Source organism: Ambystoma mexicanum, chromosome 3p (genome assembly GCF_040938575.1).
Source record: "Ambystoma mexicanum isolate Mex_15411 chromosome 3p, UKY_AmexF1_1, whole genome shotgun sequence".
Lineage (NCBI taxonomy): Eukaryota > Metazoa > Chordata > Amphibia > Caudata > Ambystomatidae > Ambystoma > Ambystoma mexicanum.
Genome location: NC_090925.1, coordinates 1,162,305,462 through 1,162,449,640, shown reverse-complemented (window position 1 = coordinate 1,162,449,640; position 144,179 = coordinate 1,162,305,462).

The following is a 144,179-nucleotide window of genomic DNA, read 5'->3' as shown; positions in this document are numbered from 1 at the left end:
GTTTTTTTCCCTATACAAACAAAACCTTTTTGGTGAAACAATTCTTTAGTGAGGTCTTTAGATTCCGATAGCTTCTCTGGAATTGGCGCAGAAATAAGATCCACAGAGGAGGCAACCTGATCTACCTCGACTACTACTATAGTGGGTACAGGAGATGATCCCTGAGACATGCAGCTAGGAGGACAACCAGTTGGCCCCTCTAGGACTTCCTCCTCTAATGTTCCAATAATACCATTTGTGTGAGGAGTATCGGGTTTTACCGCAATGATAGGGTCCTCTTGAACACCCTCGATATCACCGGTGGAATCAGGGATGAATGATCACAAATATCCCTGTCTGAGCAACAAGGGTCAATGGAACCTAGGTCCGTATCTAAAACTTCCCCTTGGAGAATAGGCTTTTCCACATTAAGGGCTTTTTCAGCCAAATGAGGTTCCGTATTCGGTTGATTAGAAAGAGTGGGATCAGTGCAATATTTTGCTTTTGCTGAAATCTCTTCCTTAATAATTTTTACTAGCTCTTCAAATCTATCTAGTCCTTCTGACCTGGAATAGATTTCAGAGAGTAGAAGAGAATGTGATGTAACCTCTGACCATATATTATCATACAAGCTCACAAAAGAACTCAAAACCATATTCAATGCGGAGAGTGTCGGATGAGAACGTTTTATTCTGTCATCCGCCTCTTTAAGAGTATGGTGCAGAATAGACTCACTAACATATTCCTTTTTAATGTCTGGGAGTAGACCCCTTTCTCTCAGCCAATTTTGTTTTTCTGTATACTCATCAATAAAATGTGTCAATTCGGAAGGAGAACCCACAAAAGAATCACCACAGATTTGCTGGGTAGCATTATTTGTATTAATAGACTTCAGATCCAAACGACTCTCGGCAATTGCCTTGTCTGCACATTCTATAATACTAGTATCGTCAATATCATTATCTGGAAGATCTTCAGTCTCTAATTTCTTTGCTACATCTACTAGATACGTGTGTTCCAAAGTAGCCACTATTGGAAGTGATTGTAAAGGTTTAACAAGGGTGCTAGTGGCTGTCCTCTTTCCAAAAAAGTTAGAGATTTGTTTCCCTTGAATAGGTTTACCTTGGGTACCCAAGTTAGATTTTATTTTAGGAGTACACTTCACGGGTTTATTCAATGGAGTTTTAAACTCCATGGATTTCACTGTAGGGGTACTCAGAGTACCAGCAGGATTAGCAGAAAGATTAACATGCAAGGAGGAAGTATGAATCACCCCCTATTAAAGGAAAGAACCTCCGGGGAGAATTTAATGGGGGGATTGTCATAGTTCCTATTGCCCTCTAAGTCGAAGAGTTGTTGGGCATTAACCTCTTTAAGAATAACCAGAGATTCTGTAGCAAAGGCTACAGAATCATCTAGCATTAAAGCTGGTGAGGGCAGCTTTGGTTAGGGTTGACCAGGGGTTAGGGGCACAGTGTTCACCCCACTATTATTTGGGAGATCCATGTGTACCCTTGCCCTTGGTAAACTGCCACCTTCCTTCAGGTTAAAAGCTATAGAGGCTGCTAAACGCTCTTCCTGTGTATCCATGGAGATATCTTGTTTTCCCGTAAAAATACAGCTATTAATAGCTGAGGTACATGGAATAATGCCCATGGTATTTGGTACCTCGGTTCTATCCCGTGAGTGAATTTGAGCCTGGGCCAATGATTTTATAAAAGAAGAGTCCTGGGAATTATCCACTAATGTATGTTGTGGGTTACACAGGGAAACAGGTTGAATTCACTGCTGGGATACAGAGTGTCAAAGCAGAGGACATAGCCCCTGCAACACCAAAAGTCGAATCGAGAGAGGCTTCCATAGCTGCCTGACTCCGGAGTCCCCTACGTGTCATTCAGACGTGGCAATACCAGTATGTATGAGAGTCGGGGAACCGGAGAAAGGGCAGCAAGTTAGAACTTTGGGTGAAGGATGATACCAAAGCTGCTAAGCTAAATTTTATATATAAAGGTTACCAGAAAGTAAGAAATAACATATATAGTACAATCTATAAAATACCAAACACAAATGTTACAAAATTATGCACTGAATACAAGAAGGAGCTAAACACATCAAACGGTACCTAACAGGCACAGTTGAGTAAAATACGAGTGGACATGGATCTGTGGCAACAATTAAAAATTGTATAAAATGTATTATAAAATATGCCCTTTATTCCATCAATAAGTAGGTCATAAAGTTAGTGATAGTTCCATTAATCCACAAGGAACAAAATGAGCACTCAGTCTCAGGGTAGGGAACGCCGACAGCTTGAGGAGCTGCCAGAGTCCGACTCTCCACCCCTTACCTTGAAGACTATAATAGTAGAGCAGAGGAAATGACAGCAGCTTGAATCCTCACTCACAGTTACTCACAGGGCCATTGCACAGGCACAGATCACAGCCAAACAGCAAAACAGAGGCTCCAGCCCTTACTGCCTCCAGGGCTTAACGCCGCAAGGGTGGTTATGCCTCGCTTTAATGCCGTGTAGATAGTCATGTGCTAAGTCACATGGTCGCAACTGTGCCCGCCTCCTCCAGGAAGCTTTTTCGAAAATGCAGCAAGTAAAGGGCAGGCAGAACAAACGTTCCTCTAGCAAGGCAGTCCTTCAATAAAAATCCTAGAGTAGTAAACATTGACACAAAATTCCTGATCTTAACGTTTTCGATGCCATATAAAACCACCTCATACTCCCCTTGTGACTGAGGATGGTGAGGCCTACTATGTTGGGATTGATCTTCATTAGTATCCACTTTTTAATTTTGGAATCATGGAAGAATTTGTATTTGCTATTAAACCCAATGCTCTCTAAACTGAGTCGCTCAACATCTAGGGCCCCAGTGGATCCTCAGTAACCCTGGCTTCCTCCTCCATGTCCTGAATCTTTAAAATATAGTCAGTAGGGGTCAATAAACAATGCTGGCTTGTTGACCATGCTTTATCTGCATCTTTTGTAATATCTTTACCGTAGCAGGAAAACAATATGGAAAGCATAACAACAACCACAGTGTTATTGTTATATTTACTTCACAGTCATGGCAGCCTTCGGCACACAGGCTTCATCTTTTTTCTTGAGTTTCTGCCCCACTTTTTCCTTAGACAGTCTTGAGCAAATTTTGTCTATGTGTGGTTGTGTAAACCAATTAGAGTGTGTGAGATCAAAAAGACTGCACATCCCTGAATTCACAATGGTCTGTTACACCGAAGGTTCCAGGGGGCGACCCCTGTCATATGGAAATATTCATCAATGGATATCGAGTCTGGGCTAGCAACTAAGGCATGAATGTTGGTATGGGCATTTGAACTGGGCAGTTTCCATCACATGAGTTCTGAGACACATACCTATCTCTTTTCTGAAGCATTTGTATGTTCCCTCCACCAGGGACCTACATGTTGGACCTATGTCACTTGTCATAGGCGCTTCCATATACGCCTTAGCCCTGGGCAGCAAACTTTGAATCCAAATTATAGCCGGATTCCTGGCTTAATGACCAAGAATACCTTTTTTGAGCACTCATCTTAAGTTTTAGAGTGAAGCCCCACATTATTGCCATGGGTACATCTTTACACCTTTGTTTACCTGCTGCCCCGCTGATTCACCAAAGCTGACAGCCATAGTGGACATAGTTGCCTTTACATATATATTGTCACAAGTTACTTGCGGGCTTGCATGCCCGACTTACTGTGTTCTCAATAAAAGCAGCTAGGTTGCCACACGGTGCACCAATTGCCACCTTCCCCTTCCTCTGTAATCTCTCTGTCGTTGTGATGGCCCGAGCTGCACATATACAAAGTCGGGGTCTGCAGCGCATTATAAGGTCCTTTTTTTGTTTAAACAACACACAGGGCATGCGCATTCTGTAACGAGAGAAGCCACCCTTTCAGACTCATGGTAAAAATTGTTAAACAAGTTCCGTGATATGAAAAGTAATGTTGGGCCTTAGTATTTTCATTTACATTAATGAATCCCACTAGCACAAAAAGCATGTCTAGCTTTTATAACCCAAGCAACATTGCCTTGGGAGGCATACTGACCTTGGAGATGTTTGCCAAAGCAGCAAGGATATGGTATGCACCGCAGCACCGCCATTCCTCTGAGAGCCCTCGATATCTTGAAAGTTCCACATCTCGTTCTGCCGGAACCCATTTTGACAAAGTTTTGTGACATTCATGGAAGCATATAATAATGCGTGCCGCTCTTTATACCACCTAGCTCTACTTAGCGTACTATACACTTCCTATATCCCTCTCTATCTCTGCCTGCTCACACTCTCCTCTCTCTGTCCCTCTGTCTCTGTCTCTCTGTCCGTCTCGTTCTATGACGTCATTGTGAGTTGACAGTAATTCCAATTACTGCCACATTTTTGGTGACAACTGAATCACTTCTAGATTTATCACACGAAGAAATTACAATGTGGGGGTGATGGGGAGATTTACCCCCAGCACATAGCTGGAGGTAAATCCTCCCCATTACCTCCACACATTACCTCCATTACCTCCACACATTTTTGCGTTTACCTCATTGGACTAATCATGCACAGTAAATCTGATGAAATCCACATGGAGTCCCATGGGCTCCATAACGGGACTAACACTCACATTCCACCACTCGTAATCCCGCTGGAAACCCACAACATCAAATGGGAGCAAAATATAAAGGCGTTAGGTATTTATTCCTCTGAAATTAGTGGCAAATGTCTACTGTGGCTGCGTGAATCTGCCTCTTTCTCTGTGGCTGAGAGTCGTGTAGTTTGATACACGGTTGCTAGAGAAACCCAAACTGTTGCTGACAGTTGCTTGGCCAGAGGGAAAAATCAGATATCTTGAGGGAGGTGGGCCTGTTTGTTTGTACAAAAGCATCGATTAAAAAATAGATTATTTAATTGCACTAATATTGTAAAGTACCACTTTTGAAAATATTGCAATATGTATTTCTAATGATCACTTCCAATAAACACTGTAGTCATAAGCAAAATGTAACACTGGTCCTAATGAGCACAGTTTATTATCAAAATGTAGAATAACCCTATTGGTTATTTTTTGATAGAAGCTGACTGCCTGCCACTCAGAAAGCTGATAACAAATTTGCAAATACACATTTCCTGAAGCCCCATTCTGATGACTTTCCATACTGACCTTAAATATATATGGTTGGTATGTAAAAGTATGAAAAAAGGGGGAAATGTGTGTAAAAAAAGGGAGATGGTAAAAGAGGGGCAGTGGTAGGCCTAGAGGCAAAGGGAGGCATTGGTCGTGGATACTACCATTACCAGAAAACAAAAAAAGCAGCGAAAAAGGACAAAACATGGGCAATTCACATTTCTGGCATACAACCAGGTTATTGGTCTAAGATGTGCAGTGTTGTACAATAGTATTGGCCTCTTTTGAAAGACCTCCATAAGACAGGGCAAGGGTACAAATAGCACCAGTTAGGGTCCCAGCCTTCTTTGCATGAAATCAAAGAGCAAGTTGGGAACATAAGAATGAACACAAATATGTATATTTGACAAATATACCTGTCATAAAAGGGTTGTATGCTTGAATTCCTATGTTGATAATGCACAATTGGCTTGGTGCTAATTGCACCTTTCACAACATGCACCCGAATATTAATTGAAGCATGTATCCTGATTCGGTCTGTCACCAGATTGAGATGTGAGAATAAAATGGCTGGGTGTCTAAGTGAGGATGGCTGCACACAAGCTGCCTTCACAATGCACAGACATCCTAAAACAGTTGTATAGGATACCCCCAGTTTGATATGGCTATAAAAGCATGCATTATTATTACCTAGTGCAATGCTACTCAGGAGTCGGCCCTGTGCAAGAATTCAAACTTCATTTCATTTCTCCATTTGTATCGAGCCTTTGAAAATGAGTATGGTCCCAACACGGTGTAGGTTGAACGCCAGCGGAGGGTCCGAAGCCTGAAATATGGGACGGTTCGGAGGTGCTAGTATGCATGTGTGCATGATGGCTATTTAATGTTATGTGGACTTGGCCGAGTCCCTACTAGCACCCAGGTCTAATTGGCATGTGTATGGGGGAAGAGGGGTACACTAGGGAAATAAGCAGGGTGTGTGTTTGTAAGAGAATAGTCAATTATGTGTGTAGCTACAGTTCAGATTTTTGTCGTGAAAGCTAGCTACATTCTTATGGCAGCAGTGTTGTGCAGATTGTCATTTGAGTTGTATGTGAAAGCAGATGCGTGCAGGAGTGATGCTGTGCCTTTGGCTAATTCCAAAGGTGCCGAATGCGAGTGGATAAAAATGCATTGGTTATAATAAAGTGAAAGCCTAGAATTGGTACATTCAGGAAAATTCAAATACATCTGGGTTGATAAACTATGGTGGGAGCATTCTGCATGCACCTAGCTTTCATTAGGTGGCTACATTCAAGACCCCACTTAACTGTAAAGGCACAATTCTGCCGCCAACACCTGCATTACATGTAGTGGAACACATTCTACAATTGCCTAGAAACCATCAATGGATCTCCCTCACGGAAGTGACTAAGTGCAGCACCCAGGTCAACTGCACACCACTTCCAAGTGCTATACAAAGAGTATCACCAGAGACTCCATCTAAGTGGAAAACACTGCCCACTCTCAGTATCAATCTAAGTGCAATATATTGCCCATCCTCAGTGTTCATCTAAGAGCGATATGCTAACCACTCTCAAGTCTGTCCAACTGCAATACCTTACCCCCATCAGACAGTTTAGGTGCAGAGAGAAAGCCCACCCTCGAAATGCACTGAAGAGTAGTACATTGCTCACCCCTAAACAATCCGAATGGAACACATAGTCCACCGTGAATCCATCCGGTGCAACACATTGCCCGCTCTCAGGAAATCATCCAAGTGCGACACATTGCCCACCCTCAAATACAAGCAGGTGCAATACCTAGCCCACTTTCTAAGTTCTTCCAAGTGTGGGATGCTGGACACCGGCAAGACTCCTCCAGGCACCATACCCTGGCTATTCTGATGGAGTGGGCAGGGTATGGCACAGGGAAGAGAAAGACTGAGAGGGCGGGAGCAGGGTCCAGATGAAAGCTAAAGGAGTGAAGCAAAGTAATAAAATTGAGAAACAGTAGCGCAGGGTGTTTAGCTGGTGCAGGCTAGTGCATGTGTGTGAGGGGTAGCAGCAGGGTTTCAGGTCACAGGGAGGAGGGGAGAGCCAGGTTTTAAGGGCCTGCTTGAAAGAGAGGTGGCCCTCTATGAGCCAGAGGGTGAGCGGAAGGGAGTTCCAGAGGGTGAGCGCTAGGACGGAGAAGGAGGAACCTCCTAGTCTGGAGAAATTGAACAGAGGAAACATCAGGGGGTGTGCAGAACCTGATATTAGGATTTGGTTGGGGCAGTAGCGGGGAGGTTCCTGCACTGCCCAGGGATGAGGCCACAATCTTAGCAAAACGTCGGTTTAAGGTGTGAGTGCCTTAAAATCCACAAACTGGTATCCTTCCCACTGGCTGTCCGGTTTTCCACAGCACTCTGAAGAAAATCCGACCAGGAGGGGACAGTGTTCAGGCGGTTTACGAGTTGGTTGTTCCCACCAAACTCAAGGGAAGAAGTTAACCTTGAAGGGCTTCTCTGTCGATGGAGATTCAGGCAATTCGGAACTGCAGCAGGGCTTCACCAGTCATCCAGGAGTTGCAGCAGTCCTCTTCCTTCAGCTCGTCTTCGGTTCTTTCGTTCCAGTGGTCGACTCTGCTTTCCAAGTCCCAGAGACCTGCTTTTAAACAGTTTTCCCCCATTCATTCTACCCTGGCTGTCACTCACACAGAAGGGTGGCTGTCCTTGCCGGAGTGCATTCAGGTCTCCTAGGAGACTAAGCACAGGGGGTTTCGGGCACCTCCCTCACATCCTGTCCACCCCAGACACCGTGGCGCCAGAGGAGGGCTTCAGCACTGAAGCCCGCCAAAGGCCAACAAACAAAGGGACCAAACCTTGTTTGGCACGCAGAGACAAACACAAGAAGGACCTTTCCTAAAAGAAATGGTGAAAAAAGACGACCGGAGTCTGTTTTACAGATAGGTCTTGGGCACCGTATTGAAAAGCATGGCTGACCCGATTTTTAGCTACCGTTGTTCGCGGTCGAGAAAAATCATGGTAGTTTGATCTAAACCACTGCCACCAGCCATTTAAAGTAGGAAAGGGTAACATTTGGCTGTTACATGAGTGTTTTGACTCAGGGGAAGCTAGGCAACCCCTCCAGCACTCTATAGGAAGATAGTGTGTGCTGGGTCTGTAAATGTAAAGAGACTAGGAAAGTCAATTTAACTTTACATGCTCTGGGAGACAATAGTCAGTCCCAGAGAAGGTATTTAAACCTTGGGAAGTCTGAAAGACATCCCTGTGCACTGCACTGAAGGTGCTGTGTGACACACAGAAACATTTGATGCCTATGGAGTTGTTTTAAAACTCCATAACCAAAGAAACACACATCAAAATACATGGAAGAGTGGGAAAAAAAGGCTCACACTTTTCCCAGGTAAAAAAATCAAATCCTATAAATCCAGCACAGTTGCTGGGGGCCTCAAAAGGTAAGGGAAATTAGCACATTCTTGAGATTTCTCCCTAAAACTGGCACAGCCTTCCGAATCTGCTGTTCTTTTTAGGTCATCCCAGATTGAGATAAGGGAGAATTTGGTTCCGTGGAGGGTTCTTAAACCTGACTTGGCAGCCTCTTGAAGGCCGCGGTATTCTGCAAAGAGGCTGAGCTGGGAATATGCTGTGCGACCCAGGAGTTTGGGAATTAAATGATTGTTTGAGATGAGGCGGTAATTGGAGGAGAAGAGGGGGTCAAGCGAGGGCTTTTTTAGTAAAGGTTTGACGTGAGAAGTTTTGTACGCTTCCGGGAAAATTGTTGTCAGTGTGTGGTTAATTAAGAATCTGGCGATATGGAAGAGAGAATGTTCTTGAGGAGGGTGGGGGCAAGGGTCTCCAGGAGAGCCTGAGGGGAAGCTATTTGAGAGGAGCCTTAGGAATTTGGGGTAGGAGATGGCAGAAAAGGAACGGAACAGGGAGTGTTCCGGGTGTAGGGGAGTGGAGTGAGAGGGGGGAAAGCGATAGTGGGAGGAAAGTTGCTAGTTTATTGTAGATTGAGAGGTTTCTTTCAATGGCTATGTTGTAGTGGTCTGACAGGGCATCGCAGAGTGCTTGGGAGAAGAAGGGGTCTTGAACTCTGTGATAATCTTGTGGAGTTCCTTACAGGGGTTGTGGCATGGAGATGCAGGTGCTAAAGAATGATTTTTTGGAATTCCTGATTTCCATCCTGTAGTTCCCTGATCTGTCTAGCTAGGGTGGCTTTGTTCTGGGGGAAGGGCTGGACTGCCATTGGCGTTCCAGGCAGTGGTTGAGGGTTTTGAGGCATTTGAAGGTGGGAGTGACCCACCTGGGAGAAAGGCCTGCATGATGGGATGCAGATCCGGTGGGAGTGAGGGTGGAGAGTGCATCGGATAGCCATTGTTCAGAAGAGGGGTTTCCTCCTATGAGGGCGAGTGCGGGAAGGGAGGAGAGTAGGGATTTGGACAAGTGCAGGGAGATAATTGCCTTGTTTCAAATGGGAATTGGGGAGAAGGAGGCGTGGGGTGGGGGAGGGGAAGGTGTTCAGAGTGTGAACAAGATGGCAGAGTGATTAGTCCAGATTAGAGGGTGAATGAGAGGGGAGAATATTAGATTGGTGGAGCTGAACGCAGCATCCAGAGTGTGACCCACTTCTGGGTGGGCCCTGATATAAGTTCTGACAAGGTGAGGGCTTTCAAATTATCAATGAGATGACGGGTCATGGGGTTGGAGGGTTTGTCGAACCAGATGTTCAGATCACCTAGTAGTGTGAGTGAGGGGTGCAAGATCATGATGGAGGCTACAGAGTGGGAAAGAGAATCTGCGAAAGTTCTGTTTTAGCCTGGGGGTCTTTAAAGGAGGAGAGAGGAGTGGGTGAAAGTGGGTGAGAGTTGGAATGTGACAAGCAGTGATTCATAATTGTCGCTGTAGGGTTGTTTCCCGAAGTGTAGGTGTGTGAGGTAAGGTTTCAGGAGGATGGCTATTCCCTCTGCTGTCTGGATCTGTTGTACACTATCAGGCTGTAACAAGGGGGAAGGTCTTGTGTGATGTAGAAAGAAAGTCGCCAGAGAACCAGGTTTAGGTAATGAAGAGGATGTCTCGGTTTTCGTCTGAGATAAAGTCATATGTTATGGTAACAGAACTGGTGTTGATGAGTATGCAAAAGAGGGGCTGTGGTGGGCATTGGCCAGAGGAGGGTGTAGTTTGAGAGGAGTGCTGGGGGATGATTGGGTGTACATTTGGGTGGTCTGTAGAACGAGAGGTTGAAAGCATTGAGGTAGGAAGAGGTGAAGAACAAGGGTTAGGGGAGAAGGTGATGGAGAGAAGAGCAAGGGGGCTTGCACCTTGGGAGAGAAAGGGGTGTGAGGGGCTAGTTCAGTTACTAAGCGAGTGGAAGGGAGGATGGATAGGGTTGGGAGGTGGGGGGAGGGAGTGGTGGTGTAGGTGTGTAGGACAGAGTGCAATTGTGGGTGAAGGGAAGGGGATGATAGAGGGGAAGTGTATTTGTGGGTAGAGGGGCTTCTGTGTCTAGGGCGAAAAAAGGGTGCCGGGGGGAGTATGAGTTATGGTGGGAGGGGCTAGCCAGGGCTCTGCTCAGGGATGAGAAAGATGAGTGAGAGGAAGAAGGAGGGGAGACAAGGGGAGAGTGCTGTAGGGTGGGAGGATGGATGGTGCACTTGGATAGGAGGGGTGTGTGTGCTGGGGGTTGGGTTGGTGTTGAGGTGGGGAAGAAGTGGGGTGTTGGCTGCGGAATGTTGAGGAGGGTGGTGGAGGGAGAAGAGGAGGGTGGAAATGGGTGTGGGTGTGGTTTCTGTTACACCTGAGAGATCCTCTAGCTTTGGAGCTGTTGTGTATGATGTTGGAGCAGTCTAGGAGCAGCGGGGGAGGGGAAGCTGGGACTTTGACTACTGCGATCAGGGAAGGGAAGGTGGCGTGCTTGAAACACAGTTATTTTCAAAAGTTGCAGAGGACTTAAAAATGTAGCAACAATTTAATATGGATAGTCTAGGAACACAGTTAGATTCAAAAGGTACACAGGGCCAAAATCCAGCAACAATCTAATAAGAACAGGACTTAGAATGTCTATATTCAGAACATTAACAGTGTGACGGCATGCCTATCTTGAACAGCGCCTACAAAGATGTTTAAATGCAGCAGGTGAGCCTTTTGCCAGGAAATGGAGGTTTGCCTAGGAAGCAGGGAAGGAGCATAGGACGTCACAGCGTGATGCAAGTTTCACTATATGCAGCAACACTTGTAAATTAAGTATTGGAGATATGTATATCAGTGGCTGGGTTTTAATCGAGCACATAAATGAATGTGTTCATTGCCCGTGCCACCTTACCTTGTTGTAGTTGCAGGAAGTCCCATCAGGCATCCATGCGCAAACAGGGGCAAACAGGGAAGGGAGCTGTCCAGGAGGGGGCTGTCCTTTACTGTAGCACCTCACTGGCTGCCAGGGCAAGACTGCCCTGGGAGGGCCACTGAAGAGTGATGCTGTGGTCACGTGGTGCAGAGGGCGCAGCCAATAGGGAAGGGAGGGCGGGACTAGTAAAAAAAAGAAAAGGCACACAGAACAAATCAAATTGCACGTTAACACGCTCAATTCACAATCACAAAGTAGGATGCTAGAAGCAAGATTTGAGAAAAGGGTGGAGTCAACAGCTACCCTGGTCATTGACGCTTAGTCCTTTTCCGGTCCTATTAAAGAACAAACCAAACCTCTGCAGATAAACATAGCTTCGCACAGTGAATCCATTGTACTGGATGTAATTCGAACAGCACACTATCCTGTGATACTCGGTCTACCATGGCTTTGCATCTACAACCCTTATATCAACTGGTCAGCCGGAAATATTTTTTGGGGTCCGAACATTGTCTCTCCAATTGTTTATTGGATGGTGCAGTCGGGTTCCATCCCATATCTGCTCTCGCAGATCTTGACCCCAAGACCACTGTGCTTAATCATATTCAGGAATTACAAAGTGCTTACCAGTCTTTTCAAACGCTTTTCTCCAACACAGAATATGCCGAACTTCCGCCTCACCGAAGAGATGACTGTGCCATAGAGTTAGTACCTGATGCGCCTATGCCCTTCAGTCGCATTTATGTTCTATCCTCTCGTGAAAAAGAGGTGCTTAAGGAATACCTCCAAAAGAATCTCCACAATGGTCTGATAACAGAAACCTCTTCTCCTGCACGAGCGTTGTTGTTTTTCATACCTAAAAAAGACACCACAGAACTCAGACCGTGTAATGATTTCCGCGGTTTGAACAAAATTACAATTCCAGATTGCTATCCAATGCCCTTGATCCCTGACATCCTTGAGACAGTTGAAGGAGCATCCATTTTCACAAAACTAGACCTACGTGGCGCCTACCATTTAATACGGATTAGGGCATTAGATGAGTGGAAGACGGCCTTTTGGACACTATTCGAACATTATGAGTATCGCGTAATGCCTTTTGGGTTATCTAATGCCCCAGCCGTCTTCCAACGTTTTATGGACCACCTCTTCTCGGATATTCTATTACACTCAGTTATAGTCTACCTGGACGATATCCTTGTATTCTCTTCATCTTTAGCAAGTCACATTCGACATGCCAGAGAGGTTCTTCAGAGACTATCCGACAATCATTTATATTGTAAACTGGACAAATGTGAGTTCCATAAAGAAAAGGTTACATACCTGGGATACGTATTGTCAGCTCAAGGTATATCCATGGATCCTCGTAAAGTTTCGGCTATCCCTGATTGGGCTCCACCTGGTTGTGTTAAGGAATTACAGTGCTTCCTAGGATTTGGCAATTTTTATCAGCGTTTTATCCCTAAATATTCAGAGATGATATTACCAATGACGGCACTCCTCAAGAAAGGAATAGAATTCCACTGTTCCTCAGAAGCCCAACTCGCATTTGAAACCATCAAGCACAACTTTGTGACCGGCCCAATTCTACTCACACCAGATCAAACTAAACGATTTATTGTAGAGTCAGATGCATCTCACCGCGCCTTAGGAGCAGTCCTCCTGCAGGAGAACGATCAAGGGGTGGAATGTCCTGTGGCGTATCTATCTAAAAAAAACTCTCGCCCTCTGAACTGAATTACACCATCCTCGAAAAAAGGAACTGCTCGCAATCAAACGAGCATTCGAAGAATTGCGACATCTTCACCTCGGAGCGCATCATGCCATTGAAGTGCTAACCGACCACAGTAACTTCCGTGCCTTACAGTACTCCCAGACTAGGAATAGTCGACAAGCACACTGGGCTCATTTTGTTTCTCCTTACGAAATAATCTTCACCTTCATTCCTGGCAGAATCAACCTCAAAGCTGACACATTATCTAGAAAGGAATCCTTTGACTCCATTCCCTTCAGGGCTGAACCCCTGTTTCTGAACGCTCGATTTGTACACACCATCACAACCTTTCTCCAATTAGTCTCTGAAGCCACATCACAACTACAAAGAACGGATCCTGCAGCAATGAATGCTCTGGGTCTTGTACTTTCTCAAGGCTGTGCTTATCATAATAAGAGATTGTTTATTCCTTTCAAAAACCTCAAAAAGATGGTCCTGCAGCTATCCCATGACTCTCAGATGGCAGGACATAGAGGGATTGCCAATACCACAGAACTGGTCCGCCGTCATTTCTGGTGGACAAGGCTGTCACAAGACGTAATAGACTACGTATCGGCCTGTTATATGCTTACAGACCAAATCTCCTCGCTGTGCTCCTCTGGACTTCCTTGCTACTATGCCGATTCCAGACCGCCCTTGGCAGATGATCTTGACCGATTTTGTGGTGGATCTTCCAAAATCGGATGGCTGTACAGCGGTCATGGTCACAGTCGACTACTTCACTAAAATGGCTCATTTTGTACCTATCCCAAAGGTGCCCTCTGCTGCTCAGATGGCCAAAATCTTTATTGCACGAATATTTTCCCTTCATTGTCTCCCAGAGACCATAGTTTCGGACCATGTACCCCAATACACCTTACGATATTGGCATAAGGTATGCAAGAGTCTTCACATCACCCGCTCATTGAGTTCAGGTTTCCATCCTCAAACTAATGGCCAGACTGAGCGCCTTAATCCGACTTTAGAAGGATACCTTCGATGCTACTTATCTGCCTCCCAGGACAATTGGTGTGAGTTACTACCATTGGCAGAGTTCGCATATAATAATGCTCGTCGTGCTGCACTACGTGCTAGTCCATTCTTAAAATCTTATTGATTTCACCCTACCTACTTCCCTGTGGGACGTACCTCACCTTCAGTATTTCCAGATGTGGATAGTCTGCTCCTGGATATTCATGAGGGCCACAAGTCAGCCCGTGCTTCCTTGATATCAGCCCAGGAACGCGTAAAGCACTTTGCGGACAAACATCGTACGAAGGCTCCTTCATGGGTACCTGGAGATCTGGTGTGGTTGGCTTCACGTTTTCTACCCTGTCACCTGGTGCCTTCCAACTCTCTCCAAAATTCTTTGGTCCCTTTCCGATTCTCCAACGTATTGGGTCCGTGGCCTATCGTCTTAGACTCCCTCCTTCATGGTCCCAGATTCACCCTGTTTTTCATGTCTCGCAACTCACACAGAATGTAAAGGATCGCTTTGCCCGACTCCCCGGTGCTCGTCCTCCTCCCGTCTCCACCCAATCAGGACCAGAGTACGAGGTGGTGGGGATTTGTGACTCCCATTTCTATCGGGGTCGTCTTCAGTACTTGCTTGATTGGCGTGGAAATACCCAGGCTGATCGTTCCTGGGAACCGGCTTCTGCGGTCTATGCTCTGCGTTTGTTGCATCTTTTTTACAGGCGTCATCCTGGTAACCCCGGTGCGCCTGCCCTTCGGATGGGGCATACTGCAACATCTCTCAGGAACAGATGGCCCCTTTGGCACCGATGGTTCTGCAGACGGGTGTCGGCCATCTTTACTCCCAAGATGGCGACGCATGTTGCCTGTGGCAGTGTAGTCTCCCGATTCTCTGAGGTCGTGGTGACTCTGCCACCTCTGCAGAAAACAGCATATCAACCGGCAGTTACAATGCGCGGATGCGTTGATACTCTCATTCAACAACGCTATGTAAGTACGATTATCTAGGCTATACTCCTGCCTCTGTATTTCCATTCTTACCTTCCAAATTCCTCTCTGTATCCTCAATTGCAGACAGTTCCTACCCTCGGCTCGAGATCCCGCGTTCTGGTGCACTGTTCAAAGCCTGTTTCCATTCGTCTGTGAACACCGGCTCGCTTCCAGCGATCGATGTTTGATTTCCCTTGTCGGGTTCGTAGAATACATCTGGTGGGTAAAACAAGATTAGAGACGCGATTCCAAGTTTACCTTCTCTATTCACTGACTTACTTGATATCTTGATTGAATTTGCAGTCTGGAAACCGCCACCTTTCTTGGCAAGTTCAGGTGCCATCTTCTAGCACCAAATCCTCCTTTACAACAGAGAAATCCACTTCTGTCACTCTTCCAGTTACATTTATATTTTTTTCCCAATCCTATCTCTACCGCTTATCTCCTTGTCCTCATATTAGACCTTTGTCATTTTAGTAACATTTACCAAGACGCCGCCTCCCAGAAGATAGACACAGCCTCCAATTCAGATCTCTCTGGTGGTACATTTATATATATCTTCCTTTTCCTTTTAAAATCCTTTACCCTTCATCTGGTTAACTCTTGTCTTTTCTATTTCTGCATCTACATAGGCACAATTCCTGGAGCATCACCAAAGAATATGCATTGCTGTTCACCCTTCCTGAAGCAGACGTCCATCTGATCCAACAGGGTTCTCTTCCCCAGAGGGTTTCCCTGGGTCTGCTCTCCCCTTTTTGGGAATTGTAGTCGTTGAAGGGGGAGGAGACTCAGGGGGATCCCTATAGTCATCACTATACCCCTTACCCGTTCCCAGACCCGGACGTGTTCAGGAGAATCCATCTGTTGGTGAGTACTAAGTATATGGTATCCGCATGAAATGAATTGAGTAGATGACATCTACTTTGTCGATCATCTGGATGTGTAGTTTCATTAGCATCTCTATGGCCTCTGTTTAGGTTCCATTTTCATCATCATGAGAAGGTATGAATGTGCAACATGATTCTCCAATTTGTGCACAAACACCTCTATCCATAGCTGTGATCATGTCCAAGACGTATCTATTCTGAAGAGTCATCAGGTGTATGGCTCTCATCTCTTTTCTGATAGCATTGAATCCATTTATGGTTGTGTTGATCACCTGCAGCAATTCCCATCTGGTAATCTGCAGCCATTTGGTATTTGATCCAATCTGGATACTTGGCATAAAGATCAACGTGAATATCGACAAAGTCTGGCTGAACAGTCTATGTTCATAAGGAATGGCATCCAACGCTTCTATTGATTTCGCTGAGAAATTGTTCTCTCTCTTTATTCTTCTTATCACCTCCACAGATCTCTTCTTCCTCAGGTGAGCATCTGCTTTCGGGAAACTGTCAAGATTCAAGTCCCTTTTAGGAATCACTAATGCTGGAACATGAACATTCACCAGTGAACATCGTCCTCCCCAATCCTTGGGTAACCTCATATAGGCTCTGGAGCCACAAGCCCAATAGTGATCCATGATCACTGCTGTTCCAAGTTTCATTCCTGGTACATCAAAGATACAACCACAGTTCATATTCTCTCTGACTTTTCTTGTGCCATTATTTCTGAAGCACAGTTTTGAACTTTCCAAAGGCACTATCTGCAAGGCCTTGGAAAAGTGCACCTGGACCTGTGGGTATTGGATCTTAACCGTGGCCTCTATATAACCCAGCATTCGTGGACTCCAAAGACCGGGGGTTCACAGGGCCCAAATAACATTGTCTGTATGGTGAATGTGCCAAGGCTAACGGCTGAAACCTACGAGAGCAAGGAAGCACTTGTGAATAAGTCCATCCACTGGCTCCGACATGTGAGGGGCTGTCGATCTATTATCAGGGACGACATGTGGGTTTGTGAAAGAATGCTGTTGCCGAGAGATTCCGCAGATTTCATACGACTGACTCTGGCTAATGGACGGCTTATGGATGGGCTTCTATCTATCAAGTTATGCGCCTTTCCCGCTACTGGCTCAAATATTGCTCTGGGGCTGCACCCGCCATCCAGTAGTATCCCGGTCCTGAACAAATTTCATTCAGAAGTGACAGTATCTATTCACGACGCAGGATACGACCTAAGAATAGACAATGGGTTGGAAGAAGTCGATTGAGCAGTCTTGACTGAATTGGGCAGCACCGCGCCTACTGAGACTATTGATTCCATGCCAGTAACAATTGGGGTTCCACAAAGCCACAAACTACTCTCTTGGAATGTGGGAGGGATACGCAGGCACTTGGAAGACCCTGTTTGGATGAATTCTGTGCAGGGGCTTGATATGGTTTGTATGCAGGAAACCTGGGATATGACCACTGTGCTATTCCAGCATTTTGCTTTCTTTGTGAAACCAGCAACAAGGGGCTTGCGGGGGAGACCAAAGGGGGCCTGGCTTCTTTTAGCCTATTCAACGGGTCAACTGACTCTTGGGGCATCAAACCTACCCCTTCAGTGTGGCTCGGGGGCGTCTTAGAGCTTGAGCTCTGCTGATCCTTTTTACTGCCCTTGGGATCAACCCTTTGGTTAGGGTGTCTTGCTGAGGTGCCCTCGCCAGGGCTGAGCACCCTTTTCTTAGGTTTCTGCTCTGCTTTCTGAGCATTCAAAAGTGCCTCTAGGTGGTCTAACCTCTGTGTAAGAGGGAGTACCCCTTGCGCTACTGCATGGGAGAGTGAGTCTCCCAAGACCATTTTAAAGCTCTGTGAGAGGTCCTGTTCATTCTGCATGGGGTCTTCCTCCCATTCCTCTGAACTCCATTCCGGGGTAGTAGATCTAGATCTTCTGGGCTCTGTGAACTATGCCATGTTTCTCACAGGCTGACACCTCAGCTCTTTTATAAATGAACATATTCATATATTTTTTTTATTTTTTTTGGGTTTCGTGTTTGACATACACTGATGTCTGACAGTTGCACCGTGCTTATCGCGCTCACAGGAATGTAAGTAATCCTCTGCTAGTAGTTAACTCAGTAAATGATGCAGAAAGCCACCGTTCGCTTCACGCTCCACTGCATTCAATTTTACGAATGACGGTTGGACGTGCACGCGGTGGCTTGTGGGGCGCACTGTGTTTGGCGGCTGCCGCTGGGTCCTAGCTCCCCGAAGCGGGGTGCCGCCGGCCGAATATTACGATCGTAGCCACATGCGGAGGGGCCGGGAGCCTAATGCGAGTGCGTTCGCTTGCGGCTCCGGTCCCTGTCCTGAACAAAAAACAACGCGAAGATGTGAACTCTTCGAACGCTGAGCGGAGACGCTCTTGCAGGGAAATGCTGAGGTAATCGCCTAATATCAGTATTGTAATACACACGTGCTAGCGTGCAAATTATCTATAAGCATTTACAATAGTCATAATCCTTTATAACTATATCAGTAAAGGTGCTCCCGTAGAAATTTCTGACCAAAAACCAGTCACTATGAATTCAAAAGTACTTAGCTCTGGGTAAACAGCAACAAAGAAAGAGGAGTAGAGATGGGGACAGGGCCATTTTATAAGGGCAGGTTAGCCCGGATTGGACAAGGAAGGTGATGCAGGACTACAGAGGACCAAGCGGACTATGGGTAGTGGTAGTCCAAAGACTTTTTATTCCAAGAGTTGATAAATTATGCACATTTTATCATGTTTACCTTATGTTTGTGTTGATACACTTCCAGGTGGACCCTGGAAGGAACAAAAATGTTATAAAGTTTATAAACATTTTTTTTTTAATTCTTTGATTTGCTGTGGGGACTGTAATAAAGACGTAAAGCATAATGCTCGCCTTCGTCTTGTCATAGCATCGTCATGCCTACAGACGAAATTTAAAGCAAGGGGCTACAACCCCGCACTCCTCTCTGGAGTGGCAGAGAAAGTGAGAATGATTGACCGTGCAACACTTCTAACACCCACCGCCCCAAGTCAAGTGAACTCCTGGTGTAGTAACTACACATTTCGACCCAAAGTAGAAGGATTAAAAGGATCATACAAAAGAATTGGTCCATGTTGCGAATGGATCCCCAACTCCAACAGCTATTTCAACAACCTCCCATGTTCGCATACAGGAATAACAAGGCTTTGCACAACAGTTTAGTGAAAGCGAAGGTTCGTACACCCCAAACAAGAAACACATTCAAGGGCACTATACCATGTCACACCTAGCAACATTGTGGACCCTTGCAAGAATCCCCCAGTTCGTCGATTGGCACTATTTGCATATTTAAGTCCCCCATGGGCAGCACTAGAGGACTTGTTCCCTCTTGTGATTCAATGCCAATAATAGTTTGACAAATATTTTTAAAACTCTCGAAGGGCAACAGTGCTGGACTCTCGACCCCCGACCCCAGGGGTGTACAATGTGGTGGAAGAGGTGGATGCCGGGTACACACCGGACGAGGAAAGTGGGGAAGAAGAAGTACCCTCTCATCAACTGTCAGAAAAAATACCAGAGGACGACAATTTGGGAAATATGTTTGATCCGGAGGCAATCCGGCATCCGAGATGAGTGAGGAATGGGTACCATCACCCAGAGTGGCCTAATATATGACCCTCCACATAAGAAAGCCCCTCGACCGAGAGATCAGGTAAAAAATGAGAGCGGAATGCCCTAGACCCGAATTGCGGGGTAAGGTAACTGAGACCCCAGATCTTGATCCCAAATGGTCACTTTCGTCACGAAAACCACCAAAGACATAAGAAAGGGGGTAGACAGAGCTTGGAAGGGTTGTCAAGACAAACTTCTAGACCTCTATGGCCCTCTTGCAAAAATTATGGATTTAGCCGAAAGGGCTATAGATACAGGCACCCCAGTAGATCCCCAAGTGCTGGCCAGCTGGGCCCAGCGCGCAGTTTGCCTTCTGGGTAACGCGAATTGCGCTCTGTCATCAGAACAAACACGCGGGGTGCTGTTGAAGATTGATAGCAAACTTAGCGACCTGTCCTCGTACGAAACAGGGGAAGGCACAGAAGGCATGCTTTTCGGGGAAGCCTTTGCCAAAGAAATGAATCAATTTGTGGGCACATACTCCGCCCTGGAGAAGGCCCAGTCTTCCATCAGAAGAATCTTTCCCGGATGTGTTTTTTCCAGGACAGGACGTCAGAGGGGTCGGGCGTCCGGTTGCTTTTCCACTCAGAGAAGGCCCCAAGGACCGAGGTCCCAGTACTAGGAAACGCGACAAGATAATTTCTTCCCGGCATGAAGTCGTTATCCGAGGAACAGGAGAGGAAGAGAAGCTTACAGGCAACAAAACGCTCCAACCGGTGAGTGCGGGGAATGTAGCCCACAAGGTGGGGGGAAGGACAGCAAACTTTTTGCATGCATGGCGCGATTTATCCAATGATTCGTGGGTCTTACAAGCAGTGTCAGGCATGGCGTTGGAATTTGTAGGTACCCCCTCTCAAGCACTAGCACCAATCCCCATCCTCAAGGCGCAAAGCGAAGAGGCATTGCTGCACAGCGACTTATGCGGCTTAGCAAGCAAAGGAACGATAGAGCGAGAAGAGTAAAGCGACCCAGGTTTTATCAGCAATATGTTTCTGGTACACAGAGGAGACAAGGTCAGACCTGTAATAAATCTGAAAAGCCTGAACAAGTGGGTAGTGTACAGACACTTCAAGATGGAAGGAATTAACCTTCTACGGGATCTTCTCAGGACAGGGGATTGGCTAGTACGCCTAGACCTCAAAGATGCCTACCTTAAAATACCTATCGCGAAGCATCACCGAAGATTTCTTCGGTTCAGATGGAACACAGAGGTATGGAGGTTCACATGTCTTCCCTTTGGTCTAGCGTCCGCCCCATGAGCTTTTACCAAGCTCATGAGACCAGTAGCGGCAGCGATTCGAGAGAGGGGGATACGAATGATTATCTACCTAGACGATATTTTGATTCTAGGGCAGATTGCTACACTCCTTCGAGAGCAAGCGGCATTGGGTATGCAACCTAGTAACCTCCCTCGGCTTCATCATCAACGCAGAAAAGTCAGACCTACACCCCTCGCAGCGTATAGAGTTCCTGGGGTTCATAATAGACACGAACAAGGCCTCGCTGGAGTTACCAGCTCGGAAAGTTCGAGAGATTCGGAAAGAACTGAGGGCAGTTTTAACAAAAACAGTGATTTCTCTTCGCAACCTATCCCGAATAGTAGGCCTGCTAGCAGCCTCGATTCAGGTGATATTTCCGGGACCCCTGCACTATAGAGCTTTGCAGAGATTGAAAATAAGAGATCTCAGAGGGGGCTTAGGGTATCACCAACTAGTCTCGCTAGATTACGTCGCCATTACAGAGCTTCAGTGTTGACAAGGACAGTAGCGAAAGTGAGGAGAGAGCAAGCAGAGCTAGTGCTCATCGTCCCATTATGGAAGTCCCAGCCGTGGTTTCCAGTAGTGATGGAACTTTCTACGGATTTTCTGAGAGTGATTCCTCACAGGTTGGACATGCTACAGAATCCCGAGGGCCAGTTCCACCCGCTCGTAGCGGAGGGGGCACTCACGCGGCTTGCATGCCGGGTTTCAGGCAACGTTGGGAACTGTCAGGAATTTTGCAGCTCGCTGCAGATTTCGTCAGAAACTCATGGGCGCCTTCCACCATTAGGAGCTATGGTGCCGCTTGGGAGCAGTGGGAGGCGTACTGCACAACCATCAGTATTCATCCCATTTCAGCGCCTCTAGTGCATATGCTAAATTTCTTAGCCCAAAAGTTCAAAGACGGATGTGCCTACAGAAAGATAGGAGTCTACAGGTCCGCAATTTCAGCGGGGCATGACAAGCTGGATGGTCATCCAATAGGAGAGAACCCTGCCGTTGTCCGACTGTTGAGAGGTATGAAGTTGAGGAAACCACCCGAGATCAAATACTCGGTTTTATGGGACGTACATAAAGTTTTTCAGTTATTTTCAGATTGGCCTGAAAACAAGGATCTCTCTAGATCACAATTATCAGGCAAACTAGCTATGCTTCTTTGTTTCATAGCATGTAGGAGAGTATCAGATGTCAAAGCCCTAGAGATAGATTGTAAGATTTTTTATGCGGATGGAGTAGCATTCAATATAACTAATAGAACAAAGTCAGATTTGACAGTCATTTCTAATCCGTATTTCCCAAACAATGCTAAGTTATGCATAGCGCAGTGCATCAAAGATTATGAGAAAGCTACAGCAGCGCTAAGACTTCCAGGAGTAACGCAACTATTAATTGCGCGTAGGAAATCCTTTCATGCAGTAGCGACAGCCACCATAGCAAGATGGGTGAGAGAAGTAATGCAGTGGGCGGGAGTAGATTTATCTCAATTTGGCGCGCATTCAGCAAGCGGCGCGATGGCATCCAGCGCATTTGCAGCAGGCGTTCCTCTAAAGGATATTATGAAAGCGGCCGACTGGTCCAATGAATGTACCTTTAAGACTTTTTATTTTAAGCCTGTCTCTCAAATAGCAAACAGAGTATTGGATAGCTTTGAACAAGCATAATGCTCGCCTCCGTCTTGTCATAGAATGAAGATTGTCCAGGCTTACAGCTCAGGCAGTCTTGATTCTATTAAAGACAAGGAGGCGAGCATTATATCCCACCCTTTGGGACAAACTAAAGTCATGAATTGTATAATGGACATGTGTCAAGTAAGAACCCACCCTCATGATCACGTCTCTATCTATTGCAGGAGAAGATCAGAAGACGTCTTGAGTCAGCCAAATATCCTAAGTGTTAGGAGTTGTACAACAAAGTCAGCGAAGTGACAGCGCACAGCCAAGTCCAAGCAGAGACTCGCAGTTAAAGTTTTGGTTCGAATGTTTTTTTCAAGTTACCAAATTAAGTCACTCAGACGCAGGCTACAGGCCAAAGAAAGAGGAGTAGAGAAGGGGACAGGACCATTTTATAAGGGCAGGTTAGCCCAGATTGGACAAGGAAGGTGATGCAGGACTACAGAGGACCCTGGGGACTATGGGTAGTGGTAGTCCAAAGACTTTTTATTCCATGAGTTGATAAATGATGTACATTTTATCATGTTTACCTTATGTTTGTGTTGATACACTTCCAGGGGACCCTGGAAGGAACAAAAATGTTCTAAAGTTTATTAAAAAAAGAAAATTCTTTGAATTGCTGTGGGAACAGTAATAAAGAAGTAAAGCATAATGCTCGCCTCCTTGTCTTTAATAGAATCAAGACTGCCTGAGCTGTAAGCCTGGACAATCTTCATTGGCACTCATATTCTGAGTTCTCTGAGATGTTTCTTCAGTAGCGAAGCCATTGACTTAGTGGGACACTGTCATTTGTTCTTTGCGAATGAAAGCTGGTTGCCAATAGCAAACTGTTTCTATCTGTGGTTTTAGTATAGATTCTGGTCTCCAAATCCAGTCCCTTATTATACATTTCAACATCAAGAAAGTGAATTTTAGCATCACTGGTTTCTGTACTGAACTTGATCCTTGGGTGCATCTTATTCATCACGCAGATGAAATTCTGTAATTCATCAGATGGACCGGTCCAGATACCAAAGATGTCATCGATGTATCTGACATAGAAGGACAGATGGCGTGTCCACCACGGAGAGGAAAGCACATGCTCATTTTCTAAGTAATACATATATATATTGGCATAGCATGGTGCCATAGCCGCACCCATATTGGTGCCAGAGATTTGAAGGAAGAAACGATCCTGGAATCTAAAGAAATTGTTAAGGAGAGTCAAAACAAAGAGTCTATCACTTCGGCAGCTCTCAGATCTAAGAAGTAGCCACTCAAAGGCCTCAAGGCCTGCCTCATGGACTATATTCGTATAGAGGGAGTTCACATCCATTGTGAAGAGCGTGTCCCTCCCCTTTACAAAGTGCACATTCTTGAGTTTCTGCAGAAAGTGCATAGTGTCTTTGACATAGGTTACTGTTTCCTTGATAAGGGGCTGTAGAATCTTGTCGAGATACTGGGCGAGTGGTTCCAAAAGACTCTCGGTCGCTGTGATGATGGGGCGTCCAGGTGGTCTGATGAGTCTCTTGTGTATTTTTGGGAGTATGTACATCACAGGAATGATGGGATGTTTGTTATCCAAGAAGCAACGGGTCTTCTCCGATATGACTTTTCTACCTACAGCCTCATCCAACACCTCCTGAATGAGTGCGCAGACTTTCTCCGTAGGGTTAAATGATATCTCTCTGTAAGTTTCTGTGGCCGTGAGTTGATGTGCAATCTCTTCCCCTCTTATCAGCTGCTTTAAAGACAATATCCTTATTATCCAGTAGGTTCTTCAGGGTCTGTTGTTCCCTGATAGTGAAGCTACCATGCACTTTGGTCTTGAAATGCAATTTTTTGAATCTTGCAGGACTGTTTATTCAAATGCTGAGAGTACATGGTTCTTGACCAGTGGGTTAAAGGCACACTTGGGATTGAGTTCAAGGAACCTGGATGGTTCATCAATAAAGAATTCCTCTTCGAGAGAGTGGAAGAAGACCTTGAGTTTTAGTTTCCTCATCAGTTTGAAGAAACCTATCTTTTCCCGAAGCAAAGTGCTGTTGTTATGGGGAACAAATGAGAGTCTGTTCCTCAGGACCTGTAGTTCTAATCGGGATAGAGGATAAGATGAAATGTTGACCACTGGGTCTTCTTCATTGCTTTCTTTCTTTGAGGGTTTTTTCTTCTTTTCTCTTCTTGTTGGTCTATATCTACAAAACTTGATCTATCCACACTAGGGTCGTTCTCTTTGCGAGTAGGACTGTCTCAATACTTGTGCCGGATACAATCTCGAGTTCAGTGCTAGATGCATCAGATGAGGTGGTTTCGACAGTCAAAGGTGCTGGTTTTGGCTTACGTCCTTGATATGGTTTACTAGGGCATCGGCCGTAATACTCCTGCCAACTATATACGATGTCTAGTTTATAGTCTTGGGTGTCACGCCTGAATTTTCTGATCTTATTCACTTCTAGCTCCTGCTTATAGTTTGCTAGCTTGTGGTTAGTATCTTCAAGAATTTGTTTCAGTTGGTCCGCAGTGAAACCAATTTTTCCTTGACCGTTTGAGCAACTTGAGTATACAATCGCTTAGAGAGTGTCGATAAGTATAACTCTACACATCTATGCCCCCCTCTTACCTTCTTCTACTGGGTGATCTGATCCCCACTGTTTCCTCCCCTGGTTACTTGTACACCCATTGCTGACAATTGCCCTCCTTCCCCTGATGTTAGATCCCCACTCCTTTGTTTCTCTGCTCCCTCACCTTGTTCTGCACCCTATAATTATAAAGCGCTCTGTTGCTTCCTGAAGCTAGGCCCACGCTCATTAAATACCCTAATAATTATAATAACATTTTTAAAAACCTCTTCAGGCATGTGATGAATCTAGGCTGCTTGCCCTGCATTTATGTTAACCAGAGGGGCTTTCAAATGTTTCAAGTTAGCTGAATAGAAAATATTTGTGCCTTTTATGTACTGCAACCCATTTTTACGTTGGGTAGATCTCTTGCGGTTGTTGATGTATAATATGGTAGGATAGCATTAGTAATGATGCCCATGCTGCTGTTAAGGATTTCAGTCAGGCACACACCCAGGTCTCGCCTAGCATGTAGTGCGCAATGAAATACTTATTGATTTGTATCTATAATGTCAATATTCTGAATGATATACCACTCATATCACACCTGTCTCAAAATACCCCCCAGGTCACAGTGGATCAGGAATCAGGCTAGTTTGTAAAGGTAAATATGTATTTATTTATTTAATATTCAAATCACACATAAGTTTAATATATATATATATATGGGGCAGCGATCACCAAATGGTGACAATACAATTCAGAAAATAAGTAAAGCAATTGAATTCACTTATAGTAATGTAGTATAGAAAAGACAGGAAAAATAACAGTTTTGGGTTTTGAGTAGATAACGTTAAGGTTAATATTTCCCCCTGCAAAGTATTTTAAGGCACAAATGAGCAATCCTACACAGATGTCAGTAATCAGCAGGTATTCAGGAATGAAAGACAGAGTCTATAGTTTAAATGCAATCTTCCCTCCCCAAACAAGAGAGAAAAACGTTTTTGGAAATGGACACTTTTAAAATGACACGTGAAAATGGCTTGGTAAAACAATGCAAAGTGGTAAAAATGCTTAAATGAATAAAAATTCCTAGGAAAGCAACACTAAACAGGTCCTAACACACATGAGCTACAAGATAAACAACAGTACACACTTTAGATCAGGATGGGATTGAAGAAGCACTTTGAATGGGAAAAGACATGTGTAAACTTTTGAAAACTGCAAATTTGCGGCAAACTTTTACTATGCGATTTTCGATAAAAACGGGTCAAATACACATACAATGTGGTTTTTGGTTGTGGATGTAGCTAAGGTATCAATGAGAGTTGAAATTTCATTTCTATCCATAAAACGGAAGAAGTTATAGAAGTTTTAGTGAGAGGCGTTTTTGCAAAATAGCCGCGAAAATGAAAAAGAAGTTTGGTTTTAAAAATGACAGATAGGTTTTATTATACTATATTAATGACTACGAAAAAGAAAATGTCACACATGAATCTTCACAGTTACGTGGCCAGCGTAATCCTTCTTTCTGGGATTTATTAGTTACTCAAAATCACTAATGACTTAGGGTTTTGTAACACAAATGAGAAAAATCAGTCAAGAAAGGTTCTGACAATACTAGGGTTCTGAATTTAAAGATGGGATGGGTTGAGATTTGGATGAGACAATGCAAATATACTATGCGTCACTGTCCTTCAGGAAAAAGAAACACTTTAAAACTGGGTTTGACATTTAGTTTTCTTATTCAGTGATTCCTGTTTTTACACCAACTTTGACTTTGTGTGGCAAGGTGTGCAGCCTTTTGTGATAGTGAACCATGCACAGTTTTGCAGATTTGGCGCGCACAGGGGTTAGTGCCTCCATTTTTGGCAGTTTCTTTCCCCCATTGGCAAAGGGAGCAGTGGCATGGGTAAAAATATTCCACGTTGCTCAAATTCCACATTGAGTAGTTTAAAAATATATAGATTTGTCACTCCAGGTTTTCTTTTCAGTGCTGAAAGTGATCAAAATGGTAGGTTAATGACAACAAATTCATATTTCTCATTACATCCTCATCCTGAGGGGTATACATTTGCATAGAAATGGCTATGCCCGAACAGGCCTCCTTAGATCCCATGCTGGAGACTCGGCACAATGATGGGGATGCTCGAAGTGAGTCAACACCTAAGCACATTTTTGAAGAACCAGGTGAAAGTCTTGGGAACGTTATCCAAACACAGAAGGTCACTGATCATTAGGGTGGGGCTCACAGAAGCTTTAATTAGAGAAACCTTCATATCCACGAACACATTATGCACCAATAGACTGTGGTTAATATCTGTGACATTTTGGAGTAAACAGTTCCGTGTTTGGGGGTTTTGTCCTTTGGTCTTGAGAGCTGAAACATGATTTCTGATCTCTATTGTAAATACATATTAAAAAGAAATATCTGCAAAGGAAAAACATTGCCTTAGCTACTGAAAGTCAGAAGGATATATAGCCATTGTATAGTCATTATATTGGACCTGGAAGACATAGTTAATTCTAAGCTCACAAGAAACAATGATTGATGACTCCAAGGGAATCTGGATAAAACTTTCATTTGTCTAGACAGAGCAATAAGGTCCTTGGGTCTGGAATCCAAAATCCTTTTGGTTGCTGCCTTGCATTCGATTTTAAAAGTATATCTTAGATGGTACTGACAATAACCCTGCTATTCCAGGAACCCACGTCGTGTACCAGCCACCTTGTACTGTATTCACTTATTTAGGTTTCTTGTAACATGCCCATGAAATCTAATGAGCTCATCAGAATGCAAGAGGTGAAGCAAAGAAGGCACCTGAATAGATGGGAGAGAAGTTTCAGAAGAGGGGGATAGGGAAAAGCTAAGAATGGCGGAAATAAGAATTCAAGTGAGAAAAGTAAAATCTTGAGGGATTATCAGGAGCAAAGGGAATTGTCTTCATCTGGAAGAGAGCAGGACAGGGATTTTGATAGGGTGATACCTTGAATGGGGATTCGTCATCCTTCCGTTTGTTGTTCCGAGAATCTTGCAACATTTAGAGGCACAGGCTTCAATGAGGTCAGTGGTCTTGCTGGATGCTTGGTCTCAGAGGTGTTGGTAGGGGGGCTGAAGGGGCTACAGCCCTGGGTCTTTTAATTGTAGGCCCGGATAGAAGCTCAGGGGCTACAACCAAAACGTTAGCTAGGCCTGAGTCCCAACAGTCCCTACATTAGCCTAGCCCTGGTTCTTTTCCAGACCTAGCAACACCCCTGGTTGGTCTGGACGAATTTCTTGATGTACACAGGTCCTTGGTTTGGGTAGTTTGCAGAGAAGTCTGAATTGGATTTGAGAGGCTACCTACAAGGAGCCATTGGAGTTGGGTGAGGGCAAGGGAAGTGTGATTATGTGGCTTAAGTTTGTATTTCAGTCTTGCAGCCATGTCCTGGATATTTTGAAATTTGGCAATGGAGGATTGGGGGAGACCAAAGTAAATGGAATTAGTACAGTGATTTCTGGAGAAAGATACAGCTGTAACGAAGGAAGCAGAGGAGACAATGACAAGCTTGAGGATCTGCTTTTTAATGTCTGTCTTCCAGGAAGGATTTAAGATATACAAGAGCACAGTTGGTGATCTTCATCCAGTCTAGGAGATGTGAGAAGAACGGAATGGTCTATGGTGTGGAAAGCCACTGACAAGTCAAGGAGGTTGAGGCTTTCTCGGTTATATGAGGTTTGGGAATGCAGGTAGCATGAATCCAGGGGTTGGCCTATTCCCAATCAACTTTGGAGCTGTTTGATGGCTAGTTTCTCTATGACTTTGCCGATTTGACAGAGATTGGAAATGGGATGATAGTTAGCAGATAAGGCGGATCCATTGAACGCTTCTTGAGGACGGGCTCACTATGGAATGCTTCAATTAGTGAGGAAAGTAGGCCTTTTGGAATTACTTGTCGATGATGATTGCGAGGTCGATAGTATTCAGTCCGAATAATAGTGGCAGAAGCAGGCCAGGGAGTTTTGGGGGTTCCAGAATGGCCAGCAGACTTAATACATTTTAAGATGTTCTCGAAAGGTAGTGGTTCGAAAGTTGTGAACTGGCTTAGAGTAAAGGTCGGAGGAGATAGTGATGGAAAGTACAGGGTTGTAAAGGAAGCAATGTTGGCATTGGAGTTCTGAGTTTTGGAGGAAAAGAAGTCTTTTACATACGTGCAATGATTTTGTGAGTTGGATTCAGCTGAGTGGTTGAATTTGGCTTCATAAACCTATGGTAAGCTTTGAACAGGGTTGCTGTGTTTTTCTTGGTATTGTTAATGGCATGGGAGAATAAAGCCTTTTGTGCTCTAAAAATGACCTATTTGAGACCTGTTAATGGACGTGAAGAACACAGATTTCTTCCAGCATCATTTCTGCCACTGACATTCTCTTCTGATCACAAGGAGTCATTGGAGGCTTTTTTAAGGCTTTAGATTTGACTAATGCAAGGCGATCAAATGATACAGCGAGGAGGGTTCAATTGGTGTGTTATAAATTCATAAGGCAGTGATGGAGGAGGAATGGTTAGTGCTCTCTGTTTTACAACCTCTGCGATGGGTTGCATTAGTTCTTTGGTTGTAGTTGGGTAACAGATACACCAAGTTCAGAGGCTATATGGTGTGGGGATGACTGTTGGAGGTTAAGGGGGGTTAAATTATGTTGAGCTCATGCATATATTTTTCTCTGTAGGTTTTGATACCCTCTGGTTAAGCACAAGAATCTGTGCCCACTTGTATAAATTGAAATGGCCCGATGAGTGTATGTTATTGCTATTTGTAGCATGCACATTCACCAAAAGGCATCTTGGCGCGAGGATTCCAAAGTCAGAGCCATTCCACAGAATGCTAAAAAAGGAGGATTTTCAAAGCCCGCCTAAAATGAAGGTGGTTCTCAGTCCCTCTCAGATCAGAAGGCTGACCATTCCACAACTTTGCGGCCGCAAAGGAGAAGGCTCATCCTCCAACTCCAGACAACTGGATGTTAGGAATTACCAGCAGATTGGCTTCACTTGAGTGAAGTGATTGGTCTGGAATATATCAGCAACATTTTTCTCTGAGATATTCAGCTCCCTAGCCACAAAAGGCCCAGTGGACCAGACACAAAGACTTAAACTTGATTCTCTGGGCCACCAGAAACCATTGCAAAGCCCGAAGCACAGGACTGATGTGAGCTCCATACAGGAAATTGGTGGCCACTCAAGCGGCAAGATTTTGCAGCAGCTGTAGTGAATGAACGGAACCAAGCGGTTGTGCCAGATAGAGGGCATTGCAATAATCAATGCTGCTACAGATGAGTGATGCCACTTCCAACTGCCGCAAATGGCTCGCCAATTATGACTCCAGGACATAACCGGGGCAACTTTGGGAGGTACTGCAGACCCCCATACCTTGAAGGATATAAGGCTGTGATTTGACCAGATCACCTGTTCAGCTGAGAAGACTAGATCAATCATACCACATTGGACAGGAGTAGGCTCAGATATAAATTGATTACATCCCAGATCCAGCATTGGCTCATAAAACTGGGCTAAAGTTGGAATCAAAGGGGTATTAAACCTCATTTTAAAGTCTCCTAACACCACCAGGTTCACGTATTTCGATATACCTTCAGCAAATGCCAGGCAGCTGATGCTGATGCTGTGTAATGGTCTAAAAGTATTTCCATCTTCAGCTTGTGGTCCAACAGAATAGCAGAAAAGACTGTTCTAAAAATGACAGCAACACCCCCACCAGGATGGGGGGAGACTAGGTCAAGGTGAATAATGCTGTAACCATCTGGAAGGGCATGAGAGAGAGCCGGGGCAGACGTTTCAGTCATGAATCCTACATACAGAAATCCTTCAGCCAGATACTCATGCACAAATAGGCATGGGCAACCAGTGAAAGTGAGTTGACTAAAAAAGTATTCAATAAATTATCATCTGCGTGTACATTAGTGGCGCTAACTGATGTCTAATATCAAACTGATTAGGCAGCATTGTACCTGGAGGCAATAAATCAAGCAAAGTTTCCTTGAGTAGTACTTACCATCCACATGTCCAGGCCCTTCAGGCCCATACTTAGCCCCGACAGGCTTAACGTAGGTGCAAATTCGGCGTGACAGACTCTAGCCTGTTGCGCCCGACCTCTGTGCTGTCTGCCAGATCTTCACATATGACCAAAGGAAGTATTATCAGAGCCAATCCACTCCCACTCTGAATAGACAGTGAGGACAGACTGCGCCAAGTAACTTGCATGCTGTCAGAATAGAAAGAGAGACCTGTAAACCCGAGCCGAGCCTCGGTGTAAGATAGAGGCCAGGCTCCCTCTGCCGCTAGCTGGGATACAAGGAGAAATAAATTTGAAAGTGGAGACAGTTAAAATAATATTACAAATAAGAAATATACTTGCTATGGAGTAGCGTGAATGCAGGTAAGTGGCGCCTAGTCACGCGCCGCAGCCCGGGTTATGACCCAGTATTTAAAAGGAGCAAAAATTGTGGGTAAGCATAAATAAAATCAAGAGCGTACCACAGCAAACCTTGTAATCCAATATTGTCAAGGAATGCGGATCCTTTCCCACTGCGAATAGACAGTGAGGAGAGACTGCCCCAAGTAACTTGCGTGCTTTCAGAAAGGAAAGAGAGACCTGTACACCCGAGCTGAGCCTCGGTGTGCGATGGAAGCCAAGCTACTTCTGGCACTAGCTGGCATCCAAGAAGAAATGAATGTAAAAGTGGAGAACAGTTAAATTAATATTAAAAATAAGAAATATACTTGCAATGAAGTAGCATGGCTGCAGGTAAGTGGCACCAAATCACGTGCTGCAGCCGGGTTATGACCCGGTGCTTAAAAGGAACAGAAATCGTAAGGGAGCATAAATAAAATCAAGAAAGCAAAAGATTACCGTACCACGGCAAAGCCGTACCTTGTAAGCCCTTGTAAACTGTAGACAGTGAAAATATGTTTCATTGCATGCCTGGAATGTCAATGGGCTTTGTGACAAAATTAATAGGGGAACAGTACTGCAACAAATCAATAGGTATAAGCCATGTTTGTATTTCTCCAAGAAATTCACTTGCCTTGGAACGAGTGTACATTTTTCTTGAGAACTAAGTACAGTGAAGTGATGCATGCCGGATTCACAAGGGTATCCAGGGGGGCTATGATCATGGTTCGGAAAGGGGGTCTATTCTAGTTTAAATCAGGGGTTCACTCTGCGGGGGGGAAGGTTGTGCTCCTGATTGGGACACTTCAAGGTGTGATTGTGGGACTCCTAAATGTCTATGTCTCCCTCTATCGAGGATGGAGCTCCTGCTCGAGCTTCAGGGATTATTAAATGCACATGTGGTGGATCTTTGGATTATGGGGGGGGGATTGGAATGATGTTATGGATAGGGGGCTGTACAGGTGTCCTGGCGCGAGAAGAAGAACGCACACCTTCATACCAAGCTTCAAATATTTGTGAATGCACTAGACTTAACAGATATGAAAGGGGCAAATCACCCCGCCTGCTGACCTATTTCTTTCATTCTGGGGCACATCTTTCCCTATCATGTATCTACTACTTCTTCATGCCAAATACAGACACTCCTCAGGCTGCAGTATATTCAGTGTGGTACATTCGACCATTTATTGCTGTTGCTGTATGGGGAGGAAGGAAAGTTTAGGGGCCACTCATTTGTCTTTGAAGCAAGACGATGCTGCATAACAAGAGTTTGAATCCTTATCCCGCGCTTAGAAACCACTTGCACGTTATAAATGAACAATAAAAAAATAAATAAAAATGAAATATGTTGACTGGTCAAGGGCACCTGGTCAGCTGTCCTGATGGATTAACTCATATCACTTGGGGGCCGCAGAGATAATCAGTCGGCTCGAGGAAAAAATGTCTGGCCATTTTGAGCTGAATTTCTCCCCCGTGGATGATACAGGGATACTTTGGGAAGGGGATGAGGTGGTGTTGCGAAGCGAATCCATATCCGTGCACGCTGCCAGGGAGCGAAAGAGAATGGGAACCCTTGTACAATTGGACATGGATCTTGTTAAGCTGAAACAGGACTTCGTCTCAAGTCGGCTAATGCAAACCTGAGGCAGGTATCATAACTGTGTGATGCATACGGTTTGGCTGGCGTTCCAGGCTTCCAGGACAAGAGTTTATGAGACCGGCCATACGGCTGGGAAATTGCTGGCCTGGTTGGAAAAGAGAGAATCCTCCTCAGGACATGTTTGTAGAGTTAGGACAGTCACAGACATACTGAAATATGTGAAGCATTTGTGGATTTCTACTCAAAGCTATATGGGGCGTCTTTGTACCAGCTGAATCGCATTATGTGGATCTCCTAGATGAGCTTCCTCTTTCTTGCTGTCAGGGAATGTCAGAGGGATATCATAGAGTCGGCTATTACAGAAGATGAAGTGATGGCGACGATCATGTCGCTCCAGTCAGGCAAATCCCCGGACCTTATGGATTCCTGGTGGAAATATGGAAAAAGCTGAGTAATAAGATAACCTGGCCTCAGTTGTCCATGTTTCAGGGAAGAAGAGAGAAGGGTGAATTACCTCCCGACTTGCATCAAGCTCATATCGTGGTCCTCCCCAAAAAAGATAAGAATGCTGCAGGTTCTACCTTTGCTAATACATCCCATTCAAAGCAGGTTTCTAACCAATACGGCCACCTGCATGAACATATGTATGCAGCATGTTGCCATAGATTGGGTGGGGCACATGCCAGTCCCTCTTGTGGTCATGGTGATTGATTTTGAGAAGACACTTAAGCTTCATAACTCAGTCACGCTCACCACTTATTGGTCACGAAAACTGTGTTTTGGCTATAAATGGTATTTGTACTGAAGCCAAGATTAATCAGAACTCTACATATGCACAGCATTGGCATTTTACCATTGGCTGCCCGCCTAAACAAATGGGATCTGAATGCTGCTGACAAATGTTATTTCTGAAATACTCTAGTGGAAAATGGATTGCATTTTTGGCCAATGTGCCCCAACTATGTTAAATTAAGAAAACTCTATTTGAAACCAAGGTTCCTAGAGCTTGAAATTAGAATGACAGCTTAAGCTATGTTGTGTTCTTATACCTCTGACAATTAACCTACGGTCTATTCTGACGCCAAATATCTCCATAGAGCTTGGTTAAAGAGACACACTGCACTTATTTGGGCAATATGAATTTTATGTGATTTTGTGCCTTCAATTCGAGTATAAGTATTTAATTTCTCTTATTGATATTCATGTTTGATGAGCTGATTAATGTGGTTTTAATCTTGATAACGGTAATTAATTATTAACCTATCCTACTTTGAGATATATGTTTTTAAAGCTATTTGAATGTGTGTAATGATCTGCGATATTTGGGATGTTGCTTTTAATTGTGTACCTTATGTTGATTAAAAGTGAACAAATAAACAATTTTGAGAAGACATTTGATTTGGTGCATTGTATGTTTATCTGGGCTGTGCTGTCTAAGGTGGGGTTCGGATCGATATTTTTGCCATGGGTTAAACTGTTCAATGCACACTTTATGGTAACGACCGAGGTTAATGGGAGGACATCTAGCTATTTTCCGTTGGAGAAGGTTATGTGGCAGGGGCTTCCTTTCTCCCCATTGCTTTTTTATTCTGGCTATAGAACCATTGGCGGATGATCCACTATTGAAGGGGTTTGTCTGGCCGCCTGGGAGAAGGACTGGGTGTCATTATATGCTGACAATCTGTGGGTAACGGGCCACCACCCAAGTTAAGGGCCTGAGCGAAGCGAGGGTCCCTTAACAAGGGTGGCGGCCCGTTATCCACAGGATGGGCCCAGCCACCGAGGGCCATATCGCCATTAGCACCTGTTTAGAAAGCTACACGGGTGCTAATGGTTTTTTTGGATGCCTCACAGCGTTCCGTTTACAGCGAGAAAATACTACACCAACATGGCCTCTATGGATTTGGTAGGCGGGGAGTACCTCTACCATTTCCATGGTGGCCACACTGTTCTGGGAGCCCCCACCGCTGCAATCAGGTAAGTGGGAAGGGTCGGAGGGAGGAAAAAAAACAAAACAGGGTTGGTGGGGGTGATATGGCGGTCGAGGGAACCAGTCATCAGGCAGCTTGGAATGTGGGCTGACACTAGTAGTGTTCGGGGCTCCTTGAGTGGCTGGTGCCCCCGCCCAGGGTGCTAATGATAGAAAGTCAGTGTTTAAATACAAGGTCCAGGGAGTATTCTTTGACATGGGTATGATCGCAGGTGTTGTATAAGAAGTTGTCAAAGGTGTCCACGATGTCAGAAGAGAGTTATCATACTCTTCCAACCAGATGTTGAAATCATCTAACACAATGAACTTGTTGAATAGAAAAGAGATATCTTCACGGAGGTTGTGCAAGACAAAGATGAAGGTAACTGCTCTGCTAGTTGACCTGTAAATGACATCAATGACCAGTGGGATCTTTGGGTGATGAACTCTTTTCAAGGGAATATTCATGAGCAATCAAAGATTGATTTTGGAGGGCACTGTTTGATGTTGGAGGAAAGTGGGGGCAATGATAGTAGCACCGCCTCCCTTTTTTACTTTTCCAGTTTTGGAAGAGGCAGGGGGCATTGTCGGGTTCAAGAGTATCTAGGAGGCTACTATTGTGCTCAGAAACACAGGTTTCACCAAAGTAATAATATCAAGATTGTTCTGTCTGATGTGGTCAGTAATAAGGGCTGCTCTGTTGGTGACTGATTTTACATTTAGTAAGCCAACAGTACGTACTATGGTGCTGGATTCAGTGGAATCATGTTGCCCTGCTTCTGGCAAAAGACAGTAATATCCTATTTGGATATTACTGACATCCTTAGAGCATTTACCAATTCCCTTTTCATGAGTTGAATTGTGCAGCCTGGAAGACAAAGAAAATAATCCCGAGTGTGTGCTATGAGCTCCAGAAAGCTGTACCTCTGAGAAGGATGCATGGATGATGTCTTCCAATAAATCATAAACCCTACATTTTGAAGAGGGTAGATTGCCATCTGGCAGTTCAGAACAGACTCCCCAGGGCATAGGACATCATAACAATGTGTTCAAACATATCTATATATCGATAGCCCTTGATCTGATAAAACTCCCCATCAGTTATACAAGTTTCGTAAAGCACCACTGAACTGAGAAAAGGCCGAATAGAACAAAGTAAATTGAAAAAAGTCTGTCCCCATCAGATATTAATGTTAGTTTGTGGGTATAAAATATTGGAACTATTAGATATGTGTGTTTTAGGTCAAATCTGAACACCTATTGCCTCCTCTCAAAATAACCTGAAAGAGTGCAATAGATTCCATCTTGAAGGGTGTTTACACCAAATCCTCATTAAGTTCCCTTAGTAGTTTTACTTGTCTATATCCTTTGTCTTTCTTTTTTTAACAAGCACCCAGTTCTGGGTGATTTAGCTGGATGAAGGGGCATCTTTTCGATTGCATTCTGTTAAGCAGCATTTCAATCTCTCAATAGATCAATAGAGAGAGTTTATAAATTGTACTGCGAAACCCTAAACTGTCACCAAAACTCACATTTCCAGAGTAATGAGGCACCAATTGGATAAGACATTATATTGTATTTCCTCTATCATTGGTTTCATGATTGAAAGTATTGAAAAATTGTTTTGCTTAGAACTGATTTGCACACCCACAATGTTCTTGTCTGTTCTGAAAGATGGGGCCTCTTTGTGAAAAGAACACTGATCTCAATTGCTAAGAGAATACATTATGCCCCCTCTGGTGAGAGAAGGAATGGGACACGAAAGGATCGAGGGGCCCAGCCACTGAGTGGGTCTTCTGCAAGCCTTCCACCGGGATGTCAATTCACCAAAATGCCATATGTAGCAGAAGCAGCATCAGACCACTTATAACATCTCCTGATGGGTGGCCAAAGGACCTTTGGTGACAATCTCAGAATTAAAACCAACTTAAAGGTGCATATGAATAATAAAATAATAAATAGCTACTAAAAAAGACAAATGACTATTTTAGTTATCAACAATATTTAGAGTAAGGTGCTGTCTAGATGGGCTATGTTTGGGTTCACAATATGACAGGAGTACACCCAGCAGAACCACTTAATGCCAGGGCCACTGCCATCATATACCAATAGAGCAGCAGAAGCCAGTTATTGACATTTTACAGCTTGTATTTTTTCCAGTATATGCTAAATGCAGTGCCACAGTCCCAAGTGCTGACAAGTGTAACCTACCATATGCAGATCCAGCCTTCTTACGCCTGTTATAGCCTGAAGGGGCAGTTATTCCATTCGTGTCAACAACTCATAAAAAGGGGACATGACATGTCCAGGTGCTTCCATCATATGCCAAGTGCAGTCCCAATTCCTTCGAAATGCAAGCTAATGTCACTTAATGTCGCACATCCCTAGGATGTTCACCCTATGTCAGGTGCAGCCTCTCGGATACGGCCATAATATGCCAGGGATAATGCAGCAAACCTCAGAAATTCCATCTCATGCCACCCATGATGACTATGCATGGTATAGTTGTATAGTCTTCATATGCAAGGAATAGTGTGCCATGTCTACGTGCTGCCATTGTGTGCCAAGTGCAACGTTACACTGCCCCACAATGCCATTCAATGTTTTCATATGCCCGGCAAACAACTATATTTAAGGTACAGACTGAAATATGCAAGTGCTGCCATATGCCAAGCACAGTCACAAAAGCCTCAGAAAAGCCATTTATTGCTGGCTATTGTCTGGTAGTCATTATATGTGAGGCAAAGCCTCACATGCTTCATTTCTGTGCAGCCTCGATTCCCCCTGTTTTGCCAGATAATGCCTCATAATATAAGGATTTGTTATAATACTTCATGGCAGTTTCTTCTGCTTCTAAGTAGTGTAATAATACCTGTTATTATTACCAAACTTAATGGCCCTGACCTCCCGGGTTTTGAAATTGTGAAGTGCAGGCCGGACCCTTATCAGGGCCAGGCCCTGAGTAAGAGGAACGGTGCAGCCTTACGTATCCAGTTGCTACCATCATATATCAAGTGCAGCCTCAAATGCCACATACTAATCGGTTAGCAAAACAGCACAATCTGGGTCACTATTTTGCTAAACTACACATATGTATACATCGTTAGAGAGTGCTTAATTCAGTTGACAGTTCCACTGTATGATGTTTATCTGTTCCTTTTATGTTCTGAACTCTAATGCCCGCAGAATAGATGTGCAAAGTATATAATCCTTTAAAAATAAATAAATAATCCCACATCCAGTGGTTGCAAGGGCAAAGAGGAGGATACCCCTAAATAACGTTCCTGGCCTTCAAGAGACCCAATACCCAAACATAGCAAACATGAGGATTCCACTTTATCAAGCGAGGAGACAGTAGTCACATATTTTCCTGAACCTTTAAAGCTTTCCCTAAAAATGAGCCCTTCTCCATTAGGATTGACACTGGCCTCAATAAGTTTCTAGCTTAGACCTGATTTTTAAAAAGATCCTGTTACCTCATTGCGGCTTTCATGTGTAGATGACGTCGTGTTACCATCTCCTAGGAAACAAGTTGCTCTCTGTGTCCACCTGCTCGGGCTTTCTGGATCAGTTGTGAAGCCCTCTATCTGAGCCGCTTATGCCATTTGCAGAATCTTTACTACAGGAGTCTACGACGCACTTGCGAGACTCTGTAGCACTGAGTTCTTGCGAGACACGTACTGCGCAAAGCGCGCTTCCTGGAGTGAAGTCGGCAGAGCGCGAACAGGAGCAGCTCCCGGCGCTCCTCCTCCAATAGGAGAACAGGATCTTCCAGGCCCAGAGAGACAGTAAAGATTTGCCTGAGACTTACCAGTACACATGACAGTGAAGTTAACTGTCACCTGTACACATTGTATTGCCCATGTAATCATTAAAGCAGGTTACAAACATCAAATAAGTCCTGATTTACAGAACATAATTGGCAATGAGGATCCAGCTGAGACCCCACGACCGACGATACAAAGTCCAACACCATCCCCGCTGTTTCTGCAAACTCCAGATAGGCCCACCATACCATGGCCTAAGTGGGAGCCCCTGTTTGTGACATATGTGGACGCGCTGGGTGGTGTGGACTTCACGGCTGCGAGGAAGAGGACAATGCTTCTCACCACATTAAGGGTGGAAAGACAAAGATTGTGCGCCAACCTAACGCCAGAAGGGATTGTGGAGGACAACGATAATGTGTACAAGGAAGCTGTGAGGAGAATTGTCAAGAGATTTGCCAGCAAAGAGAACACCATACTACATAGAATCAGGTTCTATGGCCGGAAACAGGAGCCCACTGAACCTGTGGATGATTACGTCACAAAATGATGTAATTACGTGAGTTGGCTGCTTCTTGCAGTTTTGGTAATAATGCAGAAAACATGATTTGCGACATGCTCATCGTGCACACGGATAGCAGGAAAGATCAAGACAAGTTCATATTAGAGAAAGAGCTTCAATTGGACTTGGCTATAGAAACGGCGAGAGCAGTAGAAGAGACTATGGGCAGACGCAAGGAGTTTGCCGGTAGCCTAGAGACTGCGGAAGTGCTGGCTGTGGCGTTTAGAGGGAAGAAAGAGAAGCAGTCATCCGAACTTAGAGAGGAGAGATGGAGTAGACGGGAACACCTCAAATGCCATAGATGTGCCAGTACACAGCACTTAGCCACTGACAGAAAATGTCCTGAGATAGACAAAGAGTGTTCCCATTGTAAGAGGTTTGGGTACTTTGCTGTTGCTTGTAAGTGGCGCAACAAAAAAGTGACGGCCATACAAACTGAGGCAGGGGATTACGGAATCAATTTGTCTGAAGAAGAACGAAGATCCACCACCATAATGGTTAATAGCTGAGGAGCCAGGAGGGAAAAGCCACATTGCATCATCAAAGTGGAATGTAAGGAGATGAGAGTGATGGCCGACTCAGGGTCAGATCTGACAATCTGACAATACTTCCCATCCACACTTATAAGGCAATGGTAGGAAGCGACAATGTATAAGTGTTAAATACCAAACAAAAGCCCACCGAGGCACCTCAATACGTTTGTTGAGATATGCCAATTGTGTCATTGATTTTAAAGGGAGAGAAACCAGGACCAGAGTGTACTTTGCTAAGGAAGGTCCAGCGGTCCTGGGATGGGACGATCAAGCCAAACTTAAAATCAAGCTAGACCCCAGTAAGGCAGATCAAGTAATGGTGGTAGATGCAGGAGGAGCTCCAGTGTTAAAAGAAGATTTCCTCAAGTTGTTCTCTGAAGGGCCTGGTAGAATCAGGAACTATGTGCACAAGATAATGCTCAGAATAAATGCAGCCACCGTAAAGCTCAAAGTGCATCCAGTACCAGCAACGGCAAGGAACATGTAGAATGTGAAACTGGAAAAGATGCTAAAGGAAGGTACCACTGAAGATGTAGTCATCCGATTGTTTCAGTCCAGGGGTGCTAATCAAATAACAGAACTCGAACAATTTGAAGGTATGCATAGACCTTTGCAGTCTAAATTTGGAGGTCATTACAGTTAGCTACAGCTGGATATGAGGGACGCATATCACCAAAAAAAATTGCACAAATAATCAAGGCCCCGGCGTTCATCACCTTGTGGATGACCAGACACACAACGTGGTGCTAACGAAAGTCCTCAGGAATTTACAAGATGCAGGTGTGAAGTTGAGATATGACAACTGTGTACTGAGAGCCAAGGAAGTGGAATACCTAGGGTACAGGTTATCCAGTCAGTGAATCAGTTCCAGGGAAAACCTGTTACAAGCCATTGAAAAAGCCCCAGCACCTGGAAACAAGGATGAGTTAAGATCATTTGTAGGGCTTGCTGAATATTATGCAAAATTCGCCTCAAACTTCTCAGAGGTCAGCGCGCCGCTGAGAGAATTGCTCAAGAAAGGAGCTGAGTACGCATGGGCGCAAGAGCAGAAAGTGGCATTCAAATCCATAAAGGAAAGCATCATGAGAGCTCCATGCTTGCAACCATTCAATCCTGAGTGGGACACTGTCATCACCACCAATGCCAGTGCGTATGATCTAGGAGCTGTGCTGACCCAAAGAAGGGAGATACAGAACACATAGTGGCCTTCGTGTGGAAAGCATTGTCCACAGCGGAAAATAATTACTCAGCTGTGAAAAAGAGATGTTAGCCTGTGCATGGGTGGAAGAATACGTCAGGATATGTATATGGGGCACCAACTTCAGGTTAGTCACGACCACAAACCATTGATCCATATGTTAAGCCTGGGAGGGACAAAAGCATCCACGCCTCGACTAGTGCATATTGCAGCGAAACTAGAATAGTAAACTTACAAAATAGTGCATATCGCGCAGTGTAGGAACGCCCAGGCTGACTGCATGTCTAGACTACCGGTAAACAGTGAGAAGGCGATGACATTCCTCGAGGACAAGTGTGTGGTGGTATCAATCCAGGATCTAAAGTGTAAAGAATTCCTAGAAATGAATGAAGGTCATTGGAATGAAGAAGCCAGTAAAGATCCCACAATCCTGAGGCTCACTGAATAGGTTAGGAGACACTGGCCGGAGGAAAGGGCCATCCCAGAAGACATGAGGCCATGTTGGAAAGTGGCTGATGAAATCGTTGAGGCAGAAGGATTGATAATCAAGGGCGATCAAGTGATCCCGCCATTAGGCATGAGAAAGATTACTCTATCAGGACATTTAGGAAGTAACATGACATGACACCGGTTGTGTGAGGCATACATGTGGCCTGCCATGGATCGACAGATGTCACGAATATCTAAATAGTGACAGGAGGTTGAAGACAAGACAAGTGCCACTAATACCCACAGAAGTCCCGTAGGGTGTGTGGTAAAAGTTAGGCTTGAACTTTATTGACCCTCTGGAAGCTATGCCCCCAGAACATCGATATTGAGTGGTTATAATTGACTATTTATCAAAGTGGGTGGAAGCTGAATTCATGCCAAACATCATCACCATGAATGTGATTGATGTGTTAACAGCCGTGTTTCAGAGGGAAGGACTACCAAAGGACACTGTCACCAACAATGGAGTTCAACTGGTCTCATGAGAAATGGAGACTTTCATGGAAAAGAACAACATAAGGCACATTAAAGCAGCACTGTACCACCCTCAGGCCAATGGACTGGTGGAAAGGGCGAACAGGTTTTTCAAAAGGGCAATACAACTGGCCACAGCATTGGGAATGGACCCATTTAAGACAGTCAAGGAAGCATAGCAGCCCACCGCTTGACCCCCAATGGCATCACCCTAGTGTCACCCTTCCATTTGCTAAGGGGGAGTAGAGCAGCATCCACGCTGGTACCTCCATGGTTGTCAAGTGTAAGGGAGGGTGAAGAGGTGAATATGGAACATGTAGTGTTGAGGATAAAGAACAGCAAGATACAGATTAAGAAATGGAGCGACCAGCGAAGAGCAACCCAAAGTCGAGCAGTCAGAGAAGGTGATTGGATCAAAATCGAGTTACCACACAAAGACCATGTGACTGAGTCCAAGTTCAGTTGATCGATCAAGGTAGTGCCAAGAGGAACCAACCACGTCCGAAACAAAGATAGTCATAAATGGAACATGGAAGAAGTGGCAATGTTTGAGAGACATCAGCCCCAAGGCAGAGTAAGAGCATAGACATGCACATGAGAAGACCCCAACCAAGCGACAGCAAGGGAACCTGATTCAGACCCACATGGTGTACCCCTGAAGAAATTGACATGCCAGCCGATGGGGGAGAAAAGGAGAACCGGCCCAGGATAGATCGGAGAAGACCGGTGAAGTATGATGATTATGCAATGGAGTAAACTTTGTGTTGATCAAAGGGAGGTATGTAGAACACACTCGCAAGAGTCGGCAGTGCGATGCACGCTTCCCAGAACGAAGCCAGCAGAGTGCATGAGAGCAACAGAGCAACAGCAGCTCCCGGCGCTCCTTCTCCAATGGGAGAACAGGAGCTCCCCAGCCCAGAGAGACACTAAAGACTTGCCTGAGACTTACCAGTACACATGAAAGTGAAGTTAACTGTCACCTGTATATATTGCATTGCCCATGTAATTATGAAAGCAAGTTACCAACATCAACTAAGTCTTGATTATTACACAAGAAGAACCTCATTATAAGCAGAACTCTGCAGCTTATGGTACAAGTTGGGAAGCTCTGATGAGGAGATGGATGGAAGGTACTTTACTCGAAGTATTTTTCATTCTCTCTCTCTCTCTCTCTGTCCCTCCTCCCCTCCCTCTCTCTCTCTCCTTCTCCCCCCCCCCCAGCCTCCTCACAGCGTGCCCAATAAGTGTTGTCATGTAAATGCAGGGAATTTTCCTTTAAACCCCAGGGTTTCACTAGAGTGCCACACATTACCGTAAAATACCCGAAGAGGCTGTATTTATGTGCAAACAACCAATACCAGAGCCTGTCTCTGGGAGGAAGCCTCGAAGGCCATGAATCATATGAACAGGACGAAATTGCCAGCAATGTACCACAAATACACAGGTACAATGTAAAAAAAAAATCTTTCAATGCAGGAAGTAAAATGAAAGATACAAAGTGAAAATACTAAAAGCTAGAAAACGTTTACACCCATACATATCTAGTGTTCCGTGTTAAGAAAGGAGGACTATGCTTGGAGTTTGCCTGATTTGTACTGGTTGATGATTAGTCGAGGTTTAGCGTACGTGTAGCCTGTTGGAAGAGGAGGATCCTGCAATCTATAGTTTATTTCTTTTTTTTCGCCTGTGAAAAGAAAGAGTAAATGCATAATAGGAAGCCTTAGTGACATGTTTTAAAATGATAACCATTTGTTGTCGAGTCGTATTGCATCAGTTCAGTCTGCATAGGTTTCCCTTCATAATGTAGAGCTCATGCATAATGCAGACAGTGCTGCTGCAGCATCAGTGTTAAACAGCACAGAGGACTTATGGGCTGGAACCCAAACCTTGTGGTCTCCTAGGTATGTGGCTACTCAGGCTCTATGATCAATCCCTGGGCTCACTCCTGCACTACCCCTTGATACAATGCAAAGGAATGTTGTGGTGTGACTTCCATGTCACTAAAATGGCAGTACTTTGCACCTTAGGCTGCCATTAGTTTTATTGGTGAAAGGGCACAGAGCGTTATCATCAGCTAATAGGCTAACAGTTTGGAAAGCAGCAATGAAAGTGATTGCACCCTGTTTGTTCATTTTGCACTCAATTGATGGTCCAAATACTGACATCGAACCCTGGCGCCACAGGGCTTAATTTACAAAAGTGTTTTACAATGGTGCAATCCCATTAAAAAACGCTTTGTAAATCAGTCCCATAGTCTTTAAACATTTCTATCATAATTACATAGATGAATTATACTTCATGGCTTATTCTTCTCATCCAAACCACTAAACTGAGAATGAAAAAAAGAAAATGATGCCAAAACAGTGTTCCAACGCATTTACAGTTACCGCCACTCAGTCCAGCAAAATGACTGCCACATTACAAGTAGTGGGATGACAGTGTTAGTCCCGATCCATGGATTCCACATGGTTCTGTCCACGGTAATACCTCCAAATATTGGCATTCAAGTGGAGGATATACCTTCAGCAGTTCTGTGGCACTTTAATGCAAACATGCAATTTGGTGGTGCAGTAAATCTGGTGCTAATTCCGTTACTGCATAAAAAAGTGGCAGTGTCTGAGTTACCACCCGAAATGTACTGCACTGCTGAACTTGTAATGAAGTCATAGGGCCTCATTACGGGTCCGGTGTTAGCCCGGCTGGTGCTTCCGGCCGGTTGCCGCCGGACCCGTAATATTTTACAGGCGCCTGACTTCCCTGTGCCACCGGCTCTTACGAGTCCAGCGACATGGGAAGTCAGGACAGGCGTCGGCAGATTGTAAGTCCCCAGGGGACACGGAAGCACCGGCACCGTTGCTAACGGTGCCAGTGCTTCTGTGAAGGGTTTGCCTACCGTGGCTGCTGCGCCGGCAGGGTCAGGCATCTCGGGCACAGCATCCATGGCAGGCAAACACGTAGTTTGCCGGTCCGGAAACAAGGGTGTCAGTGAGCTTACCGGCACCCTTGTTTCCAGACTGTCAAACTAAGAATGAGGCCCATAATGTTTGAGTCAACATGCCCTTAGTAGGAAGAGTGTGTATACACAGTTATCTAAAAGATTTAAAGGTATACAAAGCGTTGATAGTTATGTAAAAAGTAGTGCATCATTTTTTGTGTCAGTGTACTTCAATGCGGCACACGTTTTTCAAGTGTAAAATATTGTAAAACCACAATTTGTTTAGCTGGGCACTAGCAAGGGTATTTATGCAGTTAAATTCTTCATCAAGACGTCATAGTTACTAATTCAGAATTGCACTGTTTTGAGGGACGCTTAGTGAGCAGTTAAGATGGTGAAGCATCTCTCTGGCTTGTACACCAACCAACCCTTATGGGTCATGGGGCAGTTGAAGAAAACAGCAAACAGTGTAGGTGATAAAAAAAGATACTTCCTCGGAAAGGGTGGGATTAGGAGCTTGGTATGTAGTTAGATGGCTTTCAAAGCAAGCCGAAAAAAAGGGACAATTTCCTCATACCTGTGTGAACCTGTTTGATGTAACTTTTAAAGAGATTCCACAAGCACACATTAAATAACGAAAACAAACTGGATTTGCTGTGAACAATTTTGGTACAATTAGCTTGAAACAAGTTTGTCCGGATCACAGTTGCTCTCCTTGTGACATTCTTTTCAATCCTGTACTTTTTCCTGATTGAGGTACATCAGGCAAATCTTACAGTGGCCAAATGTATTTCACCACCAACTCGCAGTCATAGGACCTCATTACGACCCTGGCGGAAATCGAAAAACGATGGCGGAAATGCAATACCGCCATCGAATAGCGCTCGGTGCGATTACGACCCGTCACCGTAAAGTACGATGCCATTAGCGACACCGTAGCGAACGCCAACGCTAACTGCACCAAGTACGCGCACGCGCGCCATGCCAAACCGTAATTACCACCATGGCGCAACGGTACGCGAATTCCGACCCTAGCGGACATGTACCTAACGCCATCAAGCATGGCGGAAAGTACCATTCCGCCATGGTGAGAAGTACGGCATCGCGAATCAACCGTAAACGGCCCTACTGAGTGCCTGTACACCACTCCCTGGCCACATTGCACAACTCCTCGTAGGTGCAATGAAGTCACACTATGCAACCAGTGAAATGAACAAGTCACCCATGCATGCCAACAAACAAATGAATCCAGGGGCTCCAAGTGCCTTGTGAGTGGGCATCCATATCTGCCATGGCACCATTGCCGCACTGATGCAGCACAGGCATTTGAAGGTCCAAGTACAGCAACATGAGCAGAAAAATGAGACAAACAAAGACAGAATAGACATTTAATGCACCACAAAACCACCAAGGGCCATACAGCCATTAGGTCATGAACTCCTAAATACATTCCAGTATTGTGGGCTGCATCCGCAAGAAATGACCAGCTTCTGCTTGTGTGACGCCCTGTTCCATCATGGTACACAGGGGCTACATTCACGTCCAAAAAGGCAACACGGAAGCGCCTAGAACCGCAGGGCCGTCCCATCAGGTAGGCACTAGTCCAGCAGAAAGGACGATATGTTGCTCCTAGCCACTAGCACTGCGTAAGGGCATGTGGCCCATTGGCGATCGTCCCATAAGATCGTAATGGTGCTCCACTGATTGACACGAAGCAGCAGGTGTCGGGAGTAAAAGCCATCTGCAGGAGTGGCGTACAGATGGCAGCGGCAAAAGGGGAGGAGATACCTGTCACCCAAATGAAATGAAAAAGAATAGTATGGGCATCAGAACTACAATTGTATAACTCACTTCAATGATCACACTAAATCTACAGCCATATGCATGCTAGCCCACTCAAAAGGAATATACCCACCCAAAAATCACTTGCGAATCACAACCATAAAAATCGAGGTGAAAACAGCATTACAAACGAGTGTTTGTGTGCATGCGTCTGTGAAGACAGAATCCATCAGATGGGATTAGTAACGTGCATAGACACAAGTGCCTGAAGGCGCGTCGAGACAGGGAGGGTTCAACAAGGGCAGAAAGACGATGGTCCCACTATGGCAGCTCTGCATGACATAGCGCAGGGGAGGTGGATAGATTCCAAAAAGCCCTGTACATGGCAAACTCTCCATCAAATCATTTGTCCATGCATCCATACATCATTCCCTCATCCCGGTATGAAAACGCCTGATTATTTACTCACATCACATTTGAAACTTCCATTGAGTCTGTGCGTAATGCAGTCTGCAAAATCCACTGTTCTCCAGCCCGGAATTCTAGTGTTGTGAAGTAACATGTATTTGGGAACGTCCTGCCTTTTTGTCCACTACGCTATTGCGCATCCCATACTATCCATATCAATCATAGCATACTCGCCATGGCCCCTGTCCCAAGGACATTAAACAATAGAACGTTATATTTGCAGTCAGACCTGTGGGCGTCTCCTCGCCGCTAGCTGAAAACCGAAAGCGCTGTCCTTCGAATTCCTCATTTGCAACATCACGTCGAAAAGGCATCTGTGACCGCATGAAATCACAAATTCATCCATGTAGTGCGGCAGTGTGTGTAAATGGCAACTGGCTTCACTCACAAATGGGAACCTCGGTACGGTGCTCGCCCAAAGGGGATTGCAGCTGGCACAGGTGGAATGAATCACCACAGGTGGAGGCTATAGAGCCTGAAAACACATAAATTGCACACCCAACCCCCTCCCACAACCACACCCACTCCAAAATGCTACCGGCAGGACTAGCGATGTTGGCCCTGGGGGACCTGATAGCACTGCAAGTACTCCAACTTCAAGAAGAAGACGAACACCAACTACTACAACAACCGGCCGCACAGAGGAGACGCAGGAGGAGGAGGAGGGCAAGGCAGGGCCAGCCACTACCACCACGCAGGCAGCCCGCAATCCCACGCCTCCGAGCTCATCCGTTCAACCTCACTGCTGAGCAGATCCACACCCTCTACCGTTTGGACCGGGACACCATAACCGCCATTGTGGACATGACACAGGCTGACCTTGTCAGCATGATAGATAGCCCAACCGCCATCCCACCCCTACTGAAGGTGGTGTCTGTACTCCACTTCCTGGCCACAGGCACCTACCAGCACACAGTCGGACAGTTGCATGGCATTTCACAGCCACTGTTCTCACGGACACTATTGCAAGTGCTCGATGCCCTCCTGAAGCACGCAGACGACTACATCTCTCTACCACGCTCGGAGCAGGAAATTACCAACACAAAAGTGGGATTCCATGCACTTGGCGGCATACCGGGTTGCATTGGTGCCATCGACTGCACCCATGTGGAATTGGTCGTCCCACATGCCATGGAGGCCCAGTACCGCAACCGAAAACAATATCATTCTCTTAATGTACAAATGGTGTGTGACTCCAACAGGATCATTACACATTGTTGTGCCCGATTTCCTGGATCAACCCATGATTCTATGGTCTTGAGGAACTCTACAATACCACGCTACATGGAGCGACACGCAGGGAACAGATCCTGGCTACTCGGTGAGTCTCATTTCATGCATGATAATGTGGGGTATGTGATGCGGCAATGACCTGGCAGGAAGGGGGGGGGGTGCGTACGTAGCAATGTCATTCCACAAACGTCCTTTATTGTCCACATACAGGTGATGCCGGGTATCCACTGAAGAGATGGCTCCTTACACCACTCCGGAACCCACAGAACCAGCATGAGGAGGACTACAACCATGCCCACTCACGTACCCGTGTAGTCATAGAACAGGCATTCGGCCTACTGAAGACTCGTTTCCGCTGCCTCAGCAGGTCTGGCGGGGCACTCCTGTACCGCCATGAGAAGGTTGCAAAGATGGTCATGGCATGTGTCATGCTACACAACATGTGCGTACGTAGAAATGTGCCCATGCCCCCTGACGCAGAACTGCAAGCACCTGAAGATGGTCATGATGAGGCTGGGGATGTGGCAGCACCTCAAGGAGTCCGCGAGGCACAGGAGGGCCGTGACATTCGTCAGAGTATCATAGATTCATGCTTCTAGCACTCACGCCTGGTGGCTGATACATGGACACGGGACTTGTGGCACTGTGAGTGTCTGGAACATGCACAATATGGACTGTACGCCTATAAAGGCCTCGTACACAAAGATCAATGTCCACACATCTCATTGGATGATTGTGAAATGTTTATAGCATATGTGAAATTATGTTACACACCCCATCGACCCGCCACCCAAGTAAGCCCAACACACCCCCTCCACCCTCCTACCTCCCCCCCGAACACCAGTGTCCGCAGATGCTCATTGTCAGTGGGCAGACGCTATTGCAAGCCCCCTCTCCGGGTATCAGGGGCACCCCTGCCTGTGGAGCGCAGGTTCCTCCCAGATCTACGTTGGGGGCTGCCCTGGACGGAACTTGCAACGGATGATGTCTCTGCCTGCTCACGTCCATGCATGTCCCTAAGGGTTTGTGAGAGCTCAGTGAGCACACGGCGCACAGCGGCAAGTTCAGCACATACGTCTTTGGACGTCGCATGCAGTTCCCCCCTCAGGCTCTCGGTGCTTCTCTCCATTTGTACTCTCAGGCACTCAGTGCTTCTCTCCATTTCTGCCCTAAGCGTCTCAGTTGATGTTTCTATGGCTGCCTTAGTACCCCCACATTCATCAGCATGGTCCTTGAGGAGCGTGGCCAGTTGCTGCTGTTGCACGATCACCTGGTCGAGGGACTGTTGCCTCTGCTGTCCCATGGCCATTTGCGGTGGTGTCACAGAGGGGCTGGTCACCTCATGTTGCCTTGCCACAGGGCTTGTGGGGGATGGCCAGTCGTCGTCTTGTGGGTGCCCCTGCGTGGTATCCTCATGGTGTACGGGATGAAACAAACAGGGGGATTGAGACAGGTCATGGATGGATCTTACTTCGACATCCCCGTCTTCTGTGTCGGAGCATGCTGCCATTAATGGGGTGTCACCTATGGTGCTGCTGCCACCAGAGGCAGTGACTTCTGTGGCATCCATTGGGGGGACCTGTGGTGGTGCTGTTGTGGGCATGCTGGCTGCTGGGGTGCCTGTTGATGTTCCCTCCTGTGTGCTGCCACTTGATTTGTGCTGCTGCCGTGTCTTGATGCGTGCAGCTGAGGTGGAGGGTCTTTGGCCGTTGGTCTTGGCCCTCTTTGCAGGTGTGCTGGTAGGGGTGTCCTGAAGCTCGTCGTTTGAATCGGACCCTGTGGTGGAGTAAAGGAGGGCGAGCGTTATTTATGGGTCTGTGGAAATTGGAATGGCAATGTATCACATGCATTGGGGTGGTACCTGAGGGTGATTTGGGTCGGGGCCTTGGAGGTGGTTTCATTTTTGTGTGGATTGAGGATGCAGTTGTTTTGCAGCCTGCAGTTAGGGTGTGCCTGCTGCACGTGTAGAGGGTGTTTTTAGGGTTTTTAATTATTTATGTATTTAATGTGAGTTTTAAAGTGCGCTGTCAGGCCAATGTATGTGGACGTTCTCCTGGACATGTGTTACTGTTGCACTATGTGGACACATGGTACTTCACATGATTGGACATTGTGGATTTGGCATTGTATTAGTTGGCCCACCTACCGGATTCTTCGGATGTCTGCACTCCTTTCTCCATCCCTCCGACTCCCTCTATACTCTCCATTCCAATGGTGGAGGCACAGATTTCTTCCCAGGGGGTCAACTTGATGGGTGATTCCGATCCTCCCCCGGTAGCTGTGGCAATGTTGCGATTGGCGGATAGTATGCTCCGTACGCGTATCCGCAGGTCGTCCCATCGCTTTCTGCATTGCAGTGGGTTGCGGGGTGCGGTCCCCACCGCACTTACCCGCTGTGCCACCAGGGCCCATATGGCCTTCTTGTTCGCAAGTGCCGTCCTGGTCATTTGCGTGGAGAAGACGACGGCAGCATTCTCCTGGAGGGTCTCTGTGAGCACGGTGAGTTCCTCACGGGAGAAGTGGACCTGCCGCTTGCGGTCGCACGCTTTTTTTGCTACTTTTCCCATTTCTATTGCTTTCACTGGGGTGGATGACGGGTTGGGATGTGTCTCAGGGTAGTATTTTTAATGGTTGTGTGGGAATTCTGATTTTATAGGTGTACGGCGTGCTGTTTCCCGTTCCGGGCCCATGTTTTTACTTCCGTTTCCGTATGTTTACGGTCACCGTACTTTCCGGTTGCCGCTCATTACGGTGACCGCTAAGATGGGTGGCGGAATTGCACCTAGGGCGCCGTACGACGGCGGTGAGGCGCGTTTTGGGGACATTTCCGCCATCGCGGACTTTGCACTTCCGCCATGGCGTAGTGCTCGTGCCCGATGGGTCGGAATTGGCCGCACTTTGCTCCGTCGTGCGATGGCGGAAACGCTATTTACGCTATGGTGGTCAGGTCAGTCACTTTCCGCCAGGGTCGTAATGAGGGCCATAGTCTTCAGCAGTTATTTGAGATCATGCTGTCACACACTGAGGCGAGCATTTCATTTCTAACTAAATCAGCTTCTCAAGTCAAGTGAACGCTGAGATCTACAAACAGGCCACATCTCCAAATGTTATGAGGACAGCAGAATAGCAAAACAACATATTTTGTCTTTGCAGGCCTCATTACGAATCAGACGTTAAGGGGTTAACCGCGCCGTAAACGGCGCCGACCCTTAACGCCTGATTACAAGGTCCCTTTTTGCAGGCGTTAAAATCCATGGCGCTAAGGGACCATGGTGCTAATTACGCCACCGTAATTTACGGTGACGTAATTAGCGCCTTCCCCACTCCCATTATGCCCTATGGGGCAAAAATGGGAATGGGGAAGGGTAAAATGGGAAATGGGGATTTACCGCCCCACTCACCTTGGAATGGGGCGGTAAATCCGCCATCCACCATGGTGTAAACATAGTTTACACCATGGTGGTAAGGGTACGACCCAGGCGGTAACTTACCGCCTGGGTCGTAATGAGGCAGGATAGAAAAAAAACAATGAACCTATTTTAGGAAAAGTATCCTACACTACTTAATTGATAAATGTTCCTACACACCCCGATGGTTACATAGATACATTAAAACACATTCTAAATGCAAAGACAAAACACATTTAATGCAATTAAAAAAAGAACCCTGCACGCATTATTAAAAAGCACTGTGTCCAAACATTAATACAAAAGTGCATACGTGCATAAAGTGCTGCTCAATATCACAAAAGTGCAGTATACTGAATGCACTAACAGAATAGGAACGGGGGTGCCATCTCTCGGATGGCACACTCACTTAGTTTAAGGAAAATCCCTCAAAATCAACTGCCAACTAGTCGTAAACAATAATACAATTCATACAATAGTATAGATCAACAATACATAGGTGTTGACCTGCAATACATTGCTCATCCACTGGGATGTATAATAAACATCATTCCTTTCCTCACAGCTCCAGTGGTAAGCGACTAGTTTCGATGAATAGATTGAGTGGATTTGTCTTCCTCAGGGCCACATATCAACTACAAATACAAAAAAAATGATGGTTAAAATCCAAACCAATTGACACATTATTTAGTATGAAAGACAAGTAAATAAATAGCTATCTCTCTCCAAACAATGCAGAGTTTAGAGCTTGCCACATCGTTTTCTTATTTCTAAATGTGCAAAAACACATTGAAGAGGGCATTAATTCCTTCCAAAATTTACAGAAGCTTTATATTACGTAAAAGCACTAAAATCAACAGAGGGACCCAGCCATAGGTACTGAAACCAATCTACTATAAATCTGAATGGAGTACCTGTCATACACCCACTCTCCTCTCAGTCATTTGATTGAGTGCACAGGTTACCTTTCTCCAGTCAGTCCTACAACATTAAAGAGACGAAATTGTACCACCTTCTCCCATCACAATGTTTAAGACGAACGTGCAAAGTGCAAGCTGCTTTATGTCAGAGCTCAGCACCTTGCTAGTCTAAATCCTGGTCCCTTATAGGTTATTCTTCTTTCTAGTCTGCTTTCTACAGGTGCTTCCGGTTTCCTGTGAGTCTATAAGGTTTCTCCATGGTCTCTGATTCCCTACTCTTTGTTTGTCATTTGGGTTAATGGCTCAGAAGTGTCTACCAAAGTCTTACAAGGTGATGCTGCCATTTTGATGTCAGGTGGAATTGACTTTGTCTGCACTCCAATCACTGTGGGTGTCAAAGTTCTGTAATAAAGAGGGTTCCGCACTCAGGTAAGTACTTTATGTGTCTTTATTGTCTCCAAGTAGAAGCTGATAACATCGGAGAAAGGACACTGGCTTCTCCCACCCGGCAGGCATTCACCAACTGACAACTCACGAAGACACACACGTCACTCATGAATACATTCCAACATGCAAGACGCGCGTGCACTCCCTTCCATTTATCAGCACAAGATACAACAAGTTCCTTGTATGGCTGCAAGTGTGGTGCTGCATGAGATGTACCCATGCCAGTGTTTTGTTCACGCAAAGCGATAAATAAGCGGGTGAGCATGTGCGCGGTGTAATGTTTCAGTGGTCTCTCTCTGGGAAGTTCTTGCTCCATGACACTGCTATAATGGTTTCTTGCTTTGCTACAGGATTGTCTGACAGGGGCTCCTGTGCTTCTCAACACAGACGTTTTTATGGGACGGCAAACGGGGCACTTCCCTACCAAAAAAATCTGGATTGAAAGTGCATTACTACTGGATTTTCCCAAACATTTAAATCCTCTTTAAATGCAGAAAATCCAATTGTACTCAGTGGATTGCATTTGGCTTGCCTTTGGCTTAATACACCCGAAATATGTTAATTAGCAATCCTCAATGGAATGCAATCCCAAAACAATCCAAGCAATCCAATCCTCAAACAATCCACAAAAAATCCAAAAGCAATCCAATCCACAAACAATCCACTAAAAATCCCAAAACAATGCAATCCCCAAACAATTCAGTAAAAATCCAAAAGGAATCCAATACCCAAACAATCCACTAAAAATCCAAATGCAATGCAATCCCCAAACAATCCACTAAAAATCCAAAAGCAATGCAATCCCCCAATAAATCCAAAAGCAACGGATTGCATTTGGTTTCTTTTTGGCTTAATGCACCCGAAATGTGCTAATTAGAAATCCTTCCTAGTAGAAGGGATGCAATCCCAAAACAATCCTACAAAAATCCAAAACCAAAACAATCCTATAAAAATCCCAAACAATTTTGACTATAACCCTGAAAAGAAACCATCCAAAAGTGATTACACTTATTGGGTCTTAGTCATTTGGATACAATGACATGAAAGTAGAGCAAGGTTAATGGGATATTTAAAAAAAATCACAACACCTGCTTTTTATTCAATTGTATTTATTAAAAGAGGCACAATGATGTTCAACCTAAAACTGTGTACATAGCACACAAGCATGACGGTAGCAAGCACACAAGCACAATTTGTCGGGTGCCTTCCGCTTCAGTCAGTAGATCCCAATTTTGTTTGGCAGTGCTTTTGAGTACTCAACAGCGGAGAGTTCAGCGAAGAACATTTCCGTTGCTTTAACAGATAAATTCTGAAATCCAAAAAGGAAGAATTCTGTAGAAATAGCTTGGAAAGAGCTACCATAAAACATCTAACCAACAGGTAGATCTTGAAAGGAGGTGCTCAACAAGCATTATATTTTTGCTGAAAATGTGCCTGGCACTGGGATGCATGGCTGAAAGGAAGCACAGTAGATAATTTGCATTGTACATTCTCCAAATAAATATATTAAACATGTATGTTTTGAATGGCATTTTTATAGCTTCTTGTCAATGACAATCCAATATTTATCTTCCCTTTTCTGCTATTTTGCTACATTCAAAGTCCAGCAGGTAGAGTGCCAAGTTGCTTGTCTATCTTTTCTTGCCGTCAACACAATCTCCCTTAGTTTCATACTGCTCACCATGAAGTCTGTAACAAGAAGAATATTCCTCTGTGCATATAAGAAATGAAAAATGATTACATTTCTCAAAACTGAAAATCTATATCAAGATATGGAAATTGTTCAGATTTCAATATTTAATAAAGCCACATCCACATGGATATTCTCTCTTTTTGGTGGTCTGTTTATCTTGTTTCCTTACTGCTTTTCTAGTTTTCTGCCTAATGGGTTAACAGCTTTGTAAGCAGAATACATAAATTGATAGCACTGTAGGCTTATTAGGCATATAGTTATTGCAAATTTTACAAGGGTATCGAAGAGGGGAGAGATGAGGCAGGAGGAAGACTAAGATTTCACTTGCATATTGACTGAGAAAATACAGCATTTATTTTAATAAGGGCGTCTACTAACTTTCTTTTTTACTCAAGGGTGCTTACTTCTGATGCTGTTGCTGGACCAGGAATCAGATTAAAGCACTCAGTGGTTCTGGTCCCCCTCTTTTTCCACTAAAGAGCCAGTTCCAGGCAATGTTCGATTGGCCAGCTTCTGATGTAAATCCATTACATCCTAGTACACTGAAATAGTAACACAAACATTAATATTACACATTCCAATAGCAACAAATGGCACTTCTTACTGCAGAAAAAATAAAACTGACTACCTATGATGGCTTAGTTTGACACAATAGTTTCATTTCATCTGGATATTCAAATTTGTTGAAAACCATGCTTACAAAAAGCTAATATTCACCTCCGACATGGGGCCATCCCCCCATGGACAATGAGCCCACAATGCACACCGCTCCACGAACAGGCCTGCCAGTGTTTAAGCAATCTTCTGAGAGTTAATGACTTAAGTGGAGTTTTAAACCCACTACTGGTCACCTGCTTTGCATTAGCACCCCTAAAATACACAACTATTCACTCACACCCAAAACTTGGCTTTCAAAGCACACACTGACCAAAATGCCAACTGCCTCCCCACAGTAATACTGACGCCCAAACTAAGATTCAGAGGAGAATTTAAAATGATCTGGAGCAATAATCATCCTACTGGGTGTCAGGCTTCATGTAGGTAAGAACTAATGTTATGAACAATGAGCGAGTACACAGCAACCCGGAAATCTAACTTCCACATGAGATGCACTATTGGGCATCAGTTGACCTCGGGAGCCAAAGGTAGCGCCTGTTAAATCTAGGACTATTGCGTCCACAACCAGAACAAAAAAGGCCAGAGAGTCATGGAAAGTTAAAGACAGGGCTACCTTACATAAAACAAAAACAACACAAGAGGTCTTAGACATTGGGCCGTATACAGAGGGGTGCCCAACAACCGCCAACATGCTCTCACTGACCTGCATCCATTCTCTCTCCCTCCCTTGCAGCGCTGTGCCACCCTTTTGCTACCTGATGCAAACGGCAACATACAACAGCAAATGTTCACACTGTCAGCTTTTCCAAAGCTTCTTTTTCAGAAGCTGCTATTTTCGCAAGCTGTTTCTCTTTTCAGGATATAACAGCACGGATATAAACACGAGGAAATCGTACGAACACAACAAGTACATAAGAATAGTACATTCATTATATTGCTGTTAGAAAATGTAGAACGCCGAGTGCTGAAGCCATGTTTGTTACGTCTATCGATTTCCAGACTGCAGCAGGTGCTACGTATGACAAAGTACTCAGATGGTAAATTGTGTAAGGCTTTGAAAGTAGAGAGTAGACGCAGCAGGGCAGGGTTCTGCAACCTTTAGCTTTCTAGGTGTTTTGGACTACAACTCCAATCAGCCATATCCAGCAAAGTCAATGTCGGGGGATCATGGGAATTGTAGGGGAACACATATGGAGAGCCACGGGTTGCAGACCCCTGCAGTATAGTATCTATTCGCCAGCTGAAGCATTTCCATTCATGACATGTTACTCTTATTGAGTATTTCCATGCCCATATCACAGCAATTTCAACTTTGCTGATAGAGCACATGAGCGCGCTATTTACAAACAACTGTGACCCTGCATTTTAAATCTGAAATTAAATGCAATAACAAACTAAAGCACAATCTCAGCAGCATCCACGCACAGAGAGCCAGCAGCTCCATAATATTGATTATGGCACAATATTTGCTTAATTCATAGCTGTTATGAAAAAAATGGCTGCAAGCATTAACGTAATTAAATGGCTGTGGCTACTGCAAAACATGTATGGTTTAAAGGAAACTACAGTGAAGTGCTTCCTAAGAGTAAATATGTACAAAATAGGTTTTTATGTTTATGCATCAAAGTACTGCAGATTGAAAAAGAGACAGCAGAGTGCTGTACCGTATAGCAAGGGAAACCAGCTTGCATTGGGAATTGCAGTTTGCTTTTTTCAGTTCGAAGCGGATTCAGAAATATATAATGTTGCCTTGAGCGAGAATTTCAAAATGATTGGAAGCATTGGAAAGTTGTGGACTGTAGAAAAGGGTGACTTGGTTGATGCTGTGCCAATAAGTGCCGTAACTAATGCCTGCAACCTGGTGTATCATTGCACTGCCAAATCGATATGACCTAGATTAAGGAGCAGTGTATTCTATTAATTGGCTAAGGAAACCCACACTGCTTGCAAAGGCAAAGTGTTGTCACCATTACTTTATTGTGCATTCTAATACTGACAGCTTTTTAAATGAAAGTGGGGAGTTAAGGATGTTAAGTAAAAAAAGTGTTAACTTCTGCCAAAAATGTTTTATGAAAGGAAAATGACAAATATTAAATAAAAAGAACTGTAACTGTATTATATGAGATTTATATATTCTTATTTTATAAATCAAAACATCCTTTCCAAATTAATGCATACCAATTTCGTTTGAACAGAATGCAGTCTGACTACATCCTATTTGATTATTATTGAATTTATTAAGCGCTGACCGAGCTTCGAGAGACAGCAGAGCACCATAAAGAGGTATACAACAATACAGATGCATAATAGATATACAGCCGGGGCTGGTATACAGAGGGGCACAGAGGAGGGGTACAGCTGTACCAGGTGGCAGGCAGGAGACAGGCAGCACCATCCAGCGAGTCAGGTGGCGCGATGGGAGATGGGATGGCCGAGGTGTTAGCCATTTCTTCTACCCATTGCTGCAAATTGGTATACCCTTAACGTTAGCGACTAGGCATTATTTACTAGAGAAATTAGTTAAGTGCAGTTGGACTTGTAATTTGCAGCAATAAAATGCAAAATAAATAAAACCTAAACTCTGCGAAATGTTTAACCAGATTAAAATGCTAAATAACTGCAACCAACGTTGAAACTAGTTTGACATTATTTTTCCAACATTCAAATGCAGTAAAAATGTGTGCCTATGTTACTGGATTGTTTTTACAGAGACACAAGTTGGAAAAAATCCGTAATAAATCTTCCAATGTATCCTTGCTTGTAAAAGAAACCAAAATAAATGCAGTGCAGTGTTGCTGGATTGGTTTTATTGAGAAACAAGTTGAAAAAAAATCAAAAATAAATCCTCCACGTCAAGACCAAACAATCCTTGCTTCAAAAAATCCAAAATAAATCCGGTAAAAATGCGTGCCTGCCAATTAGTGTTAGTGGATTGTTTTTACTGAGAAACAAGTCAGTAAAAAACAAAAACAAAAATAAATCCTCCAACCCAAGACAAATAATTCCTTGCTTGGAAATATCCCCCCAAAAATCAAAAATAAATGCAAAACAAATCTGCCAGAAACAATCCAAAAAGTGGATTTCCTTTTCACTAGGCTTGCCCAGGGCCCTCACCTTGGAAGGAGTCCCCACAAGGCTGCCTGATCTAAAGTAAAATTCCATTGTTCACCAGACTTAAATAGCACACGCCAGGAGAATTTATGGCATGCTGCTGAGGCGCTAAACCTATTGCCTGTCGTTTTGTCAAGTACATTCTGCCTTGATCAATTAATCATGTAATGCTTTCTGTGTTCACTGTGGAATACATACAGGGTAATTCATGGAATAAATGTGTGCCGAAAAGGGGAGCGCAAGCATGAAAATCACAGCGCACACATGCTAAAGCCGCGCACGCAGCCGTTCGTGGATTCATGGAATGCGCTGCGCGTGTAAACCCTGGGATGTGTGCCAAACCCGTGGGTGGCGCACGCGGGCGCACACATCACCAAACGATTTGCGCAACCCGCACAGGGAAAGCGCGCAATGTGTAGCGCACACAAGAAAAGTGGGTGGAACACGGGGTGTAACACACGGAATGGGGAACAACGCTTGAAAATGTGGGCGTACAGGGGAAGTACGGGAGGTAAATGCTCGCAACACCCACATGCACGCTAACAACACGTATTCATGGAATCGAACAGGGGAAACCCGTGCGCCAAAAAAGATGCGCTAATCCAGAAGGAAGCAGGCGTAAGCGGCCCCGCGCAGCATAAAAGTGCGTGCAAACAACAAATAAGCTCATAGGCTACGATGAATATACCGTTCCTCACAGCCGTAGTTGTGGGACACTGCAGGAGGAGGAGGATAGCCAGGCCCTGCATTTTTTTACCCAGGACCAGCCTTTTTGGGATGCCTGATGACCAGGTGTATTGGAGGTACAGGTTTCCACCACTAATAATCCTAGAACTGGTCAGGGAGTGGGAGGATGACCTCACATCACCCACCCTGTGCTCCCAAGCACTGAGCCCCTTGGAAAAGGTGCTCAATGTACTGCACTTCTTGGCAACTGGGTCATTTCAGCGGACAAGTGTCATAGTTGGGGGTGTCTCACAGGCAACGCAGTCACGCTGCCTACACCAGGTGTTGGCGATCATGACTGCACACCCCTCAGTCCGCAGGCACATATACATGCCCAGAACACCTGCAGAAAGGAAGGCCGTCGTCCAGGACTTTTACGGGGTGGCACACTTCACCAAAGTGCTAGGTGCCATTGATTGCACCCAAGTGGCTCTCCGTCCTCCCAGGGCCACTGAGCACATCTATCGAAACCGCAAGCACTGGCCTTCCATCAACATGCAGGTTGTATGTGATACCAAGGGAATCATCACCTCAGTATATGCCAACTATCCGGGGTCCAGCCATGATAGTTTCATATTCCGAATGTCACCTCTAAACCGGGACCTGGAAGCTGGGAGGCATGGCGACACATGTCTAATTGGTGAGTATAAATGCCTCTGCACATGCATGCATGTCAGACACTGGGAAATGGGAAAACCCCACCAATGACAACCATTATCACCTCCCCAGGGGACAGTGCCTACCCTCTGAGCACCTACATGATGACACCAATATGGAACCCCACCACACCACCTGAGGTAAGATACAACACAGCCCATTTTGCAACCCGGGGCATAGTGGCGCGCACATTCAGAGTGTTGAAGTCACGCTTTCGCTCCCTTGACCGCTCTGTGGGCAGTTGCTATATGCGCCCCCAGTAGTGTGCAGGACCATAGTGGCACCATGTGTCCTGCACAATGTTGCAACCCGGTGGGGCGTGCTGGTGGACATGGTGGTGCCCCACATGCCCAACCACATGCACGGCCGCTGTGCATGGGAGGTGAAAGGCAGCCTGTACCCAGCTTGTGGCAAATTTCTTCACCTAAAATCCCACCCCTGCGGAGTGCACACAGGCCTGACACATACCAGCTAACAATTTATGATGATGACAAATGGGACAATCAACTGTCACAACCATACCACCCTGAGATTGTTTACCTGGAAGTGCTACATTGTGTATCCCTCGCTACTTAAACACACCCAATGCTGTGTCAGTAAAAGGCACACATTCATGCAGCATGAAGGAATACCCCCTTGCAAAACACTATACCCAAATAGTGGCATGTCACCCAACCCCTCCCTAACCCCATCTCAGCTACCCAACACACCATGGCATGGCATGCGATGTGAAAGCAACCAAATGAATGCACATCACATGACACAAGTGCCACAAAGTGCAGCGTCCCAAATGGAAACAGGCCACAGGCATTTGCCTCTCACTAATGAAAACAAAAACAGCACACATGATCAAATACTTACCAGCAAGACAAAACATCAGTACAGGATCCAACAGTGGCAACATATGACAGTAAAAAATGAAAGTAGTTCAAGTGTCACAACCTGACTAAGGCAGCACATCGACCCCTTCCAACTACAGAGTGTTGCTGGTAGGCAAATGTGGCAGTGGTACTGCATACAACATGAACTGCATCTGCAATGGAGATGGGCTCGTTAAGACACGAAGAAGCTACATGTATATATGCAAAAAGTCCTGTATGCAAAACCATATACAAATCCACCATGCAGTGGAGAAATGAACAACAATCCCCACTAGGGATGTATACACAATTTGGACTACAGACTGCCCACACAACTTATGGGAGCCCAATGCCTCTGTGTAAGTTACTGTCACTTGGTCACACCCTTTGTGAGCCCATGGAAAGGGGAAGCAGGAGGGGTATGTGTGCCAGGAACCCAAGAATCTAACCCAAAGACAGGACAAGCCTGCATGTGCCCAGCTTTAATACACAGTGGATGCCTATGGGAGCCACACAAAGCAACACACTGTAACATGAATGCACAATCTGAAAGAAAATGTTTATGAACAAAAAAGTAAATGCAAATTAAATAAAGAAAAAGTAAATGTGAAGTAAACCAAATAAATTAAATAATAAAGTAAAAATCAGAATCAAAATCAAATAAAAATAAATGTATGAAAATCAAAATAACAAATTAAAAAATTACAATAAAATGAAAATAATAAATAGGAAAAATAAGATGAAATAAAGATAAAAAATTAATTAAATACTAATTTCATTTAGCAAATTGGAATGAAATTTGAAAAAACCAAAATAAAAAAACAAAGTTAAAAAAAAAATGGCCATGTGTCGACCGGGGGGGAGAACACCCAGGAGGGACGAGGTACAGGGTGCACCACAACACCCACATGCATGGATGTTGAGAAAAAAAATACCCTCCATGGACTCATGGCCTGCACGGTTACCCTACAGTGGGAGAACTGCCGTCGCTGTCATCACCCTCTGGTGGTACATCAGAAGATGGGCGTGATATGGGAGGCAGACCACGCAAAGCCCTGGCATGCTCCTCCATTGCAGCAAGCATGCGGGTCTGAAAGGTTTGGTTCTGCAGGATGATGGTACGGAGATCCCCATGCAGCACCTCATGGGTAGCACGCATTTTTGCCTGCAAGGCCTCGCATGATGCCCGGATCTCCTCACGGGTTGCCTGGAGCTCAGCTGAGAGTGTGCGTGTCAGCTGCTCCAGCTGCTGTTCTGACCTTGTACACTGGGACACCTCAAGTGCACTCAGAATATCTCTGAGGGACCTGTGTTCTAACCTCAGGGCATCCCTGTGGGCCTGTGACTCTACAGATATGGGTGTACGCAGAGTCTCCAGTTCAGCCCGTCGGTCCCTGTTGGACGTCAACATGTCCTCCCTGTGTGAGCGGCACATGGACTCTGTTGCCTGCTGCTGGAGCTCCACCTGCCTTTCTGGGGGGAGAATGGAAGTGGCCACCCTATCCATGGCCTGAGCCATCATCTTACATGATGCCCCCTGTTGTGCTGCAATAGTATATATAGAGTTCTCCTACACAGTATTGCCTGGTGGCGCACGGCCGCCGCGTTGGCGGGCACCACACCTGTTTGGGGCAAGGTAATGTGCTCCTTGCTGTGCTGGCACTGCCTGAGGCTACAGGACTGCATTCCTCCTTTCATCTGCTGGCCCAGGAACAGGAGCAAATATAGCAGAGTGTGACCCTGCATCCGTACTGCCATATGTGGAATTTCCAACACTGAATGGCCCATAGTGGGGTCTACCCCCAGTGCAGGTGGGTTGGAGAGAACAGTATCCCTGCCAGAAACACTCACCTGCGACGGGACATTTGTCTCAATGTCAGATTCAGCACCTGAGCTCTAGAGGTCTACGGAGGTGTACCCATTGACACCCGTGGACAGGGTGGTCTGTAGGAGTAATGGATTTTCACCCACCACTACCCCACGTCCTCCACTGGTGCCTGGGTGTGTCTGTGAGTACTCCTGCCTCTGCGTCATCTCCTCCTCCTCAACAGCATCTAGTGCCTCATCACCTGCAAAAACATAAAAGAAAAGTAATGAAGACAGGCATGAGCAGCATAGCCCACACACATAGGCATCACGAGGTAAACATCAAATACATAAATGACACGTCACACATGACAATAACGGTGACATGCATGCATGCATGCACTGGCAATGAAGCGGAAGGGGAGCCTAAAAGCAGTCTTGAGGACTCCAAGATGGGAAAGCAACACATGTGCTGCATGCTGCATAGCACCGGAATCAAACATTACCCTGTGAGTGGCATGGACAATCCACATACATGCCAGCACACAGATGGCACGTAGCATAGCTATGGCAGATTTGACAAGAACACCCAGATGGTAGAAAATCAGTACTGTCACACATCCATGTGAGATGGACATCATGAAATAGAACATGCAAAAGAGTGTTACAAAACACGCATGTGCCACACGCTGCAACAAAGCCAGTGTTCACTAATGCAGTGATGGCATGCACATGGAGACATCAATGGTTGGTCACTTGGACATGACAGAAGGCAATTGTCATGTTGAACATCCAAACAGGGCCCGAAGTGATTGTGTGCAGGGCATGTGTAGGTGCACAATACTCAATCAGCCTGATTGATCAAATCATTCCCATAATAAGTAAAGAAATGTGGGGCATTGTGGGGTGTAATCTATGTCTGAAGTATGTTAAATTTGGGGCACAACGGCACAAAATGTGTGTTAAACATGCAAAGGATTCCATCAATCAGGCAGAATTAACAGGAAAACAGTATGAACAATGTTGTGGCATGATGGCAGTTGAAGGGCAAGTGCAGTAATCAGGTGGAAATTGTTAACTGTGGTGAGAAGGGATACTGTAAAATCCAAACCCAAGGCCAGGGGATGTTTTGGAGGCACCACATGGGTGACCCATAGCAGTCATGACTACACAGCCTCACTTGGCACTCAATCAGAACACATCATCCAAGCAATATACACATGGTTTGCGCACACATGCATGGCCACTCACCGGACATTGCGTCAAGATCTGGTAGGTCTCCCACGCCTTGGATCTGATCCTCTGTGATGAAGCCTCCAGCGATAGACTCATGTTCTGTGAGCACTTCCTCCTCTGGTGGAGACGCACTGCCAGTCACCAGAGTAGAGGCATGATTGGAAGCCAGCTTGTTCTTTGCTCTGCGTTTGAGGTCATTCCACCGATTAGAGCAATCATCAGCTGTGCGCCTCACAAATTCAAGAAAACTAATCTGGTCCGCTATGCACTGCCAGTGGGTCCTGCGTTGAGCAGTCGTAGTCTTGCACACTGCAGTCACCAGCATTTCGCGGCCATGGGCCGACACGTAGCCCACAAGTGCGTCTAGTTCCACATCATTGAAACTGCGCTTCCTTGACGTGCCAGAGGGGGGAGCCGTGTCTGGGGTCCCAGCCTGTACTGCAAGAGCACCCTTCTTCCTCTTGAGAGGTGGTGCGGACCCTGAGTGGCTTAAGCCGCTCTGGTTGGTAGGGGCTGAAGCACAGGTGGACTGGGCACTGGAAGTAGCCAAAGGCACGATGATCAAAGGTCTCACAGCAGGCATTGGCTGCTGGGTGATGTTGGCAGGACCAACCTCGGTGTGATAGACTTGGACCAACACTGTCCCGGCTGGGTGACTCGGAGCTGGGGTGGATTGAGCTGCAGCTGCCCCTGCAGCCTCCTCACCCTGGCTACTTGGGGCAGCAGATGAAATTGCTGCCCCAGATCCACGTGGCCTGGTGACAGCAACTTTCACAGCCACACGTGGCTTTGACTTGGTGAGACGGAAGTCGGCCTGGGAGTCATCCTGTGCCGGTTTGGTCAACAATATGGGCCGGGTTAAGAAGGCCTGAGCTGGGATGGTGTCAGCTGCATCTCCCCGACCCATTGGGGGGCATAGGTGTCCCTGATTGGTCCTCCACACACTGGCCTCTTGGGCCACCCTGCACATCCTGGCCACGTCCCCTACCGCAGACACCTCTTGTAAGTCGGCCACCTTTGCCTCCCTTACCACTTGGTTGCCTCCCAACCATGATACTGATGTTCTTGTGCGAATGGGAGGTGCAGTAAACAATTGTCCTGGACAATTTGGGTGAAAGGGGCAGGGTACTAGATGGAATACGTACCCTAGTGCTCTAGCAAGGCTGTCTGTGACCCCTGAGGGAAGATGACAGATCACGCAATGCTTAGGCACCCCAAAAACAAAATTTTACATGCACGCGACCCCTGGTAGCCCACGTGCGTGGAAAAAAGAACCTGCACTACGCTGTGGCACCCAGAAACACAAAAATGAGCGTACGCATGGTACACGCAGGCTACAATGACCTCTGAATGGGAATGCGACACACGGGGGCAACCACAGTTGAAAAATACGTGCGCGACTCACCGTCTGCCTGGAAAAAGAATGTGAAAAAGACACACGTGTGCGCGTTGGCAACATCCTCGCCAAAAGAAGAATTGAAGGCTGTCTGAGTATACAAGGAGTACGAACTGGAACCGTTATGAAGTAATCATGTGTGAACCGACAAGAAATACAAGAATCACCCGCTCGCTCTCCACAAAAAGTACGTACAAGAAAATGGCGTCCTACGTGTACCTTTTAACCCAGCCCACACGTGTGACATCACTTACGCGCGTACGCGCTATGGGCCTTTCCCCCAATTACACGCAGTGACGCAGGTTTTGCACGTGTACAATCAATATGCACCCGTGTGGAGGGAAATACCCGCGCGCGTTACATCACAGACGCGCTTACAGGCTAAGGGCCTTTCCTCGAATTACACGCTGACGTGCAGTTTTTTTACGTGCCAAATCACTCTGTATCAAGCTGGCCACACGACAACACATGGAAGACCACGCACTTGCCCAGAAGGCCGTTTTCCTGCCCCCCAGAGCCCAGAGCACGCCCCCACCTGCCATCTGCTGCCTGCTGGCCACGTGCCCTGCTATTTGGTACCTGCATGTCAGCCATCTGCAGGGGTCCAGTTGCTGTGACCACCGCTGCTGGAACAGAAGATTCCCGACTGGTATTCCATCGCTCCACAGCCCAGCCCCACGACCCAGTTGCCCACCCACACCTGCCTCGGGGTTTGCCATGTCCGACACAACACCATCTGGCACCAGTGGCAACCCTCCAGCAGAGAGGCAGAGGGCTACCAGCTTCGCTGCCAATGAAGTTGGCATCCTGGTGGAGCAAGTCCTGGGGCATTATGATGGCCTCTTTGGAAGTTCACACGCCGACAATGAAGGACAGAAGAGGAGAGTTATCCCCTTACCACCCAGCTCGTAATGACCCCCTAAGAGTGGAAGATGATAGAAGGTCAATGTTCATGATGGATAGGACCAATGGAAGTGGACTGAAAGGGCCTTTGACAGCTAGAATAGAAGATAGGTTGAGAAGGGAACTTGAAAAGCAGAGGTGAAGAGATTTGGATGAAACAGGTTCACAAAGAGAAGAGAAGGTATTGGGACTACAACAGCAAGGCTGGGAAGAAGGGAATAGACCAGAAAGAAAAGTTGGATTGGAGAAAAGGTGGTCCGGATCAGTACTTCTAAAATGTGATAAATCTTCCATTAAAGCTATTCAGGTAGACCTTGATGAGAGTAGTGCTGCTTTAGGTCCAGGATTTGAAAAAGAAGGAAGAGAGATGGATGCAGCAATATAGGAGGAAGATGAGCATTGGGAAGATTTGACTGCTGAGGGAGCTCAGGGCACAGCAGCCCTGGCATTCCCCATTGCAGCTGTCACAGAATCCACACCAGGGGGTCTTAGGACACGCTGTGGTTGCTGTATGTTGGTTGTAAGTAAAAGTGGTAGAACAGGAAAAATAAGAGCCACTCAATTTCTGTTGATTCAGAAATCACAAGGAAAAACTTATTATGTCCCCTGGTTGCACATGGGCTGGAAACATTTAATGAAGGCACTGTGGGAAGTGGATTTGTGATTTAGAAAAACATATTGCTGGGGTCATGTTAGTTATTGGGGACATGAAAAGTTTGCTTTCAGCTCCAATTGGGGAACAATCAGAAGATCTGTGGAGGAAAGATGGGTACCCCAAAGTTAAACTAGAATCGAATTAATATGATGCAGCACCTTTATTAATTGGAGGACGGATGTGTGGAAGGCACTACGAGTGATGTACCCCGATACGGCAGACATTCATTCAATTTTAGCTAAAATAATGAAATTGGAAGATGGTCCTACTATACATATTTAGACAATTATGGAAAGGTGGAGAGCAGAAACAGGAGAAGCATGGGATAAGAAAAAAGCTATTTTTCCTCATATGTTGAAAAAGGGGTTTCCTAAAGAGGTTGAGCATGATTTGGACAAGGTTATAGGGATAGAGTCCAAGGGGTGGCCAGAGATACAGGGGCATATTATTAATTTTTGGAGAAAAGATTGGCAAAAGAAAAAGAGAATGCTAAACAGGCACAAAAAGCAGGAAGGAGCAGTGATTACCGTTTCCACAGACAGACAGCAGGGAATATTGCAACAACCGGGACAATCTGAACCAGGATGGGCAGATGGGTATACTCCTGATTTAAGACAGATGGGAGGATTCATTAGGGCACGAGGAGCATTCACGAGAGGAGGTGGTGCATTTGGCAGATTTGGTGGGAAAACGCCCCGGTTGATTGGGCCTATGGGAGGTCGGTATGGAGGGTTGTATGGCTGGCTCTGCTGGTCTTGTGGGAAAATGGGACATGTGTTGAGAGATTGTCAGAGTAGATCTCTGTATTTTGTTTGATTCACATGCTAATCTAAGGGGACTTGCTGGTAGGTTTTCATAAAGTGCTTCACAACAGATACAGCCCCCAACAATTCAATATGCCCCAGGATCTGTGCAACCACAGCAGTGTGTGTTGGTCAGAACCCAGTGACTAAAGTTGCACAGTACTATCTACCTCATTCAGTCATGCCAGCACATGCATCGGTGCAGAGATGGGCTTAGAATCATTTACCCTGAGGAACAATGGTGCATCATTCTGGAGCGAGTGTTTTGGGAGGGAATCCTTTCCCGCTCCCTTGTGTCAGTGTATATATAGATTAGGAAAGTCCACAGAAGTCCTGTCTGTTACTGCTGATCCATAAGAGGAACCCCCGGTAGGTATAACAATAAGAGAACAAACTTTTTCATTTATGATAGACCCAGGGGGTAACAAATATTGCATCAAGGAAGGTGAATGTCCCTTCGCAGGTAAAACGATGGACATGCAGGGATTTTCTAGGACAGTCCTGTCAATTCCATGCACAGAGGATCTGCATATGAAGGTGGGTAATCAAACTGTATCTACTTCCCTGTTATATTGCACAGATCCTCAGTGAAACCTTTCGGTAGAGACATTTTCAGCAAACTAAATATGAGCATTGCATTCACAGAGAAAGATATTGTATGCTCAATTCCAGGGTTACGTGTTACAGTGATAAGGGGGTGGGGGATACCTGTGCATAAGGCCTTGTTCTTTTATGAGGTTATGGTTGTGTTAGGATGGGTCCCTGGGATTCAAGACAGGACTTGGCGAATACCACTTACCCCTGTACTTACTGCAGCAGATGCCCTTAATCTGCAGAGATTCTGGGCAACAAGTTTAGGAAGTACCTTAGGGCCTTAACCAAAGCTGTCAGAATGGTATCTTCACAGGTTGAGATTGTTCATCAACAGTCTACTGCTACGAAAGACAGCGTCAATGGATCTGAAGAGCGGAAGCATCAGCCATTGCTCCCCGGGGATTGTATCTTCATTCAAACATTTGTGCGATGATGGAGTGAGAGGAAATTTCACGGACCCTGCAAGGTGATTTTGACAGCGATTAAAGTGAAGGGAAATCAGGTTTAGCTCCACCTAAGTGACTTGAGGCGAGACACCGGAATTCCTTCTTTGAAACAGGAGAAAGATACAAATTTAAGTTAAGTATGGCCTAAGACATTTTCAGTCACTCCAGTCGACCAGTACAAGACAGGTGAACATTTGTAGTATATTCACCCCATTAGAAATATAAAGTGTAAAATGAATACTAGGATGTTTTTTGTGTAGGTTTTCTTTTTTGTTTAGTTTTCTCTTCAAACAGATCAGGAAGAACAAATATAAATATTTATGAATTGTCTATTGGTATAGAGTATTGTTACAGTCACAAAGAGACCTGGAAACAGAATCTGTGAAAATATACGATGAACCAAATTTTGATAATATTGTAAACACACATGGGTTTGCTGCCGAGAATGTTTGGCATGGGCATATGAAGGAGGTGTGGAGAGAGAAATCTGCAGGATCTTGCTTTATCTGCTCACTCATTGCCCACACTTCTGGCATACATAGGTTATTTATTCCAGATGAAAGAGATCCTAGATTTGCACTATGTTTGGACTGCCTAGTCTTATGTCGGGTTAGGGGGCAGTCTGTGTCAGCTTCAGCAATTTCTGTCGATGAAGATAAATGTATATGAAAAAATGTTAAGGAGCAGGAAAATAAGGTACGTTGTACTAGAAGGGTACAACTGAATCTTGAAGGCTCTATTGTCATAGATAACCAATGAGAGCAAGGGGTGAAGAGTTTTAGAGCTGGTGGAATGAGGGGCTATACTGATGAAATGGTAGCACAAATAAACAAATATTGTGGAAATATCTGGAACCATCATATACAATGTCTGACATAGCTCAAGGAGCCAGAGAAACCTGTTAAGAATCAGCTACTTAAACGAACCGTTTGTCTCTGTGATTTAAGGGCAATGGAATAGTGCCTGTGGGCACTAATGCAAATTGCAGTTTCATAATATGCCTTGCTGACTTGGCTGGAGGAGTATCTACATTGTTGGACACAGCTTGGACATGCAAAGCAAATTACTATCAGCAATTGCCTCCAGCCTGGTGGGGTGTGTGAATTTTGACTACAATACATGTCTATGTGGTTCTGGAAAAACATTTGACATTTGGAAGTTCGGTATCAAAATGTCATGTGATTCCCTCGCATGTCCTCATGGCGGCTATGGAGCGCTAGGAGGCTGCGCCGCCATTAGAATGTGTCACTTTAGCTTTTCCACCTCCTTATTGCTTGCTCTAGTCTTTTCTGTGTTTCTCCCTTTCTTCTGTATTTAGCCTCCCCCCTTTGCACCGCTCGGCGCGTTGAAACCCCTTTGCTTTTTTCGCTCTTGGGTTTACACGCTAGTGTTTCCTCTTGTCCCTGTTATTTTTCCTGCCCTCCCCGCTATTTTTCGGGCCACTGGGTTTTCTAAAGGTTTCTTTCCAGGTCTCGTTCCAGCTTTCGCTCGATCTCCGGCTGGTCTCTCTCTCTCTCTTTTCGCCTGACTCCTCCGTGGCTTCTTTCTGTACCTTTTTCTTCCCATTGCTTTCTTTCCTTACTACTCTGGATTTCTCCCTGTGTTGGAGGTACACTTACGATCCCTGGTACTCTCTCTCCTACTCTGCATACCTTGGTGGTCGCACCACTTCTCTGCACCGTGCCGCTGACTGTGCCTCAGGGACCCACTTTTCCCTTTCCAGCGGCGCTGCTTCCATCGCAGCTCTTGACCAGGAAGCACCCTGCACTGTGGGTGTCCGAAACGTTATTCTGATTTATGGTTTATGCCTTACCTGTGAAGTCGTCCATCCAGGATCTACCGCTAAAGAACTGTCCGAACTGCAATCCAGTGAAACTTCGCCACTTGTGACTGCGGTTTACACATCGAACCGCTAAAGAGTTTTTTTTGCCATGGGCTTTTTTCCTCTTGTTGGCGCTCGCGGAAGGGGTTCCTTTGCTGGCTCTGTTTATAAAGGCGGCATAGTGGCTTCTGTCCGTGGGAGGCCGTACCTCTACAAAAAAGAAACCACGACAAGAGGAAGAAGATAGAACAGAGATCTGTCTCAGAAGGTACAGGTGAGGAGGAGGGGGACCTGATGTTAAGTGATAACGTTGAAGAACATTCTGCACTTGACACAAAACAGTATCTGTGTCTACCTTGCCCTGTGTGCTCCTTGCATTCTTTGAGTTTCCGGATGAGAACAGTGCATGAAATTTATCTCAGCCTATGAAGATGGGAGTTTGTAGCAAAATTGGTAGTTCATGATCCACCTTCGTACCTGCGTACGATGGTGAGAATGAGACACTTGCACAGACTATTACTACATTTCACACAATGAAACAAGCCATGGAAAGTGAGGCACCCATTAAACCAGATTAGTGGATTGACTCTTGGTACACGTGGATTGCATCCTGGATGAGCCTTGCAATTAAGATCTGAGGCCAATCAGCATTTTTGTACTCTGTATTTTTTGTATTTGTCAAGTTGTTTTCTAGATACTGCTACTTTAACATGCCAGGAACTGCTCATATAATGTCTGCCAACCTGTCCAAGGCTAGGGCCACAGCCATTTCATGCCATGTGGGTACTCAAACTGCACAGTGGGAATTAATTAGGGGTTCAGGTTGGGTCCAGGAAATGTATTAGTTAATGAATTAACTAAAGGGGGGAATATTGATGTCATGCCCTGGGGTGGGTGGCGCGTTTGGGACCGCTGGAAAAGGGTCCGCTTTTGATGGCTCTGTTACGCTTTTCCTTGCGTCGCTTGCAGGTCTAGTTCTTTTGCCTCGCGCCCATCACCGGTAGTATATTACCAGCCGCTTTCGGGTGACAGACACATTGCAACGATCTAGGTTTCCTCCTGTGTTGCTATCGCTCTGAATCATTTCTCCTTGCGTATCCGCCAGCTTTCCTGTGTTCCTCTGCCGCTGTTGTTTTCCGTAGCTTTCCCTCCTTACTCCTCCCTTCCTCGTTTTTTGCTATTCAGCCTCTCTATGCCTACCTCCATTCTGCCTGTCTTTGCTTCTGTTTAAATGGCTAACCACCTTTCGAAGTTTTCGTCTTCATTTCTTTCACCTTTGTGCACCGAACAACCTTGCCTTCCATCGGACTGCCTTTGCCTCTCGTTTTGTACCTGTACTGTCAGCCCGTGTACCAGAACTCCTGCCTGTCTACCGGACTGCCTTTGCCTCTCGTTTTGTACCAGTACTGTCAGCCCATGTACCAGAACTCCTGCCTGTCTCCCGGATTGCATTAGCCTCTTCGTTTGTGCTGGTTTGTTCTGTTTTATCCTGGAGCCTTCTCATTTCTCAACTGACATCCTACTGTCCTCTACAGCCTCCCCCTCCAGGATTTTGGTAACAGTTCCCGCTCCTTGACTTCGTACACGTCCTTGGGGTTTTTTGTGCCTCTGGCTTTTTCCCCATCCTGGCGGTCACGGTGGATTGACCACAGCCCATCTACACTGTTGCGCTGTGGCGTCCTTCCGTGGCCGACCCTATCTCTACAAAAAAAAGGAGAAGCTCGGACATAAAGGAAGAAAAAAACCAGACCGTAAGTGGAAGATCAGAGGTGAGGAGGAAGGGGAAAGAGCGGAGACGGAGTCCTCTTTCGAGGAAGAGGATATTTCGGACCCGTGTGACAATTGGGTAGATAGGTTTTATCTCAATATAAAGGAGAGGTTCACGTTGCGTGCACCATATTATGTTATGATGGGACAAGAATGGATGCAATGTTGTTACAATGTTGCAGTTTTGCATGTATCTAGAATAGTTAATTAAGGTTTGTTAAAGTTTACTTTTAGTGTTACTTTGTGTCTAGTATGATATATTTAGATTTGCATACATGGCGCAACATAATGAACATTGTGTGAACATAACATGCAAGTACATTGCGCAATGAGATTTGAAGCTCAGAGCTTCATACAAAGTGGAAAAGGGCTCTTAAATGGGAAACCCATTAAGAGGTATGCAGTAGTTTTGAACACACCTACGTAAATATAAACATGCACACATGGGAAATACATGGCGAGATTGCATGCCACAGCTTTTGGCTGTGTAAGCTGAGGCGTGGGTTTGTGAAATAGATTTCTAGCTAGCAACATGGGAACAGCTATTTGTAGCTGAAATAGAATGAAGAACGATGGGCCCAGGGTTTTCAGATTGAAAATGGTTGCTCGAGTGGTCGAAGAAGCATCTGCCACCTACCAGGTGAATCTGGGGTTAGTGGCAAAAATTGTAGACGGGTGACTGGAAGCGAAGATGACCACGGGCTACGAGAAGTCAAATAGATTAGCAAGGAAAGGAATATAATGGTAGGAGTAGGGAAATTTAATGAGCAAGGGACCACTTTTTTATTAGGGGCTTGTGGGATGTGGTCAGAGCATGATAAGAAAAAACAATTTCCCAGGAACAAGCTACCTATTGGTGTCACACATTTGGGCTTAAGGTCTAGACAAAGATTTGGCACATTTTGACAATAATCTTGTGTTTGAAGTAAATATCACAAGATATAACGCATAGGTTAGTGTTTTACCACAAATATATTAAATTTTATTAATCTTCATAAAATATTGAGCCCGGTGGGTTCAATTATTAAAAGAACACAAAAAACAGTAGAGATAAATCACAATCCTGTTAAATAGCATGAAACAATCATATAGAGATGAAAAATGTGAGTCAACTTGTTTCATCCTGATCCTATATCAAAACACTGTTGTTTCTCAAGGTGATGTTAGTAATTCTAAGGGTGACTTGTCAACATGAATATTTTCATAGTGAAGCTATTACAAAAAGTCCCCAGTTGGTACAATCTGTGGGCATAAGCCCATCTATACAAAGTGTCGACAGGATAGCTCTGTTTCCAGCCTTATAAGTACAAAAAAACAAAAACGTTTTTTATCATTTATAGATGACTGTTGTCCATTCAACCAGTGTAGGACCAAATAAGGCTTTCATCAGGACACGTTAGAAAGGTGTTTTTGACCCAAACCTCAGCGTCTTCACAGTGAGTTTCGAATGTTAACTGGAATATCTCTTATAGTGTAGCTGAAGTTTGTTAATTTTCCCAAAGGGTTATTTCGAGGTCTTAAAGTACCTCCTCCATTTCTGTAACAACGGAATGTTTCAACAAATAACCTTCCATGGCTTCCGTGAGCACTGGAAAAGATGCCATCGGCGGAAAGTTAGTAGAATGGCCGGCGTGATGCAGAAATAAATGTTCCTTACAGACAACGCGATCATCTGAGGTAGAGAAGCAGTAGTCCCGTTCTCTTCGCAATACACGGGCTTTTTCCTTAACGGCGTTTGAAACAAATGTTACTATTTCTGCATCACGCCGGCCATTCTACTAACTTTCCGCCGATGGCATCTTTTCCAGTGCTCACGGAAGCCATGGAAGGTTATTTGTTGAAACATTCCGTTGTTACAGAAATGGAGGAGGTACTTTAAGACCTCGAAATAACCCTTTGGGAAAATTAACAAACTTCAGCTACACTATAAGAGATATTCCAGTTAACATTCGAAACTCACTGTGAAGACGCTGAGGTTTGGGTCAAAAACACCTTTCTAACGTGTCCTGATGAAAGCCTTATTTGGTCCTACACTGGTTGAATGGACAACAGTCATCTATAAATGATAAAAAACGTTTTTGTTTTTTTGTACTTATAAGGCTGGAAACAGAGCTATCCTGTCGACACTTTGTATAGATGGGCTTATGCCCACAGATTGTACCAACTGGGGACTTTTTGTAATAGCTTCACTATGAAAATATTCATGTTGACAAGTCACCCTTAGAATTACTAACATCACCTTGAGAAACAACAGTGTTTTGATATAGGATCAGGATGAAACAAGTTGACTCACATTTTTCATCTCTATATGATTGTTTCATGCTATTTAACAGGATTGTGATTTATCTCTACTGTTTTTTGTGTTCTTTTAATAATTGAACCCACCGGGCTCAATATTTTATGAAGATTAATAAAATTTAATATATTTGTGGTAAAACACTAACCTATGCGTTATATCTTGTGATATTTACTTCAAACACAAGATTATTGTCAAAATGTGCCAAATCTTTGTCTAGACCTTAAGCCCAAATGTGTGACACCAATAGGTAGCTTGTTCCTGGGAAATTGTTTTTTCTTATAATGGTAGGAGGCCAGATGGATTGAAATGGTCGTCGCAGAATGAAAGGGCGTGAGAAGACGCCAAGAATAAATAACCCGGGGGGTAGAGTGTTTGGAGAAACAAGTTAGCGCCCAATCACAGGAGCCTACTTACCTATACCCACATAAATTGAAGTGTTCATACATAAACCATGCATGCCATATTTAGCGTTGCAGGTCTGTGACCAAGTGGAATCAGTACTAAAACTGCATTGTATGCCCATGTTAGGGTTGTGTGACCTGCAGTAAGAGGGTTTGACTTGTGTTTGCAGTGTCATCAAATTATATGTCTAAGGGGATGGTGCCACAATGAAGGCAGCCATTGAGATTCTGGAGACTAGATTTCCTCCTATAGGGCTAAACCATTTGTATTATGGGTGATGACTTTGTAAGGGAACATGAGGGAAATGCGGGAGTGTGTCAACTATTCTGCATATGTTTGCAAACTGTATTTCTTCTGTGGTTCAGAGAGACTCAAGTTAGTTCAATCTCCAAGGAGTTGTCTAGCCTCTTTCCCAGCGGCCGTTGTGAAATACACTTGCTTTTATGACAATGTGCATTAACTTCTTGAAAGGTGGGCTATTCTAGAGTGCAGAGATCCAAGGTCAGCCCTGACAACAGAAACTGGGTCAGAGTGGAGTGGAGTAACCCTCTTGCATGTATAGTTTAACCAGTTAATTGCACCTTAAGATCATTCCACTGAGAGGAGTGGTTTATAGGTCCCCTCACTGTCCTGTGGATAGCTTAAAGAGACCGATCCTGAACTTCAAAATAAATAGATGTAAAACTCTGTTGTCACAGGTATTTATTGATCACCACATATGCAGGCACATGAACTGTTGCACAATCATATGGCCAATGAGGTTTTCTCTTCTATGTTTGTTTAGGATTGAATGCACCAGCATCATGTCATAGCCTCTTGGCATGCCATACACGGCACTGTGATCACTCCGAACCTGAAGGGGGGTTTCCCCCACCGGAGGATCCACCTCCCGATCGCCTTCTGGTCTGCCCATTGGGCACGAGAATCTGCACCCTGTCAGCATTGCGGGTGTGTTTCCTGTTTCCCTGGCAGATCTTATCCAAGTTGCCAGAGGGAAAGCTCTCCATCTTTCTGTTGCCTTTACTTCATTGGGGACCCAGTCATGGTGTAGGTCTTAATCCCAGTCCTGGTATAAGGGCAGCCAAGTCTCCTGGAGACTACAACTCCCAGCAGGCTCTCCCCAAAATAGCTGCTTATCATAAGCTCATTCTTTGGAAGGTCTCGAGTTGTCCGTTGCTTTGGGATGCCATTCTGCTCTGTGTCCTCTAGACTATCCAGACTCGTGGAAGTCAGAGATAAACAGTATCTTCAAACTTGGTATACAGTCACACCTTCATGACTATCTTCTGCGCACCCAAAATGGAATCTCTTTAAATCCATTATCTCAGCAAAAACACTGCCTACTGCAGTCAGACCATCTGCTAGTAATTCAGACTCTGACAGCATCATCACACAGCCTTCTTGAAACACAACTCCTGTGGCAGTCGATGGATAGAAAATGTCTCTAGAAATGCAGGGAACTGTACATGCTAATACTTCCTATTTTTCTGAGTCTAATTGGGATGTTGACTCTCTCCAGAGAACCATAGGTTTGTGTGTAATAAGCCATGGTATCGCCCAAATAACATCAAGGGCAGGATCCTTGATGACACCATGACATCAAATTGAGCTATATGGGGTTAATTTGTATTTCCAAAATGATCCATTGCTTGCTTTGGCTAAATATGGACTCTATTTTCCTTCTAAAATAATTCAAAATGAGAATGCTCAAAATTCCAATCTGCTCTTGAATCTGCAAGCGACAGTAGTTTGTTCACCAGTCTGGAAGCACGCAGCTGAAACCTCTGTGATTAAAATGACGACGCGTTTCATGTAAAGCTCCTAATTGTGGAACCATTATCGCTCAATCATGTACCCCTCCTTATCGCTCAGCTGAATTGTTTTGCACCTTTAACCCTGTGGCTTCTTTAAACAAAGAGATATTTTGAAACACAATATGGGCACATCTTGTTTACTCCTCTGCGCTTCTTCCATGCACAAGAGAATCTTCATCTGATCCTTCCTACTGGCGTTGGCGCCATGCCACCTGGTTCTCAAGCCACACACGTACCTTTTCTGCAGATGAATTGGTTGTATGTCCCGTCTCCTTTGGAATATTCTCTCTGTCCATAAGAGGCCGGTCTACTTGAAGTGGCTATTCAATTATGTTATCCACTTTTAGTGGAAACTTCATCATAGAGGCTATGATACCTTTGTTCTTCTCTGATTGCATGATGGCACACCGTTTGCTGGGCTTCCGCGGACCAATGAGAATTCGCCACATAAGCAATCCCGCTAGATCTCCTGCCTTTTAGGAACCAGTTTTACTCTGAGCAACCATTACTTGGAGTACACTCGCAGTCCGCTGATAAGGATATGGCAATAGTTGGAGAGGTTATAACATAGGCATGCCTCACAGTAGCATTCTTCTGTGGATATGGGTAAACATACATTTACATTTAGCTTAATTTTACAGCAGGGCAGGCTTCCTATTAATCACTGTAATATTTTTTTTTAATTTAACAGCAGCATGAATAATTCATCAAATGTTTTATAAAAGGGGCTACAAGTCCCATAATTCCTCTGCAGGGTCCATTGGTGGAGCGGAGTGCCCCTCCCCTACCAGCCATATTTAATCTGTGCACAGAATGTACTCTTTTCTTGCTGCTGTGCCTAAGATCCGTGCTACATGGCATTTCATTTAGTTTCTTCTTTAAATGGGCTACCAGCACGATAAGGAATGTGAGCACCATGAATCAGGATGATGCTTAACATTCTGAGGGTCCGGGAAACCTCTGCTAGGGCACATTGCTAATGGCCTGACACTTAGAATGGGGACATGTGTAATTATGAAATATGTAAGCATTCCTGTACGACAGCTGTGTTTTCTTCATTACAGACAGCAGCAGCTCCCTCGTCATATAGTGTCAAACCAATTACTGTGCTATGGAGGAAGACGGGGAGATGCTGTCATCCAAGAGGAAGTTGGGGCGTCCCGTTGGAAACTGACTCTTAGCCCCCATGGGCTTTATATTGACCCTTCTGTTTCCGGCTCCCTGGGGAAGGGTAGGCCTACTTCTCTTGCTGCCTTCTGTTTTGAGATTGGAATGCCTATTTGTGCAATAATTAACCCGAACCAGGCCTTTTTTTTTAATTTCTCTTGTTAAGGGCCAGGACGTTTCTAATGGCAAAGAGAGGTGCTCATCTAGGCCTAGTAACGAGGTACATGTTACTCCCGGGAGGATAGCTCAGCGGCAACGTGCTCGCCTTGGAAGTAAGACGACACGAATCAACACAGGTTCGATCCCTGGGTCTGCCCTTAGAAACCTCTGGGTATTTAAGCGCGTTATAAATACACAACTAAGACAAACAACTACACAACTAAAAACAAAGAATTCCTCTAACAGCACCCCCATGTGTGTGAGTGCTTTAAAAATGTAAAAAAATAAAATTAAAAAAATAAATGACCAGATGTGTGTGGTTTCTATCCTTCAGGGGTCCGCAACCTACAACCCTCTAGATATTATTGGATTATGATTCCCACAATCCCTCCCCATTGCTCTGTTGGATAGCAGTCTAAAAGGTCTGGAGAGCAAATGTTTGCAGACCCCCTGCAGTCTAGTCATTTACTGGGTATTGACAGAAGTTGCCCATCTGTTAGGGATTCTTATCTTCATTACTTGCTGGCCCGGAGGAAACGTGTGTGATGGCTAAGAACGCAGTGCATTGTCATTAGATCGAGGTGACCCAATACATACATTTCCGACTGTCTTCGAGACTTGATAGCACCTGTATTGTATTTTGTATTATCTAGCTCTGGAGTAACATAGAGCTGTACATGTATTAAAGAGAACACGATGGGTAAATTACAAGACAATCCGAAGCAGTGGTCACATGCAATCAGACTGACCCAAATATTCATTATCTGTTGAATTACCTGCTGAATGCATGGCCACTCCAGTGATACACTCTTAGATTGGGACGTTGCTTTTCCAAATATAGTAAAGACCTGAGTAAAGGGCTACATATAGCTAGTTTGACTGCCAGGAGAGGTCAGTGAGTCCAGTGCTTAATTTGTGGGGATGGTTGCCGGTGCCCAACACCGGCACTCTTTTTTGGCCACCGGAACTCATGCAGGGCCAGCGCACGTGCAATTGCTTTGTTCTTCCACTTCGCTTTGCTTCGATTATAAATCATTGGGATATGTCATTTTGATCTCGATCTCTCTCGTGCTTGCAGGTTGCAGGCCATGGCTGGCTGGGCCTGGGAGGGGCCAGCAATAGCAATGAACAACAAACTGTTACAAACAACAGCCAATGAAAACTACAATTCTGTTGTTGCTATGCAGTATTTGATACATTCTGTATAGTAACACAGAATGTGCAGTTTTCATTGGCTGTTCTTTTGAGCCTGGCCTGTGGATTGTGCCCAAAAGTATGTTTTACTTTTTTCTTTGAAAACCTGACCTTCCATGGGGCCGGTGGCTCGGGCCCCCCCCACGGAAGGTAGGTTTTAAAAGAAATAGCTTATTTTGAGTGGCGGCTGTGGCCCATCACTTCGAAAGTATGGGCTCCAGACGCCCAAATATGTTTTTTTCTTTTAAAATCTTACCTTCCGTGGGGCCGCTGCGCCGCGCACCTATTTTTGTCATCATCAGGCTCAGCATGGCCATGGCGTTTGTGGCCCCACGGAAGGTAGCCTAGGTGATTGAGGCAAGGCAGGGCAAAGCCCAGGACCGGGCGGGGCACGGGTGGCAACGTGGTCCCACTAGTGTCTGTCACAAAAGGAATGAATTGTCGTTTGCAACTTTGGCCACTTTTTCATTGGTGCCGAGCCCGTCTCGAGACAATTGTATGTCCCAGTCCGACCCTGGATAGCATTCATCTAAGCGAAACATGAACTGTGAATTTTTGCCTGGGTGTTTCCATTCTTCCTTTTAATGTTATCGGCCTCATTAGTTCACAAACAAGCTTCAGCGAGGGTACCCGGAGCGGTGCACGTATTGAGCTAAAACCGAACCGGCTGCACTTTGCGAGAAAAGCCCATGCAAAGATGAACTTCTGAAATGCCATTTCAGGCTTAAAGATACACACATGGAAACTAGACGGGGATAAACATGGTGCACATGCCCACTAATCTGTCGTCATAAATAAAAGCACTATTTGAGTATTCGTGAATAATTCTCAACCGTTTTTTGCTGTCATTTTTTTACATAATTCCAGCACATGTTTTCTAGCCTGATGTGTGGTTTATACACCAGATTGGCCCCTTAACCTGGGTACAATACGCTCCGAGCATGTGCTCCGAATGAGAGCACATGCAATCCTCAGATAGGAATCCTCAGATAGGGAGGTGGGTGTCTGTTACACCCCGCAGTTTAGTGAAGTATGTCAACAACATGTCAGTGGGAAGGAGATATCCGAATATGCATTCTCCTCTTGCTCCTGAATATTCGGTGACAAAACATATTTAGTTTTTTAATATGTGATAAGGTGGAAAGAGGCCCTAAAGCAAAAGTAGCACATGCCGTTGATTTCACAACAATGTCTTGCAGAAATGACTTTTTCCAAGTTATACAACACCATGCTCATGCTTGAAGGAAGGGTGAAGGGGGATGCGTTTATGAGATGTGATGACTGATAAGGGCTTGAGAGTAAATTGATTACACAAAACACCTGGATGAGGTGACTGAAGAATGGGCTGAGGGGAGGGTGCTCTTCCTGGAGGTAACCGATTAACAATACTTGGTGTATTTTAACAGACTGTCAGATGGGGCAGAAGGGGTAGAGACAAATACAGTGCAACAGTGACTGAAACAGAATGCTTTTTTATTTATTTGCATTTTTAAAGCACTCACACACCCGGGGGGCATCGAGGCGCAGTTACAGGAGGAGCATGTCTTAGTTGCGTATTTACTACTAGCCTGTGCCAGCAGTTGCTGCAGCGCCAAACATGTGACATGGAGCAGCAGCGGTGTGATGGGCTGGTGGTGGGCCAATCTAGGTAGGTCTAGCACTGAACTGGCGCGGCCAGGGTGAGGGTGACGCCGCGCCTGCGCTGATGGCGGCACCCGGCATTATGGGGCCAATATTCTTTGGGCACTGGCACTTATTTTTTTACAAATTAAGCACTGAGTGAGTCCTTTGGTAAAAATATGGATTTGGCTGAACCGTCCAAGAAACATGGGCCCTCCAGCGACTCCAAGAATCTTAGTGGCTGGACTTTCCTTAGGAACACACATACACCCCTTAATGCTGGAAAGAGAAAAGGCATTTTGCATAAGATTTACTCTGATTTGGGTTATATGGCCGAAACATAATTTGAAAAGATCAATGGTTTATTGTTGGTTGAGGAATACATAAAGGAAGTAAGCAGATATATGAACACCTTTTCTTCTTTGGACAGGGCCCAGTGTACCCTAAAATAAAGGATACCTGAAAAAAATGTAACTAGTAACTGTGGAGGTAGGAAACGTTCAAAATGATCCGGTGGTCCATCAAAAGACTGGGATAGACAGATGTTCGTGCCAGCCATTCTACATATTTTCTTTCCACAAAGGGGACAATTCTAAAGAGCAAATTTCTCCAGCAGGTGGTTAAATTCTGCGAGCTTCAATCGAACGTCACCTTCAGATTTCTTCCCATTTACAGTTTGGGCATCGCCTATGACAATTTCTTCAGAATTGGAGCCTATTTACTGTAGAACCAGAGGTTCTTCACATCGTCCATGGATTCCATGTGGAATTCACCAGCTAGCCTTTCAAACACATGTCTCCCGGAAAGATCTGTCCCTCAAATGTAGGTATCTACTTATCTCTCAAGAAATAATACATCTGTTAAGAAAGAGGGTAATCGTGAACACCCATTACATTCCAATGGGTTTCTTAAGAAGAATAAAAAGGCAAAGGTTATTGTCTGCGAATAACTTTAAGGAAACTGAATCACTTTCAAAGTACTGGCTATAAAAATGGAAACAATGTTCTTTTAGATGTTTTGTTCCAGAGGTTGAACTTGAAAGATGCTTACCGGTCAGGCAGAACATTTTGCCAGTTGACATGCCTTCATTTTATTTGTTCCTCTGCCTCTTGTTGCTTCACAAAACTCTTGCGGCCAGTGGTGACATCACTGAGGTGCCATTCGATATGCCTACTGATATATCTAGATGACATCCACATACTGGACCAAAGAAGTGGCAAATTCCCACCTACAGATGACACTTCTCCTTTGTGAACTGAGATTTGTTGAAAATCTGGTAAATTCAGCACGTGTCCATCACACACATGGATGCCAGTGATATCCCTTCAGCATTTCACATTTATCGTAGGCCCCCTGTCATAATTGATACAGGCAATCTTTCCAGGATCTCTGAATTAGAGGGGCCTTCAAGGACTGAATATTTACTTTCTACATAAGGGCAAGGCCTACTCAGATTGGATCCTTTACTCATCAGAGCAAAGAAGAGAGATCAAGCGGAGGCTCAGTCATATACAAGCATGGAATGGCAGAGCCATCTCCGGTTCATTCACAGATCATCTCATAGAATCTGATGCAAGCCAGATGGGTTGGGTAGCCAGTTATGGACAAACCTGACAGGAGGTCCTTGATCTCCCTGAGAGTTGAAAGATGACATGAATTGTTTGGAACGTCCTTCAGACTCCTTTGTGATCCGATGCTTTGCAAAACATAGTCTCAATTCCTACATCATTTTTCGAATACACAACATATTAGTATTTTGCCACTTAGACTGAATGGGGGAGTGGATAATTGCAGATATGGCCAGGACCTTCTGGCAATTTTCTCTCTATCACCGAATCAGTCTGCATACAATACAAATGCAGACAGGTGATCCAGGAAACTGTGAGACTCCAGAGATTTTTAATCCCATTTTTCAGAATCTCTCTCTCTCCCGCCATGTGCCCCATGGAGATGATCTTTTAGCCTCTTGACTGAACACTCACATATCAAGGTTCTCCAGAGGAAGGCCATACCCGGATGCTCTGGCCACCGATGCATTTTTTCAGGTATGGGTGTCTGTCTGTTTTTAGCTCTCTTTCCCTTTTCTGTAATTTCAATGGCCCTTCTTCAGGCATGCAGACAGAAGACCATTAACCTGGTAACCACGTTTGAGCCATCCCAAGCATGGTTCCAGTTAGCTCTGGAAATGAGCTCAGAGGTCGCAGTGCTCATTGCTTCGCTCCTGCAATTGCTATCCCAAACCTCAGGATCAGTTATACTCCCTGGTTCTGGCTGACTTTCTCCACCTCATGGTGTGGATGATTTCCAGCCTTTATGATGTCCTGAAGGAGTTTTGGAAATTGCTGTAGAATTCCTTCAGGAATTCTGAGCTCCAGGTATTAGAAAGATCTATTTTTGATTTTCACACACCTGTGTTTCCTGGAATTTGCCGCGATACTTGGATCCCTTCAGATCATTTGTGATTGGTTGGGTGAATTTTATGAGTGATTGGCTTCATCCCATTCCTTTGGATCAGTGCATGTCCACTGATCAGCCGTTTCAGCCGATCATGACGTTGATGATGGGCCAACAACTGCTGCTCTGTATGCAACCTCCAAACTCCTTTTTGGGACATTTCTGTGAAGTACATGTTCTTTTTAAAGCAATGAAGTGGAATAGGCCAGGATCCCCCCAGGCTGCAACTTTAATGAAGCGTGCTTCAGTGTGTGTGCCATGCAAGAGACCCTTTAAAAATGAACAATGGGTACATAGATATACTTTCAGGAGCATAGTACCGTTAGGACATTTGAAGCCCAACCTTCACTTTAGAGGGTTGAGCTGGCATTCCGCTCAGCACTCCGTGAAAAAAAGAATACTTGGTTAAGCCTGCCGAGGATCTGTGGAGGGATGGGGCACAGCTACACTCACTTCAGTAGTTGGTACTGTGATTTTACGCAGTGCCCATTGCCAGGGGGGGCGCCACATTGCTGCACTCACCCCGTGGTCTGAAACAATACAGTAAGGTGCCCCGGTGTGAGTATGGGTCTTGCGCACCTTGAACGCAGCTCTGGACCGGCATACTGTCAAGGAGTTCCCCCCTTTTCTTGCGAACGCTCCTGATCTTGAACAGTGCTGCTCGAGTCTTCTGGTTCCAGGTTGCGTTTAGTTCCGGGAACGCGGAGTCCAGGAATCCGGGAGTCTGGGAAAAGCTAGTAATGCTCGGAATCAGGAAGAGGGAAAGGGTCAGGAGCGGGTAATAGCACTGGGACAAAGGAAACAATACCGCGAGCTACGAACACACGTCTGAGGCTACGCTGCAATAGCATTGAGACGCGCAGAGCCGCGGAAGACGTGGTCTATAAATAGATCACGCCGCATTCAGCACATGGAGCGAGCAAGGGCTTCAGCTCTGGACAGCCATGTTGGAAGTAGTACTGAATGTAAGCCCCGTTGAGACAAGGACCAGGAGGTCCAAAAGGGGCGTTATCTGAAGTTCATAACACATACTGTTCTTGGTGCCCCGTTTAGAGAGGAGGTGCACTGCACAGCTAATGACCGCCAGCATGCTCCTTGCATTACTCTGCATGGGGCATGGGGCAGCTGCTCGGGCTGCCCCTTCCCCAGGTGGGCCCGCTCTTCATCCCTGGGCTGCTCAGGACACGTTGCCCAGGAAGGGAACTGTGCTGGCCCCCAATACTGCAACACATGCTGGGCCGCTCCTAACATATGCTGGTCAGCTGGGGGATTCTTCTGTGGCCTCACTGCTACTACAGACATACACAGCCTGGCATGAGATGTCCTAAGGGCACCCCCCTCTAATGCTGCTGCCCTGGGCCATCCAGCACACGTGACGCAGGGAAACAAGACCTAGGACAAGGAGCATCTCATTGTCTGCTGCAACCATGTGGGACAGGCCGCCTTACAATTAAGGACTTGTTGAAAATGTATATGAAGTGAACTTTACAGACTTGAACAATTTTTTGATGACTGTTTTTACATTTTATAAATATTTTGAATGCAGCTGCTTGGGTACAAATAGGGCTATGTAGGAGTAAGGTTTTTGATCTCTGTGTGTGGTTGGTTTACCCTTTTTTTTAAACAGCCCTCAAAACTGCCATTTTACCGGAGTGGCTTTGTCCTCTCAACCCCAGGCAAAGCCAGAGACTTTGTTTATATACCATCTTGTCACTTAAGGAAAGTGTACACCAGCATTACAGTTGTCCGCCTGTCCTTGTATCACCTTGTATACATTATAAAGTGTTCAAACCCAGTGTTTTACTCCTCTAGGGATTGGGGTTCTTCCCTTGATTAGCCCTTTTACTTTCTAACCTACATCTTTTCCACTGCGGCACACCTGCTACAGTCACTGAATTCTGGTAGAGTGGGCTTGTGGGTACAGGTAAGATTGGGTTATGGGTGTTGAGTGGAGATATGTATATAAAATAAAGTGCTTATGCCTTGCCTGTCTACACCTGTCTCTCCCCAGGAGCAACATATACCATTGCCCGATTGCATGAAGATTCCTGTGAGGACTTTGCTACAAAAGGCCCCCTGCAGACATAGGGCCTCCTCCCGAGTTGGGCGGTAAGGGTTAATGGTCACCGGTAATGATGCCGGTGCTGGAAAACCCTTACCGCCAAATTCTGAGTTCCCTTAGCGGGACCCGTTAAGGACGTGTGGTCTGACCACACGTCCTTAGCGGGTCCCGCTAAGGGACCAGAGCGTTAATAACGGGCCTGCTATTTGGGGGCCCGTAATTAGCGCCTTCCCCATTCCCATTCAGCCCTACCGTGGCTCAATGGGAATGGGGAATGGTCTACAGAATGTGGATTTACCGGGTCCCCCAAGGTCGGAATGACCCGGTAAGTCCCCATTCTGCCAGACCGGACCCGGGTTTGGAGGCAGCCATGGGGCTAATAGCTAATAGCGCCATGGCTGCCTCCAAACTCGGAATGAGGCCCATAGATATTTTGTCCTCCTGGATGCACATCTGGTTCAATTGCTTTGTTGTAATTGGCCTGAGAACTATTTGCTTCCTTTGAAGAATTTTCCCGGCAAATTGGGGGAACCTTTTGTGTATTGTTTCCCTTCTTCGTGCCCCAGTCTCAGAATATTGTGAGTTCATGTTATCATTTCTATAATGACTGAGACAAATGCAGGCTGGTTGAATATCTGGCTTTCTCAGCTTTTCCCGAGCTTTGTTTAGTACAAGGTCTTAAGACCCAGATCACAGCAGAGACCTGATGTGTTGTTTCTCACAGCATTTTATTTCTTTTAGAAAACCCCCTGCACTAATCTATTGTCCCACATTACCTAGATGGGTTGGCTTCCTGCTGGCTCAGGCTGCGGTTGATGCCTCTATGTTTGGTGCCCACTCTGCTAAGAGTACCATGGCCTCTGGTCTGAAGCACTTCTAGAAGATACCCTCAGGACTGAGGACTGGTCCAACAAATCTATTTTTTAAATTTGAGTTGTATACCAAATGCTTATGCATCAGCTGTGGTGTTACCCCAGCTTTGAATGTGCATAACATTATGACCTTGTGACCTGATGTAAAAGAATTATTTGGATTCTATGAAGAAAAAAATATTTTATTAAGGGCTAGTAGGTTAGTATTAGCCCACAGGTTTTTTGTTCAGACTTTCTCCTTTTTGTGAATTCAGCCTCTGACTCGAGTGGAGGGCAGGGTCCCCGTCCTTACTGATGGATGTCTTAACTGGGATTTTCTGGATGAGTTTCTTTTTTTTAAACCTTTTTTTATTGGTCTTGACAACTCACAAAAAACAGAGGAAGCCACATGACTCAGCAGCAATAACATTACACATACATCATTAACAGTACACCTTGAACATCTATAGAAGCAGGAAGGAGATACAGTTGGCAAATGACACATTAGCACTGAAGGCAAAGGTAACCAAAAAGCCAAGTGATCATGTTACGGGGAACAGCCTGGAGAAGAGTGCACAGAGTTTGAAGGGGAAGCCATGGCAGACATGTAATCACGAAACCTTCGCCAGATGTCTCTCGGCCTTGAGTGTGGGTGCTGTAGTGCGCACCAGGCTTCTTCCGTATCGTGTGCCCATGTAACAGCTCTAAGCCACTGTGCATACGTAGGTGCCCTAGGCCGGAGCCAACATAGCAGTATGCAGCGGACACCCAACAACATGCACAGCCCCGCCAATTTCTTCGAGTCACGCCCCAATTGGGGGAAGTCGTGGAAGAGACAATGCAGTGGGGTGGGGTGATAATGTACTCCAATTATCCGATAGTGTGGAGCAGATGTCAGACCAGAATTGAGACAGGTGCGGGCAGTGCCAGAGCATATGGATGTAGGTTGCCTGATCCGAACCGCACCTGGGGCAGGAGGGAGGGGAATCACTAAACATACGGTGTAGTCTCTGAGGGGTATGATGATACTTTTGCAGTACCTTGAATTGAATTAGCTTGAATTTCGAGTTATAAGACACCTCCTGGGTGCAAGCACACATTCGGGACCATCTCTCATCAGTAATCTCAACCTCCAGGTCCGCCTCCCAGCTGCCCCTCAGCGCAGTAAAGGGCAGGCCGCCCTAATCTGCAACAGGGAATAAAGCCGCAAAACCTTGCCCCTGAAGGAGAGATAGGAACACAGTTCCGCGACTATAGGTTCATCAGAAGGTAGCTAGGGGAAATCCGGGTATCTCAATTTCAGGTTCTTGCGGAGGGAGTAGTATTGCAACCATGCAGTGGGCCGGAGTTTGAGAGAGGAGGGGAGTTCAGGCCACTCAGTAAAATTGTCATGTACATATATATCGCGAAGCGTTAGGAAGCCAGCATCTGCCCAGTGGGTAACGATGGATTGTGGGAAGGATGGGACATCAGGAATGAAGTTCCATAACGGCAGGTCACCATGGAATGGGTTCCGTGCACCAACCATGGCCCATAGTTTGGCTAACGCCAGGGATGTAGTAACAACGGGGTCTGAAGAGTCGGGGTTGGGGCGAAGGGGTTTAAGGATAAGGGAGCCAATCACCCGGTCAGAGACCGCCAGTTTCTCCAAACGAACATGTGGAGGGGGGTCGACAGTACTGAACCAATGAGATGCAAATTGGGATTGGGCTACCACCCAGTATCTAGTAAAATCAGGGGTGTTAAACCCCCCCAGTTCCTTAGGGGTGGTAAGAGTGGAGAGTTTAAGGCGGACTGCACCCGAATGCTAGAGGGAGGTATTACAGATTTGGCCTAGTGATTTGAAGAATGTGTCCCCTGGCCATATGGGCAGATTGGTGAAACGATAGAGGAGTTGAGGCAACACCACCATCTTGAGTATCCCAATCCTGCGAGCAAGCGATAAGGGAAGCCTAGTCCAGCTGGAGGTTTTCGTGGTCAGGCTCTTCAGATAACTCTGGTAATTGTCTTCACGCAGCTGTGACGTGTGTCGGGAGACCACCACCCCCAAGTACGTGATACTAGACTGGGACCAGGTGAACCCTCCCGAGTCCTTTGGGGGCTGCGTGCAATTAGTAAGTGGGAACAGCACAGATTTGGAACAATTAATCTTTAATCCAGATATGTCAACAAAACGGGCGACGTCAGCAAGGATAGGGGCAAGCTTGGTATCTGGAGAACGGATGTCAGATTGGCCCTCCGTGCGTAACCCCCTCTGAGAGTGTAGTTGACGTATCATGTCGCCAAAGGGCTCAATGGCGACGGCAAATATTAGCGGGGAGAAGGGGCATCCCTGCCGCGTCCCCCTGGATATCTAGAAGGGAGTAGAGTACCTATCCTCTGTGCGGACCCTGGCTAAGGGTGCTGTGTAGAGTAGCCTCACACAGGTGCGGAAGGTAGGACCAAACCCACATTTCTCGAGGATCCAGCAAAGGTATTTCCAAGACACCGAGTCAAATGCCTTCTGCATGTCAAGGGTGGCCGCCACCGCCTGAGTGGTAGGAGTGACCCTACTAATCACGTTAAAGAGCCTTCTTACATTTAGAGACGTAGATCTACCCGGAACAAATCCAGCCTGGTCAGGGTGGATGATGTGGGGGAGGATCGGGGCTAAGCGGTTAGCAATAGTTTAGCAAATATTTTAATATCACTGTTAATCAATGAGAGGGGTCAGTAGGAGCCACACTGAGTAGGGGGCTTACCGGGCTTGAGGAGGACTGTAATCAATGCCTTGCGAAGGGAGGGAGGAAGTATACCTCTTTCACACGACTCTTCCCACAGGGCCAGGAGGTACTGGGCCAGGAGTGACTTGTATTGTTTATAAAACTCCATGGGGAGCCCATCTGGGCCGGGAGCCCTGCCCGACGCCAAAGACTCGATGGCTTCAATGAGCTCATCAGTGGTGATGGGGCGTTCCAGAGAGCAGCAAGCCTCCTCGGACAGGACCGAAAGAGGGAGTCCATCTAGGAAGGAGTCGATTTCTGGTATAGGGGTGCCATCGACCTCTGAGTACAGGGAGGTATAAAACGAGAGGAACTCAGAATTGATGTCCTGAGAGGAAGTGGCCAATGAACCATCGGACCTCAATATAGCCGGAATATTAGGGGCCCCAAGCTCGCGACGGAGCAGTCTTGCCAACATACGGCCAGGGCGCTCACCCTCTCCGTATCTCCTCACCGAACGGGGGAAGTCCAGGAATTTAACCTCTCTCTCCACCAGGGAGCGAAACTTGTCCAGTTCCGAGCCCAGCGCTGACAGAGTGGCCGGGGAATGGTCTAGGGCATACCGGGCCTCGAGAGTGGCTAGGGTCGATTCACTAGCAGAGATGTCTGCCCGGATACCCTTTAGGATGCCACCTCCCTTGGAGATGGCGATGCCTCTAGTATATGCTTTAAAGGACTCCCAAAGTACGGATCGTGTTGACATCGAATCTGCATTGAGTTAAAAAAACTCCTCAATAGAGGATTCGAGTTCGGTAGCAAAAACTTGATCCAAAAGAGCGTGAGGACCCAACCTCCATAGTCTCGACCTTTCGGCATCCGGGCCCCAGTTTAGTGAGATAAGTACTGGTGAGTGGTCCGATAACGTTCTGGGGAGGATAGCCTGGGAAGAAATGGATCTAACTAGCATGTCAGTTATAAGCCACCGGTCAATTCTAGAATGGGAATCATGGACTGAGGAATAGAATGAGTAAGTGCGGGAGTCGGGATAAATTAGGCGCCAGGCGTCCACTAATGCCAAACGAGGGAGCGTGGTAAGTATGGTATAAGCTGCTCTGGTTAGTTGGTCAGGACGAGAGCCCGACCTATCTAGGGTGACATCAAATATCGTATTAAAATCGCCGCCCCAAATAATCGGAATGAGGGGATAACTTTCCAAGATAGAGGCCAAGTGTAGATAGAACTCGGGATCATCAACGTTTGGGCCATAGATATTCAAAATGGCTACCTCCTGGTGCTGTAAAGTGCCGACGGTCAGTACATATCTACCCAGGGGATCAATGCTGGAATGGCTACACACAACTTTCAGACTTCTATGAATTAAAGTGAGCGTACCACGGCTCTGCGTGGAGTAGTTAGTATAATACCTTTGGGGGCCGCATTGTTTAGCAAAGCGTTCACATTGTTCAGAACGGGCATGGGTTTCTTGTAGGCATAACATTTTTACTCCGTGGCGTTCAGCCTGCAGTTGTATCTGCCACATCTTTTTATAGTTGCCCAGGCAGGCCACGGACATTCCAGCTCATAAACGTCAAATCGTTATTCGCCATTAGTGTGGAGGAGTTGTTTGGGATTCTGGACAGAGACTGCCAAGCAAAGAGATGGCGGACATTCTGGGTGTAAGCGGTACCCCGCCAATGTGTTCATGATGTGCTGCTGTAGCGTACGTGGCATCACCGGTGGTTGTTAAGAGATTTTTAAACATAACATTCCCCCCTCTATCCCCACCCACATCCCTCCCCCAATTAGAGAGATGAAACCCCAACAAACCCATAACAACAACAATTCAGACGGCATCAGCGCCTGGGGGCCGTTAGCTAGCCTGGCGATGGCGCGCCGGACTGGGGACAGTGTAAGGAGGTTTATACAATACAGCAACAATAAACCATAACATCCAGTGCAGTGGGAGAGCGGACAGAGCACTGAGCCATAAGAAAAAGGGCAGCTAAGCAAGGAACTTTAACTATAAACCCAGAGTGGTGGTCTGCACGTAAGTAATCGCCCCAGAATAGCGTAGGGCCCTCAAGGATCACAATGACCAGTCACCAAAGGGGGACTGGAGACGGCTGCAGGGTAGCATACCACCTTGGGCCGCAACTGGGTGTCAGACCACTCTGACTGCCGTGAGTATGCACGATCAGAAGGCTGTATTACGAGGATCAATGGAGCAACAACACAACCAGTAACCAAAGCATTTCCATTGAATGTAGGTGGCAACAGAGACTTCACCTGCAACAAGCACATATGTAGCATGGGTCTGAACAAAAAAATTGATACGAGCCTCGCCTCCATAGTGGAAGGAGAAAAGTCATCCAGGAAAGTGCTTGTCCAAAAATTTCGATGCCTCCTCTGGAATAGTAAAGAAGTGTGTATGGTTCACGTGTTCAATTCTTAGTTTCGCAGGAAAAAGCATAGAGTATTTGACTCCCAATCCACGCAGTCTCCTCTTCACATCCAGGAAGGTTTTTCGCTCTTGCTGTACAGCGACAGAGAAATCGGGATAGAGATGTATCCTTGCCGAGCCTAGAAGTAGTTTACCCTTGGACCTGGCAGCTCGGAGGAGGGCATCACGGTCCCGGAAGTTCAGGATTCTAGCTATGATGGGGCGGGGAGGCGCCCCCGGCCTATGCTTGGCCGTTAAGGATCGGTGCACTCTTTCGATGGCAAACTGTGAAGAGAGTTTCGGCGAGTCCAGGAGTGTTAAGAGGATAAATTCTACATAATCCTCCATAGGCTCGTTGATGTTATCCTCGGGGACGCCGACAATGCGAAGATTATTCCGTCTGGAGCGAGACTCGAGATCGTAATTCTTCTTTTCGACTGCTGAAACCCGATTGCCAAGTGTAGAGACCGCAGCCCGAAGGGCACCAAGCTCATCCTCAGCCGTGCCGACCCTGGTTTCGACCTCGGCGACCCGGCTGTCAGTCCTTTCAATATGGGCTTTTATAGAAGATATGGTGCCGTTCACGTCGTTCAATTTAGTATGTATGGTGGTAAACCCTTCCCGTATGTACTCGAGCATTTTCTGTGAGTCGTCAGAGGTAGAGGGCATCGAGGTGTCCTCGGGAGGCTCAGGCGGTGGTCTGGACGGTGTGTTGGTGAAAATATTTAGCGAGCTCTGCTTCTTGCTAGCTCAGGCCCCCTTTGGCATCGTGGCGGCGAGCGCGCGGCACCGAGGATCCCAGGAGTACCAGCAATCAAGGGGGGAGAGCTCTGAGACACCAGAGAGTAATGGCCAGGGTCGGCCGATCAGCGCTTGCGTAGCAACTATCCACAACCCGAGGCCCCACACGCCACGCAGTGTCGGGCAAGCACGTGTGTTATCGTGCACTATGAGTCCACAGCCCACAAGAGCAATGTAACCAGAGAGGTGCAAGCCGCTCCAGGGACCCCGGGAGGGGGGAGCCACGTCTGGGAGAGCGGCGTCGGGAGCAGAAGTTTATGAAGGGCCGCCGGCCGCCTGGTGATCACCCAGGGCCGCAGGAATCAGGTAAGATAGGGGGCTCTCCACCCCCAGCGCCCCCGTACCTTGTCATAGGTTGTAGCTTGTGCTCCACGGGAGGGGGGGGCAGCGGAGGATGTCCGAAATGCGGCGAGAAGCCGCTGGAGTCTACAACGGCGTCCGCGTCAGTCAACGGAGGAGAATCCAGCCCGCAGCCCCCACCAAAGCTCACGGGACCAAGCAATCGGGGGTTGAAGAAGGATGCGTGGGGTTCCACGGGGGGCCTGGAAGCCCGCAGATGTAGTGCAGAGCGGCCCCCGGGCTGGTAGGGCCAGGCCGCCGAGGAGGGCCGCGGAGCCCCTCCCCCACCCCAGGCCACGGAGCCGCACGCTCGGGTGAAGAGGAGAGCCGCAGGCGCCGGAGCCGCGACACGGCCCGAGGTGAGCACCCAATGTCCCGCAGGGAACGCAGGGCTGCCGCACAACCCCCAGGAGGCGGCAAGGTCCAAAACTTCTCAGGGCCGCAGCGGAGATGGTTATAATGGTGCACCGTCCATATAGTGCAGGATGGGTGCCGTTGAAGGGTTTGAATGCTCTCCCCGTCCGGAGCTCTGCTGTTAGGTGGCCATCTTGTTTCGGCGCAACAGCACCCCCCCCCCCTTCTGGATGAGTTTCAATTTAGATGGTTCCCTGATTGTGGCGAGGTAGATTTGGCATTTCGATCAAGAAAAGAGGACTTTCAGTGCACACCCATGAAATATAATAAAGGGGTACCCCTGATGTTTCACTTGATATTGTACTTCTACGAGAGGCAACAGAGTCACACTTCAGTATAATAAATTATACACTACAATATATATGCAAACACAATACCTGTTTCTATAGTTAATCAATTCCTCTAAAAATAGGAACTCTCCTTTACTCTCCTTTACTTCAGGGTTTAATTTAATGTATTAATTGTTTTTCTTATATTCAGAGAAGTGAAGTTAAGATCTATGCCAACTTTATTAATATCTTCCGCAATCTGGGTTGCTATCTGTTCGCGATTATTTAATTTTTTATTTTGATGTTTTCTGTTTTTCACTGCTATGCACCGCAAAGATGCCTTTTGGCCAAAACTACAGCCAAAATGCCCCCCCCTTATTGGTTAAGCCCAGTCTTGTGGACCACTGCCTCTGTTGGAAGTCTTTTTTCTGTTCTGGGTTGCAAATGGGCATATATGATTTTTAGGACAGTTTAATTTCAGTGTTCTCTTGTCTCATTTTATGGGACCCCTAAAAACTTTGCTTTTTCCTGTCTTTTTTCCTCTGACTTTTTTTTCTGTCCAGAGGAACATCTACTGAAGTCCCCCTTCCGCTGCAAATTTTTTTGTATGTGCTGTCCGATGTTAGTTCATATCGCTCCTAGGACCTGTGTGCATTTTAAAACCCCCATTCTGGCCCTAGATGAAAACCCTACAATTGAATTGTGGAGAAGGTTGTTGAGAGCTATCATTTATTTTTGGCTTCAAAAGGGGTTCAGCCTGTTTATGCCAGATTGGTAGCCCAATGCCTGGCCATTTTGTTTTGGGCCGTCCCTTGGTCTGTGGGGAATTAGGCAGACCTAAAACGGCTGTTGTGCTATTTTGATCTTAATGAGCCCAACCCTTATCTAGCTTAGCCTAGATTCCTACCCAAGACATGGCCAGTGCACATCGTATGTGGGTGGACCTGATTGCTTGGTGTTTTTCAGGCCTGATTGGCTGACCACCAAAACCTTTGTGTGTCTGCTTAATGTGTGATGGGGTGTCTAGCATATTTCTGCAATTAATGAATGTGCATATCTAAAGACGACCTTGCGCATTATTCAGATTCTTAACTGAATTGTTGGATGAATACCACAAGGAGGGGCTGCTGTTTTTATCAGACCAGGCTTGGCCATATTAGCTAATCCATGGATCCTTTGTTTTAGGTTGTGTACGATCGGACCGAAAGAAATGGCCGACCGTACAAAATGACCGATAAATGCTACCAGCAACCTTTGGTGGTAGCATTGCAGGTGTGGCATAGTGAGCGGGGTGTTGCGGGGGACACCCCCTGTAGAACACCCGGAAAAAAAAAACATTAAAAGAAAAGGGGCTGCAGAGGTGTCCCCCGCAACACCCCGCTCACTATACTTTAAATTATAGTGAGCGGGGGTTGCCGGGGAAACCCCTGCAGCCCCGTAGTATGTAAGTGTGTTCGCATGGGAAAGGTGCAAACTTTTGGTAGTTTTCTCATGCGAACGTTCCGGCCGCTGAAAAATCAGCCACGGTCGGATCACTTAGAATCTTGTTTTATGCCTGGTTTCTTCTGAAGGCTGCTTGATGTACTTCCTGGGATATTCCTCTTCTTCCTCCCAGCTTTGCTATCTAGATTAGATATACCATGCTGGGACGGTTTCTCAGTTGCTGCAATGGTGCCTACCCACAAAATCCTCTTTGACCAAGAGCCTTAAGGTAGGGAGTCTCCAGGACTAGAAGGTTCTTGGTCGCTACTATTCCACCTAACCTCAATCGTGGCACCTGTCACGCACTCCACTCCCTCTGGGGGTCCCATTCCTCATCCCCGTGCCCCGAACACCCCTCGCCCTCTTGCCCGGTACCGGGACTCACAGGTTGTCTCTTCGCCCCAGTTGCCACGGCGCTGACTGCCACAAAGCTTGGGTCGGCATGCTCTTTGCACGTGGAGACGTCTACCTCCCTGGTGTCTTCCGTGGTGGCTGCTAGACCGATTTCTTCCGCGTCACATGACCGCCGCCTTCCGCTCACGTGTTTCTGGACTACACTCACGTGATGCGCTCGCGGGTCATGTGACTGGGAGGAATTAGCAGCGCCAGTATTTAAACGGCTCTGTTGCGGGGCTTCGGTGCTTCACAGCTGTCTCTTCGGATTCCTGTACGGCGCTACAAACCTTTTGTTTCACACCTTTTTGGATCTTGACCTCGGATTTGTTTCACGGACTGGCAACGGATAACCCTTGGCTTTGGTACTTGCTTTTGAATCATTATTACGACCACGGACTACTTCACGGACTCCCTCTACGTTCCGCCCTTCTTGTGCGGATTCTGGCATCAGGTGGGCCTGGCACTTGCAACCTTGCTGGGATATTTACATTCTGGAAGAACAGCTTTGCTGGGTCTCGGAACCTCCCCATAGGTTAAACCGCCACTCCACAGACACCTTTTGGTAAAACCGTTCCACTTACTTGTTGATTGGTTGTTGATACTGTTTTGGCTTGACACTTAACCGGTGTTTCCTTTACAGTGGTTCGGGGTTCCACGAGTACCGCAGTTCCGGAAAGAACATCTCCCACCTGTGGCCTCAAAGGCGGCACAGAGAGTGACTTTGATTCTCTCTGTGCGGCACTTGTAGACAGAGGACTCTTTGGCTACACGACAGTCAAGACACAACAGCACCATTCTGTGATGATGGTCTGCCCGCTCTAGTCCCTCAAGCTTCTTTATCCGGTTGCTCCTTCGTTGCTTTTGGCTGGTCATCTGTTGTCCTGGCTATACCAATTAATCTTCTTTTTAGTTGTTAAGGCTTCAAGGCTCCAAGTATCGGATCCTGCCTCCAGCTCTGTACTTAGCAGGTTCTCCTGTCTTTCTGAGCCTTCTCTTGAGCAACTGGCTTTGTGAGTACTAATCCCCGGGTCATGATATATGGGTCACAGAATAGTGGGATGTTGCAAGCCTCCTCTACCGAGATTTGCTATTGACCTACATGCATGAATCCTGCTCTGCTTCCTTCTCTGGTCAACTCGGTTTCGTACCTGTACCTGCAGTCCTAGAAGTGAGTCTCTTCTTGGGCTGGTTTCTTCTGGAGTAGAACTATTACTTAACTGGCTTTACCCGTAACACTGGCTTGCTTTTGGACTTTGTTCCTTTGATTCTTATGGGGAAACTCTCTACTAACTTTTGAACTACTCCAAAGCGACTGAAAAGGTTTCTGAACTAACCTTTGGTATTTTTTGCGTGTTCCCTTTGGTCAACTGAAGAGTCTCACCAAAAATGTGATTTTAGTATCAGATACCACGCGAGTGAAGAACGAGGTAAGACTCTGTTACAGCAGAACCCACGCTCTCTGCTGCCCTTAGTCTGCCATTTTTGCTTGGGAACATCTGCGCTCTTTCCTTCTCCCTCTCACCAGCCCTCCCTGCATCGCCCCCTACCCTCCCCCCCACCTTGGATTGGATACGAGAGAGTCACGGGACCCAGAAAGAAAGAAAGATCACTACCGAGGGCCCGGCTGCCCCTCACAGAGACACTGCACGAGTAAGAACGAGGTAAGGCTCTGCTACAGCAGAACCTGAGCCCGCTGCTACCTTTGGTCCGCCATTTCTGCTTCGGCTCCTAAACAAAAGGATATCAACCTTTTCAAAGCACCATCCATGCTTTCCCTTTTCCCTCCCACCTGACCTTGCAGCACTGCCTAACACCCACCCTCCCCACCTAGAATTGGATAGGAGAGGGTCATGGGACCCAAAAGAAAGAAAGATCACTACTGAGAACTCGGCTGCCCCTCACAGAGACATCGTACAAGAGAAGAACGAGGGAATGCTCGCTACAGCAGAACCAGAGCCCTCTGCTGCCGTTAGGTCACCATTTCTGCTTGGAATCCTTAACAAAAGGATTTCAACCTTTCCAAAGTGCCATCCAAGCTCTCCCTTTATCCCTTCCACCATCCTTTCCTGCACCCCCCCACCTGCCCTCCCAACCTCGGATTGGATCAGAGAGGGTCACGGGACCCAGAAAGAAAAGGCAAATAACGAGAAGCTTCAGGGCAACCTTGTCCAGGCATCTGGCTAAGGGATCAGGCAATGGGCATCTTTCTTAGGCACTTTCCTTGGGCACCTTCCATACCTGTTTGCCCTGGGTGACTCAGCCCAGCAAGGTCTCGGTCCCTGTCTGTAGCGACAATCAGGTAGGAGACAACATCATTTCTTCTACCACAGGGAACGTTTTGTGGGTTTGCAATTTGATTCTTGCAGTTATTTGCTGCCACCTCTCTGCATTCCTTTCCACAGGGATAGTGTTGTGGGTCTGTAATCCGAATCTCGTTGTTGTTTTGTGCCACCTCTCTGCATGTTTTCCACAGGTATAGTGTTGTGGGCTTGCAATTTGTTTCTTGCTGTTGTTTTGTGCCATCTTTCAGCCCCTCCTGGGGCACAGCCATCCACCCGCACTCAGCTGCAATAACCACTACTCGAATTCACAACACACACCACCACTGCCATTAAAATGCAGCTGAGTCCCACAAAATAATTCAGTCCATAAGTTCACATAATCAGCCTCCTTGACTCGCTTACACTCCTGAATGTCTATCACAGCACCCATTCACTACCCATTCTAGAATCCTCCTTCAAATCTCACACCTCAGACTTCGGTCCCCCAAGGGCGTTCACCTCACAGTGCTTGAGGCCATACCAATGGCAGTAGGTGCTATACAAATGCCATATAACATAAAATAACATAAACTTAGATGTGTGTTATTTAAAGCAATAGCACACTGACAATTTTCAAAAACACACATGTTGACACGACACCCAACAGACTGCAAGACTGCAGTGTGGATGCAGATCTTGTTAACTGGCAGGTGGCGTTTAATAATGCCCCTGAAATTAGTAGAAACATCTCTACGATAAAAAGGAGAGGTACCAGGCAAGAAGCAAAAGTTCAGCAGAGGAGGGGATCCAAACTGCCAGTGTTGAATGACCCTCATATTTGTTTAGGACGCCAGCAGGAAGTGCGGAACTAGGTAAGGTAAAGTAAGTGGTCTTATATACTGCACTTCTCCCCATAAAGTTGGCCTTGTTGTGCGCGGCTCTGTAAAAGAAAATGGGTGTGGGCAGTGTATGGCTTTTACTTTGTCGGGGCAGGGGGAGATGCGCTGGGACAGGTAAGCCATTAAGGTAGTGCCAGGTTTAAGAGAGTAACAATGGGTGCATTGGAGGGGGGTGTTGATTGCAAAAGGAGTCTAGAAAGTTGGAGTCTGTGCTTAGTGTGTTAGGCCTTGTGGGCCGTCTGATGGGGAATGTACGTGGTTTAACATTGAAAGATTTTGACAGTGAGGAGTTAGTGAGAGAGGAGGAAACTGGGAAAGAGGAGTGGGGTGGTGGAGTCCTTTCTTTGTTTTGGAGATTGTGGTCTGATGTAGAGTTTCATCAGAGAGAAGATTGCCATGAGTAAGGTGCCCTGATTGGGATTGCCTTTCCTAAATAGGACAGTATAGCAAAATAGTTTCCGTTCTAAAGGGTTTAGAGATATCAATGCCTTGTCCCTGTACAAACCAATACAGAAGGATACTGTTATTTCCTGTTGTGTCAGCATGGTGTGTTTATAGTCATCCATTTCAATGCATTGAAAAGCCAGGTTTTGAGCTGTTTCCTGAAGGTCTGCTGGTGCACTTCCATGTGAAGATGCTAAGGTTGGGCGTTCCATAGTTTGGTAGCGAGTATGGATTTGAGGATCCCCTTGTCTTTTCCTATTGAAGTTAAGAACAAGACTAGAGCAGCTTTACTCGACCGTATGTATATATTTAAGACTGTAATGTCCTTGTGAAGCAAGCAGCAACTTTTATATTGTAAACATGGTAGGCAATGCAGTGGGTTTTGAAATGCGTTCTCTTCTTGATTTGCTGCCAGTGAAGCATGCAAAGGGTAGGGGTGATGTGTTTGAAACCTTTCAACCAGAGGAGCAGTTTGGCCAGCATATTGTATGCTCTTGGTAGTTTTCCATGTGGTATTCTGAGAGTCAAGATAAAGGCTGTTCTATGTGATTTGATCTTAGAGATTTGGTCGAATGCAAATCCATCAATCATTTTTCTCTTTTAATCCATATACTTGTACTTATACTTGTGTATAGGCGCGTTATAAATGCCATATCATATTATATCATATATGCTCATCAATGTATGCAGGGGTAGACCGCCCTGACGCCCCGTTCCCACCCTCCACCTTAATTATTGCGCTTACCCACCCCTGCATATATTTTTGGCCAAATTCGGTCAAAATAATGCAATGGATTTGCATTTGACCAAATCTCCTGCGATAGAATCTTCCTATCCCGCGTAATCCAGTCTTGTTAGGACTAGTATTATCATGGCCATGGTCCTGCGAGTAATGGATAGGTACGTTAGGATGCATTATGCAGTGCAAAGTTGGACAAAACTGCTTCTGACAATGACTCTCAACTATGATTCAAATCTGATGCTAGTGGCCATTTTGGTTCCGAGGCTCCGTAATGTGGAGGATGGAACCGGGCATGGGCCTATCTTGTCGGGCCGTAGGAATGAGGTAAAGGTAGAAGGAGCCACACAGCAGTTCTGCTTTGCTAGGGTTGAGTGTTAGTCTGTTTGCTGTCATTCATGCAACAATATTCAAGGCATGATTAGGTCTGGCGTGTTCATTGAAGGGTTGTTCTTCAGTTTTTAGATTATTTGTCTGTCGTTGTGTAATTGTAGCAGGTGGGGCTGGAAAGACAGATGAGGTCCAGTGGGGACAGTCTGTATTCTTGGAAAACTCTGCAAGTCAAGCGACATGCCGGGATCTGTAGGGGGCCATAATGTGGTTTCAATTCTGTCAGGGAGGAAAGAGTTGATCCAGCATAAAAAGTGGCCCAACCCTCACCTCACGACCCTTGACCTCCAATGATATCACTGGAAGTGATGTCCCGGGAAGAGATGAAACACGACCTTTCACCTCTTGACAAAACAGGAAGTGGCATCAAATAGCAGTGTTCCTAAGTACACTAAATTACTGTGAATCCAACCAGACGTCCAAGGACAAATGATAATATGTTATTGTATAGCACTTACGCTTAAGCTCTTTTTTTATAGAACAAATATGCATATAATATTACCCAACCTTTGTTGGTACTCATTTATCGACCTAAAAAGGATGAAAGGCTTTTTGAGAAGAAAAAAACATTGAAAAAAAATATATTACAAAAAAAAATATTCCAAACCGGCCCAGGCATGGGCAGAAACCGGCCCCAGTCCCCAGGGACGATTTCGGCCGGCAACGGGCCGAAAGGCTGAGGGGCCAATCCAACCCTGGCGGCTTCTTTTATTCCATTGTCTCCCAGTGTTTTTAGAAGAATCTTATTGCTAATGGTATCAAAAGCTGCCAATATGCTGCCAATATGTCCAAAAGGATGAGTGTGCTCTTTGTTCGCATTGTTCTTTAGTGCGTCCCATACTGAGCAAAAGAGGAGATTCTTTATGCCTCGTTGCTCTAAAACTGTGCTGTGCCTTGTGGAGAAGGTTGTTTGTGTCCATTAAATCCCAGAGTTGAGAATATATTCATTTGTTCAGCACTTTTCAGATAAACGGGTGTTAGACATGGAGCAGTAGCTTACAGGGCTGTTTGGGTTCACTGCCTGTTTTTTGAGGACTGGCCTGGCGTAAACTGACTTAAAAAGTAGATTGAGGCTTCCGGTAGTGATAAAGTCATTAAGGACCGATAAGAAAACAAACATTTGTATTCTTCAATTCTGCACTGGTAGAATAAAGAGGTTCACCACATTTTTTAAAGCCCAACCTATGAAAATGATTCTTTGAGCATATAGAGCCAAAACAAAAGCAGACACCATGTATAGGGTGTGTATATGGGGGTTTGCTGATATTTGACCACTAATAATAATGGATAACGCATTTTAGAAACATCTCTTGGGTGCTGCTTTATCTATGCCTAATATTGCAGTGCATAAAGAAATGGACTGTCCATTCTTGGAGGATGATATAAGACTGGAACCAGTTAGGCTATGGTTGAGGGTATGGTCAAGTGACACAGCAGTACTAACCTAAGAAATTCCGACCTACATTATGGCCAGGGAAAAAGAAATTGGGAAACCAATGCATGGCGTTCATATAAAGAGCCCTACAGGAGGACACTTTTTGCCTCCTTTTTTCTTATCCCAAAGCTACAACAGAAACGTGTGTTACAGTAAAAATACTTTTCTTTTTTTTTTTAAAAAAAACTATCTTTATTAGACCTTCACAGATAGGCGGTACGCAAGGTCAATCATATACAGGTTCATCAGAAAAACAGACAACAATGTTATGATGCGTGATTATAAGAGTACATACTAGAATAATCCGAAGTAAGTGATAACATATCAACATGCCCCTGTACCCCATCCATTGTCCGCATGGTCCTAGTCCAGGGATTCCCCTCCTCCCCCGGAGTCTGCAGAGACAATGTATGCCAGATACCGTCTGAGAGGGCCCCAGATGTCCTTAGGGCGACACAGAGTTGGAATGGATTGAACATAAGCCTCCTCTCGGTCATTCACGCCAACCAGCACACACAGCCATTCCCTGCTGCTGTGCGGGTGCCGTGACTTCCAGTATATCAGAATACATTTCTTGGCCACTGCATATGAAACATGAAAATAGGCGCCGAGGTTTTACAGACATTTTCCCTTTATCCCATAGTAGGTACTTAATTGCCGAGTGGAATGGCAGGATCTCCAACATATTACCGAGCGCTGCCGCCACCCGGTGCCAGAACTCGAGAACATGGGGACAGGCCCAGTACATGTGGAAGGAGTCAGCCTGTGCATTCCACATTTCACACAGTTGGAACTAGTATTCAAGGAGAATTTAGCCAGCTTGTCCGGCGTATAATGTAAATGATTGAGCACCCTAAATTGAATCAACCGGAGACCAGAATTTAAGGAAACACCCTTAGTCAGCTGGCAACACCTTTGCCACTGCTCATCTCCCAGTGAGATACCAAGGTCTTTCTCCCATATTGCTCTCATCCCATTGCATGACCACATTTGCAATTGCATTAAACCATACAGTCTGGACACCGTGCAACGAGACCCGTCTGACGTAACCATTGAGCTGATACACACATGCGACTCCCGGTTCCACCGGAAATATGGGCCATCGCCCCGGGACGCCGCCCGCATACGCCAGTACTGCAGGAATCTAAGTGGACCACCGCCCAGCTTCTGAAGAACATCCACCCAAGACACAAATTTTCCCTCAGGGAACATGTCACCCATTGACAACTGCTTTGCTGGGTCCCAAGCTTTTTGTAGGCCCTTATAAAACATAGGAGTGTTGCCCGGGACGTTCCAGAGCAGAACTGCTGGATTTGCAATCTACAAAATATCCAGCAGCATGGTTCGTGCTGGCAGCACAGGCACAAGCTAGAGGAGAGAGAAGACATGGGACCACTGCTTGGTAGATATCAGCTGCCGGTCCTGAGAGGGTTGTGCCCCCAGAAATCTGTAGTGCAGAGGTTACGCGGTGGGAAGCATGCAGGAGTAATGCTTCCCCCGTGTAACCTGTTCTGCAGAGGCTGTGCAGTGAGAAGCATGCAGGACGCTGTGTCAGGTGGCTGGTGGGCACCCAAGGGCTTTGAGGTTGTCTCTGGCAACTGGCGTGCACCAGACGGCCTCGGGAGCAAGAGGAAATCCAATTGAAAGTGGCGTGCGCAACGGTGGACTAAACAAAGCAGTTTGCTGGGTTGTGAGGAGCCACAACATCAGAAGTCCTGTGAGCAGGGAGGGGAACAGAGACCCACATTTTACCCGGTGAGTTCACAAGCTGTAGGTTACCCCAGAGTTCTCTGTTCCCACTTGCGTGTTGACAGCAGGCGTGCAGTGAGTAAGCAACGCTCGCGTAGAAGCAAAAGTAGTGCATGGAATGGTTTTCAATACCAATCTATTCCAAAGCAGCAGAAGCAGCACTCATGTGTGAATTAAAGTGATTCACAAGTTACTTTTAAATACCGAACTATGGCAAAGCAGCTGAAGCAGCACTTGAGTGTGAATTAAAGTGATTCACAAGTTACTTTAGAATAACAAACTATTGCAAGGAAGCAGAAGCAGCACTTGCATGTGTGTCAAAATGATTCCCAAGTTAATTCTGAATACCGAACTAGGGAAAAGCAGCAAAAACCAAATGAATGAGTCTAACCTTAAAAGTGTGAGTGTGTGGAAAACCCAGCAACCCAAGGAGGCATCTTTGTTAAGAGTTAATATCAATAAGCATTACCCAAGCTAAGAGCGACAGACTGAAACCAAGGCAAACACAATCTAGCCAATATTGCCAACAGCCAAAGGGTGCTAATGTCAGGTCTATAAACTCTGAAACGTGTCAATTTTATATACCACCTATAGTGCCAGCTGGAATAAACACACATTGCCAAAACCAGGGGAGAAGCAGGAAGAGACCCCATCCCTGTCAGTATTTGGTTGCTTGTGCAATGGGGAAACAAGAGTGGCAAAAAGGATGCCCTTCTGGGAAAGGGATATCCAGAAGGAGAGGAGCATTATTTGCAGAAGAGTATTAAAGAGCACCAATGTGAATATTGTTTTCCCTGAAAAGTTGTTGAAAGTTTTGAAGCTAAAATTTGTTGAATGCAGTGAAGCTGTTATAACCTCTTGTCAGTAGACAATGACCACAAAAGCACTTGTTATTGTGAAACGCTGTTCCGGGCAGCAGAGTATACCCAGGTGGCAAATCTTTGGAGATTGAAGGCCTGGCATGGAAGCAGGCCAGGTGGAAGTTGAAGGATACTACAATGTGGCCTTGACAGGCATAGACATTTTATGTTGTTAATGGTAGTAGAGGAAGAGCCGTGAAAGGGTAGAGAAGTTGTATTTCTTTGAGTTATCAGGGTGGCAAATCATCCTGACCAAGAAAAACATTGTTGCTATTGAGGAACTGAGAACCTGTTCAAAGAAGAAGAAGAGTCTTATAGCCTTTGTGTTGGAACTTTCTGTTGACAAATTGAAGTTGCATTAAAACTTTGTTACAAATCAGAATGTCATTATGCTCTTTTCTTGAACTGTGAAGGGGAGTCCGCCCAGGTTATGAAGAGAGAAATGTCGTTACGTTGTGATTTCAATCATTATTGTTTTGAACTGCCATGCATTTTCTTGTTTATTTGTTCTATGTATAAGTGTTAGTGACAGTTATCCTTTGTTAGAGTGTTTCGTTTAGTTTATTTTAGGCAGGGAAATCCTCAGTACGGAGGGATAATGAGGCGTTCATCCAACCTTATAATATAATATATTAAAATGGTATTTGTTGAGAAAACTTCACAGCGTGGTCCATCCCACATTTCTGACCCCTCACTGCACCTGGAGCATCTGGGAGGATAAGAATTTTTACTGCTGCTTCAAATGAAGTCTTATTTATTTCTCTCCCTCCCCATCCCGTAAAGTGTTTATGGAAAGCCTTGCACAATCATCATTTGGGTTAAATGGGTTTCTGTCACATGGTCCGAATAATAAACTGAGTTAGTCATGAATGATAAATGTATTATGTGGAGGACGTCATGACTGACGAGGGAAAACGATCAGTTGTCAAAAGGGTTGTACTTTGTGACTATATAATGGGGCTTTAGAGCTAGGGGATTACATTACTTTGCATTATATTTAGCAAATGCAGGGTTGGGGGATGAGGTTGTAACAAAATATTAGCAATTATTGCAATTGTCTAGCTTGGTATATAAACAGTAACCATGTTGCCATTCAGGGAGGATCTGGTTAGTTTTCAGCTCAAAGGAACTGACTAGCCCCTCTCGGCCATTAGCATTCAATTTACCTGCTTTACTGACAAAAATGCACTTGTTTTTTTCGCAGAAGACGTTCTTTCAGTGGAATGCTTGAGTTACTTCCTTTCATGGTCATTAGGGGTCTTCTGATGTGTTTAAGTGGGATTCCTCTAGTGACTCTATTTGATTGGTTTAAAGGAGTTGCAAAGGTGGCTTTACTTCTCCTTTACTATGTTTGAATTCTACTGTCTTTACGTTTCTTGGCATGCTGTTGCACGTCTTTCATGGAGTGCTGGTTTTGATGGTGCCTTTATAGGCATGGGAGTGGGAGGATGGAAATGGTGAAGGAGTGGAAAGGGTAAAGCTTACCTTGTTGTTTATTATTGGGGACTTGGACTGTGAAACCTTTTAATTAGCACTGTGAGGGGTCAGAAATATGAGGTGGACAACTTTGTGAAGGTATTTCAAAATATGAAATTAAAATGATCATGGTGATCGAACATATTATACACACTTTAAATAATCGTTTATTTCATATGCCAGATGCCATTCACTGTGTTTTGGTAAAATGAAATAAAAATGTTACCACATGCTTCAATGCATACATACGTTTCTAAACAAAATTCTGACAGCACATGTATTGATGAAGATGTAGTATCCTAAAATGACACATTAATATTTTTGTCCACGCATTTTGGCCTGGACATACATTTTAAAATAACATAGAACATCCCTTGCAACACTTTGGCATCATGGTGAACAAATTATACCCCAAAAAACAGAAAAGAAGCATGTGGTAAAAATTTAATTTGACCAAAACACAGTGAATGGCATCTGTCATATGAACTAAACGATTATTTAAAGTGTCTGTAGTATGTTCGGGCACCCTGATTATTGTTATTTCAAATGTTGACCTACCTGGGTAGATCAGGGTTTAGCCAGGAGCCCTATTCATTACTGGTATTTCAAAATATGCCATTTTATTCAATACAAAGGTTGGATAAATGCCTCACTATCACTACCTTGATGAGTATTTCCCTGCTTAAAATAAACTAAAGGAAACACTCTAACAAAGGATATCTGTCCTTTATACTTATACATACAATAGCTCAATGAAGTAATAAATATGGCAGTTAAAAGGCAACACACATTTCACAATTGAATTCTTAAAATGCCAACAGTCTCTCCTTATAATCTGGCTGAATTCCCCTTCCCCAGCTTCAAACAGGATTCTGTTCCACACTTCCCGAAAGCAACAAGGAAATTCTGGTTTGTAACCAAGTTCCAACACTCCAGTGATTCAATAAAGAAAATAGAAAGTTCTTTCTTTCTCTTCCATGTGCTAGAATAAGATTCAGAATTATACAGTTCTTTCTTCAGTACCACAAGCAACATAAATTGTCTTTGTCAGGATATTTGCCACAACTCAGTATTTCTGAAGAAATATAACTTCTCGGTAGCAGTTTTATACAGTTCTTTCTTTAGCAACATAAACATCGTAATTTGTCTTTGTCAACACCACTTTATAGCACTTAATCAACTTCTACCTGGTTTACTTCCATGCCAGGCCCACTACCTCAATCACAACTGGTTTACTCCCATGCCAGGCCTACTACTTCAAAGGTTTGCCATTCGGGTATACTCCCCTGCCCAAACAGCGATTCACAAATAGCAAGTGCTTCTGTGGTTAGGATCAACACCTAGAAGCTTTACAACTGCTTCACGATGTTCATTGTTTTGCAACATCAAGCTTTTAGCAACTCTTTAGGGAAAACAAGATCCACATTGATGCTCTTTAATACTCCTCTGCAAATGTGGCTGAATAACCTTTTCCAGAAGGGCAGCCTTTTTGCCAATCGTGTTTCCCCACTGCATAAGTACCAAATACTGACAAGGATAGGATCTTATTCTGCTTCTTCCTTAACTTTGGCAATGTGGGTTTATACCATCTTTTGTTATAGGCTTCTCCGAAACATGGGCAACACGTTTCACAATCATTGGGCCTTTCATTAGTTCCCGTCTGCATTTGGCAATATCCTTTGGATTTGACTTGCCTTGGTTTTGGTCTCTCTTGGCTTGGGGAATGGTTGGGCAATGGATGTATGTATTTGTTTTTAATAATATTGTCCCACCCGATTGAAGGAGGGATGGAATGGGAGAGGAGGTGTGGGTCTGCCCCCCCTCATATTTGGTAAAAAAGGGGTAAAGATCGGTAAATTTGTCATTATTTGTCATATTTGTCTTTGTATGTTTTAATATTAGGTTTTAGCAAAGCATGTTTTACCTGTAGTTTTAATTACTAGCAGCGTAGTGACTGCCTTTATAGTAAAGTACTGATCAATTTTTTCTCTTCATACTTCTTTTAAGAGCGGTGCCCTGTAGTATTGAAACATAGCATCCCATACCTTCTTTTGTAATGTGTTGATGGTTGAACCATGGTCGAGCGGATTGCTTTGATCCCTAGTTTCCCTATATTATATAGCAGGATCAGAAAGCATCTGCATTTCCCTTTCCACCTGGGAGGAGACTTTGGGCAGGGGTTTAGTGAGGAGTTTGTAAGATTCATCACCAGCACTCTTCCCTTGAAAATGAGCAGAATGATAACTCTAGAGCTTGAAGTTAGTTAGAGATGTCCCAGGCTTAAAAGTCATTGGGCCTCATTATGGGTCCTGTGGTAACCCTGTGGGTGCTACCGGCGGGTGGCCGCCGGACCTGTAATATTTTACAGGCGAATTACTTCCCATTGCCACCGGCTCATTACGAGTCCGGTGGCCCGGGAAGTCAGGCGCCGCCAAACTGTAAATCGCCATTCCCATAGAATCCTATGGGACTCTATGGGAGTGGGGACACGAAAGCACTGGCACTGTTAGGAACAGTGCTGGTGCTTACGTAAAAAGTCTGCCTACTGTGGCTGCAGCGCCCGGCAGGGTCTGATCAGTCTGGCACAACGGTGCCAGTTAGCTTACCGGCACCCTTGTTTCCAGACCGGCAAGATTATACTGAGGCCCCTTGTGTTGCATATGGATTAAGCTAGTTCTGCCATCTATTCAACCAGTAGCATAATAAATCAAGTGTTGTATTAAAACTAGGTATGCAATAATTTCACTAGTATTACGATGAATGGAAAAATGACAATTAACCCAGCTACTTAGTGGATTTACTGGTTGCAGAATGAAAATAAATGAATTGGCTATTGCACTGGTAGCACTGTTAACTAGCTATGCTGTGGATTCACTAATAGCACAATGAATGTCCCAATCAGATTAATCTAGCTATGCAGTGTAGTCACTGTGAAATAAATAATTAATGTAGCTGTATCATGGATTCATTGGGTCAAAATAAATGGGATTGGCTATGCAATGGATTTACTGGCCACACAATAAGTCATCCTGTCTGTGCAGTGCACTCACTATCAGTATAATATAATTATCCATCCATGTTCTGAATTCACTGGTAGCAGAGTGAGCAGTGAGAGGAAGCAGTGGGGAAATCCTTTTTTTTTAACTTTTATTTTCGTTTGCAGAGGCATAAAGCAAACACATACATCAAAACAGCAGTGTGGAAATCTAACTATGCAATGTGTTCAATTGGGACTCCAAGAATGGAAATAAATAATTAGTTTAGCCGTGAGATGAGTTCACTGGCAATACAATGAATACAGATGGGCAGTGAAATTAAAATAGCTTACCGAGTGGCAATTTACCTATGTTGTAATTTCACTGGTATCTCAGTGAGTGGGTCAATTAGTTAATGTAGTTGTGACATGGATTCACTGGCAGTGCAATGAATGACTATATCTACCTCTGGTACTCAATGGCAGGATGATAAATGGAATAGTGAAATTGAACTAGCCATGCAATGAATTCACTAGTAGTACTGTCAATTGAACAGTCATTTAATCTAACTATGCAAAGCATTTCGCAGGTAGGGTGATGTAAATACAATAAACTATGCACTACAGTCACTTATGTCTCAATGAAAGCAACAATTGGTTAATCTGGCAATGCAATGGGTTTGTCTGGTAGAACAAGCAAATTAGTTTAAGTATGCAATGTATTCACAGGTAGCATAATGAAAATAATTAAGCTGTGCAATGGATTTACATATATAACAATTAATGGAACAATTATATTAATCTAAGTATGCAAAAGATTCAATACGTTGCACAATGAAATCAATCCATCTTTGCAACATAGTGACTGTTACCACAATGAAATTAATCTAGCTATGCAATAGCTTCCTGTGTAGCACAATGAATAGACCAGAGAATTAATCTAGCTACGTAATGGCTTAATGTGTATCACAATTAGTGGAACACTGCATTTATCTAACTGGGTAGAATTGTGAAATTGATCTAACTTTGTGATGGATTTAACTGGCAGAACATTGAAATTGATTTAGCTATGCAGTGCATTCACCATGTAGGGCAATGAATGGAAAAATGACTTAATCTACCTAAGCAATGTATTCAACTGGTAGCACAATTAAATTGATCTAACTTTGTAATGGATCCCCTTGCTAGCACAACGTATGGAGCATTGAATTAATCTAACTAATCAATGGATTGAATGGTAGCACAATACAATTAATCTAGCTATGCAATGTATTCTTTTCTTTTGGTAGCACAATATAAATGCGAAATTATTATTACAATGAATGATGGAACAATGAATTAATCCAAGCAAAGGATTTACTGTTAGCACAATGATATGAATCTAGCTATGCAATGGATTCCACTTACAGCACATTGAATGGATCAATGAATTCATCTAAGCAATTGTTTGACTAGTTGAACAATTACATTAACCAAGCTATGCAATGTATTCAATGATTGCACCATAAAAAAAACAAAGCAATGACTGATCTCGGAGCATGTGCATTGAGTTTTCCACTGATGAACATGTATGTTCACGCCTGCACCAAAGTGTCAGACCAGAGGCTGTGAGCTGAGTAAACAATGGATAATCCATTTTGTATTTGCTGACCCTCACCTAGTAGTTTCTCAATGCTGCCAAAGGGTAGCTACACCACACAACACTGAACAAGCACTGACAATGCCAACAATTTGGGCTTTTGTGTAGGCATGGGAAAGTTACTTGCCAGGCACTGCTGTAGTGGTATTTAGTGGTCATTGATGGTAGCAGGTGCAAAATGGTGCCAGTACTTGGGCATCTAATAGCGGTGCTGGTAAATGCCTAATACTTATACACATGCCAAAACTGTTGACTTTACCAATGCTTGTTCTTAACAGGATTTAGGTAAAGGATATGCATAGAGCTTTTAAATCGAGTGGGTGAAGGCAGACCCGGTTAAGACATTTTTTTTACACCAGTAGCGAGTTTACAGTTCCAGTTAAATCATTGACTCTCAGATGACTGCTTTGAAAAAGCACGGGCAGGTACTTAGAGCACACGGTTTGATGGTAAGGCTTGATTAAAGAGAGCTGAAAGAATTCCCATGGGGAGATGTTTTAGTCAGGGAGGGGCAGGAACTGGATGAAAATGGCCATAGGAATTAGCATGGCCATGTACAGTCAATGGGTGGGCAAATAACCAAACAACACCCACAAGCCGTGTGTCCCTCCTCATATGCCATTTCTCCCTATCTGTATTCTAATGCAATCGTTTTGGCTTAAAGGTGGCACAACCGCCACCTAATAGCCCGCACTAAAAAGTGATAGCCCACAGCCCCATATGTGCATGCTTTCACGGTTAGTCTCAAGTAACATTGGCATGATCTCCATTTCTCCTTGCTTCTCTTTAGAAAGCCTCTAAATGTCCGTTGTTGGAAGCACGCAATCCAAGATTGACGTTTTCAGATAATAGGGTTGGCCACAAGAGCAAAGCGACTTCAAGGTTGTGTTAAAACAGAAGGTTCCTTCATCACGTTTAAATTGTAAAACCCGAATTATGTAATAAATGGTCATGCCAGGTAATTTGGCTTTGACTCAAACCCTTACGGCTATTAAGAAACAGTTCGAAAGTGAGTATGTTTTAGCTTGCCCTGTCAGAATAAGCACGGATGCATGTTATAAACAAAACATATGTGACTCGGAAGTCCATTAGTCATGGATTCCTACCATTCCGATTATATTCTAACATCACAATGTCGAAACAATTTATTCTTGAAGTTACATCATAGCTTAACATTCTTAACATATACTAGTAGAGAAGGCAGCGTGCGCACAGTTGTAAGTCGAATACACAACGTTAGTTCCTAACTCTAGGTTATTATCTGCGACATTTCCCTTCCTTGAGTGTTTAAACACAACTTTTAACTGAAGCAACGCTCCTTTAAATGTGAATGACCGTAATTGAGCCCTGATTGTAAGAATGATAACGCGCAGCTTGCCTAATAAATGCAGTCCTGGCTGGAGGCTCACGAGCCCATAATTGCAGTGTAACGTGTATGAAGAGCATGAACACACGGCCATGAACTATACTTTCATGCTTCCCCAACAACCACTAATAGGCGTTATCATGTGTTCTGACTCCACAGAACATTCATGTTCTTTTCCATTTTTATGTCCAAGTTCACAACAGAGATAGTTTTCAAAACCTATCAGAATACGATGAGAGCAAATATGAGACTATACTATTTCCCTAGGCCAAACCAGCACCTTGGCGGCATGTGAATGCTACGCCACTATTTCCACTCAGTTGTGTTGGGGCATTCCTACCCCAACTTCGAGCATGTTCTTTTGGATTATGGGTGCAGCTCGAATAGTTCCATTCGAATTCCTACCCCAACTTCGAGCATGTTCTTTTGGATTATGGGTGCAGCTCGAATAGTTCCATTCGAATTCCTACCCCAACTTCGAGCATGTTCTTTTGGATTATGGGTGCAGCTCGAATAGTTCCATTCGAATTCCTACCCCAACTTCGAGCATGTTCTTTTGGATTATGGGTGCAGCTCGATTAGTTCCATTCGAATTCCTACCCCAACTTCGAGCATGTTCTTTTGGATTATGGGTGCAGCTCGAATAGTTCCATTCGAATTCCTACCCCAACTTCGAGCATGTTCTTTTGGATTATGGGTGCCAGATTTCCAGTGGCGGCTGGTGAACTTTGAAACAGATGACGCAGATTTACCGCTCAAAACAGAACCAGTGCCTATGAGACCGCGTAGGGTACTTCACGATAATCTTTTTAACCACTGGGACAAAATTACCCTTTTTACAGTACAATTTCAGAATAAATGGATAAAAGCCAGAATGGGACGAAATATGAGATACTATCTGTATCGAGCGCATCATACAACGATCTAGTGCGCGCTCTCTCTCTGTCTCTCTCTCGCGCACTCTTTATCTCTTCCTCCCTATGCCTTAATACAAAAGCCTTCCTGAGATCGAAGGCACCCTGTAATGCGAGGGAATAAAAGAATTTGTCACAACTGTGCCACTGGAGCACCAGCTGGCACCCATTGTGGACTATTTGGGACTCATTCATCACCATAATCCTGCTAGGACAATACCTATTCATATTTTTGTCTTTACTTTCTGTTTGCAAGACTTTGGTACTTTATTGCTTAATTTCACAAACAACATATCCCATAATGCACCGCGTGACAGTTCTCATTCCCTGCCTATTTCTCTGCACCAGTCTTAGTACTACAAACCCCAGAAGCCTTAGCGATCAGTGCTTCTTTCACTTTCACAGGACCAGAGAGGGAGGAGACAGATTACCTGCAGGGGTGGTGCTCCAGGTGCTGCTAATGAGCCTGCTTCAGCACAGGGCAGGTCAGTATTTAGGCAGCTGCTTGCAGGAGCACAGGGCTATTGCATTGAGTTTGCTCCCAGCCCTTTGTGCTTTGATCCTGGGATTTACACGGTGTCCTGTTGCTTCCAGACCCTGGTCCTGTTCCAGTGCCCTGTGCTCCCTGCCTTACAGCCCTGCTACTCTGCCCTCGCTCCCCTGCCTTCTGCCCTGCACCTCAGTGCTTCCTGCCGTGCAGCCCTGCTCCCCTGCTTGCAGTCCTCTGTTCCCTGTCTGCAGCCCCTTGCTATCTACCACCACTTACTGTGTACCTTGTTCAATGCCTGTAGTTCCTTGTTCTGTGCCCATAGTCTGTGTTACCTGGCTTTAGCTTCCTAGATTCCAGTCCTAAGTTTCCGTGTTATCTGTCTGCAGTCCTGCCCTTGTTATTCCAGTCCAGAGTTACAGTTCCTTGAATTCCTTGTTACCAGTCTGCAATTAAGTCCTTGTTATCCAGGTCCATAGTTTTGCTCCTGAGTTCTCTTGTTACTGGAGTATAGTTCAGTATGCTGTTCCTTGATTCCGGTCCTTAGTTTCTAGTCTGCAGTTTTAGTCACATGTTCCCTTGCAATTAGATTCTTGACTTCTTGCTTTTCCACTTTCTTCCTGTTCTGTCCTGAACCTTGCTCACTTTGACTGCCTATTCTTTTCTTGGATATTTCTGTTACTGTACTTGTCATCACTTGTGCTTCTGTAATTCCTTTGTTCAGAGTGTGGCCGCTGTGTTTCCCAGCAGGCAGAATCTGCCGCTTTCCTTTGTCATGTTTCAGTATCGTACCTTGTGCCATAATGTTAACAGTGTGCTGGTTCCTGTTTCAGGAGGCAGTCACTTTACAGTTCCTGCTGGACCCGTAGAGGCTTCAGTCTTGGGAGTACTGTTTTCTTGTTTGTGCCTTAGGTTCCAAACACAGGCACCCACCACTGCTGCTCCTTTCCATGAGCATTGAGGGTGGGACCCTGTAATATGAACCAGCTCAGAAGGCTAGAGTTTCCACTGAACCTGTGGGAAATTCTTCTCCCATTCTGTGTACACCACAATTGGGAACCTACGTGGCTGTTTTACTTGTATTCCCTTCCCCTTTTAGTTCACTGCCTTTGAAGCCTGTCTGTAGTTATTGCCTACGCTTTCCTGTCTGCAGGATTCCGTACACTCCTGTCTCTTGAAAACTTTTCTTCCCTTGGCTTTGTGGGCACCTTTCTGCCCTCGAGCCCCTGACACAAGGAAAGGCAAGGAAAGGAAATTAGAGGAGGAACAGTGCTGTAGGTGTCAGGAGAGTCTTGTAGTGTTTTAGTAATTGGCTGTGGTTTGGGATGCAAAGCAAGCAGCCTCACTGATTTTTGGGAAGGATGGGCTGAGAGGTGGCGGCGTGGCTGTATATTGTTGTGATCAGAAATTACCATGGACTGCCTTAAACACAGGATGACGTGGGGCGACCTTAAGAGCAAGGAGGAAGGAGAGATCACTGGGAAGGGGGAGGAAGAGTAGGGACTACTAGTGCCTGGGAGATCATAACCATGTAAGGGAAACAAAGAAGTTTGCACCTAGACGAGGCTCAGTGTGTCTTTTAAAAGTGTGGATGTGAAGCGGAGATTGTATGACTAGACTCGGTCTCACGCCCCTACCATGAGGCCTAACATCTGGTGACGAAGGGAAACGTCCACACCGGCAACGAAGCACCACCGATCCCGCCTTCTGGAAACCTAAATGGGCAATCCACCCTTGGTGCAAGAGGGTAATCCGCCCATAGTATGGTATAAAGGGCAGTCCACCCATGGTGTGAAGGGCAAACTGCCCGTGGTGTGCAGGGCAATCTACCTGTAGTGTGCAGGGAAATCAGCCCATGGTGTGAAGGGCAATCCGCCCGTGGTATGCAGGGCAATCCGCCCATAGTGTGCAGGGCAATCCGCCCGTGGTGTGAAGGGCAATCCGCCCGGTGTCGATACGGCAGTCTGCCAGTTGTGGAGCCTCATGGCAATCTGCCCAGCTACGTAGCCGACCCAGGGTTAAAACATTTTTTTTCAAAAAAGGAGGAACAGAGGATGTACCGGCCCGTCAAGACGGCAAGCCCAGCCCCAGGATAAGTGAAAGGAGGGCAATCCGCCCAGCGGGAACAGCCGATCCCGGCTCAAAAATAAAGGGGGTGGGGGATCAATCCGCCCATTTACACAGCTGATCCTGGCTCCAGAGGAAGAAGGGCAATCCGCCCAGGCAAGACACTTCAGTACTCCACTGGAGCAGCACTCCGCCATCTGTCCACACACGTCCCTCACACAGGAGCAACACTCCGCTATCTGTCCTTCGGCTGTCCCTTCCAGGTGATTCCCATTGACGGCACACGTCCTGCACAAGCGCCCTCCCATCCACCCACCTCCTGGCAAGTCTGCAGTTCCTGACTCCACCTGGGCCAGTGCCATCACAGGGCAGGTACCTAGCGACTCCACCGGATGCCGGGGCTAGCGTCGTTGATCCACCAGAGGGTAGACTGCAGCATCTGCAATGGGTAAGGCCTGTGCCACCCAATTGCCAAGTCCTGTGCACCCGCCCCAGGGCTCATCCCCACCCCCAGAGGACTGCTGCAGCTGTGAAGGACTCGATACAGCCACACAGTCACTCCCAGCACCACTTCAAGCAAAAGGGGGAAGTACACAGGGACGCAGAGGAAACCCAGGACACATCCCACGTCAAAGGTCATTCCACTTCCAAAGGTGTGAGAGAAAAGAAGAGACCATACACAAGCCAGAAACCTGAGCCGACCAAGCGTCACCCGCAAAGAGCCAACCCGGGGTACCAGAAGGCAAAGGAACACCCCAGGGAGATAGCCATGGAAGATGAACAGGAGGCCCAAGGAATGGCCCAAGCAACTTTCAGGTCCAGAGCGCTATTCCTAAGAAGACCACAACCCATCGAACTACATCCACAACAGGACTGGGGCCCGCGATGGGAGGAATGGGTAGAATAATTCTCGGAGTTCATGAAAGCGGCAGGGGATGACAAATTCACAGCCCTCCTCGACATCCTAACCAACCTGGCTGGGAAAGAGATAAAGGGAGTCCTTAAGACCATTCCACCGCAGGAGAAAATGACATATGACCTGGCCATCGCCGCTTTGAACAAGAGACTGGTTACACAGCCAAACAAGGACTTTGAACGATATGAATTCAACCGATGCCAGCAACGGCCAGATGAAACAATAGGGGACTTTGTCATCAGGCTACAAAAGAAAACAGCCCATTGCGACTTTGCCAACGTCTCCAATGAGGAAGCAATACGACTGAGAATAATCGAAGGCTAAAAGTCACCAATATTTTGAAAGCACCTCCTCAAACAACCTCTCCCGCTGGAGGAGATATTAGAGCTGGCCCGTATTCATGAAAGGGTGGACGTGCAGGCCGCAAAGATTGAAAGCCTAAAAGAGGCTGGCACCATTGCTGCCATACGTGCAGACCGCGCTACACTGCCTCGTGACCAACGCAGCACAGACAGAGTACCCCGCCAATTAACAGCCCAGCAGAACCAAGGAGACCGAATGTGCTACAGAAGTGGCCTGTTGTTCCCCCACCGGGGACCTTGCCCGGCAATGGGCCACCAGTGTACCAGCTGTGGGAAGGAGAACCGCTTCGAGGGGGTGTGCAGGGATGGGGAACGCTTTCCCAGCAATGGGCCACCAGTGTACCAGATGTGGGAGGGAGAACCACTTCGAGGGGGTGTGCAGGGATCGAGTACTCTTCCCACCAAGCGGCAGACTGCCCTTGCAAAGAAGAATGACAAAAGCAATGAACGAAATGCACCTGTGGGAACTAGGAAAGCAAGCAGAGCCACCGGGCCGGTACTCAAGAATGGACGCACGACCACATGGAGACGAAGGGGAAACACCTGGGAGTGGAACTAGAAGAGCCCAAGCACTCGGAGGACAAAGGGGCCTAAGCCGGTGGACTGATCAAAAGAGAGGGAAGTTCAATGCTAAGTGGGCGGGAGATGTTGTGATCAGAAATGACCATGGACTGCCTTAAACACAGGACGACCTGGGGCGACCTTAAGAGCAATGAGGAAGGAGACATCACATGGAAGGGGTAGGAAGAGGAGGGGCTACTAGAGACCGGGAGATCAGAACCATGTGGAGGGAAATAAAGAAGGTCACACCTAGACGTGGCTCTGTGTGTCTTTTAGAAGTGTGGATGTGGAGGGGAGATGGTGTGAACAGACTCGCCCTCACACCCCTACCATGAGGCCTAACATATATGTAGGGTGGATAGATTTTCATAATCCAAAACCAGAGGACACCAACATGAATTAGGACACACAGGCACCCACCACTGCTGCTCCTTTCCATGAGCATTGAGGGTGGGACCCTGTAATATGAACCAGCTCAGAAGGCTAGAGTTTCCACTGAACCTGTGGGAAATTCTTCTCCCATTCTGTGTACACCACAATTGGGAACCTACGTGGCTGTTTTACTTGTATTCCCTTCCCCTTTTAGTTCACTGCCTTTGAAGCCTGTCTGTAGTTATTGCCTACGCTTTCCTGTCTGCAGGATTCCGTACACTCCTGTCTCTTGAGAACTTTTCTTCCCTTGGCTTTGTGGGCACCTTTCTGCCCTCGAGCCCCTGACACAAGGAAAGGCAAGGAAAGGAAATTAGAGGAGGAACAGTGCTGTAGGTGTCAGGAGAGTCTTGCAGTGTTTTAGTAATTGGCTGTGGTTTGGGATGCAAAGCAAGCAGCCTCACTGATTTTTGGGAAGGATGGGCTGAGAGGTGGCGGCGTGGCTGTATATTGTTGTGATCAGAAATTACCATGGACTGCCTTAAACACAGGATGACGTGGGGCGACCTTAAGAGCAAGGAGGAAGGAGAGATCACTGGGAAGGGGGAGGAAGAGTAGGGACTACTAGTGCCTGGGAGATCATAACCATGTAAGGGAAACAAAGAAGTTTGCACCTAGACGAGGCTCAGTGTGTCTTTTAAAAGTGTGGATGTGAAGCGGAGATTGTATGACTAGACTCGGTCTCACGCCCCTACCATGAGGCCTAACATCTGGTGACGAAGGGAAACGTCCACACCGGCAACGAAGCACCACCGATCCCGCCTTCTGGAAACCTAAATGGGCAATCCACCCTTGGTGCAAGAGGGTAATCCGCCCATAGTATGGTATAAAGGGCAGTCCACCCATGGTGTGAATGGCAAACTGCCCGTGGTGTGCAGGGCAATCTACCTGTAGTGTGCAGGGAAATCAGCCCATGGTGTGAAGGGCAATCCGCCCGTGGTGTGCAGGGCAATCCGCCCATAGTGTGCAGGGCAATCCGCCCGTGGTGTGAAGGGCAATCCGCCCGGTGTCGATACGGCAGTCTGCCAGTTGTGGAGCCTCATGGCAATCTGCCCAGCTACGTAGCCGACCCAGGGTTAAAACATTTTTTTTCAAAAAAGGAGGAACAGAGGATGTACCGGCCCGTCAAGACGGCAAGCCCAGCCCCAGGATAAGTGAAAGGAGGGCAATCCGCCCAGCGGGAACAGCCGATCCCGGCTCAAAAATAAAGGGGGTGGGGGATCAATCCGCCCATTTACACAGCTGATCCTGGCTCCAGAGGAAGAAGGGCAATCCGCCCAGGCAAGACACTTCAGTACTCCACTGGAGCAGCACTCCACCATCTGTCCACACACGTCCCTCACACAGGAGCAACACTCCGCTATCTGTCCTTCGGCTGTCCCTTCCAGGTGATTCCCATTGACGGCACACGTCCTGCACAAGCGCCCTCCCATCCACCCACCTCCTGGCAAGTCTGCAGTTCCTTACTCCACCTGGGCCAGTGCCATCACAGGGCAGGTACCTAGCGACTCCACCGGATGCCGGGGCTAGCGTCGTTGATCCACCAGAGGGTAGACTGCAGCATCTGCAATGGGTAAGGCCTGTGCCACCCAATTGCCAAGTCCTGTGCACCCGCCCCAGGGCTCATCCCCACCCCCAGAGGACTGCTGCAGCTGTGAAGGACTCTATACAGCCACACAGTCACTCCCAGCACCACTTCAAGCAAAAGGGGGAAGTACACAGGGACGCAGAGGAAACCCAGGACACATCCCACGTCAAAGGACATTCCACTTCCAAAGGTGTGAGAGAAAAGAAGAGACCATACACAAGCCAGAAACCTGAGCTGACCAAGCGTCACCCGCAAAGAGCCAACCCAGGGTACCAGAAGGCAAAGGAACACCCCAGGGAGATAGCCATGGAAGATGAACAGGAGGCCCAAGGAATGGCCCAAGCAACTTTCAGGTCCAGAGCGCTATTCCTAAGAAGACCACAACCCATCGAACTACATCCACAACAGGACTGGGGCCCGCGATGGGAGGAATGGGTAGAATAATTCTCGGAGTTCATGAAAGCGGCAGGGGATGACAAATTCACAGCCCTCCTCGACATCCTAACCAACCTGGCTGGGAAAGAGATAAAGGGAGTCCTTAAGACCATTCCACCGCAGGAGAAAATGACATATGACCTGGCCATCGCCGCTTTGAACAAGAGACTGGTTACACAGCCAAACAAGGACTTTGAACGATATGAATTCAACCGATGCCAGCAACGGCCAGATGAAACAATAGGGGACTTTGTCATCAGGCTACAAAAGAAAACAGCCCATTGCGACTTTGCCAACGTCTCCAATGAGGAAGCAATACGACTGAGAATAATCGAAGGCTAAAAGTCACCAATATTTTGAAAGCACCTCCTCAAACAACCTCTCCCGCTGGAGGAGATATTAGAGCTGGCCCGTATTCATGAAAGGGTGGACGTGCAGGCCGCAAAGATTGAAAGCCTAAAAGAGGCTGGCACCATTGCTGCCATACGTGCAGACCGCGCTACACTGCCTCGTGACCAACGCAGCACAGACAGAGTACCCCGCCAATTAACAGCCCAGCAGAACCAAGGAGACCGAATGTGCTACAGAAGTGGCCTGTTGTTCCCCCACCGGGGACCTTGCCCGGCAATGGGCCACCAGTGTACCAGCTGTGGGAAGGAGAACCGCTTCGAGGGGGTGTGCAGGGATGGGGAACGCTTTCCCAGCAATGGGCCACCAGTGTACCAGATGTGGGAGGGAGAACCACTTCGAGGGGGTGTGCAGGGATCGAGTACTCTTCCCACCAAGCGGCAGACTGCCCTTGCAAAGAAGAATGACAAAAGCAATGAACGAAATGCACCTGTGGGAACTAGGAAAGCAAGCAGAGCCACCGGGCCGGTACTCAAGAATGGACGCACGACCACATGGAGACGAAGGGGAAACACCTGGGAGTGGAACTAGAAGAGCCCAAGCACTCGGAGGACAAAGGGGCCTAAGCCGGTGGACTGATCAAAAGAGAGGGAAGTTCAATGCTAAGTGGGCGGGAGATGTTGTGATCAGAAATGACCATGGACTGCCTTAAACACAGGACGACCTGGGGCGACCTTAAGAGCAATGAGGAAGGAGACATCACATGGAAGGGGTAGGAAGAGGAGGGGCTACTAGAGACCGGGAGATCAGAACCATGTGGAGGGAAATAAAGAAGGTCACACCTAGACGTGGCTCTGTGTGTCTTTTAGAAGTGTGGATGTGGAGGGGAGATGGTGTGAACAGACTCGCCCTCACACCCCTACCATGAGGCCTAACATATATGTAGGGTGGATAGATTTTCATAATCCAAAACCAGAGGACACCAACATGAATTAGGACACACAGGCGCCCACCACTGCTGCTCCTTTCCATGAGCATTGAGGGTGGGACCCTGTAATATGAACCAGCTCAGAAGGCTAGAGTTTCCACTGAACCTGTGGGAAATTCTTCTCCCATTCTGTGTACACCACAATTGGGAACCTACGTGGCTGTTTTACTTGTATTCCCTTCCCCTTTTAGTTCACTGCCTTTGAAGCCTGTCTGTAGTTATTGCCTACGCTTTCCTGTCTGCAGGATTCCGTACACTCCTGTCTCTTGAGAACTTTTCTTCCCTTGGCTTTGTGGGCACCTTTCTGCCCTCGAGCCCCTGACACAAGGAAAGGCAAGGAAAGGAAATTAGAGGAGGAACAGTGCTGTAGGTGTCAGGAGAGTCTTGCAGTGTTTTAGTAATTGGCTGTGGTTTGGGATGCAAAGCAAGCAGCCTCACTGATTTTTGGGAAGGATGGGCTGAGAGGTGGCGGCGTGGCTGTATATTGTTGTGATCAGAAATTACCATGGACTGCCTTAAACACAGGATGACGTGGGGCGACCTTAAGAGCAAGGAGGAAGGAGAGATCACTGGGAAGGGGGAGGAAGAGTAGGGACTACTAGTGCCTGGGAGATCATAACCATGTAAGGGAAACAAAGAGGTTTGCACCTAGACGAGGCTCAGTGTGTCTTTTAAAAGTGTGGATGTGAAGCGGAGATTGTATGACTAGACTCGGTCTCACGCCCCTACCATGAGGCCAAACATCTGGTGACGAAGGGAAACGTCCACACCGGCAACGAAGCACCACCGATCCCGCCTTCTGGAAACCTAAATGGGCAATCCACCCTTGGTGCAAGAGGGTAATCCGCCCATAGTATGGTATAAAGGGCAGTCCACCCATGGTGTGAAGGGCAAACTGCCCGTGGTGTGCAGGGCAATCTACCTGTAGTGTGCAGGGAAATCAGCCCATGGTGTGAAGGGCAATCCGCCCGTGGTGTGCAGGGCAATCCGCCCATAGTGTGCAGGGCAATCCGCCCGTGGTGTGAAGGGCAATCCGCCCGGTGTCGATACGGCAGTCTGCCAGTTGTGGAGCCTCATGGCAATCTGCCCAGCTACGTAGCCGACCCAGGGTTAAAACATTTTTTTTCAAAAAAGGAGGAACAGAGGATGTACCGGCCCGTCAAGACGGCAAGCCCAGCCCCAGGATAAGTGAAAGGAGGGCAATCCGCCCAGCGGGAACAGCCGATCCCGGCTCAAAAATAAAGGGGGTGGGGGATCAATCCGCCCATTTACACAGCTGATCCTGGCTCCAGAGGAAGAAGGGCAATCCGCCCAGGCAAGACACTTCAGTACTCCACTGGAGCAGCACTCCGCCATCTGTCCACACACGTCCGTCACACAGGAGCAACACTCCGCTATCTGTCCTTCGGCTGTCCCTTCCAGGTGATTCCCATTGACGGCACACGTCCTGCACAAGCGCCCTCCCATCCACCCACCTCCTGGCAAGTCTGCAGTTCCTGACTCCACCTGGGCCAGTGCCATCACAGGGCAGGTACCTAGCGACTCCACCGGATGCCGGGGCTAGCGTCGTTGATCCACCAGAGGGTAGACTGCAGCATCTGCAATGGGTAAGGTCTGTGCCACCCAATTGCCAAGTCCTGTGCACCCGCCCCAGGGCTCATCCCCACCCCCAGAGGACTGCTGCAGCTGTGAAGGACTCGATACAGCCACACAGTCACTCCCAGCACCACTTCAAGCAAAAGGGGGAAGTACACAGGGACGCAGAGGAAACCCAGGACACATCCCACATCAAAGGACATTCCACTTCCAAAGGTGTGAGAGAAAAGAAGAGACCATACACAAGCCAGAAACCTGAGCCGACCAAGCGTCACCCGCAAAGAGCCAACCCAGGGTACCAGAAGGCAAAGGAACACCCCAGGGAGATAGCCATGGAAGATGAACAGGAGGCCCAAGGAATGGCCCAAGCAACTTTCAGGTCCAGAGCGCTATTCCTAAGACGACCACAACCCATCGAACTACATCCACAACAGGACTGGGGCCCGCGATGGGAGGAATGGGTAGAATAATTCTCGGAGTTCATGAAAGCGGCAGGGGATGACAAATTCACAGCCCTCCTCGACATCCTAACCAACCTGGCTGGGAAAGAGATAAAGGGAGTCCTTAAGACCATTCCACCGCAGGAGAAAATGACATATGACCTGGCCATCGCCGCTTTGAACAAGAGACTGGTTACACAGCCAAACAAGGACTTTGAACGATATGAATTCAACCGATGCCAGCAACGGCCAGATGAAACAATAGGGGACTTTGTCATCAGGCTACAAAAGAAAACAGCCCATTGCGACTTTGCCAACGTCTCCAATGAGGAAGCAATACGACTGAGAATAATCGAAGGCTAAAAGTCACCAATATTTTGAAAGCACCTCCTCAAACAACCTCTCCCGCTGGAGGAGATATTAGAGCTGGCCCGTATTCATGAAAGGGTGGAGGTGCAGGCCGCAAAGATTGAAAGCCTAAAAGAGGCTGGCACCATTGCTGCCATACGTGCAGACAGCGCTACACTGCCTCGTGACCAACGCAGCACAGACAGAGTACCCCGCCAATTAACAGCCCAGCAGAACCAAGGAGACCGAATGTGCTACAGAAGTGGCCTGTTGTTCCCCCACCGGGGACCTTGCCCGGCAATGGGCCACCAGTGTACCAGCTGTGGGAAGGAGAACCGCTTCGAGGGGGTGTGCAGGGATGGGGAACGCTTTCCCAGCAATGGGCCACCAGTGTACCAGATGTGGGAGGGAGAACCACTTCGAGGGGGTGTGCAGGGGTCGAGTACTCTTCCCACCAAGCGGCAGACTGCCCTTGCAAAGAAGAATGACAAAAGCAATGAACGAAATGCACCTGTGGGAACTAGGAAAGCAAGCAGAGCCACCGGGCCGGTACTCAAGAATGGACGCACGACCACATGGAGACGAAGGGGAAACACCTGGGAGTGGAACTAGAAGAGCCCAAGCACTCGGAGGACAAAGGGGCCTAAGCCGGTGGACTGATCAAAAGAGAGGGAAGTTCAATGCTAAGTGGGTGGGAGATGTTGTGATCAGAAATGACCATGGACTGCCTTAAACACAGGACGACCTGGGGCGACCTTAAGAGCAATGAGGAAGGAGACATCACATGGAAGGGGTAGGAAGAGGAGGGGCTACTAGAGACCGGGAGATCAGAACCATGTGGAGGGAAATAAAGAAGGTCACACCTAGACGTGGCTCTGTGTGTCTTTTAGAAGTGTGGATGTGGAGGGGAGATGGTGTGAACAGACTCGCCCTCACACCCCTACCATGAGGCCTAACATATATGTAGGGTGGATAGATTTTCATAATCCAAAACCAGAGGACACCAACATGAATTAGGACTAAAATGTGACGGCGGTCGCCAAAACAAACAACAGGTCATTAGCGTGGGGGCAGGTTCTGACACATGCTGTTCTCTGCTTTTTCAATGTCATAACTTGGAATACCAATTTAGGCCCTCTGAATTTGAAAAGCTCTTTGTCCAACGGAAATTAATCAAATCAACGCCTCATTGCATAGAAATAATTTAAAAGTGCTTGATTGAGTTTTCCTGTTATAAGCAGACAAATGCAGCCAGGGAGACTTTCTGAACAGCAATTCGAAATATCAGCTCTTATGAGTGTGGCATGGGGAGGGACGGTTTTCTGCAGAATCCATGCATCCCGTCCTCTCTATCCCCACTCCTAACCTAACACATTGCTTGCTCCCCATTTGCTGATGCCATAGCAACAACTGCTGAGAGCTGAGGTACCACAGATAATGTGAAGGGGTATGCTGTGTTTTTTTCTGCTTGAAAGTAGAATGAAAGTAACGACGGTGCCGGTGCATCCGACATGCTGCGCTCGCGTGTGCCGCTCTGCCTGGCAGGCCAGACCTGGCGGGCTGTCAGGTGCCCGCGAGCACAGCTCGTAGTATGGCGGTCAGGGAACTACGGTACCGGCATGCTTACCGATACTGTAGTTCCCGGACCGCCATGCTTATAATGAGGCCCAATATGCCTTTTTCAACTATGTTTTGCCAGAGTTGGAACCGTTAAGAACATTGCCATGCTAGAATACAGATAGCCCCAGAAAATTACCTGCATTTTGTTGCCTAAGGATTGTTATGCCAAGGTCCCCCCAATTAAGGACATTGGGGGTAATTACAAGCTTGCCGGTCCGGATACAACGGTACCGGTAAGCTTGCTGGTAACGCTGTATCCGGACCGGCAAACTCCGAGTTGTGCTTGTGGGTGCCTTTCATTCCACCAGGTGTGACCTGGCCGAATGAAAGGCACCCGCGAGCACAGCATTTCGGATGCACAGGCACCGTTGTTAATGGTGCCAGTGCATCCGGCTTCCCCATTCCCATTTGAGCCCTATAGGGGGAATCCTATACCCAGGCACGGCTGCCACCAGGGTTGTAATGAGGCCCATTGTCATGATAGTTTTCACATTGCCACTTCACATTTCCCGCCACCTTCCCACTTCCTTCAGAATTGTTCAAAGATACTTCACGTTGCACCATAATTATCCCAAGCCAGCTTTATATTGCCCCGGAATTGGCTAATGCCACTTCACATTGTCCACAGAAATGCAGAGGGCCATGCTCATATTGCCTCCATAATGTATTTATCGGTAATTTGAATGGGGCCTGCTACGATAAAATTACTTCACGGCACCCTTGGGGGAGTAAAAGGGGAAAGGGAAGGGGTAATAATTCACAGCCTTGAAACATTCCACATCGGGTAAGTGCAAGGGAAGGGCAAAATAGCAAGTGCAAATGTACATAAAGATACATCAAATAAAACATTGCCAGGTGAATAATTCTATCAAGGGGGCAATGAGGGAGTAAGAGCATTGTAAGAATTAAGATACTAAGGTTCATAATTTCAAAGGTTGCAACAAGCATATCTCCATTTCCTGCCTTTGTGTACAGAGGAAAGTGTCATCATACAATGCTGTTTGCCTCCCCCTTTGGCAAGCCTTAAAAAGCAGCCCCGGCCGGTGGGCCAATCATTCATCCCTAAGTGCCACAGCTCATTACTACCGGTCCCATCCTATGCCTCAGGTGTGAGTTATCCCTCTAGAGAAGAAAATGGATTGGAAAACCAACGGAAAACCCACACACAAACAGGAATGCAATAGAAGCATTGACAAAGTGAATAAATAGGTCTTGCCTTTGTATAGTAAACACAAACGCACGCACACAGACAACAAAGAAGACACATACATGTCCCCACAAAGACAACACACATACTGTGCACAAAATTACTCCAGATGTACCCAAACACTCACACAAAAACACACATAAAGGCATTCAGAACTCCAAAAGCAGCACAGTTATGCCCCATTTAGGAAGTACAGCTCACAGTGGTTACAATTAGGCAATTTAGCTTTGGCCCCATCAGGCTGTATAGGTATGTACCCATTAGGCAGTAAAGGCAAGATAGTCAGTGAGTTAAGCACCTTCGCCTGCGACTTGCTGTACAGCAACAGCATTTTGTATTTGTATTTGTTTTATTTGTAAAGTGCAGCCAGGCCCATGGGAAACTGGGCACATCATTTTACATACAGGTTACAGAACGTTACAGTTACATACAGTTAATCAAGGAAGATACAGTTGATCAAGGCAGGAGACTCTAGCTCTCCCCATTTACAAGGAGATAATGGAACATCAAACAAGTCAGTAATGGTAGAGCAAATAAATAAGTAGGGAATACAATAAATACAGTAAGGCAGAAGACAAACCTAATGGTTTAAGGAAGTTAGACTATCATTGTATCCATGTCCTGAAGCCAGCGTTTAGTGTTGCGCTTGCATAAATGGAAGGAGGGTTCTGATCTGAGAGAAGCAGGGAGTGTGTTACATAACTTTGATGGCAATACAGGGAAGCTAGCACCTCCCGAGTTATCGAGTTTGAATCTCGGTAAGGACATTGTGTGCACTTGGGCCGCTCTAAGTGGTCTTGAGGACATATGGGAGGTGTGTTGGTTAGTAAGGTAGGCTGGAGCGAGGCTGGCCCTTGCTTTGTGTGTTAGAGCAAGAGTTTTAAGTGATATTCTGTGCTCTACTGGAAGCTAACGCAGGTTGCGTCTAGTCTCAGAAATATGCAACTTCTTCGGGATGTTGAGGACTGCCCGGATGGCATTATTCTGAATTACTTGTAACTTGTTAATGTTTTTGTGGCTAGTACCTAAGTAGAGGGCATTACAATAATCAATTTTGGACAGAACTAGCGTTCTAGCAAGTGTGATGCAATTAGGTGTGGTAATGAGGCGGTGATTAGTTTACATGTATATGCGGATGATGTTGCTACTGTGTTAGTTTGTTTGGAGAAGGATAAGGTGGCGTCAAGGTAAATGCCAAGTGTTTTAGTGTTGTTGGAGACGGTGATGGAGTTGCCATCTATAGTAAATAATTTGAAGGCAGTGTTTAGTTTCTTCAGTTTAGCGTGTGTACCAAGGATTAGCAGCTCAGTTTTTTTGTCGTTTAGACAAAGACCGTGTTGTGCCATCCATGCTTGTTTCACTGAGTAGATTTCGTTGAGGGTTTTGCTGTCAGTTGCATAGTCTCCAGAGATGGGAATGAGTATCTGGGTGTCGCCCGCATAGTTAGTATATGTAACACCCAGATAGTCAAGGATGTCGAACAGGGGCTTCGTAAAGACATTGGAAAGCATCGGGGACACACAAGAGCCTTGCGGAACCCCACAGAATACTGGGGAAGGTTCACCAGAGTCGGTGGGAGAGAAGAACCTCATAGTCTGTTAGCCAAGAAGGAGCTGATCCAAGAAGTGGCTGAGTCGGAGAAATGTGCTGCAGGTTTTAGATGGTGGCAGAGCGTTTGGTGATTGACCAAATCAAAAGCTGCTGACAGATCAAGCAGTAGGAGGAGTACTAGTTTACCATTGTCTTTTAGTACTTGAATTTGTGTGGTGAGATCTATCAAGGCAGTTTCCATGCCGTGTCTTGGTCAGAATCCGGATTGCCTCAGTCCCAATAGGTTGTTAGATTCTAAGTAAGCCTGTATTTGCAGGTAAGCTGCTCTATCCAATATTTTAACAAAAAGGGTACCATTGTTATGGGCCTTTAGTTAGACAGGTTGGCAGGGTCAAGAGTTGGTTTTTTGATTAGAGGAATGACCCAAGCGTCTTTTAAGTTATCAGGCACTACTCCAGTTTTGAAAGAGGCATTGATAAGGTTGGTGATAAACGGCGCAAGGTCATGTGCAGCTGCTTTGATGATCGGGGCAGAGCAGGTGTCACCTTGGCAATTAGTGGTTTGAGTTTCCTAATGATATTTTCCACTTCCCAGATTGACAGGGGTGAGAAACTAAATGGTTTGCAAGTGGGCTCAAAGGTGGAGGTCTTACTAGGATATTGTTTGTAATCAGGGTCAGAGAGTAGCATACATTTTTTCGCGTTAATTTTAGATTGTAGCAAGGCTATTTTATCCAGGAGAGCCTTCTGGATGTTAGTACATCATAATACATCTGTGATACATTTGTCAACAGGGGCGATAGGAGATTCCAGTTCTTTTAGAATCTTAAAAAGTTCTTTTGTATTTGATTCCGCTTGTATGATTCTTTTGTTGTAGGTGTCTTTTTTAGCAAGTAAAATGGCCTTTTTGTAGTTGGATGATGCTAGGGTCAGCTCATTCTTATTAGTTACTGAAGGACACTTTTTCCAGTGTGCTTCTGCAGCTCTCTTAGTTTTGCGCAATTCCCTTAGATGCGGCGTGAACCACAAATTCAGATGACATTGAGGTTTAGGTTTCGCAATTTTAAAGGGGCGATGGTATTCAGTGCTTTAAGTATTGCCTGGTTGTAAGTGTTTACTAGGACTGTAGGGTCAGAAGTGGAAGTATTGTTGAGGAGGGGGAGTATTAGAGGAAGGAGTTTATCAAGCGTAATGTCTTTCTTGTTCCTTGTGTAGGTGGCTGGAGCAATGATTGCTGCAGGACATAATGTAGTGGCTTTGATGGAGAAGGTTATTTTGTGGTGATCGGACCAAATACATGGTTTGTTAGATAGAAGATCAATAGTGCAATTAAGGTTGGTGAGCCAGTCCAATGTTCTTCCTTTGATTTGTGTGGGCTCGTGAATGATATGGGCGTGACCAAGGTCTGATAGAGTGTTGGCTAGGTCTATGGCGTTAGTATTCATGGGGTCATTAAGTCCAAGGTTAAAATCACCAAGTAAGATACTTTGTGAATTAGGTTTGGTATTAGTAGATATAAGGGACACGATGTCCTCAGTGAATGTGGATATAGGTCCTGGTGGTCAGTAGATGAGGTGCACTGTTACTGTATGGTTAGGTGATAATGGTAGTTTGATGGACAAGGATTAGGCAGAGGGGATTTGTAAGTCCTGAATGACTCTAATGTCGATGGTGTTTTTAAAGATGAAGGCGAGACTGCCTCCCTTCACCTGGTTGGTTTTTCTATCACATCTAATGATAGCATAGTAATTAGGTATGGCTAGAGCCAAGGAGGGGCCAGATGCTGCATTTAGCCAAGTTTCTGTGACCGCAAGGAGGTCAAGCTTTTCAGAAGTTATAAAATCAGCAATGTCCAAAGCGTGGGCAGGGAGGGACCTAGCATTCACTAAGGCTGCTTTGATAAAAGTGTCTTTTGCAGGGGTTTTCTGCGTTGGTAGGGGAGTGTCAGGCAGAGTGTTAGAGGCCAAGGTAGTGTCTGATTCATTAGCCTGGTTGTCTGGATTGTTTTGCTGTCGCACGTGTTTATTTCTCTTGTGGGGGTGAGGCTGGGGAGGTTTAGTCCACAATCGAGCTCTTAATCTGAGGTTTCTGAATGTAATGCTCGGGTGGTAGGAACGTGGTATGGTTTGAGCATAGTTGCTTGTGATATTGTTAAGAGGTGATGATGAGCTATTATATAGCTTAAAGTATGAGCACCGTTTTAATGGGGTGGCTCTGGAGTTCAGTCTAAGGTTCCTACTAGTAAAAGGGCAGGGTTGATTCGGTGTTGGTCTGGTAGCAAAGTGGCGTATCCAAAGTGCAGGATCATCCAGGTAAGGATTAGCACAGACCATAGTGTTAATCCACAAGGTGTGGGTGATAGCTACGTCGAGAGTGAAGGTGGACGTATAATGGCCAGTATGTAGGTGAGACTGGAATGTGCAGCGTCTGGTGTAGATGTAAAGTAAGTGAGCGAGAGTAGTTAGGCACCAGTACACAGTGGAAGTATGAAGGTGCTTGTAAGCAGGAATAGTGTGCAAGTGCAAGTAGGCAGCTCAAGGCAGGCAGGATGGGCTAATACATAGTAGACAGCTAATACACAGTGGGCAGCTCAAGGCAGGCAGGATGGGCTAATACACAGTGGGCAGCTCAAGGCAGGCATGATGGGCTAATACACAATGGGCTGCTCAAGGCAGGCCGGATGGGCTAATACACAGTAGGCAGCTAATACACAGTGGGCAGCTCAAGGCAGGCAGGATGGGCTAATACACAGTAGACAGCTAATACACAGTGTGCAGCTCAAGGCAGGCAGGATGGGCTAATACACAGTGGGCAGCTCAAGGCAGGCAGGATGGGCTAATACACAGTGGGCAGCTCAAGGCAGGCAGGATGGGCTAATACAGTGCGGTTACCGTGCTGATAGCATTAGGGGTTGCCAGGACATTGTCACAGTCTTTAGGCAGCAGTGGTAGGATGGCGACAGTTCAAATCAGCGGTAAAGGTTGTGCTAGGCGTAGGGAGGCACATGAGGCAAGGTCACGGTACCTTAAATGGGCGGTTTCCGATACAGAGAATCGCACCAACGGCAAGGGACAGACACGTTTAATCAGTGGAGCGTAGTTGCTAGTTATGCTAGGATGTTTTCACGTCAATAATGGGACACAGGCTCAGTGTCAGCACTTTCGAGCGTAGAAAGGTTGGATAAGTCCACGGGGGGACTACCTCAGTATGGGGGGCTCCAGCTGCCCTCCCGCGACAGTGCTCTGCTCCAGCAGTGAATAGAGATACTTCTACTCCTCCGTTGCTGTGGCGGTCTTACAGTTCACAGATAGGGAAACGTGGGGGCAAGGAGAATGAATGAGCCAGTTAGCGTACGTGGCCGGGCTTCCCTGGGGCGAACAGGGGAAGAACAGGGCCTTTTTCCTCTGGCCTTCTTCCGGAGCCGACTTCCGCCTACCGTGTGGGGGATTGGCTCAAATATGTAGCAGGTTGGTTAGCAAACCAAGGCAGCCTCGTTTTCGGGCCGTGGTGCGACCGCCATTTTGAGGTTAGGCCGCATCATGGAGACAAAATGGAGGATCATCGAGGCGGCAATGTGCAAATGCACAGGAGGGGCTCTGGTGGGCAACAGGGCTCAGAAGGCAGGCACAAAAAGGGTGAAGGAGGCTAGTTAGCCATGCACTTGCCTCACCAATATTAATATGTCCGTGGATGCTGCTTTATGATGATCAAGCAGCACACGAAGAGTATTCCGGCAGACGCTTCAGGTCGGATGTGCTCGTGAGGGGCAGGGAAGGGCTCCAGCCCTCTCACCCTTCAAGGAGAGCAGATGCAGCTGAGTCAAGAACTGCTGTTAGAACATGATGCAATCACCTAGTACATTACCTTAACACGGCTTCTGCAAAGATCTCGACACCTTTCACTCTGCACAGACAAGTGAAATGAAGGCATGCCATTTAAGACGTGTAATGGGTACATGTCACACATAATGCAAAATGATTGCATTCTTCATTAAAGACCAAAAAATAAGCTAACATATATGGATGTAGAGCAACTTTCTTTAGTCCTAAATGTAACTCGGTTTTTTAAAATGTTGTTTTTAAGATTATCCAAATGTATGTGGTTCGAACCTTTATCTTTCATTTATTGTCTTTGTTTTGTATAAAGCTATATTGTTGTACTATTTATTGTCTACCACTATTGTTAATTGTTTGTCGATTATATATCACATAGCTTACTCTTTTTCTTTTTTGTTGTAATTTTGAAAGGTTTGTTTTTATAAGCCATATCATAATAAATAAAATCAATAAAGAAAAAACACTAGCAAGGTTATTAAGAGAGTCGTGGCTGTCCATACAAGGATACCACATCCACCACTCGTTTGAGTTAAAGAAGGGTGTCCGCCAGTCGTCAACACTTTCAACCTGTACATTAATGGAGACATTGAGACCATACTTTCGAAACCCACTGATGCCCCAACATTAGGAATGGCTAAAAATCCTATCCTTTTGTTTGTTGATGACACTGTTCTGGTATCTATGACACTCAGTGGATTAAGAGAACAGTTAAATTGTTTTCTTATATTGCGCTTCATGCAGTACTTCAGCCTCTAAGCGTACTATCAGCGCTGAGTACCAAACCTGTGCTGCTCGGTCTAGTCTTGTTTACAACACCAGAGCAGGGCCCCTGAGCTATCCTTTCAGTTAAAACTATTTAAAACATTTTGTAGCAACAACGGTCTCTTAATTAATTACAGGAAAACCAATAGCATGGTCATCAAGGCTCCTAGGAAAAAAAATCAGACTATATGTTTGGAAGTACATGGATTCCAAATAGAGCAAGGCAAGTCCTTATACCGTATTTATCGCACGATTGATGGATACTGGAAGTTGGGCCCAACAAATTGATAAAGCGAATCTCACTTTCGTTTATAGTTGTCATGTACTACTCTCCATGGTCCTTCTGGTCCTCTTGGGAGCTCTGGTCGCGGCACGCAGGCGCCATTTTGCATCCAATATGGCGCTCCACTTTCCCTCTGTGAAGCGGTATAGTCTTCAGCAGTATAGTCTTCAGACTTTCCTGGCCGGCTCGGAAGCACACGATTACTAATTGAAGACCTGAGCGGAGCTATATAAACCCACACATTTCAGCACGATTTTTCCAAAGAACCAGAAAAGTACACATGTTTCTTACTGATTAGTGATCTAAAGGGCTACTGAATTCTGTACAGCTAATAAGCTGCGGACAGCTGCAAGCAGGCGGGATACAAATACCCAAAATAACAATTCCAAAATAGCTTTTTAAACAATGACATTTGTGGATTTATTTCATTACCATGTGAGTTGCATTTAGAAGAAATGCAGTATCGACAGAACCTACTTGTTACATTGGCCTTTATTCAGTGTAGATTGTTTATCAAAGCCAGGCCTGTGTTAACTCACAAATGGGCTGCTGTTTACATACCATTCATGCAGGGACCTTTGGACCTGCCAGGCTGTTGGCATGTTTACCATTGATTATATGTTCTGTGTTCTAAATTATCCTGCCTTCTATAGATGTCCCTGCCCTGTGAGTTCCAGTTGAGCTGTGCAGTTGGTTGGAGCTTGAAGGAGCCCCCCCACCACTGTTTGTATATCAGGCCTAATAAAGGAACCTTCAAGAACTCTGAGTGGCACTGGTGCTCTGATGTGACTTACCTTAGAAAACTGCTGTAAAAATTAAAGATGCATTTCTTTTTTTAAAACTTTATTTATGAGACAGTCATAGAGCAGGCGGGGCACAGGGTCCAATACATATGGATATTACATTGAAAACATGATATGGGACCCTAAGAGCAAACACACATTTAGACAGCAATTCACGTTTTAGCTTAGCCATTTCACAGTTTACATATTAATCATCAGCCAGGGCACAATCATAGGCGCCATCCACTCCCGCTGGGTCATCGGAGTCGTTATCTGCCAAGTGTCACCTGAGCGGGCCCCAGATGTCTTTAGGCCAACTCATAGTCAGTACAGTCAGTACATAGCTCTCCCCTCGACATTGATACCAATCAGTGCATGCAGCCATTCAGTGACACCAGGGGAGTGCCTCGACTTCCAGTACTTCAATATATATCTCTTAGCAACTGCTTTGTGACATTGAACAAACGTTAAATAAGTGACACATATTTTCCCTATGTCCCCCAGTAGATATTTCCGCCAGTAGATAAGGATGGCTGAATGTCTAGCACAGCATCAAGCATCGTCGCAACACTGCTCCCGAACTCAAGAATTGGGAGATAGGCACAATACATATGAAAGGAGTCTGCTTGCACATGTTCACATTTTACACAGCTGGCGCTTGTGCCTGGGGAGAATTTCCACAGTCTAGCTGGATGATAGTGTAGATTATTTAGCACTTTAAATTGTATCAGTCGGAGGCTGGAATTTAAGGAGACATTCTTAATCAGTTGACAGCATCTCAGCCATTGCTCATCCCCTATTTACTTTTCCCACACTGCCCTCATTCCGTTTTTTGACTGTATGTGCAATTGTAGCATACAATATAATCTAGACACCACATAACGTGCCCCATTTGACGACACTACAGAGCGGATGCACTCATGTGTCTCTGGCTCTGCAGGGAAGGAAGGCCACCTTCCCTGAAATACAGCCTGCATTTGGTAATATTGCAGCATTCAGAGGAAGCCATCCCCCAGACGGCAAGAGAAGACCTTCAGGGATACAAATCACCCCTTTGGGAACATGTCCCCCAGTACTAGCTGCCCTTCTGGATGCTCCATAGCGTTCCAACAGTAGATGAACCACCGCTGTATCAGTAGTGTACCAGTATTAAACGAAATGGGCCTGGGATGCCAGATAATAGAGTTCGAAGTTAGGTGCCGCAAGGCCACGACGCTCATGTGGTTGAGTCATCTTACCCCAGCTGATCCTGGAACCCTGGCCCCACCCAGATGAATTTGGTAGCCATGGTCTTAACTTTAGTGTAAAAAGCTCTCCCCGGCCAAAGGGGAACATTGCAAAAATAATAGAGCAATTTTGGGAGGACCACCATCTTGAGTAATAATACTCACCCATATAGGGAGATCGGGAGACCAGCCCACAACGTTAGTTTCTCTGCCAATTGTTGCAGGTACAGTTTGTGACTTTCTAAGTATATCGTTTGATGGTCCCTGGAAACCACAACCCCCAAGTACCAGAGTTTTGATGGGGTCCAACGAAGCCCCCCAAGATCAGCAGGTTGCTCAGTGGAGGGTGTTAAAGGGAACAGGTCTGACTTAGCATTGTTTATCTTGTACCGCCTAGCATTGAGTACATCTATGTACATCTTGCCTAAAGAGGTCAGGGTCGCAGACAGAAAGTAACAAGTCATCTGCATGCAGTGAAATAACCTGGGGAGGACTCGATATTCTTAAACCTCTATGTCCGTGAACATCCCCTACCAGTGCTGCCAATGGCTCAATCGTAAGCGCAAATAAGGGAGGGAGAAAGTGGGCAGCCCTGCCTGGTGCCTGCCTCAACGGGAATGGGGCAGAAAGGGTATGGTTGGTGCAAACTCTTGCCAATGGGCTTCAGTATAACTTGACACATTGTAAAAAGTTCAGGTCCATTCCAAATCAGCAGAGAACCTGGAAAAGGTAGCACCAAGAGATTGACTAAAAGGCTTTCCTGGTGTTGAGTGACACTGCCACCGCCCTAGCCTGGGGATTTATCTGCGCTAACACAAAAAAAAGCTGCCATAAGTTTTAAGCTGTGGATCTTGTGGGGATAAAGCCAGACTGGTCTGGGTGCACCAGCTGTGACATGAACGGAAATAGTGAAAACACATTGGCATCTGCATTAATTAACGACAACGGTCTGTATTAGGACATGTCATGTGAGCGTCTACGGGGCTTCAGCAAGACAGTTATAACCGCCTCACACATGGACCGGGGGAGCTCTCCCCTCATAAGGGATTCTTCCCACAGCTGTAACAACCTTGGGGCCAATTACGGGTGGAAGGTCTTGTAAAGCTCTATTCCTAATCCGTCCGCACCCGGAGCTTTACTGGATGTGAGTGCTTTCACTGCCTCAATTATTTCTTCAATCATTATGGGCTGTTCGAATAACAGGGTAGCCTCTTCCGGCAGCACCAGCAAACGGATGCCGGTCAGGCACTGGGCGAGCTCTCCCTCCTCTGCTGTGTCATAGTTATCGTATAGGACCGAATAAAAGTCAGAAAAAGCAACATTGATGTCAGCTTTGTGCACCCGCATCATTCGATCCTGCCCCTGTTTATCTGCAATGGGCTAAAACACTCCCCTATTGCCAGCCAAGCCAGCAACCTGCCGGATTTATCCCTCTTCCCATATCTCCTGGCTCTTGCTGGAGTAGCAGCATGCAGGATTTCTCGATCAGCGAGGTTGTGAAATTTTGACAGAAGTTCCTGAATCTGCCTTAATGTGGACTCAGATTGTGTTCCCCCATGTGCATTCTGTGAGAAACCTCAGGGTATCCTCACTCCTACTCCCCCGGGATCCTCTTATCAGGTGGACAGGGAAAGGCCATCACTCTTGGAGCCTGACTCTGGGGATGGAGAAGCGAGGGAGGATCACCTGGGTAGAGGGTCCTTGGGGATTGGGAGTGGGTTGCCCACAGGCAAGATATGGTATCCCCTTTCCCAATTTTGATGACCAACCTAACCCTCCCCCGGCTTTTAAAGGCTAGTGTAAAACCTCTCCCCTCATTTCCCCACATTTTACCTCTGACAGTACTGGTACGAGGAAGAGGCGACTGAGAGTAATGAACACTAAAAACCCATTACACCACTATAGTACTGGGATGAGGAAGATGCCTGTAGAGTACTGTGAGGGTCAGGCATGTCCCTTTAATTATAGTCGGGCAAACCCAATTGAGAATCCACACCTGTAACCTGTCAACTGGTTGAAGGTGTATAAAGGGAGAACCATAAAACAGCACAGAGAGAGCGACAAGGAGGCGTGTGTGGGAGAGACCAGTAGGGCACCTTTCTCATGAGAAGGCAGCCGTGGTGGGACCTGAGAGGCAGCCAAGATGCCAGGTGATGTCCCAGAGAACCTGTGGAGCCCAGGGAAAGCTGGGCTGTGAAGCCACCACAGGTGTGGGAGCCTTGTGTCGGAGAGAGAGCAGCTGGAGCTACTAGCGAAGAAGAGAGAAGATAGGATCCGGGCCGAAGAAGCACAGTCACTGGCTTGTGGAGGACAGCATCCTGAGTCCGAGCGGGGCTCGCAGGGGCCGGCCTGCTGACCCGAGAGGCAGACCACTGGAAGCAGAGCCACCAGAGGGGAATGCTGAGGACCAGTGAGTGTCAGGGGCACTCCTAGAGCGGTAGGCATAGGCAATCAAGTGCCGTATACGTTAATTGAATACCGAACTGAATGAAACTCTGAAACAAAGCTGAATTACGTTAATTGAATAACGAACTGAATGAAACTTTGAAACAAAGCTGAATTACGCATATCGAATATCAAACTGAATGATAATTTGAAATGAAGCTAAAGTAAGCTTATTGAATACAGAACTGAATACAACTTTATGGGCAAAGCTAATAGCGGATGAAAGCCAAAAGGAAAAGTGCACATTTGAAAGCAACTTATGGAAAAGAGCGCAAGTGTGAAAGAATGCGACAGAAAGGTGGGGCATGGTAAAGACCACCACAAAGTGAATTTTATGAACGGACACAGTATGTCAAGGCCAAAGGATGGCAAGAAGTGTGTGACATGTATGGCAAAGCTAAGAGGCTAACCAGGAGAAGCCATGAGAGTGTGAAACTGCACACAAGGCCAAGAGGCCGATAAAATAAACTAAGTGAATGTGAATCTGTACACAGGGACACGTACAGAATAACCTGTTTGGGCTGGAGAGCCCAGGGTTCCTGGTTGTGCAACCTATGATGGGTGGACCATGTGGTCTGACAACTCCACCTAGACCAGTGAGCCCTAAATGATGAAAGTCAAAAACATTGTGAAATGACCCAAGAAGGCGTACTGTCAGTGAACTGGTTTGGCAAGCTAGAAGGAGGGTCAAGTAGACCTAGATTTGTGTTGAACTTTGAAAGACTGAAACCAGTAAAAGTTTCTACGTTGAAATCTTGCGGAAGGGATCCCTGAGGTTTAAGTGAACTGAAAATACTGTGTTCAGGACAGAGCCTCAAGACCCCTTTTTGTATGATTTGTGTTGCATTGAACTTGGGGAAGGGAACCCCAAGGGTTGTGTGGAACTATACTGCTTAAAGCTTGGGAAAGGTAATCTTGAGACTTTTTTGTGGAACTTCCTTGAACTTGGGGAAAGTGTGCTAAAGAGGAAGCTAAGAGCTGGAAGAAGCTCAGAACTTTGTGTTGATTACCACTTCTTTTATTATTGACATTCCTACACATTGTTTAGCTTTAGTTGTGAGGGCAATGATAGGTTTTGGACAAAGACAACTTGTAAATTGAACTATTTGAATCAAACCTTCCTTAGTTTCAGCCAGGTAGGGAAATCCCACCTTAGCATAGGGCAAGTTAGGCTGTCTACCATCCTGATATCTGATTTAATAAACCAATTTCTGTTGAACTGTGAATCTGTTGTTTGTGTCTTGCTTCATGATGCCTTCACAGTTCTCCAGTGCCCTTAGTTGGCCCTCAACCTCATTTAGCTCATGCCTGATAGTCCCACGAGTGCCCACGCATATGGACATGAGCACCCCCCTAATCCACACCTTATGTGCCTCCCATAGCGTGGAATGTAACTGGACAGAGCCATGATTTAAAGCAAAGAGTTCGGCAATATCAGTGTGTAGTGTTTCAACTTGTAAAATAGCCAGTGAGATTCTCAGCGAGGGTGTGGTTTGGGGATATTCTGAAGTTGTAGCGACAACACCACTGGGGAATGGTCAGATAATGCTTGGGGGTATATGCTGCAGTCGTTAACCATCGACATCAAGTCAGGGGTGAGCAACCAAAAATCTATATGCGGTAGTAGATGTATTCTCTCTCAGAAGGGTGTATTTGTCGCCATGAATCAGCTAATGGCAGGTACAACATCAGCTGGTGCAGTGTCTGAGCAACCTTAGTTAGACCCCGGGGAGCATCTGAAGTTCTGTCTAGGTGGGAGTCCAGGATTGTATCATCGCCCCTTCAATAACTTGTTGGTAGAACTCGGGGTCGTCTGAATTTGGCCCATACCTGTTGACAATTTCGATCATATGCTTTGCCAGTGGTCCACAGACTATAACATAACAGCCCAGCTGGTCAGCCGTGCTCTTGGAAACCCTGAATCCCAGGAAGTGGTGAATTAATGTAAGGACCCCCTAGATTGTGAAGAGTAATCAATGTAGAACTGGGCAGATGTCCCACCAGCGTCCAAATGTCTCGTAGACCCTCAGCAGAGCATGAGTTTCCTGCAACATATTTATTTTAGGAACGTGCTGTTCTATATATGACAGAACCTTTTGGGCCTTGACTGGGTTGTTCAACCCACGTACATTCAATGTTAAAAATGACAGCAGGAGTCCTCGCGCGGCCTGCCCCGTCACATGTCATTTCCAAAGTTTAGTGTAATAGCTCTAAAAATCTGCAACAGGGACCCACACCCCACTGTCCACAACATGACTGTCAAACTTTTTAACTTCAGAACCCTGCCCCATCTTGGCACCTGCCCACCCTCACTATCCACCCCAACCTGATAGTGTACCCCAAATAACTCTGCTTGTGCAACCTCCAATGCAGCACAGCAGTGGGCAATAATAAAGGGCCATGAAAGCAGGCATCGGTTATGTCAAACCAAGGTTCAATCACCCCACACAGGCAGCGCCATATTTGAGGCCCGATCTTTACGGCTAGAATCAGGGCCTGGCACACTGAGACAGGTATTGATCTCTCAATATATGCTGCAACCTCCTCAGGGGTTTCAAAAAGTGTGCTCTTCCCCCGTGATGTATTCACAGTTTGGCTGGGTACATCATGGCGTATTGGACCTGTCTATCACACAGGAGTCATTTCACCTGGTCAAAGGTTCTTCTCGCTGCCTGAACCCTGCAGAAAAATCTGGGTAAATGTGCACCCTTGCTGATTCAAACTGAAGGGTTCCCCTTTCTATGGCCAGTTTAAGGATGAGATCTCAGTCGCGATAGTTTAAGAGCCTGGCGATGATTTTGCATGGAGGGGCCTTAGGCTTCGGGGACAGGGCCAGCGACCGGTTAACTCTTTCAACCAGGAACTACACCTAAAACTGGGCCTCACCAAAAATAGGCTGCAGAATACCTTCCACAAATGGTTCCACAGGGCCACGGACAGTCTTCTCAGGAACTCCCACTATTCCAATGTTGTTCCGGTGGGACCGTGACTCTAGATTCTCACATTTCGAGCATACTGGCAGGAGCTCCTTCTTGAAGGCTTGAAGATCTTGATTGTGCCTCCCGACCGTGTCCCCCAGATCGCCAACCCGTGTTTCTGCAGCTGTGATACAACCACTCTCCATATCCAGTTTTGTTCTGAGTGAGTGAATGGTGGACACAATGTCATAAAGTTTAGAATTCAAAGATGCAAAGCCAGCTTTCATCGCTGACATGTAGGGGTCCATGTTTGTTTGTTTATTTATTTATTTATTTATTTATAATATATACAATATATCCAACATATCCACAACTAGCAATATTATAGTAACAGAATGTGCAAAAAAAACAACAGTTAAAAACACAAGTTGAATGAAGTCATTAAACACATTCCAGATCTTCTCATATGAAGACATTTTACCTTTCAATTTGTAAATCAATTTTTCTGTCCATGACAGGCAATGCATTTCCTGGATCCACTCCTCAAAGGAAGGAGGGACCCCCCCTTTCCACCCACGGAGAATCAGCCTCTTAGCCACAATGAATGCACGAAACATCCACTTCTTGTGGGCGGAGCTGACATCATCCAATCCAGAATCATCACCCTGGATTACCGTCCTAAAATCAAGGACCGGCCCTCCTCCTGCAATCCTGACACACACATCACAAACTTCACTCCAAAAATCTCTGACCCTCACACAACTCCACACCATGTGTTCCAATGACCCAACTGCCTGAACACACCCCCAACAGCTAGTACTGTCAGACATGCCTCTTTTATGTAATGTTTAAGGAAACCAATATACACGATTCAGGATCTTGATTTGTCGAGACCGCTCACTAAGATTCAGCAAACACAAAGATACATTACTACACATATTCTGGCAATCATCCATATCAATCTCTGATCCAATTCTCTCACTCCAAACTCTCCGCAAATTGTCATTACTCCGATAATGTGACACAATTAGCTTGTAAAGCCTACAGGCCAGACCACCACTCTTCCCACTAGAGTCTGTCAGAAAAGCGCACACATCCAGGGAGTCAGACCAGTCCACCTCACCAACCGCCCTCTTTAGCCGTCTATACGCAGAGTCTGATAAACCATCAAAATTCCATCTCTCTCTCAGCTCAGCTGTGGTCAACCACCGATCATCATTCTCCAAATCGGAGACCTGCTTAATATCCATCAAAAACCATTCAGGCCAAAAAACTGTCCTCAAATTGTCCCTAATCCTAGGATTCAACCAGATAGAGGCACTCCTGCACTTGAATGCGTCCCGACCCAGCAATGACAAGACTGCAATCCATGAATTGCGCAAAAATGATGTAGTCAACAAATTACCACCCGGAACCTTTGTATTAGTGGTCAACAAGGCTGCCGGGCCAAGCGGCCCATAGGCACTCGACTCCGCCACCGCCCAGCTGTCCAATTCACCTGTCAAAAATGGAACAAAAGAATGAGCAGAAAAGGCCAAATGGTAGGCCCGAAAATTCGGTACCCCTAGACCACCTAAATGGACTGGAAGCTGCAACTTCCATAGACTAAGTCTTGGTGGTTTTTTGTCCCACAAAAATTCCTGAACGAGGCGGTCCAAATCATTCCAATAACAGCTCTTAATTTTCAATGGAAGCATGCTAGATACAAAGTTGATCTTGGGTGTTGTATTCATTTTCAGTGCATTGACTTTACCCCATAGAGAAAGATTAAGCAAAGACCACCTTTCTAGATCCAATTTGCAATCTGGAATAATCACACTCATGTTCTCATCTACCATCCTGGAAAGAGGATATGTTAACCATACCCCCAAATAACGCAAGCGTGCCTCACACCAAGTAAACCCCTGCCCCGTAACCAGGGTCTTATCACATCTATTTGTCAGAGGCAGCACTTCAGACTTCAAACGATTAATTTTGTAGCCTGAGCAATCATGAAAATCAGACAAAAGCCTCATCAGACTGGGTAAGGACACCTGCAAATCCCTCAGCACCAACAGGAGGTCGTCTGCATAAAGCCAAGCCTTGTGTACAACACCCCAACAAGCAACACCCTCCACTGGCCCGTTGCAAGTCACAGCATCCCTATGAGGGGGGCTTGTGAAGGAGTCCATGGGGCCCCTTTTTCCTTTCCCACTGCCTCGTGTCATCTGAACCAAAGGTCGGTGCAGGGTGAGGGCCAGTCACGATTTAGGGGTCACCTATGTAATCGATGTTCAGTGCTGCAGCCAATGGATCAATGTGGTTCCAAGAAAATGGGGATTTGCTACAGTAAAAATGGCAGTAGCCCCCAGCAATTGATACCCCAAAATAAGTGGGAATCAGGATTGGTCTCACCTCCAGCAGGCAGAGCGGTCAGGCAGAGGGCCCAGGCAGTGTGTATGATGTGCGTATTATTACTGACCAAGTCCATGTAGAAAGCAGTTTGCCAATATGAGTTGGCGCACTCCTCGGTCCCCTCTTCAGTTATGCACCGTATGTTGAAGCAGCTCTGGGGCCCTGTGAGCATTTGGTTTAGGAAGAGGATCACTGATCTTCCCCCACATCAGCGTGAGTCACAGGAGCTCTCCAATCCTCCTTGCAGTTTTGTAGGAAAAATGGTGGCCACGCTAGAATCACCACTGGTCATGGCGACAATTGGGCTCTGTAACCCGGATAGCGGTCCGAGTTACGGGAGAGCACCCAGCAGGAGATCGACACTGGTTCATGGTCCGCAGCCCGCCTCACGCGCCGGCCGCTCCCACTGTGAACCCGCTCCTGTTCACCTATGCCACACAGTCACAGCAGGCTGGAGCAGGACTGTATGCAGTGCCTTCTGCCGCTTCCAAGATCTCTGTCAGGGAGGGGACCTGTGGCCCGAAACCACAACCGGGTAATGCTGCTGCCCTGCCCTTTATTTCTTTCTTTTATTTATTTATTAATTTATAAAGAGCCAAAGCCCACGAGCATCAGGGTGCATACATAAACAGAAAAGGAACTTCCGGTTACAGACCAATACATAAAATATCTAGCTCATTTTCCATTGAATAACTCATGATGTCAGGGGATGTCGAGAATGGAAGTTATTCAAATAAGAACATTTTTAGATGTTTTCCGAAACTGCAGGTGACGTTTTTCCAAACGCAGCCCTTTTGGTAAATAATTTCATGCTTGAGCAGGTAAAACAGGGAAGGAACATCCAGAGCCTCTAATTCTTTTCCATCTCGGGACAACCAACTGTCTGCTGGTACTGGAGCGGAGCAGCCTAGAGGGTGCATAGGATTTCATTCGCTCCTTGAGGTAAGCAGGCGCATACCCATTGATGCCCTTGTGAACCAAGGGGAGGGCCTTGAAATGTATTTTTGCAGACACCATTAACCAAGGGAGGTTCTTTCTAGCATAAGATATGTGCTCCTTCAGAATGTCGCAAATAATTCAAACAGCCTTGTTTTGGAGCATTTGGAGTCTACTTATGCAATTTTTATTTGCTCCCAACAGAAGGGAGTTGCAGTAGTCCAAATGAGGCATAATAACATCTCTAACCAGGGTTTCACAATGTATTAAGGACAGGAGTGGTTTGGCATGTCTCAACATCTTCAGAGGGTATTTGGAGCCGCCAACCACACCATCCACGTGTGCTTCACAGCCAAAAGAGGCTTCAACATAAACACCAAGAGTCTTAACTTTGTCCTTAGCGTTTATGCGGTTCCCTTCAATATTCATATGGATGTTTTCGGAGCCTAGCTTGACTCTGTCTTGCGTGGAGCCGAAAATCAACAGCTCGGTCTAGACACTGTTCAAACAAACCCAATTATTGGATATCCAACGTTTTACTGAACCATAGATGTAGTATAGTTTAGCTGAGTCAATATTGTAGCTTCCACTTAGCTCCATCAGAAGTTGGGTGTAACCGGCATAATTCGTAAAGTGGGTTCCCATGGTGGACAGAAGTTCACACAGAGGCTTGATGTACAAGTTGAACAGCATTGGTGACAAACAGGCTCCATAAGGGACTCATATAACAAACAATAGGGGTGCCCCTGTGTGCAAGCGTGAGTGGGGGCAAGAAAAACTTCTTAAACAGAACCGACAAAACGGGTACTCACACTGTAGACAGTCCTAAATTCTGTCAAGCAATTTTTGAATTAAATCTCCATATCAATTTGAGGCTAGTGCTTGCAAAGGCTAGTCACTAAGGATAAACCAAAGAAGAAGTCTAGAGTATGCTGACAATAAATTTATTGTAGAAAGCACAGTTCTTAATGAATCAGAATTTTTATACTTTTGAAAAAAATGAATAAAAGCAATTGGAAGAAATTGAAGAAAAACATAAGACATAACATTCATCATGAATACATAAAGTACAAAAGAACAACATATTCATCAAATCGCAAACGTGGATTGTTCAAGAGCATTTAATGAGAAGAATAAAACAATCCT